Here is a 144,179-nt window from a genome sequence, read left to right as displayed (position 1 = left end):
GGCCTTATCCAAAGCATGTCTTTTCTTTGAAAGAACAGCTCTGGAAGTGATGGCCTCTAATGAGATTTCTCTGCTTGCAGAGAGCACAGGATCAAACCTGATGTGGTGTAGCCTGTGCTGCATTTTCAAAGACCGAAAAAACAATAAGTGCATAAAAATAAAATAAAACGTTTACTATCTTAAATATTTATATCAGTTAAGTTGGAATGACAAGCGTGATGATTGTTCCTTACCGTAACCTCTGGTTTGTAAACCTTTAATCCTTCTAAGCTGAGTTCATGCTAAAAAAAGAGCTGGTTTTAATTGAAAGTTTCTATTCCCTCAGTCTCCTGGGTTATGCCAGAGGCATGAGAGCTGATAGTGCTTCTGCATGGCAAATACACAATAGCTGCATCTGTGATTCTGTCACGGCATGCAGGATGTGGTGCTGCAGATAAAGTAGTTCAGTATAATGTTTTCTTCACTGTATCTCAAAAGTTACACTTGAAATCACATCTGATAAATGATTATGCTTTAGAAAAGTAAACAGTAAAAAGGCATGTAAAATAGGAAGTGACCTGAACTGAAATTTCATTGCAAAGATGTCAGAATGCTGTAGCAGCTCAGTGATAAGTTATTTCCTGCCAGTATTTATACATTCATCTTTTTTACTTCAATTAAGAAGTTCTAAAAGCTTTTTACTCTCTGATCTGCAGTTGTTAGTAGTAACCAGCAACAGTATTTCATTTTATCATTTTTTCTATTAGAACAATAATTGTAGAAACATGTAGATTAAATGGGGGAATTGAACATACTAAACAGCTTTTCTGAATTTCATTTTGGACACTGCTTAAGATAAATTCCCAGAGAGCTCCACAGGGGTTTCAGCCTTTCCTGTGGCTTGCCAAATATATTTTCTGTTCACTCCTGACAACTAAATGCTTCAGCAAAATTCACACTTGGTTCTGTGGAGGTGGAGAAAATATTTTACATGAGTTGATGCAAGGGTTATTGGAACTAGCAGCAAAGTCACTGCTGATATCAAACATGCACAGATGTTCTAAGAAAAAAAAATACCTTGAAGCAAGCACATAATTTTAGCAATTGATGTGGTGGTGAACACTGAATGCAAGATAATATTTTAAAGTATGGTTTTATAAAACCTTGCATTGACACATAATAAATCTGTGGTGGTGTGATTGTAAACAAGATTATTGCCCACACAATACACAAACATGCCTTTATGTATTTCCCAGCAGTCATCTGTTGCTCATTAGATTATTATCTTTTTTTTAACCCTAATGATCCCCCAGCCATTATCCTCTCTGAGTATCCCAAATTATAGGAGACAAATGAGCTCTGGGAATTACAGCCTGTCCCCCAGGCCCCTGATAGAGCATTTGTGCAACTCTGACCCTAACCCATGGATTCCAGGGGCTGAGTCTTTGGCACAGAATCCTGACTTTCTGCTTTTCAAGCTGAAAAGCACTTGAAAAAGTGGCCATCTGGCTTTAGCATAACAGATTGAGACATTTCCCTGCTCAACTAAAAGACAGTTGCCAGGTCTGACTCAGCTGTGCCACGTAATAAAAAGGTCTCAGGGGTGAGCAAAAACTACATTAGAAAATTTCAAAGCTGAGATTTGGCTTCTGTTGACTTAAATCCCTACCACAGAATTGTTTGGTTTTGCTTGAGCTGTAAGAGAAGCAAAATAAATAAAATAGACACCGCTGACCAAACATTCAAGCAAAAAAAAAATATTGCTATATAATAAATGTTTCTAAAACTTTTCTAATGTCTTTGGGTCTTTGTCATATGCATATCGTGGATTTAATGGGAAGGTCAATATGGGAAAATTGGTTCTTGACATTTTTTGGGCAGAAGACTAACAATGATTTTGCTTTTCACAAATGCTGCAATCAGCTGACACAACAAATGGTATGCTTTTGAATTCAACCTACTTTTTTAGTCTTCAGTTTGAGGGATAGAATTATGAAAATATTTCTAAATGTTACGAAAAATGTACTTTTACTATTTTAATTCAGATTAAACTGAAGGAAGGTTGCAGATGGAATTTCCCCTGACAATTCTTTCTTATGTTTCATATGGGAATGCCCTGATAACATAGGCACTGATACTATGCTTCCTTTTGGCTCCTCTTTTTGCAGTGGAATGATAAAGCATCTCATGCTTTAAATATGCCTGGAAATACAAAACTGCTTCAGATTCAAAATTTTTTCCAGCTAAATTCCCACTTTTCAAATCAACAAAGGGAATTAACCTGATACTGACTATTCTGAGTATTTTTATTGTGGTCTTGATAGACCAAATTTACCAGTGACAGCACTAAAAGGATTTCCATTTAGCTTGTTCTCCCACTCTCCTGATAACTCCTTAGCAAGCTCTGGCTTTGCTTAATGCCTGCAACACAAAGAATAAACTGGTTTGCATAAATCATTTCTACCTTCAAGGGACAAAATATTTTGGCATGCTCTGAGTTTATATTTCCTTGATTTTCTGTTCAATGTATTTAGAGACCAATCTTGCAGTTCCCCCACAGGCAGATCCTGTGTCTAGTTTGGTGAAGCACCCACTGAATTTATGTGAAAGGAAGACCATACCACTAATCAAAGTGTTTAAATATAGTCTGTCATGAAACAGAATTGCACCCATGGGACTCAACAGTGACTGGAGCAGCCTGCTCACTGAGTAACGTAATAAACAGTAATGATGGCAACATCTCCAAAGGGGACATCTTGCATTTCCTGCTGGATGTTATCAGCTAGTTAGGAAATACCTACATTCCCTATTTCAATGTACAGATTTTTCTAATTTATAAAGTTAAATAAATTTTGGACAGGTTGATACTGTTATCCATTGTGACAGAGGATGCATATGAAGTGCAATTAAATTCTTGAGAATTCTTGAAAAATGTAATTATTTAAAAGAAAAAGGTACTTCAGAACGTCTCACCATTCTTGAGGAAACAAGTTAACTCAAGTTGAATCTGTATCATAAATTCTTTACGTTAAGTACTTTTTTTAATGAGATGAAATTTGACACTTTTTAAAATAAAATTCCAGTAAGTGAACTTGAAAAATAAATGATTTTCTCTCCTTTCTTCTTTAATCTTCCTTACTCTGCCTCATGTTTTTATTTTGTTATCCCCCTTTTCAAAATGTGATGGCTCCTTTCCTCCTTTTCCTGCTTATCTTTTCTTTTAGCATTGCTAGGCATTCTTCTGGTGTATTTGGACTAAGTTCTGCCTTTTAACAATCCTTTTTGCTTAACCTGTCCTCTTTCTGACAGCATTTTTTTATTTTCAGTTTAGATTTCTCTGACACATGACTATGCCTGTCTGTTGAGTATCTCAAGTAGTTGCTCATGCAACTAGGTAAAATATTTACACAAAATTAATATGCAAGTATCTCTTATGCCATTTTGATATGCTTAGATTTTAATTCAATGCAAGGCAATATAAATTGCAAATCTATTTATAATTTACAGGTTGTCTATATCAACCAAATTATTTTATGACAGAAAAATACATATGGAAGAGATGTGGTGATAAGGGATTTCCAGCTATATGATAGTAGCTGTGCAGTTCATCTTGACATCCCTCTGAGGTTTGTGGTTGTGTCTGCAGTGTGTAGTCACTGACACAGTACTGAACATGTGGAGCATGGCTGGAAACAATGGATTTACTATAAATGATGTCCGCAGAGTGTGTCTGCATTTTTCTGTCTGAAATTTAAGGAAAACATAACAGCATCTGTCGTTGAACAGATTATTTTCTGTCCTGTTGATGTAGGTTTTATTTAATTCTGAGTTCATGTGCCTCAACTCATCTCCAGTCTCTGATTCTGTGATGTTCCTGGTGAGGATCATGCAATATAAGGAGGCTGTGATCATGGAATGATTTGGGTTGGATCTTAAAAGGATCTTGAAGATATTCAAGGTCAAAAACCCTGTCATGGGCAGTGGCTTCCACTAGACCAGGTTGCTCAGAGCTCCATCCAACCTGGGTTGTTCAATAAATCCATTGAACACTTCCAGGAGTGGGGCTTCCACATTTTCTGCAGGCAACCTGTGCCAGGGCTTCCCCACTCCCACAGGAAAAGAATTCCTGACATCTGATCTAACCCTACTCTGTAAATTTGCACACATTCCTTCTTGTTCTCTCGCTGTAGTTTCTGATGAAAAGTTTCTCTCTGGATTCCTTGTAGGCATCCATGGGAGGCAACGTTGCCCAGCATAGTTTGGATAAGTGAAAAGTCTCATTGAGATATTTGCAATCATTTTCTTTAAATGGTACCAGCACTTCATAAAAGCTCAAGAACTGAAGAAACATTTGAAAGAGCCCAGAGCAATGGGTTATAAAAGATTGCATATAAATTTCTCCTGTAATCAAATGTACTGATGTCCATGTAGCACCACAATGACAGCGCTACTGCTGTAAATGAAAGTAGTAAAGCAGTCATAGGATCTCATGGGGAAAAGAAATGAAAATGGACTATGCTTTCAGCAGGAAAAGCCTTAGTCAGGAACTGAGTCTAGAGAAATGCCACAGGCAAGTCACTTATATGTCCTCCCAAGAATTATGACTCTTTGTCCACCAGGGCTGCTAAATTCCTTCACTTTCAGCTTTGCAGTCTGAGTCAAATGCTGCAGATCTGCGGAGCTGTGCAGCCTTTGTCTTGCTGCTATGAATGTTAGTTTTGTTCTTGGGTATTTTATCTCAAGGTTGAAAGGGGGTGGAAGTTCATTAGCAGTTAGCACTCAGGTGAGTGGAGTTATTTTTATGAAACTAAATAAAGGAAAAAATCTAAGCAACTCCAAGGCCAATAAAAATAAAGAATGAGCTATGCTGCCCCATCAGATGCCTTTTTTTGTTAGCTAAATATCAAGTTTATGCTTTACTGTTTCTAGTTAATTTTGCTTCCCCACAGTCCATCAAGAAATCTGATGACAAAAGGAAAGATATTTTTCTTTTTTCCCCACACATATAAGCCTTGAAGGGAGCATAAAGAAACTTCCAGATGATTTCTTAACAATACCTTGTACAACCTTAAAAACAGTAACATGTTAATTTCCCTTATGACTAATGTGAAGCTTTTGCCTGTCTCCTACCCCAAAAATTACCAGCTTGTTAGAAAAAGAACTCAAGATTTATGACTCAAATGCCTCTTGTTTCATCCTCCTGGGCATCAGCCTGCACAAGGAAAGTTGTATTGATCACTACAGTGATCTATTCCTGTTGTTGAATAGATGACAACTTGAACTCAAGCAGACAAATTCCTTTCAACTATCAAAATGAAACTTCTTAAACTGAAACTCAGCTTTGTAAAAGACTGTAAATAGCTTGAATATCTAAAATGCAGATTATTTAAAAAAAAAAAAAAACCTTGGTAAGGGAAGTTAGAGAAGTGCAAGGAAAAAGCGAATTATCCCCCAAAGTATTCACCTTTTCTTTTTTTTTTTTGTTTGAATCACACAGCCTATATTCAAAATGTCCAGAACTGAGCACATTTACAGAGACCTCTGTGCAAAAAGAAATCAGTGAGTGCTCTTGGCACACACTGCCCACTGTGTGTAAAGGAGCTCACCCTGCAACAGCTGAGAGTGGCTGAAAGACTTACAGCATTTAGATCATGATGATGTACCAGCTCAACTACTCAGAGACTGAAATGATAAGAAGATCTTGGTGTCCAGTAGAGCAGATTAGGGAAGAAATACTTACTTAGGATTTCTATAATCATGTTTTTTTATAGGCAACTTCTTACAGAACAGATTATTCTTATTTCAGAATAACTGTCTTACTCTTGTTGAAAGCAATCAGAAGAGGGAGGTCCTGGAGTAACAGAACAGGGTGGATGGGCTTCAAAATGAAGGAGAGTAGGTTTAGATAAGATGTTGAGAAGAAATTCTTCCCTATGAAGATGCTGAGGCACTAGAACAGGTTTCCTTGACAAGTTGTGGATGCCACATCCCTGGAAATGTTTCAGGCCAGGCTGGATGGGGCTCTGAGCAACCTGGTCCCTGCCCATGGCAGCAATGTTGTCATGAGAGAATTTTTAAGGTCCCTCCCAGCCCAGCCCATTCTGTGATTCTAGGAAACCTCCTCTAGCTGATCCTACTCCCTGCAGAACAGCTACTCCATGAAGTTGTAGGGAAGGGCTGCTCCAGGAAGGGCAGAGTGCAGTTAGTAGGAGGAAGAGGCTTCTGCAGTTGGAGAAATTGTTAGATGATGGGGAGGATCCTTCCTGTTTTTCAAGTCTCATGAGAAATTTTGGAAATGCAGAAGAGACTCAAATGAGCTTGTTTAAATTTTCCCTCAGCTTTCGTACACGGGCACCTATTTTACACCATGTAGAGCATCACAGAGATTCTTAAAATGCATGACCCAAAGTTCTTGCAGGTATATTGTGACAGTGTTCACAGGGGTCTTAGGATGAGGGAAGAAACAAGGATCTGACTCCATGTTTCAGAAGGCTTAATTTATTATTTTATTATATATATTATATTAAAACTATACTAAAAGAATAGAAGAAAGGATTTAATCAAAAGGCTAGCTAAGAATAGGAAAAGAAAAAAGGCTTGTGGCTTGGACAGAGAGTCTGAGCCAGCTGGCTGTGATTGGCCATTAATTAGAAACAACTCTATGAAATCAATCACAGACCCACCTGTTGCATTCCACAGCAGCAGAGAATCAATGTTCACATTTTGTTCCTGAGGCCTGTCAGCTTCTCAGGAGGAAAAATGCTAAGCAAAGGATTTTTCATAGAAGATGTCTGTGACAGTATATGGCTACAAAGGCATGGCATCTGTTAATGTTACGGGCTAGAACAGCTTTGGATCAAAGAATTTCCATTGAAAAAGTCTGAAAAACTTTTATATTATCATATTTTGTGTTATATAAAAATCAGACTACACTCTAGCAAAATTTTAAACTATTAAAAATTATTTCTCTCAAATTACTCAAAAAATTACTTCTCTCAAATGCAATAAAAGTGGCATTGTCCCACTCTCTCTGTTTCCCATATGCCAAACAAAAGGTAATGTGCTTTTTTCAGACATTTCCCTTAATCAGCAAAAAGCTTGGAATAAAAGCTCTCTCTGATTATTAGCCTTAAATCTTAATCTCCTTAACTTGTCAAGTCCTTACCATTACTTTTGAATGTTTAAATATAGATTAATAAAGAGAAGACATGTCTAGCCACTGCAATCATGTAGCTATTAGAAGAGCAAATATCTTAAGAGCTCAAGCTGAAGTGAACCCCAAGAGAGACGAGGTTTAAATTCAAAATAATGCAGTTTTCAATTTAGGTGAAAACAAGGTGGATTATGAATTGTTTGTCACTACCACCTCAGTGTTTATTTTGCTGAAGATTTGTAGTGGTAATTAAATGTTGACTTTCAAGTAGTGCTAAGTATCCATGGAAATAAATAGAGCCTGTCTTTACAGACATAGAGATGAAATGAAGGTATTTGTGGAGTGAGGATTTGTGTTTATTTATTAATTTAGCTTGTAGTACTGTGGGAATATCTGTCTTCATTTAAAATATTTGTTTATTTGCAAGACTTGTATTTCATTTTCATTACCTAGTGGGAATAAATCAGACTTTAAGGTTTTTAAAAGAACTCACAAAACTTCAATGGATCTTTTGCATTGCACAGTGTCTTCATGAAATACTTTGGGCAGATTTTAGTCCTGAAATAGTTTTAGACTGAAATTTCAAGGCATTTGTAAATTTTAGGCTGAGGTCTGCAAAATTATCTGTGACTCTGAAGCTCAAAAGTTTTCAGTACATTTTTCTGTCAGGATAACTCTCTTGTAATTGAAGAATAGGAACTTTTTTCCTCTGTTGTTCAACGCTTTTCTTCCCTCCAGTCCTCTTCCCCATGCTTTCACCATCATGGTAATAGGCACAGTCCTTGGACAGTTGCATATTCAATACAATGGTATAAGATAGAAATTTTTCCTTTGATTGGATTATCAACACTTAAGTTTATTCTTAATTAAAATGCTGCTCCAGTCTTTACTGGATACAGTTGGATTTGCTCAGAAAGCAGGGCAAATTTCCACTTTCTCCTAAAACCAAAACAAATAGAATTACAACAACAAAAGCCAAAAACCCTGGAAGAAGTGATAACTTATGTTCAGACCTGATTTCTATGCCTATTTTGTGTCACTGTTAGTGCCTCCAATTGTGTGCAGAGTACTCCTAAGAGAAAATCCATTCTCTTCCTCAAATTAGAAAAAGAAGAAAAAATGAGCAGCTGGTTTATTTTTGTGGCTCCCATTTGAATGTAAAGCTTCCTGGGCTTGTTTGAGACCATTTAGATATGATTGTTGTCCTGCTTTCTTTCTATTTCTCATAATGAATATACATCTAGGAGTATTTCCAGATTTTAGGATAATCTCCTGGTTTTTAACTGATTTCTTTCTATCTTGTTTTAAAGCTACATTGGCAGTGTCTTTCAAAGCACTTCCAGATTACTTTTCTCCTTGCAGCACTTGTTGGGATTTACAGTAACAAAGCGCAAGAGAAGAAAATGTGATGCTTTTCTTTTCTTCTTTTTTTTTTTTTTTTTTAAAGAGGTTCCCTTTTTTCTCCCATTCCCTCAATGAATAGAAAAGCATAAAAGGGTTTGAAGTAAGCTAAGTCCAAGGTAGATAAAGCAGAGCCTGACAAACTGGAGTTTGTTTGGAAACCAGTGCCAATATTGCCTTTCTTATCTGTATGGATAATACAAACAATAGAATGACCTATTTTTATGGCCTAACCATTAAACCTTTTCCTATGGCCATAAATGACTTTAAACTACAAAAAGTCATTATTTGCAGTTATTTTCTATGTTTAAATGCTTCAGATGAGACTCTGGGCTCTTTTTCAGTTTCACTTTGTATTATAGAACAGTGGCTGTTGCTGGGCATGCAAAGTCGTGGCTGAAAGGTGTCTACACTCAGTTATTTTATATTTAAATATATATATATATTTGGTGTCCACACTCAGTTATTTTCATTTGCTGATGAAGATCTGAGGCTAGTCAATCAATTAAACTAAATTTAAAAACAATTTCAATGGCTCAGTGGTTTCCTCCTGAGAGTGTTACCCTACATGGCCAAACACATTGTGCTGCTTATATTCAGTCTGTATAATGGGTATTTCTGGGTTCCTAGAAATTCAGGAGACCAAAGCATGGACAGAAGTTTCTCCAGTGCAGAAGTGAAGTTCCTTAGTACCAATGAATGACCCTTTTGACACAGGGTTTGGTTATTGACAAGCTTTCACACAATAAAGAAAGGACAAAATTTTGTGAGTGAGAGTGAAGGCTATACAATTTCAAAATTATTTTTGCTGATTAAAAAAAGACATCTAAATGTATTTCAATAAAATAGATATTATAGTAAGTTCATAATCAGATGGCAATGAACTAACTAATGGCAATGTAATTAGTTTGGATGCTCTGGGTACGCATTTTGCTTTTTTGTTTGTCAGTGTTTATATAACTGCATGACATTTGCTGCCATGAGGGACTTCCAGGTCTCCAGAAATTTTAAGAGTAGTCAGTAGTAGATCTTCAATATATTAAGGTGGGAGATAATATAATATAATATAATATAATATAATATAATATAATATAATATAATATAATATAATATAATATAATATAATATAATATTTTATATTTCTCTTCCACCATCAACCAGTAATGCAGTTGTGGAAATACCTCCCTCGTGTGCATGTGACAATGACCATGAAATTACACCCACGATGGGAACATGGGACACGCTGAAGAGATTGCTAGAATGATATGAACAGTAAAGATGGAGTTGTTATGATATGCTCATGCATGAACTTACAACTTCACATATTTCAGGCACAAATATTTTTTCAGACGGCAGTCTTTATAAAAATCACAAATGCAAGGCCAAGTAGAGTGACTCTCCTGATGAGAGTAAACAGCATTACCCTTCCATAGCTAGTGATTTAAACCTGTCCTAATTAAAGCAGAAAAAAAACCCAAACAAATAATAAAATATGAAATATCAATTTTTCTCCATGTGGAAGGCCAAGATCACAGAAAAAATAAAAAAAAAATGTAGGTAAGGGAAGTGTTTCATTGTTTCGGAGTTATAAATCAAAATATTAGGCTCCTGAAACATGGACTGTGCTGCTTAGGAAAGCAAAAATTAAGTAGGGAAAAAAACTTGAAGATATACTTCTGCCTTAATTTCTGTGTAACAAAGAAGAATTTTCTAGAAAGGTCTAGATTCATTTCCTTTTTTAAAAAAGGATTGCAAATGGCTGTAAAATCACTGAAAAAATTCAATGGGAAAAGTTTAGTTCCATTTTTGTGTGCCTAGCCCATGTTCTCCATAGGCTGACTGTCATCAGGACATTCTGATCTCGTTTTTTGCCTTTTTCCAAGATACCTGATGCTCTGCTAATAGCTATTTTTTCCCCCAAAAGATGATAGCTGCTCACAGCTGGTGTCCCCATCCTTTGTGGATGCTTGGCAGCCCCTCCTCTGTCATGCCAAGAACAAACACCTGGTCATATAACTGAGAGGCTGCTGGGCCCTTTGGAAGGATGACAGCTAAGCACCAGCTGTTACCACCAAAAGAGTTCATCCATTTCTCTCCTCATCATCTCCTGAAATGTTTAAAGGAAGAAAAAAAAAACTGACCAGGAGCAGGCTGAACAAATTGTGGCCCAGAACAGGGGTATTTCAGATCCTAAAGACTTTGTACTCCATGTGATTAAAAAGACTGGGTGCAATTGCTCTCTTTTGTTCTAGTGCTTATGTGGTTCTGGTTCTAGAATGCTGGAAAATATTTGCTGCAGTTTAAACTTTCCCTACAGTGTATCACGTTTTTAACTCCCACCCCAATCACTCACTGACTTGTAAACATGCCTGTCCTGTCAGGATTGATATGCAGGAAAATGGACAAGGATGCTGTGTTCAGTCATAGTTCATGGCAGCTCAAGCCTCATCCTGCAACTTCAGGAAAATTTAATTGCACTTTTTGGGTTCACTGAACTGATTTTCTCTGCTTGCTTAATATCAGCTTGTTGACTTTATTTTATCAAACATAGAAAAAGAAAAGAACACCCCAAAGTAGACAGCTAAGATAAAAACCTTACACTCTGTGGCTGGAACTATTTCACAGTTCACTTCTCCAATGAGATTATGAGGCAGCTGCTACATCACCTGGTTGCTTTCTTTCTATCATGGAGCATTCACCTCCTTCACAGTTGATCTTCTCAAGGTGCTGCCAGGAACTGAGTCCTTATCTAAACAGCAGCTTATCATGTTTGAGCTGTTTCTCCTCTGAGAAACACCTATTTCTAGCTTCCTGCACCTCTATCATGTTTGGTTAGCTATTCCCTACTCCAATAGTTGTTCCCTGCTGCCCCTTCCCTAATTGCTGCTTACTCAGTGGCCTGTTCCATCTAATGCAGTTTTGTTAATAATTTCATCTCCATCAGCACAAACACTGCTGGGGGCTGATGCAGCCTATGCAACATCACTATTCCAAATTCCACAGCTTTCCTGGAAATTCTGAAGTAAAACATCCCACTTTTCATTTTTTCCACAGCACATAATTTGCATCCACATCAGTACAGAATTGGTGATTAAGGTGAGCTGTTATCTCAGAATTTGACTTGTGAGCTGGTCTGTATTTTCCTATATCCTTACAGCTCCAGATTTTCTCTGGTTGGCTGTGGACTTCCTTTTCAATAACTACCAAACACAATAAAATAAGACATGTTAAAATACGTCATGTTTCTTCAGGTCCTTTCATTTACCTTCCTTTCTCTCTATCACAAATCCAGAGAGCTGTCTATGGTCTCTGAAAATCTCCTGTGATTTTCTTTTAGGATCCAACCACCAGGAATATTTGAGGAGGCAGAAATTCTACTCTGCAAGTGTAGGACTACAGTAGTGTATGGAATAGGATGGACCCTATTCTCTAATCCCAAAATTAATTTTAGGTGTGGAATTCTGCCTTTGTCTTAGAATTATCTGTGCCAGTCAAAATTCAGAAGATATCTGACACAAAAGTAGGTTTCTATCCAGTTAGCAGCTAGACATGCAGCATCAGAATAAAGTATCAAGACACCAGATTCAGGCCACACTCTCTGACTTTTTCACTAATCTAAATTTAATTGATAGGAGGAAAGCCTACATTAAGAATAGAAGAAGAAATTGTTGCTGAAAATATAGAAAAGTGAGCACGGGAAGAAATCCATTTCAAATAGATGAAACAGTGAAAGAGGAAAAATCTTGATTTTAGGAAGATTTAGCATGGTAATTCACAGTTGCATCTGACTTGTATAGCAGCTGTGGACAACCGGCTATGTTAGTCAGTTTAAGAGGAGTTAGCAGCATTTAATCCCCACTTTCCTTTAGTCCTAAAGTAGAATCAGGAAAAATTGCCCCACCATGTGGATATCACAAAGGGCTGGTTTGCCATCACATTGACAGTCAGCTCAGCTTCATCTGATTAGAAGTGGTAACATTGTTCACTGAGGAGACACTTCTATTTTTGAAAGTCATTAGACTTCTCCAAATTTTTGTGGCCTGTGCTGTTCTCGGAAAATTGTCTTTACCTTCCTAGAAAAAGAGTAAGAACTTACTTCTCATAAAATTCCATAGGGTTCTCAGTATCTCCATTTACTGCTGTGATGTAGCACAGACCTATTTAGTTCTTCCTCTCAACAGTCTCAAACCTTTAATGGATTAAGATATTTACAGTTTATCACACAGAAATAAATTCCCTCTCTCTCTTCAAACTCAGTTCTTACTGCTAGTTATCACACACCTGGCTGTTTTCAAATGCCACCTTCCTTGTGCTGCTAGCTGCACACACTATTTCATTCCTTTTTTCTCAGTAAGAGATAATCTCCAGTTTCTGTGGATCTATTTTCTTTGTATGGGCTCTGGACTGCACATGTGGTGAAGAACACATCTCTTAAATCACCTCCAGAGTGAGAGCAGGGCTTTTCTGAGCAGAGGTTGGCAAATATGAGCTCCAGATTCACAGTAATGATCAGTGATGTCTTTTCCTGGGAAATCTCCTTATCATGCACATGCATTACATGAAGGCATTGACTGGATTTGCCTTTTTCTTGGTGTCAGTTGTCTGTAACACTATGGGCTATGGGCAATAACCCTGACAATGGTGGCTTCTTCTGTCTGTCTTGAGAAAGAACAAAAGCCCTGGACTTCCTTCACTTCAGTCGTGGAAAAGGGAGCACCTCAGGACATGAGCTCAATGTGGAGGAAGAGCTTTTAGATTAAAAAATATATATTGTGTGGATTGCTGTGTGCTGTTTTTGTGCTGTGGAAAAAACAGTGCTGAGAGAGTTTCATTACCCCTGAGGGTCTGGGTGTTTAACAGTGGACAGAAAAAGAAAAAAAGCTTCACAATATTTTATACCATCTTTCTTGCTGCTTTATTATGCTGAAGCAGCTGAGTTTCACTCAGAATCTGGTATCTGGCAAGCAGTGTATTGAAATGCACTTGAATACAGTACTTGTAGAGCAGATACTGCTGAACAGAAAATTCACAAATGATGCAGCTACCATTTTTCCAGCGGTGACTTGTAGCTTCTGCAGAGTGACAACCAAATTCTCTGAAGATCCACCCCAGTATAAATTATTTAAGCTTATTTCTTGTTGTCCTTTGCACTAATGAGTGCTATGCTCAGAATGAGAGTCTGACGTTTTAGAAGATATTTGCTGTCATTTGTTTAAAGGACAAGTGTTGAATCTTGTGGTCTGGAATGAGCAATGGTAGGCTGAGGCACTGAAGTGAATAAGGGTTTGGTAAATATTTCTTGCAAGGAAATAATTTTTCTGGTACATCCATGTGGGCACCTTGAATGCTTTAGTGAAGATCTGTTGGAAGCAGGCAGTAATATGGAAGGAAGCATGCTGAAAATTTCTCAGAGGTATTGAGAGAAACTGTCTCATATGATGTCATTAATGGCTTGTGAAATGCAGTTGGTGTTTAAGTAAAGCAATTCTGGCTGAGCTAGATATATTTAAATTGGTTGCTAAGTTAGCTGTGAAGAAAAAATACCTCCTTAAAAATGTTTTCCATTCTTTACAAAAATCTTCTCTTTTGAGATCTTTTTTTCAGCTCACTTCACTTAATTGAATTTCTAAGACTAATAAATATGTTTTTATGTTGGAGATATGAGCCTTAATGCCCATTTGAAGCTGAGTTGTATTTCAAGAATGAACATGCAGTATAGCACAAGTATTTTAACTTAAGCACATCTTCTAATTTGGAGGAAATACTGTTATACCTACAATGAGTCTGGTCATCCTTATAAACTGATACTTATCTAAAGCAAATAATCACTGCTGTGTACATTTGGCTAGTACTAGCCATGAATCTGAACTTGGATTTGCCTGAGGTAATATCTAGGATGCACACCACTTTGAGCTTGATGTTTTCTAGGGAAAGCTTTTTTTGGTTTGTGCAGCAAGGAAGTTTAATGTACTCATGGTGTTTTCACCAAAATGTAACTCTTGATCAACTCTTGCCAGGGTGACCTTGAATTCCTAATTATTAATTTGTTTTCCACTATTCCTTGCAGAGATGACACTTAACTCATTAATTTCTCTATGTTCCCTCTTCACAAGATATTTCTCACTAAAGGACGAACAATTTTATTTGGCTACTTGCTATCTTGATTTACAGATTGCTTATATAGAGCACAGTCTGTTTAGGGCATTAAAATTTATTGCTTGGATGCAGAAAATAGCTACAAGTGTGTGACTGTTTACTGTCCTGTAAATGATCCCATTTGTCACAGCAGTTAGATTGAGCTGGGGGATGTAACCCCTGGATGCCACGTTTTCCATAGGAAAACCTGTTAACAGAACACAGCTACACCAAATGGGTGTAAGAACATAGTAATAACAGCAGGTGCTTAGTATGATATTGTTTGGGACAGAAAAAATGGAAAAAGAAGAGGAATTGAGGGTAGATGCAAAAAAAAAAATTCAAATGGGTTTCTTTTAAGCCTAGCGGTGTTTAGCAAGAAGTTTACAAGCACAGGAGGTCTTTTTTTCAGATATATTTCATGCATATCTATACAAATAGATATATATACATAGAATTATATATATATATATATATATATATATATATAATTTTGCTTGGTGGCCAGTATTTCCTGCACCCCTTGCTCTGAGTCCCCCTGAGCAATGAAGGCAGGGATGAAGTCATTATTACCTGTCTTCTGATCAAAATCAAACAGTCCTGCTCAATGGTTTTCTCTCTATAACCTTTATAATTGCTCTTTCAGAAATTCATTGCTTATTTTCATTTGTGGAAATGTCTCTTCTTTTCACTTTGCTTGGCCTTAAGTGCTAGTTTTTCAGCAATGAGAGGCTAGGGACCTTGGTGACCCCCAAGGAACAGAGAATCTTATTCTAGGCTGGACAAAAGAGCAAATATAGGGCCACTCACGTGTATTCTTTCTTGTGTTCCTTGTGTTTCCCTTCTTCATCATAAAAGATGCATCACTGAAAAATAACCCCAAAGCTTTTTTTCATCTTCATCCTTCCTACATGAGAGACTGGGAGAATTATCTCAGGATGCCCAGGGAGAGAAAAAGACATGGTCAAACCATCACCCTCTAAAAGAGCAATTCACTTGCTTTTTTCTCCTGGACCTGGAGCTGGCTTCGGGTCTCTTTCTTTAATCATGTACAACATAAACCATTCTGGGATTGTGATAATGTCTTGCTGCTGCTTACCCAGCAGATTTAGCTTCTCATTCATTTGAAGAAATACTGTATTTGTTGGACTTACCTGTGACAGTTTGACTGGGTGCTGAGGCTATAAAAACTGCTTACCTGCACTTAATAAATATCATTTGCAGTCATTTTACAAGTATCTTGGCTATTTTAGTCTTGCCTTCTGAATATTGTGGATATGGAACAAACAAATCTGAATTTCCCTTTAAAATTTCATCAAAGGCATAGTTCTCAGAAGTCTAGGTTTTTGACAGTCCAGGAGTGCCATCCACAGGATGAAATTCATATTTTATGCCGTAGTGTCTTTGATAATTTAGTTGGAAAATAATAGTTTTAAAAAAAAAAGGAAGAAAAATCAGCAATTAACTTTCGATACCACTTAAATATTTACGCTGTAATCAAATAGGAAAACCTTTTTCTTTCTTTCTGCTGGAATTGAATGACAGCAAAAGATATGATTTAGAGATTTAGGTGGTTGATAATTGACTTCTAGCAGTTTATAAAAGAAATAATGGTACAAATATAACTTAGTTATGGTTTGGTTGTTTTTTTTAAGATTTTTCTGTGATATTGACATAGAACATATTTCTTCTGTATTCCTTGAAATCTCTAGGGAAAATACTCTTTGCCCAAAGAGAGCTCATTGGATAATAAAACCAGGAAGTTGTGCAGGTCTGCATTTTCTAGTTAAAGTGATAACATTTAAAGTCAATTTTCCAAACTAAGATTATATTCTCAGAAATAAATCATGAAATAGAAAACATTTCTTCATGTATATTCTGTTATTGAGTCTAACACTGCCTTGAGAAACTACAATGAGAATAAAGAAATTATAGTGATTTTGTAATACATAGGAGGAAAAACTTCCCCTTTCAAGTAGAGGGGAATCTGCAACTAGAGAGAAGTATGTTTACTAAAAGGTAACTGTACATAAACTGTAAAAATGCAAATGCTCTCTCACATCTTTCAAAATACCTGTGAAATATTTCCTTGAATACTTTCAATAATGGGAGTCCACATACAGCAACTACTTAAGACTACAATAGTTTCAAAACTAGAAACCATTGAAATGCATCTTCATGATATCTTGGCCAAGATATCATGAAGATGCATTTCAATGGTTTCTAGTGTCGAAACACTAGTTAGCAGTCACAGTGACAAAATCAGGTTTTGGTGGGGAGTCCTAAGTTATTTTTAGTGGTCCTCTACTGTCCCTGGTATTGGTACCATAGTTCTGGAATTTCTGGCCTGTAATTTTTGTGACCCTTCTGCCATTAGATGCAATATAAAAACAGATGGACAGCTGCTCAAGGTCTCCTTATGGTCAGGAAAATTTTCCTTGTCTTTTCCTTTTCCTATTCTCTATCTCCCAGTACTGTTTTCTATGCTTGTTATGATTTGCCAACTCACTCCACACAATTTCTTTCCTCCCCTCTGTGCCATTTGTCTGTTTTACTGCCTTTCCTCTCTCTGTTGAAAACTAGGCTGTGCTGCTCTGAAGTATGTATGAAAAAATTATGGATGACCTCAAGTCAAAACCCACTGAATCTGTTAATTTCTTTGACCTTGAATGTACTTTATCTTGGTACAATTGCTAACAGAGTAAGTGTAATTATCTAACTGTCAGAATTTTTTCCATTTTCTATGCTTTTTGTGTGGCTAGGTCAAGCACATTTTCTTTCCAGTCCACAAAATGCATTCCAAAAGGCTCCAAAGCAGAAGTGATTATGATCCAGCTTTCATTTTGCTTTAAGAAGAGATTAGGTTTCATTTGATATATTTGGGAATGATATGCCAGGGAAGCTGAAGACCAATAAGCAGTTCAGATGCCCAGTATAGCTTGCAAAATTAACCTTCCATGATTAACTAACCTTCTGTGCTCTCAGCTGAAAGTAACACTGAATGGGTTGGGATTACTTAAGTGCAACTCCACATACATACAGAAATGCAGGTATTAGGACTGATAAAAGTATACAGTCCTGAAAGTCAGATTCCCAGCTGAAACTGCAGGAATTGTGTTTTCATATTAGTTTTTTAGGCAGGAATGGAGAAGAAATCCCTATTGGATTCATAATCTTATTATACAGAGCAATATTTCAGAATATCCTCCCTGAAAAGTGTGACCCAGAAATTTATGGTTTTTTTTTTTTTTTTTTTTTTTCAGAAGGCTGGTTATCATTGCACAGGTCAGTGCTTAAACAATGCATCACTTAAAGGTTTTTCTCTCTCTTCATTTCTCATGGAGAGTAAGTTCTGGTATCATGGGGATTCTTTGTTTATGTTATTAGTCTCTGTGAAGTTCACACCTGAGAATGGAGAATAATCCTGAAGTGTGGAGAAAAAGGTATCTCAACACTTTCAAGTATTTTTTCTGGGTTTCAGATATTTTTCAGCTTTTTATTTTTTCTTCAAAGAATCTTTATAATGTTTGCTCACTAGACTAGCTACTGCTCGTGTCTAATTATTTCTATTTGCACTCTCTGCAGCCTTATTCTCCCATATTCCAATCTGCAATAAACTCATTTTGTTTGGAAGTGCCAAGATCTTTGTCATGTCATATATTAAGCAAACCAAAATGTACCATTTTCTCTACATTTTCCTGTGTTTGTAATCATTGACAGAATCATACTTGGCCTGAAGCTTTTTATAGCTGTGGAGCTCTTTCTTTATTGCCACAGCATTCCTACAATGGGATTGTAGCCAATCATTAAAGATGCAAAAAACTCCAGTGGTTTAGGTCACAGATAAAACAACCATTCCCAGAAATAGGTACCTCCTCCGGGATCATAGTGGGAGGCTAGAAAAGGAAAAAAATAACTGTTCATAAATGGAAGATGTAAATGGAGAGTTCTGTGAGATGCCCAGAGAAGCTGTGGCTGCTCCACCCCTGGCAGTGCTCAAGGCCAGAACACTGATTTAATAAAAGGGGGGTTGGAACTGGATGATCTCTAAGGTCCTTTCCAAGCCAGGTCACTCTCTGAAGGTTGTGCAGGGGCTAAGAGAACAACAGAACTTCTGTTGTGACACCAGTACCCTCTAGAATGGTTTGCTATCATTTTAACATACAGAACATAAACACTGAGAATTCTGCCACCCTTGAGTTTCTAAGCAAGTCATATTTGTTGCCTGATCAAATAATGATGTGATGAGAGGTTGTGCTCCTTTCTGAAATCCCATTGGTAACCTGTGTACTGGGGGAGATCTCCAACATTCTTTTTAATTTCAGCTGCTTTAGAAATTCTTGTCTAAGATACCCAGAAGTAATACACACCTCAGGCCTGGCCTAAAAATATCAAATTGACTCTGAGCTACTGGTCTTGATGGAAACAGACTGAAAATGGTGGAGGAGGTACAATTTGCTCAGACTTCTTTTTCAGGACAGCTCACAACAGTACAGAACAGAAGTGCTGATCACTTTTGGAAGGTCCCATTTGAGTGTTAACCTTCAAAACTGACTTTCCCAAGCCTGACAGGAGAGATGAGCCCATTGAATTTTTTGAAGGGCAGGGTCTACTGGGGGAAGTAATGTCTAAGGCTGCAAGGAATTGCCACTTTTGTTCATCGGCTTTAAAGCTGAGTAAATGAGCAGGAAAAGTAAGGAAAAAAAAAGCCTGCTAGGCCAAGGACAGATTTATTTACTCTACAGGCAGTACAGAACACACTGCATTATAAGCATGTTTAACAGGTTGCCTGGGAACCATCTCAGACTTTTATAACATGATATGACAACCTTTGCTCAAATTTGTGCAATACCAGCCTGGATGTAGTTGTTCCAAGGGCTCCTTATCTTGCTTTTCCACCTGGTCTATGAATGCAGCAGTCATCAACAACTTCACTGGTCCCACGGCTAGCAATGATAACTAATAATTAAGTTAATATGAACATTCATAGTGTTATTATTTGTCCTAATCACAATACTATTTGTGCACCAGAGGAGTGTGAGGTCCTCTTTCAGTAAACATCATTGTCACAGTCCATTTGAATATCTCAAATTTAGGGAACAATGGTCTCTGTAAATTAAGCTTTATTTTATGAGCTCATTAGCCAAAATAAAACCAAACAAGACAAATATTGCCTCAATTCCCTTTGTACAGACTCACATGTCTATGAGCAAAATGGTGAGAGAACTCATTCTTCATCTTCCTCCCCTGCATCACTCTGGGAAGCACAAAAGCCTCGGCAGTCCAGCTGCTGCTGGAACTGTTTCAACATTCTTTCAAAGACTCATGCAATCCCTATGGTTGAGATAGACCTCTGAGATCACAGAGTTCAACCTTTGACTGATCACCACGTTGTCAACCAGACCATGACACCAAGAGCCATGTGTCACCATGATATTTTCTGAAAAATCCTTTTGCCAGGGTTTCTTCTCCTGAGAAAGTGGAAAGCTTCAGCTTCTCTGTTTTACTGCTTTGGAATGTGATTTGGAGATTGTTTATCCAGCATGTGAATTGTTTTAATTTAATACCAGTCATGGTCCAGCTGTATTGAGGCTCTGAGAAGTCATGGGTTTTTCTTTATCATTCTTGTTAAACCTTCTGATGTATCTTTTCTCTTTCTTTAGCATAGTTTTAGTATAGCATTCTTTAATATAATAAAATATCATATAATAAATAAAAAAAAATAAATCAGCTTTCTGAGAGCATGGAGTCAAATCCTCATCTCATCCCTTATTCTGGGGACCCTCACAAACACCACAGCCACGTTCAGTTATTTCTTGTGCACCTTCAGGGAATTGTGACTCCACTCTCGTGGGCAGCCCATTCTCATGTTTAACAGCCTTTTCAGTGAAGAAATTCCTCTTTATGTCCAGTCTGAATGTCCTCTGGCAGAGCCTAAGGCTAAGCTTGAGGCAAGCCAATATATTTCCATCCTGGAAGTTTGGTCAATACCATGACTTCCATTACTTCCTGATTCTGAAGAGACTTCCAGACAATTGCTGTGCAAGAGGACAGGAGGTGATATCTTCAGGAAAGGGCAAGGTTAGGGTGATAATGGCTGCAGAGCGAACTGTACTCCTTCCCATGCATTGCATCCCAACAACACCTTGTTCTGTCTTTGTAGAGAGCATCCATCAGGTCTTAGCATGGGGAGCGTGTCAGGCCAAAAATGGGGCAGCTGTTGGGCCAACAGCTGGAGTCATGCAGGCATGAATTCAAAACTCCCAGGATAGCCAAATTAATTACTGGGTATTATAAGGTTATCTTTATTCAAAGAAGAATTCAGAAGGATATTTTGTTCTTCCCTAGACCGCATCATAGGGCCCACATGGTATCTATTAGCCTCTAATGCTTTGGAAGTGTCTAAAGGAATGCAGCACAATCACCAACCTCTTCAAAGTCAGACATTCAGATACGCTGTTCTGTAACTGAGGTGTCATGGCTGGCTCAGGAAATTCTGACCCAGGAAAACTGGAATGACAGCTGGTGGATGAGTGCTCAGAACTTCTGTGAGAGGAGCTGTAGGTGTCTACTGCCATAGGAAATGTCAACATGCATTTTCTTCTTAGACTGATTATTTATCTTTATAAGAAGCATCCATTTTTCATATTCTTTATTTGGAAGATTCTCCTAGAATGCAATATTTATTACAGATAGCTTGTACCTATTTGCATTAATATGGATGAAAGATTGTTATTTCTTCTTGCAACTGAAACATGCTGATAAAAGTAAATATTCTTTGCATAGCTAATGGTTTCCCAGTAAGTGATCTTCCTGTCTGTTGAGGATTCTTTAATGGATTACTTGGATTCCTTCATGGGTTGATTCTGATGGGAGAGAAAAGGGAGAGAATGTTTTCCCAAGTTAAATAGGCAAAATTAAAATAAATATTCTTTTTTTCCAATCTGACCTAGTTTACTTTTCTAGATTCGTGAATGACTCTATGTGCTAAATATTCTCTCCCAATGACTTTCTTCAAAGAGATAATATAACATAATTTTCTAATATAATATCATTTTCTACATGTAAGTCTTCTGGATCCACTTAGGAGTAGGCTGATTGATTATGGAAGTATTCCTGCTGCTTCACAACAGTTACAGTGTGGTTAAAGGATAGGATTTTTTTTCTCATTCTACTTTCAGCTATTAACTCCAGCAAAAATCAACTTTCCAATATAAATTCAGGTGTCTCTGGTGTTCCCTTAATTTTTCTTCTGGTTTCTAGAAAACACCAGAGTGAGTTGGTATTCTAATCATTGCCCCAGGAACTAAAATGGGCATCATTTATACATGGAACAAAGTGTTTTCTCCCTGAGGCAGAGAAAAATTCTTAGGACAGCCTCAGAAAACCTGCTTAGAACTATCAGTAATACGTTTTTCTCCTGGGTGTAATTTGCACTGCTCTGTCCATGGAATATCCTCAGACTGAGGGGTGATGAGCTGGGCTCCCCCTGCCCAGCCTGTCTGAGCTCCAGCTCTGGAAGTGCCACCAGGGAAGGGGATGAAGCCTGAGGCAGCTCCCTGCTAGGGGGCTGGAGAGCAGCTCCCACCCTTTCTCTGGGAGCAAAGGAAAGGCAGCAGGAGAGGCAAAAGAAAATCCACCATCAGCATCCTTCTCCTGAAAAGTCTTTGGTATGCTGATGCCACTCGAGATCTCTCTGCCTCAAGAAAATTGTCATAACTGACTGTAGCACTTGTAGAAAAGATGAGCATAACACGTCAGAGGCACAGACAACTTGTAACTCTACCTGTACAGCTCTGTTTTTATAGTCAGTAAGTTGTTTTTATTTTATTTGTTATTTTGAACTACATGTTAGTGTTTTGTAACTCTAATAACTGCTTCTTCATTTGTATTTATGTTAAGATTTTTATTAGGCTAACAGGAAATTCTTGGCACCATGTTTAATGTGTATTCCACTCCACCCATCTCCTTATTTTTAATGGTGTTCAGTGCTATTCATACAGCAAGTCTGTGCAAGGTAATAAGCAAAATTGATTTGCACATCTATTTTTAAGTCACAGCAAACCCTGAGGCAAAATCAAGGCCTAGCACAACATTCACAATAAGTGATGAAGATTGAAAGATAAGTACATATGAAATTATAGAAGAGTTTACATGTGGAACCTCCAGCTAAAACAGCAGATTCCACCAGACTTCATTGCAAGAAAAACTAAAGCCCAATTTAAATGAGGAGTTAGAAAAAGGTGCAAGTAGATACATTAGCTACAGCAAGTAGATCCACTAGCTCTTTATAAGCTGACAGCTATTTTTCCTCTTATTTTTCTTCAAATGCCCTTGTTGACTATGTCAACATCATCTGAGATATAAGCGTCAAAAAGTACTATAATTTCACAAGCAGGTCATCCTCATTCTTGCAATTATTTTTTTTTAACCCATGTAACTGGATGAGAGCTTCAGGACCACAATTCTTTCCCCAAGACAGCTATCACTCTCTTCTGCCTATAAATAATGATTCACATATAAATCTCCTTTGACATATTCAATCTCATTTCCCATCTACAGCTGTTGTTGAGCTTGGATGGATTTCTTCAAAAATCCTGTAGAAAAGACTACACTAAATTGTGCATAAAATCACCACCATGCTAAGGAGATGTATCACCTTAGAAATTCGTTGGGATATTTCTGGGCTCTGTAAACATGAAGAAAAAAATTTTGGAGTTTTATTTTTCTGTGCTGAAATCCTGAGTGATTATAAACCATTGTATGCTCTTGACACATTTGAAGCTGATTAAATAGCAATATTTACATAGGTACTGGTAAAGCAGAACCTAAGGAATGCTTGTCTCATCTTAATGAATGCAGTATAGAGGGTAAGAACAAATGCTAATAAAAAATCATCAACAGCTTTTATCCCTTTTTTTATCTTTTTATGAAAGTTTTCAACAAAAATAGGCTAAATTAATTTTTGGTGGTGTGCTACCTTATTTTCAAGGATTTGAATAAAAAATTAGTCTAGAAGGTACATAAACATGTGTGTTGCTGAAGGATCCATGCCTAAGGAGTCTGTGTAGCCATCTGGAATGCATTGCTTTTCCTGATTTTTAGGAAGAGGCAATCCTTTTATCAAGAGGTAGATTTGTTCTAGCATAGTGTGTGTGATCATCAGTTTCCAAGTGAATGAAAGAATGAAACTATTTTGATAATTACTCAGAGACCAAAATATAATGTGTGAAGAATAAATACAACAATTTCTGGTGACTACAATTTTTACCAGAAACAAAGTTTGTAATCATTTTCTAAAATTTCCTAACTGCAACCATAATAAAAAATCAGGAAAAATGTCTCTCTGGAGTAGGAAATCAAGGCTGGCATTTTCAGAAATAGAGCTTAATGTTAAGTTCTTTTCTTTTATGTAATTCAAACTGAGATCTATTATTTCTATCAAAGTTTCATAGGCTGAGTATTGTCAAATCAGGGTAAAACTAAATTTTGGAAGTATCAACACAAAGATTTCATTCAGTCGTGGTTTCAGTGGCTAGTTAACTCCATCCAGAACATAATTTTGGGAATATTTCTGTGTGTTTTCCCTATCCTAAGCTGTCAGAGCAACACTAAGAGCCTTGAAACCCAGGCTTCTTTCTAATGCTTGTCCTTTCTCCCTTCCAAATAAAAGAGGGAAAATACGGGATTTGGAAAGAGCAGCACTGCCCTCCGGTGGGCAGATTAATCCTTCACAGAGGGAAGCCTTGGTTTTCCTTCAGATCTTGGAATATTTAAAAAGCAGTGCTTTGAACTGTACTCCCAGCAAAACATAAGGATTGAAACTTTCAGGGTAATATTTGAATATGAATAATGAAAAGCCTTTTATTTTGGAGGGTTTGGAGGTGTGTGTGTGTTGTATTTTGGTTTTTGTTGTTTTGATTTTTTCCTTTTTTATTCCAGAAATCTGTAAAATACTTCTATGTAAAATTAGAAATCACTGTAAAATAGAAGGGGAGTGTTACAAAAGACATATGTCTGTTGTAACCTGAAAACACTACAGTGTCAGTAAAAGTGAGTTTACTTCCTTCATGTCTGATTCACTGTCTCACATTTCCAACCCTGAATGACCATTTGCCATTAATCTGATTGGAATAAAATATTCCTCTTTTAGTTATTGAACAGAGCACAATAAAGACTAACTCCAATCAATAGCAAAATGGTTTTATTTGAAGTTAATCAGAAACAGCAAAGGAATAAAATGTGAATGTTTTAATCTGCATATATGCAACTGTGTTTACATAGAAATAATGTTGTTAAGCAGTTATTTCTGCTGAAATATAATTCTTATGGAACTCTTTAACAGGCTTCCTTCCAGGTACCAAACCACTGATAAGAGCTTTCTGAGAGTATTTCTGAGAGGATTTCAAAAGCTTTGCAAACACCTTGCAAAGCTTCATTATGATAAATTTATATATAAAACAGAATGAGAAATCTGCTTAAGTCAAAACATCTGACTAAGCCAATCTAAAACCTTTGCTATCATAGAATTCTAGAATGGTTTGACTTGGAAAGGACATAAAGATCATCTCATTGCAACCTCCCTGCCATGGGCAGTGACACCTTCTCCTAGACCAGGTTGCTCAGAGCCCCATCCAGCCTGGCCTTCCAGGGATGGGCAACCTCTCGGGGAATTTTGTTTTGTTTTTGTTTTTGTGTTATCTTGTCTAAACCTGCTCTCTTCCTCTTCTGGTGAAAAAAAAAAAAATTAGATTGTTCTGAGTGAATTGTTTTTAAAATGTCCATGTGCTAATTCTTATGTTTTCCTAACATCTGTGTTTCATTTGGGATGCTTACCATGAGTTGGAGTATTTTTTTTCTTTTTTTTTCCAGACATTTGGCCTGGGAATTCAACCTGCACTACTAGGTTTGGGGGTTTTGGCCAGCTCTTTTTTCTTTTTTTCCTAAATATGGTGAAAGTCATTCTGGATTCCTTTAACACTAGTAGTTTAAGATTAATTCAGGGAGATGTTTGGCTTCTTTTAAGTACCTTAAGAAAAATTTCCTCAGACCCAGTTAGCTGCAAGCATAATACTTAATACTAAATACTTTCTCACCACGACTTTTTCACCCATACTTTGAGCTAAGACCCACTCTTGAATTATTCACTTCTCTAGCCATACGGACATGGCTGAAATTTCTTATAAAGAAACAACATTTGCTCCTTTGCTGATTTTATTGGCACATCTTCCCTTAAAAAAATTATTTTTAATGTTCCAACTAATTTTCTACCCTTGGATAATCTTTCTGGCTCAACAGACCTTCCTCAGAGGGAGGACTTTTTACTTCACTTTGAGGCTGACTTGACTTAACAGCTCTGTGTTAGCTTTAAGCATGTGTTTTCATACTTTACTGAATTGGTGATAAAATTATGAGTCAGGTTTAATTTTCTCCTGCTGATTTTCCAACTGCCACAGCAATATGCTTCCCTCAACAATTAATTTGTTTAGTATTCATGATCATGCAATTTATTCTAAAACCATTCTCAAGATCATCACCATCTCACCTAAACCCTTGTTAAAATGTGGGACTAAACTTCACTGTAGAGTTATTGGCTGAAATAAAGTAGAGACTTTTAATTTCGCTTAGCTTTTTTATATATTCTGAGAAGAGTTTAAAACTAAGCTGACTCTTTGACAAATGCAATAACTCAATGGGATATACATTACAGTTTGTTAGAAAATTACTTTTAAATGTTTAAATTATTTCTTAATTAAATATATGTTTAAAAAGCTGAATATAGATTTAAAACATTACTGAAATCTGAGATATTTACATTGAATTTCAGTTTTATTTAACCAGAATAAATATGAAGTGTAGTAAGATTAAAATGCAGGTATGATTTTTTGAATATTTTTTTTATAAATATAATCACTATTCTGTGATGTCCTGGAGCTTTCTCTACCACCAGTGATGGCTGCAATGGTGATGCCAGTGAGAGTCTCTCAGTTTGAATGGACTTTGGATCAAGCCTAGTTAACATCAAATTCCAGCTATGACCAGCTGGGTTTTTAAGAGTTGGTTGACATAATTCCTAGAAAAATGGTGGGCTGTTTCTGGAGAAACATGCACTACATCCCCAAGCTTAGCTGATACTTCCAGATATTAGAAGAGACAATTTAATGATCTGTATCTGTACATTTTGCGTGATGAAAGGGACATATCTCCCTGCTATCTAAATTCCAATATACAGAAAAAAGACCTAATGAAGCTGAACTCATAGCTCCAGGAAAGAACATTTTAGTTCTATTATTCTCCAAAATTGCAAAAGGACTAATACAGCCTGAGGAGGATTGTAAAATGAATTATCCTTAGCTGCACTTTTCCTTATGGCCTGATTCCAAAGCAAAGCACTTTCCTTTCACTCCCTATGAATATCTTTTGCTGTCATTCTTTGGTTTATTTTACTTCAGGGACACGGTCAGCTTTTATCTGCCATTAGAGATCCATTTCTGACAGCAGGTAATGACATTTGAAACCTTTTCCCTGCACTATCACTTTAGACTCTTTGTGCCATGAAATTGGCCTTTTTTTTCTTTTTCTCCTTCTTAGTTTGCAGATAGTGAGTTGATGCATCTGCCTCCTTGATGTTTCCCATTGGGCACTAGGAAATGACCAGGCAAAAAGCCAAGCCTGGGTGAGATCAACACAGACAACATAGAGACCAAAACCAGAAAAAATAAAAAACAACAGCAAACCACCCAAAAAAATAAAACCAAAAAAAAAACCAAGAGTTTTCTTCCCCTCAATTTTTCATTTAGCTACAATTTTATTGACTTTTTCCAAAGCTCCCTTTTTTTAAGAATTGAAAGCTTTTAAAAAGTAAATGCTTCAGTTCTTGACTTAAATCTGTCTTTAGAATTATAGAAAAAAAATCTATTATTAGTTCAGTCACTTTGCCTACCTTGATGTCTAAGGTCAAGGAAGCAGTGAGTGACTCAGGGTGTTTGCAGGGCTGCCAAACACTGGTTCCATATGTAGCCCACTGAATTGAACCTGAATATAGGTCCTGAATTTGTCTCCCTTATCCATGATACATAACCTATGTATCACTTCATCAGCACCACAATCCCTGGGATCACCTGCCTGGATTTGCTTTGATGTTGTTAGGCAGCGTGAGGAGACCACATTTTGTTTTCTGTGAGCAGCTCAGTGGTGTGGAGTGAAGGGTTAATTCTCTCCGACCCCTCTTCAGTCATGTCTGGCTTAGCTGAGCCAGCTCAAGGAGCACAATTTTAATCTGATATAGCCCAGTGGCAAAAAATCCCTTTCCTTTAGAGAGCCCAGAATGTGCTTAGAAAGCATAAAAGGTTGTGTGACTCAGAGAAATCTGTTAAAGTCACAGATCATATGGGATTTGCCTAGATGTGCATTTAGCCAATAGAAGTATGTCATACAGCTGGAAACAAGCTCTTTCCCACCCATATTGACACAAACTAATATTCTGTTCTGCATTCCATAGAGTCAGAATGGCCAGGGTTGGAAAGGCCCTTACAAATCATCCAGTTCCAACCCACTACAGTGGAGACAGACACCTTCCACTAATTCAGAAACCTTTGGAAGTTCTTGAAAAAGTTCTTTTGATGTACCAGGAGTCTAAAATCTGTGTACATTAACCAGTCCTTATGAAGGAGGACTTTTAGAAAGATATATCTTAAGGTATCTGAAAATAGGAACTGTCCAGCAGGTCCCAAAATTATCACTGCAGGTATCTTGCTCAGTGAGTGCAATGGACATGCTACAGTCAAATGCCTGTTCCAAATTTGTAATATTGATTTCAATGCACAGTGGAACATGACTGTGAAAGTTAGACTGTAAAAGAACGAAAGGATGGTCAGTGAAAATCCTGTAGCACAAAGCAGAAATCCCAGCGGTTCATACAGTGGTATAAAACCTGATCAATGAGAACTAAAAAACTTGTTTCCTAACATGGGAAAAGAAAACTATGTTTTATTTTTCTGAGTTAAAATATGAATACTGTGCAGAGAATAAGATTTAACAATAAACACAGTGACTGCCTCCTGATATTGAATATATTGTTTCCAAAAGGGTGGCAGATCAAGCAAGGAGTGTGATTTTTAACAATATTGGTCTGACTGTGAGTTATGTTAATGCTGAGATTCATATCTTCTTGCAACTTTTCAGAACTGAGCTGTTAAGAGTTTCCTTCCCAGGAGGTTAACATTCCTCATTACATAAATACTGGTAAGTATTGGAAAAATCACCTTCACCTTTCTTTTTTTTTCCTCTTTTTACCTTGTCATTTAGTGTCACCAACTGTGGCCAATGTGAAAGCTTGATATCATTGAAGTAGATGTAGTGGTTATCATATCTACTTTATTAATACTTATTTACTCACAAAATTGCATCATTAGATTAAGTAATATTATTTTTATCTACTGTACTGGGTCCAGCCTGGGTGAAGTTAATTTTCTTCACAGCAGCCTGTATAACACCATGTTTGTAATCGTGTCTGAACCTCTGTCATGTTTTGGCTATGGCTGAGCAGTGCCCAGGTTTTCTCTGTCTCCCACAGTAAGCAGGGTGGGACAAAGTCAGGTCAGAGGGATATTCCATGCCATATAACATCGTGCTTAGCAATGAAAACCACTGCAACAACATTGGCTTGTATCTCATTTAACCTTTGGAATTCCTTGCTGTGGTTTGGAAGTGGCAGTGCCAACACAAGACCGATGGCACCTCCGTAGGAGTTGCTGGTGCTTGTCCCTGTCCAGCTGTACTGCAGAAACAGCTTTGATGTCAACAAAGCCACATTCAGGAAGGGAAATTTAGAGCATCCTTTCCCAGCTCCCTGCAACCAGGCTCCAGCCTTGCAGGCAAATGCAGTTCTCTGACACATTTAGTAGAGAAATTTCTATACAAAATTTTAGAGGTGAATGTGTTTCTCATTCTTCAGCAAGTCAGCATAACATCACAGAATGTTAAAGGGTTGGGAAGGACCTTAGAGACCATCTTGTTCCAAGCCCCTACCATGGACAGGGACACTTTCCTCTATCCCAGGTTGCTCAGGGCCCCATCCAACCTGGCCTTGGACACTCCCAGGGATGGGGCAGGCACAGCTTCTCTGGGCAACCTGTGCCAGGGCTCACCACCCTCTCAAGGAAGAATTTCTTCCTAATGTCTAACCTAAATTTCCCTTCCTTTAATTTGTACCCATTATCATATCACTACAGGTCCTGATGAAAAGTCCTTCTTCAGCTTCCAGGTATAAATTCACTGTTTATTTCAACAGCTTAAATAGGGCTTAAAAGATATCTTCTTCACTGTAACACGCAAAATTTCTCATTACTGTAGAGAGAAGAGAAAAGAGAAGAGAAGAGAAGAGAAGAGAAGAGAAGAGAAGAGAAGAGAAGAGAAGAGAAGAGAAGAGAAGAGAAGAGAAAACGATGAGTTTCTTTAAGAAGAATTTGAATAATTAACACCTAAATTACTCATAGCTGACAAAATTTTTTTTCCACATTATGTCATGGTTTAGTCTAGACATTGAGATGTTTTCAAAATACATTACCTTCTCTCATTTTTGGGTTGTTTTTAATTCTTTTTTTAAATTTTTCTTTTTCTGATATTTCTGGTATTCTATACCTGGATTGTGGGGTTTTTTCTAGTTTTCTGGCATAGCCTTCCAACGTGTTACCTCTTTAACTTTCATCTTACCAAATCTAAAACTCACTTTGAACAGATTGTCTCCTAATTATATGTATTTTAATATTTTCTGTGATGATTGAGGATTTTAGTTATTAGAAATTAAGTGAAAATTCAGCTTTTTTCTTTTATTTAATTAATTGTTTATCTTCATTTCTGTGATTTTTGAATGACCAAATATATCTTGTTGACTTTCCCAAGGGTGGTGTAAGTGCTATTAACAACCTCATCTGTTTCAAAATTGTTGTGGTTTTCATGTATTTACAGGAGATTATTTAAAAATATTTTTAAACAAAAATATCTCTAAATATTTTGATTTGTTTCACATAATTCCTAGTCAATAGAGAACATATAAATTATACAACAGGAAGAAATTATATTTATAATTCCATTATCCTTTTACTTCTCAAGTCTTTAGAATTTTTATAAATATTTTATCATATGTACAGTTGCACCATTACATCATTTAATAGGCATTTTACTAGCCTGCTTCCCCCTGAAAATTTACCCTTTTTCTTTGACTGTTCATGTGTTTTTTACTTGACTGTTCATGTGTTCACATATGACTGCAGTGAAAATCATTTTTTGTGGGACATCATGCTCTTTTCAGCCTCCACATACTCTTTTTTCCTGAAAATGCTGCAAAATTATGTGTGGTGACACAATTTGGCTTCATTTTTTATGACCTTCTTTTTCTCTTGGATAAACTTGACCTCAAAGATAAAATCTCAAAGATAACCAGCAAAAACAAGTACTACTGGGCAAGAGAAGGAAAATGCAGGATCTTAGTGTTCCCAAATGAAACTCTAAGCTTGTGGAAGAAAGTCAGACATGTGCTGCAGTGTAGGACAAGATTTTACTTAAGAAATGAGAAAAAAGAAAAAAAAACTAGATTAAATTGTCATGTATGTTTCTTTAGAAGATATTATCAGTCATGATTATTATTTCTTACTTCCGGAAAAGAAATAGAAGTTTAATATTTGTTATAAAATATGTGAGACTCATTCAGCATTTACAGATTCTGAATGTTATATCTGTCTTGTTCTGTCAACTTAAATCTCTAAAAACTTGTTAGACTTAAAAGTAATTCTTTCAGAGCAGAGACTTTGAGGCCATTTTATAGCAGAGTCTGCTAAAAGTTTTTGTCCTCAAGACAATAAGTTTAGTAACTGTAAATATATATGGTATTTTTTCAGTTCATAGTAAGAGGAAAATTGTTCAATACAGTTGTATACCAACAGTGATTCCTAAAATTATATTTTCAACTCAATATGATCTTACCATTTTAAATTCAAGTTCAGTCTTTTGTGACTGAAACAGTTTAATTTCGCATTTATAATTTGAAGAATTGACAGAGGTATGAGAGAGGGAACTGCAGCCTTTTAGCAATGAAATTTCCAACTTGGTTCCACTTCTGTAATCTTTCATCAATTCTGTATGTAAATGAAAAAAAGCAGAGATCTCAAATCCATGTGCTGGGCTTGTACTTAACACGACATATTTTTAAAGGTAAATTATTTCAAAATGTGTTGTTTCTGCAAAGTTGAGAGAAAATCAAGGGGTTCATAGGCAATATAATGTTTGCAGGATTTTGACTTTTCTATTGAAATAATTTATTTATATGTTAGCTGGAAATGCTAAAACTCTTTTGTAATTGCATAGTGATAGATGAATACAAGCTAAAATGCAGATATATTTGCAAGCTTTTAAATGCTTTTTGTAGAATTGCACTGAATCATTCCCTTCCCATTGCCTGTCCCTTCCTTCCTACAAGGGAAAAAAAGATGAAATCTGAAATATTGATCACTTCTTAAAGGGTTTTGTAAGCCCAGGTTTTTGACATCATTGCATTTGATCTGTTTCCAATAATTTTTATGCTTTTGCCATGTTTTAGACTGACTTAAAAAAACAAGTTTTTTCTCTGTTTGTTTTTGTTTGTTTATTTTCCTCCAAACCATATGAAACCTGTCAGAGTTGATTTACATTGGGATATAAATCCTTCCATGAGGAGTAGTCCTGTGTCTCAGTTGTCCACTTCTCATTGGTTTTTCAGTGGAAATTCCAATTTTTAAATGAAGAAAAACTGAAGCTGAAGGCTTGAAATAGAAAAAACCTATAAAATTTCAAATATCATTGCTAGTATTTTCTGCTGTGTTTGATATCAGGGTTTTTTTCCCAATTTAGACAGGCACTAAAAAAAAGAAGTTGTTAGATAGAAGTTGATAGATTCAACAACAGAGTTTTAAAACATTTTTGCATTCAGTATCTTGGGAGCATTTAAAGAGTTTTGAAATTAAAAGTGTTCTCTTTCTAGTTCATTACAATGGGTAATGAGGAACAATTTGAACACAATGACCAAAATTCTGCCTCCTGTTCAAATAGGTGAGCCCAGTTCTTTGAATCTTTGAAAAAGTAATTACATGCTTAGTTGCTTTCAAAATCCAACAGCATTTTCCTCATCATTCTGTGCTACCTGTCAGCTACTGCTAAAATAATTATTATGTTAAAAGTAAAACCAAGAAACCAATTGTACTTAAATTTGTTTATTCATCATCTTGTCAAAGGTCCAATGTGAAAAGTTAATTTGGTGCAAGAAGCTAAATGGATTATCATAGAGTTCTGAAGTGAATATCTCTCCACATGTGTTTAAAAGAATATAAATTACTTTTAGTTCAGTAGTTATTTAGAGGGTCATGTACAGAGGACAAGAAAATAAGAATGAACAAATCATTTACTGCTCTATCTTGAGGTCGGTTTAACTTGGTTTGGGGAATCTTTTAAGAGGTAAAATAGTTTCCTTATCACAACTTTCCTCCAAAACCCACACATAATTGTTGTCTTGCTGTTGCATTAGGTATAAAGTGGGATTTTTCAAAGGATCTGCACTGATATAAATCTTTTTCAAGTTAGGCTCAGCTTCTACCGAAAGCTGTACTACAAATTACAAAAGGAAAGGAGCAAGGCTGAGGCTGAATGTTTTTGGAAGGATGTGTAGATAATTTTTAACATCAAAAAAAGTCATGCTGCCAATATGCTTTGGAATATGTGTATTTAGAGAGTCAGCTTATTCTTACACTTGGCACACTGAGCACTAGGTAAATGCTTATCAGTTCTGTTTTAGAGCCTCTCTGGCCTCAGCCTTCACCTCATTTTGTGTGTTATTTGGGAGTGAACTGAAAGGATTTCAGATTTACTTCTTCCCATCTTCCCCCTTTATTTGGGTTATCTGTTTCTAACCCACATATCTGATCTTCCTTTGCTCTGCCTGACGTGGACAACTAAAAAGTAACCACATGAGGTGGCAACAAAAGGTATAATAATGGAGAAATTTGAGGGTTTTTTTCTTATGGTCTGCCCTGCAGAATCTCAGGCAGTTAAGCTACATCCATAACACAGGAGAACAAATGCTTCATAAAACCAGATTGGGTTTCACATAGCAGTTTCCAAAATCATTCCAAAGGGTTATGGACAAGCCATCTTTGTGTTATTGATTGTATAAGTTAGCAACAGAGATAATTATTGCTCCTTAAGCATTTCTTACTTCTCCGGTTATGGAGATACCAATGGTTAGGGTTTTTCACAGTCTTAAGAAAAGAGATGAGCTTTAATATCTGTTGGTCTAAAAGAGATAGATACTTAGCAAGAGGACCTGGGAATTTTAAAGTACCTAAATTTGAAAGAAACAGATGCTATTCTTATTTTTAATAGTTAAAATTTAATGGTCTCTTAAGTACCTGTAACAAGCCAATATGTAGAACAGGGCATAACAATGTTTATCAAGATCTGCAGTCAAGAGTGTTCATTGGACAACTGAAATAACACTCATGAAATACAGATCTTGATGTTTTAATTATTAGTTGAAAATTAATTTTCCCATTTTTCATATTTTTGAGACAAAAATCTCTGAGTATTCATCAAGAAGAACAGTTTTCTAAGTATCATGGACAAACTTTGGAAAGTCTGCTACAAACTACACAAAAGATGAAGATGCATTTTAATGACAGGAAACCTTGCCCCCAGATTTTTCCCCATATTTTGCAGTGGTTATAGATATCCTGAAGTGGTTTACATAGGACAGAAAGAGGCTAAACTACCCAACATCTGTCCTTGTTTCAGACCTTTCCCTCTTCCATGTTTTGTGGCCCTTTAACCTGCAAGCAGAGATAAAGATTTCCTTTCAAACTTCTTTGGAAACAAATATGTACTGACAAAGCCCTTTGATGTGTAGTATAGAAAACTTGGTTTGCATTTTTTCTATCGTTCTGAACAAAAGGTAAGGATGAAAGAGGAGAACCATTCCCCTGCCCCTTGAATTTTCTTTTCAATACTTCCATAATAGCCTACAAGGCACAAATCTTTATACACAGCATTGTCCCTGTGATTTGTTTAATTCATAGAAACTATTACATTGTGGCAAACTTACTGCTGTTTTCAGTGATTGCTCCACAATGGCATCAATTTACATCAGTTAATCAGGGAATTCAGAGAAGCAATAATATTGTTACTTCCTCTTGACCTTTGTCTTTTACCTGCCTGTTTTGCTGTGCAGTGTTATCAGCTGAGCTGACTCTGATTCTTTCCCAGGTGTGCCATATCTGCTCCTAACTCATGCCATTTACTTGGCACAGAGAACTTTGCATTGACACAATCTTTCCATTGCTCAGATGGCTCATGCTGTTTTCTGTTTTCTTCTTGATTAGTTTATTCCCATGATACACACTTTTTTCCCCCTAATAATAAGGGGAAATATAAGGAAGTATGTGTATGTAGTTGTTTAAACTCAGCTAAATAATTCAATGTGGTCTATCAGTTTATTTTTTGAATGCAAGGCATAATGTAATAATGAAAGGCAATATTCTCATTTTATCTAATTTTAATTTATTAAAAATTGGATATTTATGATAAGATTTTATTTATGATATTTTTTCAATGTAGAAGGATTTGATTGCCTCCAGAAGCAAATTCTTACCCTTATCATTGGGTCTCTAAAGTTAGGTGAAATTCCTCCTTTATTCTGTGCCTGTTGCTGGCTCTGTGTTCACTTCTGCTGAAGTCAACTGGATTAATCACAGATTTCTTTCTGGATACTTTAATTAGCCCCACTTTTTATTATAATATATTCAGAAACATTTCTCTGAGTCCAACTTAAAATAAAATTCTTTGATTCTGTGTTGGAAACTGCTGGGAAGAGGAAGGGAATGCTGAGCTGCAGCTAACCAGTCAGACATGCCATGGACTGACCCAGAAAAGAACCTCAGTGCTGTCCTGTGAGATCTTTGTGGATGTGCTGAAACAAGGTCAGTTTTTGTTTGCTTTAAAAAGGACGTCCTCCAAATTGAGAGAAAGGTGACATGTTCCACTTTTGCTTTCTGTGTAATTCTTTTTCTATGACAGTCTGAAGAACTATTCCTAATGACAACAGTGTCTTTAATTACTTTTCTGATATAGATTTGTTAACATGAAGACAGATTACTTGCCAGCAATTTATTTGGATCTTTTAATTGAATAGTTCAGCTTAATCCACATTTCTGAAACTTTTCAAGGGATATATAAAATCTGTAAGGGATTTATACTTTTTTTCTTCCTTTTTGTTCTGGTCTTACTGGAAGTCAGAATTTAAACTATGAATGCACAAAACAACGTAGATATTTGCTTGTGTGATAGGAATGTAAAACTCCTCAGAAAATTTTGTCAGTTTCTATATGGTCTTCGACACAAAGCAAATGTATTGGTTACTTCATCCATTACTATATTATCCATCACTGTATTATTTTGATATTTGCAGATATGAGGTCCATTTCCCTTCTCTATCTTCCCACCTCTGACATACCACAGCCCAATGGAGACCCACATAACCTAGACCTAGGGGAACTTCCACTTGTTCCATGGCCTTGAAAGCAGGTTGGGGTTCTTTCAGTTTGGTTTTGGAGGGCTTGGCATGGTCAATTGGTTCATTTTTTTATTATCATAAACAGTAAGACTTCAGGAGGGAAACAGAGACACTGTTCCTTCATACCTTTCTCTTGATTAAAATACAGATATTTCCAAATTTGCTCAATACTTTTGTGTACCACCTCTAATGCAATTTAAATAAAATAATATTGCTCATTTCTGACATCTTTAATACTGCATGCACTTTTAAAATTTTGGGGTCTTCTCTAAGAACCTCAGGATGAGAAATAGCATCCCAGAAAACAGAAAATTCAGCAAGCCCTCCAAGCTGGGTTATTCTGGAAACAGGTGAAAAGAGGAGGAGTACAAAGGCTATGTACTCTTTTGCTCCTAGGACTCCTTTGCCAAGTTATGAGTTATGTCTTGCTGGGTCAATCATGAGAAGATCTTTTAAGAGAGTATAGCACACTACTGATGTATATTATGTGACTTTTGGTCAGGCAACATTTAATAATGACCTTCCTTCCTTCCTTCCTTCCTTCCTTCCTTCCTTCCTTCCTTCCTTCCTTCCTTCCTTCCTTCCTTCCTTCCTTCCTTCCTTCCGCCACTTCCGCCACTTCCGCCACTTCCGCCACTTCCGCCACTTCCTCCTTTCCTTTCCTTTCCTTTCCTTTCCTTTCCTTTCCTTTCCTTTCCTTTCCTTTCCTTTCCTTTCCTTTCCTTTCCTTTCCTTTCCTTTCCTTTCCTTTCCTTTCCTTTCCTTTCCTTTCCTTTCCTTTCCTTTCCTTTCCTTTCCTTTCCTTTCCTTTCCTTTCCTTTCCTTTCCTTTCCTTTCCTTTCCTTTCCTTTCCTTTCCTTCCTGTGGAAGGTTGGAATGGAATGGGAGGATCTTTAAGTTCCCTTTCAACCCAGGCCAGTCTTTGATTACTGAGAAGTTGCTCTTCCATGTAACCTCCATTTTAAACTTCTCCTTTTGCTCCTGTGGTGAAAACAGCTCACAGTCTGTTTCTGTACCTTCATAGCAATCTTTTGCTTTGGTATTCTGTCTTTCTTGGGAAAGGGCCAAACACTTTAGGCATCTGAAAGGAGCTGCCAAAAGAAAGCAGATTTTCATTTCATTTTGGTAGGTCAAGGCAGGTCTGTGGGGGTGACAAAATGTTTTCCCACAAAGAGCTGGCTATTAATGTAATGTCAGGCTTTAAGTATGTTTGTGATAGTCTATGTATTAGAGGAATTATCTGAGCACAACATCCCCTCTCCTCCTATGTCAGCAGTCTTTTCATCCTGTGCTGGGAACTGATCAAGCAAGGGAATGAAAACAGCCCAATAAAGCTAGAAAACCTGTGGAGCTGCAGATATGGATGCAGTATAAATGACCTAAATTGTGAATCTCTTAGATTTCTGCCCTGTCAATGGCCTATTTCTTTTTAAATGACCTAACCTGATGTTTCCCTTGTATGGCTATATTAATTTACAGAAACCTTGATTATCAAAATTAAATAAGTTGTCATCTTTCTCTGGCTTTCATCACACTAATAGAGTATTTGCCTTTATATAATTAAAAGTATTTTAAAATCATATTGTATTATTTTATCATAAAATTCATAAGTAGTGTCATAAAACTAGAGTTTAGAAAATAACATGCAACTGATTTTATTTGTTTCAATGGAGTAATCTCATTTCTTTTTAATTTTGCATTATTTCCTTAGGTGATTAATTTCTTTGCTGCAAGGTGTCCATGACTGTGAGTATTCACAACTTGCAGTAGGTAGTAGTAAACTGTTAGTAACAGTGGCTAATGCTCACTCTTTTCCTGAGTGGATCATACCATTTCACCAGTTTAGTCATGTAGCAAACCAACCAAATCCAACTTTCAAGAGTCTTATCAACCCACAAAAGAAATTAAAGTGAGAAACAAATTTTAGGATTGTGCAAAAAATTAAAAAAAAAATGCAACTAAGAAGAAGAATGAACAAGAAAATTATATGAGGACTAAAAGTAGAAGAGAATTAAGTCAATGTCTAGAGGGCAGTTTGCAGTCACAGGATGTGCTTGTCATTAAAAGGCATAGAAATGGCCTGGAATAAATTCCACAATGTTCAACCAAGGTCAGCAAATCCAAACTCCAGCATCTGGGGACAAATAACCCAATGTCCCAGCACTGATTGAGCCTGACAAGCTGATAGGGATGTCAAATTGCTGCCTTCAGATATCTGAGGGATGATTGCAGGGAAGGCAAATGGACTCTTCTCAGAATTGCAAAGGGAAAGTCCAATAGGCCACAAACACAAATTGCACAACTGATATTCCAATAAGACACAGAGGGGAGAAGAGAATCACCATAGAGGGAGTCGATGCATTGTGTTTATGGAGTCTTCCACCTTGGAAGTATTCAGATCTTGCCTTGACATGGCCCTGAACAGCCTGATCTAATTTCAGTTAACCCTGTCTCAAGCAGATGGTTGTCATAGGGTCCTTTCAGTACAAACTTCTTTGCTTCTGTAATTCCTGACTGCTGGCAAGCAAGCATTGGCTCACTGTTGAATTCTGCTCCCATCATATTGAAGGTTTACAAATGAAAATGTGGAAATGCATTCATTTATAAATGAAATGTGGGTTCTTCTGCTGTTAGAACTTATAACCAGCTCATACTAGTACAGACTATAATATTTTGCAAACCAATTAATCCAAGAACTCACTTTTAATTACTATTTGCTCAGTGTCCATGGCTTGCCTATTAATTATTGCTACCATGGCCTTATTGGCAGATAAAATTGTTTAGCAAATGACTTCATTTGCAGGAGTCACAACTCCAACTTGAGACTACCTATGTTAAGCTTTGTCTTTGGCCAGACACTAATCAATCTGTATGAATTGTAAGTGGCCACAGTTTTTAATCTTCTGGGCTAATCTCTTCACCATTAGAGCATTAATTCAGAATTTAAAATGCAGAGGCATCTTTGGGTAATAAATGTTTGTCTTTTATTAATTATATATAGTGTCACTGATACAAACAGATAAATTATGCAAAATATGGCAAACGAGTCCATCAACACAAATTTCCTCAGATTTGTGACAAAAAACATTTGGTTAGGAATAATGCAGGACTAAACCATGGTCAGTCAGCTTGTGGTCAGTCCATAACAGCTCTCTGTCACTCCCTCCTCTTCACAGCCTTCCCCTACTCCCTGCAATGGCACAACCCTGCTAGGTGTGGGGTAACCTAATATGTGTAGCTGGGCAAAGTGAATTATTTAGAGACATCCTCCATTTGTGTGATAGACTCAGTGTTCAGAAAGATGTCGAAACTTAAACCCCTTAAAAATGAAGGCTATCAAAATTATTGCTGAGAAAGCACAAAAAGTTACAAAGACACCACTATGGAACAGTTCAGCAGAGCTCAGCACTACAAACATGACCTGGTCATAAGTATGCCTCTATATCTACACACATTTGTATTCATATATGTGTGTGTCTGTGAGATACAATATATACAAAAGCAATTCCCACTCTGTCTAGCATGTTGACCCAGAGATCTAATCCATTTGCAAGATCCAGACTCAGTTTTCCCTTGCTCTGTAAGGGCAGTATGATTAAGCTGCACTGAATTTTGTTTTAAAAACTTTGGGTTTAAGCAAATAATTATTTCTTTTTAGTAAGGTGAAATATTACTATATTGCTTTCATTATGGTATGATATTACACTAAATTGAGGTTCCTGCTGTCAGGACAATATTTTGAATGTGATTTAGTGCTTTATATCCTTTCAAATGGCAATTCTTTCAAATACCATTGTTCTCAAAGAGTAACACAAGGGACTAGTTCTCAGACTAGTGAAGAAATATGGACTGAGAATTGCTATGTCGTCCAAGAACCTCATTTCAAGACTTTCTCATTTCTTCCCAATTTATATTATCTCCATTTCTGTCAATTAACAGATAGGTGGAGCTTCTCTCTTCCAAAGATTGGCTCAGAAGTTTCCTTTTCCTTTGACAGGCAGGAATGTGGCTGGTGTGCCCAGATTCTCCACAAGGAAGAGTGTCATGCCACAAATCTGGGTTTAGCACTCCGATTGAGAGTCAGAAACAGCAACTCCCAGGGCTCAAAACATAGAATCTGTATGGCTTTACTTTTCTGAATCTCAAAAGTTTTGACAGATTAGATTTATAAACAAATGATAAAATTGGTTACTACACCGCCTGTTTAATTTATTCTTGCTCTACTACAGCTGCAGCTCTCACCCTCCACAGCACTTTATCAAGGACTTGCATCCCATGGCACATTTATGCCTGGCAAGAAAATACAAAACAAGTACGCATTTCACAATGCCTTCTCTGATTAGTTCTCCAGTTCTGTGGTCAAAGAACCATGTCTTACACAGATTAAATTTGTGCTGCTGAATTACTGCTCAGTGCTGAACATGTTGCTGAGCTATGGCACATTACTAAACAATTCATTTCCCAGCATTTCCTTTATAAATGAAATTACTTTTAAAAGAACTTTCTAAGCAGAATGAGGAAAGATACAGCTTTCAGTGTTGCCTCGTAATTACCCTTGTGAGGAATTATCAAAAGAAAACTGTATAAGCAATGAATTTGGCAGCAATATTTTATATTGTCACTTAAAAATATCAAATTACAAGAAATAGTGCAAATCCAGTGACCTACCTTACATTTCTGTGGGTCTGCTTGTGTTTTATCTGAGACAAGTGTCTTCAGTGCTTCCCCTCTGACTGGATTTCTTTTCTTCTTATTTGCATATCCTGTGCATGATTATGACTGCTCAGAATGTTGTAAAAACCTGTGTCAGTGAAGTTTTATGATGTAATTAATTTACAAGCAACTCCTATAAATATCTCTTTGTGTGGATTATTACTTTCCTTCTCAAGCTGTCTCCTTTCAGGCCTTAATTCACACAAGTTTTTGAGACAGAAATGAAGCTGAAAAAACCATCTGATGAGAAATATATTTCTCCTAGTAGCTATGAGATTTTCTTTGCTTCTCTGCTTGCAATTTTTGTGTGTGTTTGTGTTGGACTGATTGTACTTTCTTGGTTATCTATCCAGGAGTTGGAACGAGGTAAGTGGCCAACCTATAGCTACAGACTTCTAGGAATTCCTTAGACTTTGAAGACATTGCTCTTAAAATTGTAGGGGGTTTTTTGTTTGTTTGTTTTGTTGTTGGGGTTTTTTTGTTTGTTTTCGTTTTTTTTTGATTTTTTGTTTTTTTATTTCATGTTATGTTTTTAATGCTGGGGGCAGGGGAAGTGGTGTTTTAGGGTTACTGTGTTTTCCTCCCCTGAAAAATGATGTGAACAAAATAGGGGGAAACACCAAGCTCTATAATCATACTCTGAAGATATATAAAATAATTTTCATGGTATAGGCTTTGGAAAAGATTCCTAAGATGCAATCCAAGCCATAAAGCTTGGATTATTCCCCCATATTCTTCAACTAGTGAAGGTAATATGGAAAACAGAGAAATTTTTTTGAATCAGAATACAAATAATCCACTGAAAGGCTAATAATCTCCTAAAGTTTGTGGGGCCCATCCCTTGGAATATATTAATTTTTTTATTTAAAAAATATTTTTAAGTCATTTATTGGTATGAGAGAGTTCCTGCATCCGTCAGTTTATTTGCCCCATGTAAAGTCACTCTTAGTCTTTATTCAGTGCTCTGAATGTAATGGAAGAAGTCCATTACTGATACTCAAAGCAAACTAAATTAAAATATCAATATATATATTGATATATATTGAAATATATTTATTATATTTTTATATATATTATATATATTGATATATATGATAGATAGATAGATAGATAGATAGATAGATAGATAGATAGATAGATAGATAGATATAATGTTTCATGATTTTTAAATGGAATTAAAATTTTGGTTAAGAAATCATGTGTATATAAGTGAAAGGGCCACATCTGGAGGACTGCATCCAGTTCAGGGCTCCAAAACATGTGAGGGATATGGAGCTACTAGAGAGAGTCTCAAAGTGATTTTTGTTGCTGAAGAAATATTGTGCTACATTGCTGATTTATTAATCAAAAACCCACACTATTTCATTCTGATGGCTAAATTTTCATGAAGACTAAACTTTCTGTAAGACATTTGTTAAAAAAATAAAAACAACCAACCAAAAACATTATGTCAAAATATCATGCTTGTTCCTTCAGTTGCCATTGGTTTTGTTTCCAGATTTTAAAAACTGCACCAACTTTCTTACCTTCTTACCAGAATGTTATCACACTCCAATAAAATAAAAAGGTGTATTATTGAATCTAGAGACAGGCTTTTATTTAATGACTTTGTTTTTAGAAGAAAAATAGGAAAATATTTTAAAAAATATGATTAGAACATATTTTTAATTGGAGTTGATATATAATTTTGAAAGGCTTTTGCTATTCAGAAACATTTTTAAACAGATTTTCAATTGTTTTAAAGACCAGCTTTCAAAGAAGATCAAAGCAGTCTGCTATTATTAGTTGATATTCACTTGGTGTCACTATGCTATGCCTTCCGTAATAAACTGTTCATTGTAGTATTTATTGCTTATCTGCTGTTATGATTCAGTTATTAAATTTATTAGAAATGCCTCTGCCCAAATTAAAATGCAAATGAGGCCGTATGCCAAAGTCAATAGTGTGGGTTTTATCTAACAGTAAATAAGTATGAGATAAAAAGGAAGAAATAGGAAAGAGGGGCTTGGGAGGGGAGAGTAAGATGGAGAAAGATTAAGTAGAAAATATCAACTCCATGGATCCTGATGGCATCTTGTTGATCTTCTTGGTGGTGAGGGTTTCTTGAAAAACACAGAATCCAGTGGATTAATGTTCATTTGGGCCAGGTGGGAATGCCCAGGTTCCTGTTAGGGGGTGTCCTCAGGGAGGAGAGGGCTTTGGTGGTCACAGCCTCTTTATGCTGTTTTGCCATAATGGGCAAAACTTCTTTATAACAATGTTTAAGCCATGAACGATAATATTTTCGTCTCTGACATCTGCTTTTGTCTTAAAACTTGCTTTGATGTTAATGCCTTCAAACACAACCTAAAATACCACTGGTACTGCAGCCAGTAAGAAAAAGGCATTTCCTATCAATCAACTTTAATTCGGATATTTTCTGAGAGTTTCCAGTATGTTACGCAATGAAGAAATAATTTTTTAATGTATAATGAATTCCTTTATGTATACCTCATGTCCTGTAGCATATTAAAATCAAGATTAAGTTTGCAGCAAGGATCAGTTGTCTAATTTCTTTATAAATTCTCCCAGAATTTCATGTATGTATTGGTGAAAAAGGTCAGGTCAAAAATAATTTCACTATTCTGACACTGGATGTTTCCAGTGCTGTCATTGAAACCAGCATATGCATATAAAAAAGGGCAAAAATACATAAAATGTGAGGCAATAATTCATAATATTTTTTTATCCAGAACATACAAAATACTCATAATTCACTATTTGCCTTCTCATTTATCTCTGTCCCTTGTGTTGGACAGAACTGGGCATATCATTGTGTCCTTTATGCACTCAGTGTTGCAGGAAAACAGCATCTAAAACAAAACTGAAAGTAATGAGAGCTAAGGGCAAATAGAATTCATAAAAATATGATTACCAATACAACTGTTGTAAACATTGAAAAGTCTTTTTTTCTAGGCAGAACATCTCTGATCAAAAAGCAGTAAAAAAAACCCTAGAAATCATTGTATTGATGATCTGTGTGAAATAAAATCTAATGTAATATTTTTCATTTATTTCTATATAATTAAAACACCTTTTTTTTTCATTATCTAGTTGAAGCAGAGGAGATTACTCATAGCTATATGGGAATATTAAAAATAGTCTCTGGCACATCTTTCACTTCAACCTTACAAAACAGTTCCTCAGCTGATTTCAAAGTCCTTGCCTTTGATGTCGAAAAATTGGTAAGAACCTATCAGGTTGTGGTTTATTCAAGACTATTTGTAGGTACATTAATTTCTTACCATTAACTGCTGTTGATATTTTTTCTTTCCAAAAAAGGGTTATTTCAGGTCCTAAGCCTGGTCAGAACCCAATATATTCCTTATTTGAGAAAATCAGTGAATCATCAAAGAAATACTTTGTTTTTGTAGTATAGAAAAATTATTTAGTGCTGAAACCATGATTATGGTTTGAGAATGTGTGTATATTCAATTATTATTACTTTATTATTAATATTTAATTATTATTATTTTTATTAATATATTATTATTTATTATTATAATATTATGATATAGTTTGGGGGGGTTTTCTATTATTGTATTGGTTCAAGATTCCTGTTTCTCATATAGGTACAAAATATCTTTCACGAAAGTGATCTGAAACACAAGTTTGAGAGATGTGAAATCTCCCAGTTCAGGTAGGTACAGCTTAATTTAACTTTGAAAATAAATGTCAAAAGTCCTTACTTAGATATATCTCTCAGAAGTATTTACCTTGATTATCAAGACATCCTTGGGAACCTCCTATATTATGCCTTTCACATCTTACATCTTCCAATGTGCTCAGTTTGACACCAGTCACCAGTCTCCTTGGGTGAAATTCCCTCTCAAGCAGTCCCTGCCTCGACCAAACCAGTAAGGCTGAGCCCTAACGCCCACTCAGAAAAATTCCATATTTCAAAAAACTGCTGAATTTTTTTTTTGCCAAGGTGCTGTTTGCAGGGATGCTGATCCTTGCCATCTAGAACAAATTTCAGGTTAGAGATCTCCTGGCCGAAGCCTGGAGGCTCAGGCACTGATATGTCCCTATGATCCACTTAATTCACGTTCCTTAGGGCTTTAACAAGTAAGACTGTCACTTGACACCAGGAAACGCTGCAGCTTCTGTGTCCTAAAGATTCCATAAATTTGGTACACTGAGATCTGCTTCATTTAGTGAAGCTCATTTTCAATATTCTGAGGTGTAGGTTGTCCTACTGAAGACCTGCTGACAAAAGTTATACAGCCAGGTCTGTGCTGTTAATTCCTTCTTCACTACTCTTAATAAGGTTCTGATTTAGCAAAACACCTGTAACACTGTTTCTCATTATTACACAATTCCAGGATGTGTTCCCATCGTGTCCAAAACATTCTAATCCCAATGGGAACCATGTGGTGTTGGTTGTGGTTTTTCTTTTTTATTGTTTTTCTTTTTTCTACAGGAGGTCAGAAGATGATCATGACAGATTGACATCAGAGACCAGGTAATTGTATATGACAAAGTTTACTTAAAATATAGGCAAGAGACAATGATACTAGTAATTTAGACAGTTCTTCTGTGGACTATGAATAGATTAAAAAAAAAAAAAAGCCAAAACCCAAACATTTTTATAATTTAGATAAGGCCCTCTAAAGAGGATGAAACTTCAAGACATCTTTTCTCTTAAAACTTCCTTTAGGATTAGATTTTAAAAAGGTGATAGTCTCTGGGACTGTCGATTTAGAAAGAAAAATGGAAGAGTGAGAGAGGTAAGAAACTATCTAGAAAGGAAAAGATATAGGTTTGTGAGGTTTTACATGAGTTTGCTCATGTAAAACTTGTTAAACTGAGGTCAGATCTCATGTCACTACCAGCAACTCAAGTTTTAAATCAAGAGAAGTCTAATGACACACTGTGAAAGGCAAGAACAAACCAGAGGATAAAAGATTGACTCTAGCAGAACTGAAGAACCCTGGGAAATGAATGGTATAACTTGCTGTCTCATAGGTGAACCCAGAAAATTAAAGTACACATTACATGAAAACAGATCAATAGTTTTGTGCTACCACATGTTCTTGCGATATCAGTGTAAGTAGATAAAGTTGATAAATATGTAGAGGAGATTTGTTTATTTGAATGATTGTCCTTGAAAAAAAAACCACAAACAAGATATTGGGATATTATCTGACCATGAATATCAATAAGTAATGGGAAGCAGATTAATATTGGAGCAGTCTTGACTGGAATAGTGAGGACATAACCCTATTAGCTAGAAAGCAGAGTATGATCACTTCATGAAGGATTATATAACATAAAGGGAATGAACTGCACAGCAGCAGCAACACTTCCAAAGTGCTGTCCTTGTAGGTAGATCCACTCAGGAAATTTGGGTTCTGCACAAAGAAAGGGACTCTTCTCATCAAAATCTGGGCATCAAACATGGAGACATCTCTGAGGGGTTTGTTCAAGGCTGCCTTTGTAAGTGCTGGGTTTTTAGTTTTCTCATCTGGTCAATTTAGATACCTTTTAGGAGGAGACCAATTATGCCAAAGAACAGCTTATTTCTTTCTATCAACCAAAATGGGAATCTTGATATCTGCACTGTAAATATCTGTGTTGGCAGAACTCATCCCACCACTGTATCTTGACACAGCAATCATAGAAATTGCAGAAAATCTGCTGGGTTTGAACCTTGGATCTTGTTTTTAATACAACAGTAAGGATCTGTTTTAACTTCTCCATCTAATGACTTTGTCTCAGACTTTACTTTCTTTTCATTTAAAAAGTGTTTACCCCTTCAGGCAATCTGCTTGGCATTTCACCCTTGAAACGCTGCTGCTGAGTCACAAGGAGAGCAATAAAAGCTTTTGTTTGCTCAGCATGGCCTAGAGGTTATCAGAAATAAGCAAGAAGGAGAGCTTTTCTGCATATTGCAAACTACAAACTATGCTCAGCAAAATGACAAATCACAGGATTAATCACTCCTTACAAAGAGCACTACTGAGTCAGTTGCAAGTGGGTAGTTTAAGAGTAAAAAAGTTTACACCTAAATTTAAGTAAAGGAGAAAATGTTTATCTTTGGCAAGTGTCATACTTCAACATTATCTTACTCTAGCTGCAAATATAAAACTTCATAATAGTGTCTAGAAAGGATGGAGAGAACAAACAAAACACTCTGGATAAAAGTCATAGAAGTTAAATGCAGTTTAACCACAATTTCTAAATATCTCTGTTTTCAGCCATCATTGTTTCCTTTTGAGAATCCAGGCAATCACAGAGCAGATCTGCAAAAATGCAGCATCCACAGATTTTCTTTATAAAAATGGTCACTTTGTATTATATTTTGCCATATTATACAATTTTAGTAATACTTCCAGGTTCACCTTCAATATTTTAGGGCTAAGACTAACAGACCTGTTGAACAACAGTAAAGCTATTTCTTTAGTTTTCAGCTCTATTGCAGCAATTGAAATGAATGTTGTCTTGTAGGGTTTTTTTCTGATAGTGAGAGTAAGAGTAGATAAAGAAAAAACAAAGTTTCTTCCAAGATTCAAACTGGCCTGATGATTAAGAGATATTTCTTTATATCATCTTTGCCAGCCAATATTTAAAAATCAATCTGCCTTGGCCATTGGAACCAGAGTTAGAATGAAATATTGTCTAGATGATGTTGCATAGCAGATTTTTTTCATCAGTTTGAATAACTAATTAATTTCTCTGTTTTGTATTGCTAGTGTGGTTGTGATCCTCACCCTTTATTTTACCCAGATGGCAACAGTTGAGAAAATAAAAAATGAGCTGGTTTTGGGTGTCACTGCAAATAACCCTACCGAGACTTTGAAAATTGATGTGAACAGCATACAAATCACAGGTAATATTAGAAAGTTGGTTTTTTTGAGGTTTTTATTTCTTTTTTTGTGTTTGCATTTTTGTTGTTTTTTCGGGTATTTTTTGGTTTTAATTCTAAAAATGCCTCAGAACTACAGGTAGCAGGAAGGAAAGTTTTGTCTCCCAGACAGTAATTGGATTGTTACTTTTCCAACATTCCATAACTTTCAGTAGCAGCTTAAAGAAGAATTTACAACCTTTTCTACTAGAAAGTATGACCAGCATTGTGTACATTCCCTAAGGAGGGAGTAAAGGGCAAGGTAGCGTTTTCCCATTGAAAACCACTCAATTTCACTTCTTATGAAGCATAATATTTGTAATTTTTATCCCTCTAATTAAAGCAATTAAGCCCCAACCATGTTGTTTCATATGTAAATACAGTTACAATTTTATTCTGCTAAAGAATGAGAGAAGGGCTCAGAGTGGCAGTGAGTAAATACTCATTTGCTGAAAAATATGTCCTGTAGGAAAACAAACTGCTTTGGGAGCAGTGCACCCAGTGAACAGGCTCCATATTCCTGTAGAGCCTAGGTAAATGTAAGTGGTGGAGAAAGGAACAGGGCTTTGAGGACTAGGTAGCTTTAAATTCTGCAAATATACAGATATTTTATGTAAGTACTAGAAAATATATCAAAGTCTAAATGGCAGCCCTTCAAGATCAGTGAGAATCCTTTTTTTTTTTTTTACCTGAATAAACCTTCAAAACAGCCCTTCACTGAGGATGACGTTAAAAAACAATCTGAATTCTTTGAAGCAGAAGTTGGTAAGCTGACATTTGAAGACCTGCTGGAGTTACCACTAAGTAAAAACTGAGGAGTGGCAATCTGCTGTGCCATGTCTCTTAATCTATACCAAAAGCTGCATTTTTTGCTAAGGACTTCAAGTATTCAAAGGCTAAATTCAGAGTCTGGGCATATTTAGTTCTCTTTACTGCTTGTTTATTACAAATTACCACACAACACTGTGGAAATTGATTGCTCATTACACTTCAGAAATGCCACAAAAAAATAATTAAGAGCCTCTTAAAAGGTTCATCCACTGATGAACTTTGAAGTAGTCAAACTTTTATTGCTGTGGTTCATTGAAATGCCTCTTTTCATGTGAGAAATCACCTGTCCATTCTACCAGGAGTGCTTCAATGAAATAATTGTAACTAATTAACAATCACAATCATATGAGGCACTTTTGAATGGTGTATTTCAATATGTTCTGCTAGAGTCATTCCTATTTCAGAGAGGGAGAGAGCTGTCACACAGGCATGACTTGCTTGAAGTGAGTTTTCACAGTGATTAAAAGTAACTTTCTTTCTTGTAAACTATCCCAGGTTAATTTTAACTCACTTAACTCTTCTAAATACTGTTCTCTAAGACACAGGCACCCTGCAAGTCTCCACAGAGTAAAAAGCCTTGAGAGAGATTTCCCAGGTGAAAACATTATGTGTGCAATACAATCAGTAGGGATTGAGGACTAAAAGGAACTGCAGTGGCTTTGAAACCTCATAACTCCAACTCATTTTTGGGATATTTCTTCCTTGGTAACATCATGGAGTTTGAGAAAAGATTGGGAGCAGGATGAGGCAAAAGGAGGGAAGCAGGACACTGACAGTGATTCAATGAGAAATAGTCATGGCTGATTTCTTTTTAATCTTTATTTCTGTCATCTAAAACTAGACTCTGTGCTATAAAAGAAGCTTATAATGAACTTGTTTTCTTCCAGTAGCTGCTGAAAATCCTACTACAACAACACCTTTAACCTCATCAGGTCAGTATCTTTCTCAAAGCAGGCACTAATTTTTGTTACCAATACAAGATGAAGGAAAACAAGAATTGCTGTTCAGCTCACCTAACTTAGTACATCTGCACTGGTTGCAGCTGGGGCTTGACTGCCAGGGTCCATTCAGTGCTAATTAACTGCTTTCACCATTTCTGACTATTTGAGAAAGCGCTGAGTGATCTGTAGTCTGTACAAAATCTGTAGGAGCTTAATTAGAGTATCAAACCAAAGGCTGAGTCTCCATTAACCAGCTGAGCTGCAAGCTGAAGATTTTGTAGATTTGGGGAGGTAGATCAGGGTGGGGAGTCCTGCTCTCATGTTGTGGTTATTGATTTACTAAGCAATGTTGAGAGACAGACTTTCTTCCACTATCCCTGGAAGTTTTACATAGATAAGACACGAAGCAGACAAATTTAGTCTCACAAAGCTGCCAAAAGTCAGCAAGAGAGATAAACAATACAGTAAGTGCTTTATAGCACTGGGTGCAGATAGTCACACACAAACTGGATTCAAATTATCACACACAAACTCTCCAGGGCACAGGGTACCAGAGCAGAAGGTAAACAACTGCCCCTATAAGTATAGGAGACAAGTATTTATTGATATTCTAATTACAGCCGCAGTGATGAAAGAGTTACTGTTAGTCTGGTTACAGGCCTTCCAAGGTGTATAGTCCAAAGTGTGCAAGTACTGTGTCTATTCCCAAAGATACAGTTTAAACTGCTAACATTCAGGTTTATCCCTATCTGTCCCTTCCTCTGGCATGTTATCTTAATGCTCCCCTGCTCCTAAGTTCAATGTTGCTAATCATCCTCAAGCAAAATTTGGAGACTGGGGGAGGTTCCTAAGCAAAGGGAAAGGGAGTTGAGAATTGTCAGCACCCAAGGTTGGAATGCCAACAATATTCCTGATGTGAATTTCTTCTCCCTTGGCCTTGGGTCTGCTTTAGGTCATTTTTGTATTTTTGTTAATATTTCCTGCTTCCTTATTCTTTATGTTTCAGTCCAAATGTCACAATATACCCACATTTTACCATACCAGGTACATTTACACCTGCTGGATGCAGGGTTATAGCTCTGCTGACCCTAAAATCATCCTTTGCCATCTCAACCTGTAACTTTAGTGAAATTTTCTAGTAATTGTGCTTATATCACTGCTGCTTCTGTCATTCTCCTGTGTTTTCCTTTTTGCTGTCAACTTGTGCATGCACTTTTGGGAACATCTGTAGCAACCACAATTTTTCAGCAGTTTTCAAGATGCAGCTCCCTGATAACTGTTTTCTTAGAACTGTTTGCTCCTGCATGCATGTATGTTTTATGTCTTGGAATGTTTAATTCCTTCTAAATTGGTTATCCTGTAGTAAATGTATAGACAGATATGTTGGTATAAATATATATATATATGTATATGCACACACATATATATATTATATAATATTAGATTATATATTATATAATATAAATATATATATATATAACATATATAATATTATATATTTTATATATATATAAATATATATGTATATATATATATATCTTTTGAAGTTATTGAAACACTTGGGTTTCACATATATATATGTGTGTGTGTGTGTATCTCTTTGAAAACCTGTGATAGTATGAATTAAGCTTTTTTTTCTCTGCAGTAGCTGTGAGAATAGTCCATCTATTCACTGCTCTTCTCTCTCTCTGCCAAAGAAATTGTGTCCCTAAATTTGCTGACACAAAATGCACTGTAAACAGAATGGCCCAGTTCAGCTTAACAGTATTTGCTAAATAAGCAAGTTTTGATCAAAAATTGGTGGGAAATCCTCCTGCAAGTTTGTGCACTAGGTCTGGGAGAGCAGGAATACTTAACAAAAGTCATTTGGTGATGGCCAGTGATCAGCAGCTTCTGGCCACAAAACTGATGGGTGACAAACTAAGAGAAATCCTTACTGCATCTTCTACTTTATTCCTTCTGGCCCTTAATCTTATAAACAGGTACAGGATCCAGTACCTGCAGTGACTTGGGAATTGTTTTCAGTCAAAGACATCATTATCCTACTCACATATTTGAGTCTTAATTTAGAAAGTAGAAATAGTAAACAGAGATGCTAAAGCAAATTCAGAGAGGAAAAGAAAAAAGACTGTTTGGGAGCTGGAAATGCCAGGTGCATCCTCAATGAAGTGGAACTTCTGTTGGAGCAATCACACATACACATTCCATTTTTCCAGAATGTTTTGCAGTTTACAATCACTGATACATATCTGCTTATTTACCCAGGCATTTGTTAATGGGTAAATATGTACACACACACACACACACACACACACACACACACACATATATACACCTCTGTATGTAAATAGACAAACACTAGGTAGGTTGGAAGCTCCTAATTTATTTGTAGAGCAATTTTATTTGTCAGAAAATGTACATTTCCCTTTTAGTACTAATGTCGAAGTTGTCATAACTTTTCTTGTTTCAACGGATCCCACGAGTTTCATTACAAGTTCCCTGACACCAACTCCGGGTCAGAACTTTTACAGGGGAAGAAAAGAAAGAATTGCTCCTTGTCGCAGACATTTTTTCATTAAAATCTTTTCTTTCAGATTTGTCTATCTTCTGGGGAGCTGAAGCCCCAGAAAGAGAATGTAAACAATGATTGTCAACTGCTGTAGAATGCAATAAGATGCACTTGTGATTGGTTCATGTTCTATGTTTTTAATTAAGGGCCAACCATAAGAGCAAGCTGGGGACAGAGTCCCTAGACACAGAACTTTATTATTGATTTCCTTTCTATTCTATTCTTAGCTTAGCAAGCCTCTGCAACTTCTCTCCTTATTCTATTTAGTATAGTTATAATGTATTATATATCATATATCAATAAATCCAACCTTCTGATCAAGAAACAAGATTCTCATCCTTCTCTCACCCCAGTGACCTCCTCAAGTCACAGTAATAGCTCCTCTTTTAGTGGGGGGAAGGGGGAAGGAGGAAAGGAATCTTTAGTTTCAATAACACTTGGATTTCACATAATTTTTTCTTATGTTTATTGTGACACTGGAGCTTCAGGACCAAGCCACTCAAGCTGGCACTACCTGGAGTGTGGGGAGCATTTTTTTCTTTTTTTTTTTTCTTTAATATCTGCAATAATGCAGCTATAAAAGCAGATTGGTTGCTGCTTAATTCTGCCCAAGCAACAACAGAGGCGCTCCCAGAGAGCAAGAAGTAGAGTTCTAACCTTGGGTTGTGTTTGTCCAGGTTCAGGACAGCTCACCACAAGCAAGCCCTCAACAACTGTGAGTGAGTAACTCTGTGTGTGTGGAGGATATGCAGGGAAGGGGCAAGGAGTAGAATTCTAACTTTGGGTTGTGCTTGTCCAGGTTCAGGACAGCTGAGGGGTTCAGGAGCAGGGAGGAGGCAAGGAGTAGAGTTCTAACCTTGGGTTTTGTTTGTCCAGGTTCAGGACAGTTCACCACAAGCAAACCCTCAACAACAATGGGTGAGTAACTGTGTGTGTGTGGAGGGGCAGGGCAGCAACAAGAAGTAGAGTTCTAACCTTGGGTTTTGTTTGTCCAGGTTCAGGACAGTTCACCACAAGCAAGCCCTCAACAACAATGGGTGAGTAACTCTGTGTGTGTGGAGGAGCAGGGAGGTTCCACAGAGCAATCTGAAACTGCAAAATTGCACTGCTCATGTGCAGACTCTTCCTCACAGGATTCAATCCTTGTATTCCATTCCTGAAAATTCAGGATATGCAGGTTTGCCTTAGACCAAGGAGACCTCTTCAAGGAGAAGGGACTTCTAAGACTGTACATGCTACAAAAAATGCTGGATATGTTATGCATGTTGATGCACACATTGGCACTAATAGTAACTGCTCTTTTTTTAAAATTCATATTCTTTTTTTTTACTTTTATGAGGAAAATAAAATAAGCAAACTGATAGCAAAGTGTGACTTCCAATGGACAGAAAGCTGAAGATGTTTGAGTCTTTGAAAACATTCTCCAGCCTTCTTATATAGTGAAATATATATGATTTCTGCAAACAGTCTAATGTGTTCAAGTCTTATGTGTTTACTGCCCTTATTTAATTGAATGTAACACTTACAGCACAATTTAGGGTAATTTGCAATTTAAAAGAGAAGTCATAATGTTTAAGCAGGAAAAAATGATTTCTTTCAATCCAGGAGGTGGCAGTGCTGTTTAGTTTTTTGAGTTGAATAAACCAAGGATTTATCAGGTTGTGTGTAAACAATGATTTCTTTCCTGATGGGTTTGTGCAAAATCTCTTCCTGGGTTATTGGCTGGAATTTTTGCTCTGGATCTAGAATGCTCAGTTTTGTCTCTGCTCATCTGCAGAGATTCATTCACTGTCCCTGTGTCACCTCCAACATTTTACTGGAGTATGTTTGGTTCATTTTAATTTCCAGTTGGATGCAAAATGGTAAATCTTGTGGCTTTGTGACATTTGCATTGCCAACACTGAGAATGTTTTGTAAAGCACTTTGAGGTGCTGCAATACATCCACACCAATGGCAGTCCGGGACACACAGTAAAATGTCATATTTAATCTGATTACAGAACTAACAGCTCTATAAAAAAATGAAAAAGATGAAATTTTACAGATTACTATTCTTCCTTCTTGCATCAGAAATGTTGATCTTTTTCGTAAGCATTTATTGAAGTAGAGACAAGGAACTGTGTGAATAGTTCTATAGAATTTAATGCAATTTTAACAATTTTCAAATCAGTAGTTCTCCAAAGCTTAGTTTAGCTGCATGTTTCTGTTCACTTTAATAGGACCTACTTCAATTCTAAAGATATCTAGGACCAAAACCCTCTAAAGACTAAGAGTTTGTTTGCAGTAGATGAACATTTATGCTCTAGAAAAAGACTATTAGTAGGACCTACAATTTCAAGGATCTGCCCATTTATTCTTCTAACAGAAATTTGCTCTTAACTTACACATTTAATTTGTAAATCTGAACAGAATATGGTTTCTGATAATCCTGGTGCTTAAGAATCTAAAGGCTCTTTTTTTTAGGATATACTGGTTAAAAAATCTGATTTCTTAGCATGATGAGGTGCAACAGTGTGATGTGTTAAAGCTGAAGAAATCAATTAATTCTATTTACCTAAATCCAGAGATTATTCACTGTTATTTAAACCAAAGTACAATTTTCTCACATTATATGAACACAAGAAATTGGAAAATGTTATTCATTATATTTCACAAAGTAGTTTATTTGTGTAAAGGGAAAAAAAAAGGAATTCACAGACATTTTCTTCCAGCCTTGCTTCAAGCTTTGTTTCAAAACATATTTCACTTCTGAGAACTCTCTCCATTCGCTGCCAAATTTATCTTTTTAGTATGTGATATTTCATTCCAGGCTTCTAAAAATGCAGTTTTGTAAAACACAATAGAGTGGTTGATTTGATTTTTGGTAAAGCAAGCAGAGGTAAGTCAATTTTCCTTTGTAGTGAGACTGCATTACTGTTGTGCTGTTATTGCTCTCATCCTTATTATTCCAGCTGAGTGTTTGCCACCTGCTGAACTCTGTGCTGATGGTGCAACCTGCATTAGTGAAGAATTCTTTTGTGATGGAGTCTTGAACTGCCCAGATGGTTCAGATGAATCTGAAAAAAGATGTGGTAAGAATGTGAACTCCTGTGAATCATTCTTTTTACACATGCTTAACACTGTCAGTTGTTTGCAAATAGTTCATGGGCAATAAACTGCACAGGGAAGTCCAAATCAATTCTATTAAACATAATAATGAGTAATTTTTATAATATTTATCTTCCAAGAGGAAAAATGTTCTGTAAAATTCTTGCTAATGAAGCATATATGCTTAATAAATAATGAATATTAGAGTCTTTCTGTTTTAATATAAAGTTATAGGTGACCATGTTCTCAGGGGTCTGAGGATGAGGGAAGAGATGAGGATCTGACTCCAGGTTTCAGAAGGCTTGATTTATTATTTTATGATCTATATGTTAAAACTAAACTAAAAGAATAGAAGAAAGGATTTCATCAGAAGGCTAGCTTGGAATAGAAAAGAAAGAGTGATAACAAAAGCTTGTGTTTCGGACAGAGTCCGAGCCAGCTGGGCTGTGATTGGCCCTTAATTAGAAAGTCCAACATGAGACCAATCTCAGATCCACCTGTTGCATTCCACAGCAGCAGACAACCATTGTTTACATTTTGTTGCTGAGGCCTCTCAGCTTCTCAGGAGGAAAAATCCTAAGGAAATGATTTTTCAGAAAATATCATAGCTACAGTTATACATTTTTTGCTTACTGTAGAAATATTACTAACATAAATATTATGTAAATTACAAAATAATACGCAAATTTAATGTGAAGATTTGCCTCAGTGATATGAAATAGTGTTCAGAGCAGATGACATGTACAGGTCCCATTCAACCTCAGCCACTCTGTGATTCTATGAAATTACAGACCTGAAACCCCACTGGAATTTAAAAAAAAGAGCGTTTATCCTGTGGTGCCAGTCAGATTATTTGCTTTTGTATTATCTTTGACTACTGTGCCCATTTCTGGGCCACTCACTACAAGAATGACATGGAGGGACTGGAGAGGAAGAGTAAAAAAATTGGAGAATAATCCATATGAGGAGCTGGGAGGCCTCAGCCTGGAGAAAAGGCAGCTCAGGGATCAGTTTCTCATACCATACAACTCTCTGAGAGGAGGATGGAGCCAGGTGCAGTTCAGGCTCTTCTCCCAGGTAACCAGTGACAGGACAAGAGGAAATGGCCCCAAGCTGTGCCAGTTGGACATCAGGGTGAATTTCTTCACAGAGATGGTTGTCTAGCATTGGAATGGGCTGCCCAGGGAGGTGGTGGAGTCACCATCCTTGGAGGTGTTTGGGAAAGGACTGGACATGGTCTGGCAGACAAGGTGGTGATCCAGCAAAGGCTGAATTCGATGACCTTGGAGGTCTTTCCTAACCTAAATTATTCTACTCTATGAGTCCATGTGACTTCCTGGTTTCCCCAACAAACTGTTTGTACCAAGGAATTGACTGCAGTGCTCCTTACCCAACTGCTCTGCAGTTTTGTTGGGAGGTGCGTGGGTTAATGCTGCCTGCATTGCTCTCCACAGCCTCAGCTCTCAGTTAAAACTCTGTTGTATTTCAAATAGAACATTGCAAATGTTTTAGGAGAAATGGGAGCAATTAACACTCCCTAAGTGGTTTTTCTTGGCTTGTTTGTTTGTTGGGTTTGGTTTTTTTAACTATAGAATTTGATGCTAGAAATCTGGAAAGCTTCTTTCCATTCTGCTGTGATAAGAAGAAAACAGTGAGGGCAGTCTGCTTCGAGCTTCCAGAGGCATGTGAAATGCTAGGCTCTAAAAACAAACAAACAACTAAAAGACCAATTATGTTTTTAAAGAATCTCAAAGCTTGATCCTGAAGCTTTGTGACAGGCTGAACTTCTCTGTTATAAGTGCAATTTTCTTCAGAAAAAAAGAAAAGGGAATTGCAGAAAAGAGATTGCAAAATCTTAGCTTCTCAGAAGAGATTCAAGCAACTGAACACCCTTTTTTTTGTTTGTTTTATTGATTAAAATTATCTTGAAAGGTTTCTTTCTGGCTCTGCAATGCAGTGCAGTAACAAAAGGCTTCACAAAAGTACAGCTAGCAATTTCAGTGAAAGGGTCTCTAGAGAAATGTGAAGTCTGAGCAGCAGCCACTAATAATGACTGGCATTGCTGTAAAGCAGCCACGCAGGGGTACAGAAAGGGAGACTGGAGGCTGATCCCAGGAGGGGTTTCTGCAGACTCTTTGCAGTTATTATATGACTAGACTATAATTTTTTGTGATTACTCACCTCACAGCATCACTGCAGCACTGAGAGAGATTAATCAGAAAGTAATTGACTGGCCTTTGGCAGAGGAAGATGCTGTCAAGTGAAATATGTGGGCTGGATTTGACCAGTTTGGGGAGATTCTCCCCCAAATTCAAGGCTAACAGGCTGAAGTCCTCATAATGTCCCATGGAACAGAATTAAATAGAAGTAGACAGCAGGATACATATTGGGGAAAGAGTAGAAGTGGCTCCTTCAAAGGATATCTCCTGTCTCCTTAGGAGAACAACTGCAGCTTTTCTTTGGGCTCCAGGATGAGGCAAAATGTAATGACTTCCGTGCCCATCCATCTTTGACCACAGCTTCTTGCTCCCTGCAAGGAGGAAGCACTGGGAGGTTCTTTAGGGAAAAAGGACCAGTCCCTGCTGTCTTCCTGCTCATTCCTGACACATTCCTTAACCATACACCTAAGGACCTGTTTGAATTTACTCACTGTCTCTTAAGAGATAAGGAACAAACAAAATTAAACAATAAGAAGATAAGAACAATCATAATAATAGGGGGCATCTCTTATGAGGAAAGGCTGAGGGAGCTGGACCTGTTCAGCCTCAAGAAGAGACAAGTGAGAGGGAACTTCATCAGTGTCTGTCAGTGCCTGCAGGGTGGGGTCAGAGCAGGGACCAGGCTCTGCTCAGTGGTGCCAGCAATGGGACAAGGGGCAACGGGCAGGAATTGATGCACAGGAAGTTTCACCTGAACATGAGGAAGAAATTCTTCAGTGTGCAGTGACCAAACACTGGAACAAATCACCCAGAGAGGCTGTGGAGTGTCCCTCACTGGAGATATTCCAGAGCCATCTGGACACAATCCTGTCCCAGATGCTCTAGGTTGATCCTGCTTGAGCAGGGAGGTTGGACCCATTGTGGTCCCTTCCAACCTGATCCATTCTGTGATTCCAAGAGAAATGAATGAGCAAACAGTTGTCATTGATTTTATTAGAAAAGTATGCTCATCTTTTTTATTGTTGTCCATCCTATGAGACTCCTTTTAGATCAGATTATGTCTTACTTGTTAACTGGACCACTTTTTCCTAATCTTCATTGATAACAAGCTCAAGAACAATCAGTTCTTCTCACACTGATTTTCTTCTTCTCATTGGTAAGGACAGGAAATATGTGAATGAAAGTGGAGAAAGAAAGTACTTCAATACCAATACCCAGCTCTAATGCTAATATAGAATAATAACTATCATTCATGGACCTTTTCTAAGTATTTAAAATCTTATGTGTTCTGTTTTCCTCTCAAAGATTGCAAAAGGGAATATGTTTCTATTTCAGCTCATGCATTAGGCATGTTGGCAAAGTTCATTCTGCACAGTCTTTATTTATGGTATATGGCTGCATGAAACAAAGCTTGACTTTTATTTTGTGTTTGCTACAGTGACAGGCCAAAAGAATTTTGCACTTATAAAATCAACACACAAGGAGGCCCAATTTATTAATTTATATATAATTTCCCAGAGGAAGACTATGCTCAATAAAATTCCCATTTAATTTTCAATATGTTTGGTTATTCGTAATTTGGACTGTCATTATAGGTATGGTTTCATTTCAGAAATTAATTAAAAGCTTTGTATAATTTCTGATCAGCTGCCTCAAACTGATGAACTTGTCCTTACCTCTGCAGATAATCATGTGTGGTATTGATTTTATCTTTGTGTTAAGCTACTATGATACTTTTTGAAAAACTGAAGAGAAAACATTATTAGACAGATTCTAATATAATGTTCAAGAGATGAGACAAAACCTTCAGCAGTCCCTCAGTGTCTGCTGATATAAAAATCTCTATATGAATTATCCTTTCCAATCTTGCTGAGGCTTAAAAATACTTTTTCCCCTATTTTTAAGTGAAGAACTTTCATAAAATAGAATACCAACGCCAAGGAAAAAAACTATTGAAAGCCCTTTGAAAAAATAGATGATGATAAATGACATTTACCTCAGCTGAATGAATTCAATAGCTGACAGGAAACTTGGGAGAGCCACTTATCTCTTCAAGTACTCAGTAATATATAAGACAAGGAACCAGGAAGCTTATAAAAGTAGAGATAACAATAGTCAACCATATCCCCTTTTGCTTTTATTCCTGTGATATCAAATTGTCTCTGGTAGTACAAACACAGTTTTCTGATTTAAAGTAGTTGTAGATAAGAACTGGTAAGGCAAGATCCTGCTTTTTTATAAAAGTATAGAGTAAAATGAAAGTATTGGATTAGCTAAATCCGGTTGCTGTTTTTGAATTATTTGGATTGGTTTAGACTAGTTTGGATTAGTTGGATTGTGTCGAATTTAAAAATGAATTTTCTGTACTACTTTTCTTCTCCTATAGTACTTTGAGATCAAACAGTGATAAGAATTAGAAATGGTAATAAATTGATATTGTATTTTATTTTGTCTTCCTATTGTTGCTTACAAAGCAGTTACAAGGTAATCCATGTAAATCAATATCCAGGGTCATCCACATTTGGGCTCTGATTCTGTTTTTCAAATGTCATTCTGACAAATGTTCTTCATTATATCTTTACAGCTGCAGTTTGTGATGGACAATTCATGTTGACTCTCTCCTCTGGGTTTTTTCACTCTATGAATTATCCAAAGCCATATAATGAAAACATTGTTTGCAAATGGATAATAGTGTAAGCCATTTTCCAATAATTTTGTACCTAACATTTTTTTGGATTATGAGGTGATCTTGTTTCCTGCACAATAGTCTTATGTCATTTGCTTTTATTCCCAAATACCTCAGCATAGAAAATATATAATATAATTTTCTCCTTTCTGTTTATGTGACTTTTCTTTAAAAACCTTCATACATGAGCTCCATAACTATATCAACACTTTTTCCACTTACAAAAATTTTTAGGTACAATTTTCAGAAAACTTGTGTGTTATATACATCTAGAGGAACATAAGTGTAAGTTCAAAATAAATCACAGAATTCGAAATAATTGCAAGATTTTTCTTCCCCAAAGGATTATATGAAATAGTAGCCTTCAGATAATGGCTTTATATGATGTAATTCTTTTTTAACATAGTTTTCAAGAATTCCCTTGTCACTTAGGTGTAAAGGGTTTATATGTGAATTAAGAGTATCTCTGTACCTATGTAATTTAGAAGTATCTTTTAGAATTATAAAGTTATTATATTTTATTATTATATTATATTATATTATATTTTTACATAATAGCACCAAATGCCTCTTAAGCGTCAGGAACAAGAAGTAGAATTTATTTTTTTTTTTTTATCAAGGATATATACCTACAGATAGGGACAACTCTTTGATTTTGACTCTCTAGGTCCATTTCTTGGGACAGGGAGAAAAAAGATAGCCACACTATATGATAAATCTCATCCAAAAGTACATATCAAAAAAAAAAATTGGATGATCACAAGTTAGACAGTCCTAAAAATCTCTCCTATGACTGCCAATTCAGAAGTTACTGCTTTGAAAGGCAGTCATTCTTATTATGGTTTCATAATAATGGCTGCTCTTTGATTCTGAGAAGTATTAATTTGGCAGATTTCAAAGGAGATTAAGAAATTGCCTTTAAAATTGCAAAAGGTTCGAGCTTCTCATTCCAAAGGCTCCTTTGAAAGTGTTAAGCTTTGATTTTGTTCAGAACTTTCATCTTTACCCTGAAATCTTGGTTTTCCTTCTGTTTAGCACATTTTTTCCTTCTCATCCTCAGTGGTACTGCTCACCAGTAATTACTGACAACACCTGGCTTTAAAATACAGGTGTGTCCCAGGAAAAGAAAACAATTTTTTCCCTTCTGAGTATATCTGCCTTGTTCCTCATTTCATGGCATTGCAGAATTTGAGCTCAGTAAATAAACATGGCCCCAGTACCCTCCTTCCTTCTACACTGCTGGTGTTGCTCCAAGAGCTGCTATAGCTGCAGAAAGCATTGTACTCGGTGGATATCTATACCAGGGATGTAGCTGCTAAAAACATCATTTTGGAAAGAATCATGAGCAATTGCAAATAATACAGTAGAGGTTCTGCAGATATGTGTAATTGCAGGTTGAAAAATGACAAAAAGCAACCACCTGAATTAATTTTCCACTTAACTGCTTTAAGAAATCAAGCCACGCTGAGAGTAAAGCCCTAAGAAATTTAAAGTGGCACTCAAATTTTGTCTTTCTTCCAGAGTTGTTTCCATGAGGGAACTTTTGGGTTTTCCAATAACCTACATTTTTTATTATCCCTATAAAAATGTGTTAGAAGGCAACCTATAATACATCTGAGATTGGATTTGCCTTTGTCTAGAAATATTTCCCCATTACCTTTAGGAAGAGCTTTTTTCATGCCCTTTAACTCTAAATGAAGATCCAACGTCCTCTCCTTAGAGAGCAATATGCTCAATATTTCCCTGAAAGTTTAGCTTCCTGAACCTTCCAACTATATGTTTTACTCTTTTCTAACCAAAGCTGTTTCTTCTATCTGGAGAAATATAAAATTACTACAAGAACAAAAAATTTTAAAAGGCAAAATATCTAAGTATTTATTTCACCTTTTTCTACTTATCATTACTGATAGGCACCAGCAGATTGCTGTTAAAAGATTATTTTCATGGACTCTGAATTTTGAAAAGAAATCCACATAGTGGTAACTAAGCTGGTAATGTTTTAGAATTTTGACTACCATATGTGTCTAGTGCAAAGGAAATGGGAGAACAAATTAAATATAGATTATTCATACAGCATAACTGTAGATTATTCATAGAGCATAACAGTAGCAAAATAAGGCCAAGAATTTTTACGCTTTACTTCAAGTGACTTCTGGTCATTAAACTTTGGGTGTGATGATTTTGATTTGTAACAATTTCCCAAAGAGTGGACTTTACATCATCAAACCTGCTTGCAAACCCTGTTTTTGTCATAAGAGACAGTGTTTTGGACTTTCAGGACAGAGATTTTGGTATCTTGCTGTTCATATTGATATCTTGATACTGTTCCTCTGGGTTTGGGAAGTCTACCTGAGCAGTGAGATATATAAGAGTAAAATGTATGAAAAAAGGGATTGCAATTCAGTGAGATGCAGAGGACAACAAAACCCAGCCAAAACCATCCAAAAAACCCTTCTAGAACTGATAATTAGTTTCTAGAGTTCAGAACATTCAATTTCTAGAATACACTTAACTCCAGGGCTTAAAGGTGTGCGCACATTGTTACAAAAGGTTTATGTCAAATTTTTTTGGCAATTTTACAAGCTGGAAGTTAGACAAATAGATCATCTTGATTAATAATCTTGATTAAGATAATTTCATGTTGCTTCTGAACCTATCATTCAAACATTCAATGACTTCAATGACTTTACTGAAGTCAAATAATAGATTTTCAGTTTTGAGTTTATGTTTCCTTTGTTGCCTTAGAGTGCCTCAAGGGTTGTCCATTAAACTGAACTTCACTTCTTTTGAAACACAACCATATGCAGACGAGCTGAGTATTTTTGAAGGATTAGGACAAAACAAAGTTTTAAGAGGTAAGTTTATTTTTCAGTTAACAATACTAAAATCTAAGTGGTAAAATAAGCATTTTGAGGTATCAAAAGCTGCACATGTATGTTTAAAAGGAAGACTGGATCTGCATGAATTTACCCTGTTAGACAATTTCAATATACCTGTCTGCCTTTTAATTTGACCAGATAAAACCCTTATACATTATGAAATTTTTATTTGTGTTTTTGAGATCTTATTGAAATGATCTTGATAATTTTATCAGCCTCATGATCTTGTGGGGTCCATGTTTCATTGGAAATATATTGTCAGAAGTTCCTGTAATATCACACACAGTAACATAAAATGAAAGTATCTAAACTGAAAAAGTAGGAGAATTGCTACAAAACTTCCTGAAAATCTTTTCCAAGTATTTGTGAATACATTGTTTTCCTCAGACCTTGAAATACTGATGATACCTTGTCTCTATATTCTACTCTGAAAACTGGGATTGTACCCATTTTTCATAAGACTCAGTCTCTACAGCTGAATTCTATGAGAGATTGAAAACATATTCTGAAGATAGACTGTAGGAAGAATAGTATATCAGAAAGATATATTATTATTTATCCTTATTTTTGGAAATAGGTAGAGAATGGGAATGAGAAATGGCAGAAGACTAGCTGGTATCCATATTGGTGGATATGAGAGATGGAATATGCAGAATATTTATATGTCAGCCAAACAGCTAAATGCTTCAAGGGTTTGAAGCTATTCTAGCAGGATCACAGTACAACAGGAAAAGCATTCCTTAAGACTCAATAAACTAATCCACTATGGTTTTGTGACAATACTGGAAATTTTAATGTGCCTGTGTTTATTTTCTCTCTGACTGTATGTTTTTTTTTTATTTGTTTTCAGCTTCGCTGTCAGGGACCAATCCTGAAACAATTTACATTTTTTCTCATGAGGCTACAGCACTGTTTATGTCCGATTATGCAGAGAATTATAATGGCTTTAATGCAACATACACTGCATTTATTGCAAGTGAACTGAACAGTAAGTGTTCTCTCTGTGTGTGTATGTGTATGTGTCTGGTTTTTTTGTTTCTTTTTTATCCCAAAATTTTGGTGAATCTACACTTTCAGTTTGAGAAAATGGCAGTGGAAATGGAAGCAACATTTTCTGGCCTCAGTCCAATATCTAGATCCATTTTGAATAAATTCATACTGATTTAAATATCAAATAAATTATTCCTGAAAGGCCATACACATGTTTACAGGCCTGTATCTAGCAGTAGAGTGATGTCTTACAAAATTCATAAATAAATAAATAAAACTGTGTCTGCACCTCCATCAGATTCCTCTCAGCCAGCTTGTTCACTAAACACTATGAAATCATTGACCACAATGTCTTTATAAAATAAAACATTCAGAACAACATCTAGGAACAACATTCAGGAAAACACGCTTATTTGAGTAATTTTGTTGTATTTCCTATAGAGGAAATTAAGTCACTGTAGGCTGATTTACAAACATATTTAAAAACTGACATTATTCATCACTGCTCCCCGTGTAATTCTAAGAAAAAACTCACCATCTCTGTCATCTTTTATTTACTAGAAGTTCTTATTCACAGATTATGAGAAAATCAACTGCACTTTTGAAGATGGCTTTTGTTTCTGGATACAAGATTTGGATGATGATTCAGACTGGGAGAGAGTTCAGGGTCCTACCTTTCCCTTGATGAGTGGTCCTGAATTTGATCATACATTTGGCAACTTTTCAGGTAAGATCAAAAAAGTGGCTTGAAGATTGAAGGAAAAACTTGATTTAGCTTATGTCACTGCATTATGGATTCTTCATAGTGGTATTACTAAAATGTTGTATTATTCTGCAATAAAAATGTCAGTGTTACCAGATTAAATGTTTTATTCTTCTGATTGCCATCTTGTGGAAATATACCAAAACTAAAAGGAAAAAAAAAAAGTAAAATTATTTAAGTGTGAGGTACTAAAAATTTCAATGCTTTTATTACACCAAAATGCTTTATCTGAGAAAGAAATTTCTATTGGGCAAAAATGTTATAGGTCAAAAACCTGTATGTATAACTTGAGGGGGGAAAAAAAGTATAATTGCATTATTAGGCAAATCACTTCTCTTTCATCCCTCTCTCCTGCTGACATCCTCATGGTTGTCACAAAATAATTTTGATTTGAATAAAGCTGACCTGCAGTTTTCAGGGGGCATCTGTGTCCCTGGTTACTGCGCAGCACACTCACCTACTGTGCCAAACACACCACAAACACTCCAGTAACTGTTACAGTTAAATAACTTTATTAGAAGAATGGTCATATCAAAAGTGGAATCTGTTTAAAGAGACAATACTGATAGGAATTGGATTTTGAATGTATCATGAATCCTTATATCTGCATTAGACTCCATAAGTGTTTTTCTATTTTAATAATAAAACCAAACAATCACTGTCTCAGCTGATTTGTCAGTCCAGCTAAAACCAGATAAAATACAAATTGAATTTTGCAATGTTTATATGTATTCTATGCAAGACTTACATAAAATTTATTCAGTGACAAATGAATGGGAAAATTGCAAATTATTCTGAAAGAAGTTACTCCTGGGAAAAGAAAAATAGTATTCTGCACTTTATCAGATAGAAATTATGCACCCCTTTCTGAGTAAAAGCACATTTCCTAACAATCTTCAGAACACTGTTTTGTCTTCCCATTGGGCTCCTAGAATGCAAATCAGATTAAAGAATGTAAATTTTTTTAACAGAACACTTGACAATGATTTCTTTCTCTCAAAAAATATTAATGCATTTTAGGGGGTCTCAGTTTTCCTATGCCAAGTCTAAGCTGAAATATGCAATGTTCCTATGTGTAATGTTACTACTGTATTGCATATTTAAATTTCTGACCTGTATATTGAGTAAATTGCATCATAAATATCAAGCTATTACATTCATAAAACACTTTTTTTGGTTTTTTCTTCTGCTGAAAAGTAAAGGCCTTAATACACATTCAAAAATTGATTATGAATGCTCAGGGAATTGATAAAACAGAGAATTATATTAAGAACTTTTATCTTTAAGTTAGGCACCATGTCTATTTTACTGCAGGCTCTCTAAGTCAACAGAGGAAATTAAAGGCCTGATTTAGATTTCAGATTAATTTTCAGGAATTTTAGCCTCTCATTTGAAAAAACTAGATAATCTGGACGTATAAATAACAGAATACAGTGTATATAATTTAATTCATATAATTATAACTATATTAATTTGAAAATTTTCTTAATATAATATTTGCATTTATATGTATTGATTAGATAGAAGAAAATAAAAGATTACACCCATGATTTAAATAAAGCAAGAATTTTATTTTAAAGCTGACTAAGTTTGCATTTCTTATGACTAATTTCAGTGTTTCTGTGGCGTGACCTCGTATGGTGACAAGAAGTCCAAATTCCCAGCTGCAACAAATTATCTCAGAAAAAAGCTACAAACTTAATTTCACACATAAAGGGTTTTTTTTTTGTTGTTTGTTGGTTTATAATGCCTCACCTTGCTATAAAATATTCACATAGTCATTCTGTCACCCTCTCAACACACAATCCATATTTCCCATTGTCATTTGTGGATACAAATTATGAAAATGTTGGGAAATTCTTCAGCAAAATCATTATCAATATCAAACAGGAAGACATTTTTATAAAGGCAGGAGTATTGCTCCCTTCACAGAATATAAGACAGAATTGCCGCTGACTTGGAAAAGACTAATTTCCCATTGCTCATCTAGTTCTGAGGAGTATCCGAGAAGTTTAAAAGCTCAATTTAATATCTCTTTGATGAACATATCTTGGGATAATCCCCCACATTTACTGTGTCGGGAGTCTTCCAAATCATGCAGCACTATCTGTGCTTGATGTTGTTTTAAATATAAAAACTCTAATTCAATAAGTAAAAAAGTAAAAAAGATATTTCTTCTGTCCTGGCTAAATTGTGACCATTATCTTGCAGGATTTTATATTTCAACACCCATTGGGCTTGGATTCACAGAAGAGCGGGTCCGGATCCTGAGCTTGCCTTTGGTCCCTTCAGACACCTATTGTCTAAGCTTCTGGTATTGTTACATAATTCCTAAACTTGTATTTTGTTTAAGAATGTACCCAAAGAACTTTCTTTCATTTAAAATATTACTCCCACTCAGCGTGCCGGCAACACCAGCCTGGTTCTGTTTGGATTTCCACAATCAGTCTCAGCTCCAGGCCTGAAGTTTAACTCCTGCATAGCTTTGACTTTTGCAGTTAGCTATGATGTATTTTCTTTTTCACCCTGTATCCAATATTCATTTCTATGCAAAAAGGATATTTAGAATCCCTGAAATGTTTTTCATCATGAAGCTTAAATAGGTCTCTACCCTTCCAGGTGTAATTTAAACATACAATTAATATTATTTTCATGCTTGCTTCAAATTAATCCTGATTTCATGAAACATTATAAAATAAAAAGAGTGACATTTTTTCATGTATTCTGACTTTGTTCTAATTCTGATTTTGTTCTAATAAAATGCTTTTCCTCCTCTAGGTATTTCATGTATGGGGATAATGTTTACCGTTTAAGAGTCAGCATAAGCAATGAGCGTGGTCAGGAAAAGATAATTTTTGAGAAAGAAGGAAACTATGGAAACAACTGGAATTATGGACAACTAACTTTAAATGAAACTTCTGATTTTAAGGTTTGTTAAGCTGCTTTTTTTTTCTTTTTTCATTTATTTTAGCTAAACTGATATCAGAGATTTTTGTGAAATGAATCCAAAATTCCACTATTCCAAAGATAATACTTAGTATCATTTTAAAATATCTACCATCAAACAAATATTAGCATACAGAAGACTGGAATCCCCATTTAAATTTCCACAGCCCCCTTTCCCTACTCTGGAACTTAAAGTATTAATATTTCAGAAAACATGATCATTGTCAAGGAACAATGAATGTTATCATGAGAGCTTTCCACAAAACAAGAGTGTTCAAAGCCTATCAAAATCTGCTGTGGAATATAAAATCTCAATAGTGAGGGTGATGTGAAATGTTTAGCCATGAGAAGATTTCAATTTAAATTACTTCAGATTGTGAATCAGTGTTTTCACTAATTACTTACAGATTAATCCACTGAAAGTGTGTTGCAGATGGAAGTGCAATGATTAACAACTGACATGACTTATCTATAAACAAAAGGAGGAGGTTTATTCCAGACAATTCTTTCAGCACCTCTCTTTTGAAAACAATTTCTTTTTATAGGCATTTGGGATGGTTTGCCTTGCTACAGTAGTTTTGATTGATTTCTGGCAAACACTGCTAGAAAGATGCATTTAACATCTGAGGAAATAAATGCATCTGTGACCTGGCTGCATTGGATTTCCAGGAAATATGTAACCACATATGATCTCAAAAAGATTGCTAAGCCTTACTGTAGTTCACCAGCTCTAATTCCTTGTTTGCAGGATTACTTTAAATATGTGGATATTAAAGAGCAGTTAAAAACAAATGAGATTAGTTTTAGCTTTTTGTGCCATTAGTTCAGGAAAAGTTTGGGCTGATGAGCAATGCAGAACTGCTTTTAAAATTACATTTTAAAAATAGATATAAAAAGCAAAGGTATTGAATATTTTTGAATCATGATCATCATTTAAATGAAGAAGCTACTACATTCCTTAGAATGATCCACTCAGTTTACATAGTGCTGTTTTGTTTTGTGAGAAATTCTGCCTCATCCCCAATGAGAGAGAATTTCACTGCAAACCTTCCCCTGAGTGTAGCACCAGTGTAGACTACAGTGGAAATAAGAGCATTCAAGAAAAGACAGAATGGTGCAGCATAGTGAGCTGAAAATGGTTCATTAAATTATAAAATCTGATTTTATTTTTCCTGAATTCAGGTTATTTTTGATGCCTTTAAAAGGCGTGGTCCCAGTGACATAGCCCTGGACGACATTGGCCTGACAAAGGGAAAGTGCAATGAAGACAATTATGTAGAGCCCACTGTGAGGCCAACTACTGCCACCACCCCATTGGTTCCCAGTAAGTCAACACCAAATCACTGTTGATTACCTCTTGATGTATCTGAGTTTGAGTGGGTCAGAATTTTAAACCTCAGTTTTATCAAAACCTCTTATCGGCATCATAAAGTTATCTCTGGGATAACACACTAAGATCAAGCTCCATGCCTCTCCAGACCCTTCCAGCTGCAGAGTATTTTAGAGGAAAGCACAGAGGTCAAAGCTTACTCCAAACATTCCAGTTTCACAGAGCTAAACAGGAAAATCTCACAGAAAAAAAAATCGAACAAAGAAAACCAAACAAACAAAAAACCTCAAACAGAATACTTGTAACTATCCTTATAAATCTCAATAGCTTATATAAAAGAGAGAGGAAACGTTGTATATGATGATAAAGAAGTCCAAGCCCATTCAATACAAAAACAAAAAAAAAAAATTAAAACCCGATAAAATCTAAAAAATCTGATATTTCAATGATTTTTCCTTGTGGAAAAATCATTAAAATATCAGATGGGGTTTGCTTTGTTATTTATTCTGCAAGTGGATGAAATTTTGGACAAAAAAAATTCTACAAAAGGCCCGTTCAGATAGAACTTCAAATCATTAAAGCAAAAATTGAGCATGTTCCTTTTATTAGATTTACTGTGTCTTTCAAAGCACAGCTAGTTTCTCTCTTGACAACATAAAAAATTTAAAAAATTGTCTAAATTGTCTAAAATTAAAATAATAGTAAGACTATTCACATTGCATTCATGTTGAAACACTGTATACTATTATTATTCCCTCAAATCTGTACCTCCAAATCTATTGTATCAGGATAAAGCAAAAGCCTTTTAAATGGAAGAGTAAAATGCAGTTTCAGAGCTCCATCATGAGAAACAGGGAGGTAAAGTTCAACAAGGTGTGTCTGTCAGCAAAATGAAATTTTAATAACAGTAGTAATTTCAGTCCTAGTTTCTCAAAATGAGTTTTGGAATTCAATAGCAGTTTTTATTAAAGTAATTTTGTGGAGAGATGCTGATGTCTGCCCCCTCCAGCTAACCTTCAGGTGCTGTGGGTAAACACACCTCACAAGTCAGCAGCACTCATGATTAGTGGTGGAACAGCCCTGTGCTAAAAGTGGCTGAGTGCTTCTGAGAAACACCAAAGGAATATCAAACTATAGATCTCTACCCACTGCATGGTCATAAAATGTTAGCATTCCAAAAAGGGACATGGTAATATGGCTTATAACTCCTTATGAAAGAGATTAAAGGGAGCCATGGTACAACAGGACAGTCTAAGCTGTTGCTTGGGAAAAAAATAACTTTCATAATTTTATTGGTACATGCTACTACGTGTGATCTGTAACCTGATGAAAAAAAAAGTGAATGTTATCAATCATCTTCAAAGCATGAAATGACTTTGATGAATGTGTACAAGCTTACTAACACTAATGATTTCACTGCAAATGTCATGTCCATAAACAAGACATGAAAGAATTTGAGCTGAGTCAATTTCTTTTACTAGAATTAGAGCTTCAGTACGAGTCACTGGCATCATTCACAGTGCCACAAAAGCTCCTTGAAATGTAAAAAGGGATATTTTTGATGGTGGCATGGGAAAGCCAGATTTGCTTTTGTCTTTTGTACAAGTCTGTCACCTTACACTTTCATCTAAAACAAAGATTGCTTTCATCTTCATGTTAATTTATAATCTATCTTTTAACACAAATAGTGTGGGAAAGTGTACGTTCCATACTTATGTCAATATAAACTGAAGTTTAGACCAAAGAACAGAGATACAGGTCATGTAAAATTTCTAAAATGTTGAGAAAAGTTGTGCTCTCTCACATCTCTTGTGCTCAACTAAGATTGATGGTAGTGATTACTATTTGGTTCTCAGCTGTATGAATAACTCCTTATGAATTTATGTTCAAAGATCACTGGAAATTTTTAAAACATTTTTTCAAGACATGAGTAAATTCAATTTCTTCTCTCATTTTTCCATGATAGACAAAGATCACTACTAATGTGCCTTATGTGTAGTCAAGACCAGATCAGATTTCACAAGCCATAATGTTCCATTAAAAAATGTAATCTTTATCTGCTGTCCATGGTATTTATAGAAAATAATCTTCCTTGTGAGCCATATGGCTGAAACATAATATAATTATTAGTCAGGATAAGATTGTTAACAGTTCCTTTTCTTTTATGAGCTTTTGGCTTTTCTTGCCAGTAGTGATTCAGTGAAATAAAAAGTTCTAGAAAATGGCTCTTGTGAGGAAGTTCAAATTTTTCTTGGTTTTGGGGTTTTGGTTCTTTTTTTTTTTTTAGCTTTCTGCCAGTGGGATTCAGTGGTCAGACTTGGCACAATTTATAAATTATGCAGTCTCCAACCAAGGAGCTCAGAGTGTAAGATGCTATCAGACATCATGGCATGCACATTTGAGCCATAAGGAATGGGGAGGAGAGAGTTAAAGTTTAGCCAAAGTCTGAGAGGTAAAAAAAAAAAAAAGAGGCAACAATTTTAATTCAAGGAATAAAACATTAAAAAAAAAAAAAAGGTAAAGCTATTTTGCTTTGATTTATGATTTCCTGAAGCAAGGGGAGGAGCACTGTTCATTTTGAATGACGTAATTGTGAGCAACAAAATTGGAAAAACAACAAAGTTTATTCTCATGATTCATTTAGTCATTCTGATGGCTAAAATGAAAAGAAATAATATTTCTCAATATCAAGTAAAGTTTTTGAACACAAAGCTGATATATTTGGGATGTAAACCACCATCAAAATTATAATTGAAACAGAATATCAAATATATAAATTACAGTTAGCTGTGTTCCTGTTGTCAGTGCATGTTTATGTGTGTACATATATCTACAATACTTGCTTTTACAGAAATTTTATTAATTTTTACCTGTAAGTACATACATCTCTTGATGACAAAGGTCTTTCCTACTAGAACAGTTGTTTTAAGGAAAAAGCAAATGACTGGTTTAACTACTGAGAAGGTTTAGCTGTTAAAGCTTTTGGGATCCTGAAGAAAACAAAGGAACAGTTTGTGGTTTTTTGCTGAAAGTTTACTTGCTAGATGAAAAAAGGACCTTTAGATTTGAGTATCTCTGCTGATGCTGCAAGAATAATTTCTCCACCAAAAGAGTGGTCAGGCACTAGCTAGGTCCTAGCTTTTTTATTACTGTAAATTAGGCACATGACTGTATCATATCCTTGTCTTCTTATTTCTGTCATGGTCACAGTGTGCAAACCATTAATCATGAAAATTACTTTTAGAAATTATCATTGTTACCACAGATTAAAGGATTAAGACAGCAGGTTAATTGTGTTTTTGAAATGTTTTCTTTTCCAGCTGACTGTGGAGGGCCGGTTGAACTCTGGGAGCCAAACAGTACATTCAGCTCTGCAAACTTTCCAAACAATTACCCTAATTTAGCTTCTTGTAAGTCATTCTTTTCCAAAACTTCAGGAGAAGTTTAACCACATAAAAGTAGAGATACTAAATCTGCTTTTCCAACTCAGATGCTGTCAAACAAAAAAGAAACAAAAAAAGATCTAAGGCATATACAGTGGGATCTTTTAACTGCATTCTATATGGTACTGAGCTGAAGCTAAGCATGTGCCAGCTGATTAAAAAGGGATGAAAACAAGCATAATCCAATGGAACAGGTCCAGACTGGCCAATTCCATCCTGCCTCTGATGTCAAATGTCTTCATGTCAATGCAGCAGCACATAAGGTGATGAAAGTCCCCATTTTGCCATAACCTGGTGTATCTGCCAGGTTAATATCATCACTTCTGCTGTTAAATAGCTCACATTTTCTAGAGGCAAAGAATATGTGCATGCATTTTGTAAAGAATCCTACCTTTATTGAATGTTTCTTAACATACTAGCAAGATGTTATTCTACTGATGTTACTTGATTTAGATTAAATGAGAGCTGGCAAAAGTGAATGCTTCAAAGAGGTTCACTATGTCTTGTTGATGGATAAAGCAAGGAAGAGAGCTCTGTCATTGCTTCTTAATGAAATTTTAATTATTTATCCCTTCAGTTCTGGAGAATTGTGCTGGGATGGTAATCATAAGAGTTGTCATTTTGTGTTTCTGCTCTGCTTGAGATATGGCTCACATTTCCATGATTCATTCCACAAGTTCCCAAATGAGATTCCTGCTAGTAAGAAAATACTTTTCACTCCATGGAATGATTTTTTTTTTGCTTTACAAGATTTCTACAGTATCCACACTTAGATGAAATATGAGAAAGTATAGGCTAAACAGAAGCAAAGAGCTATTTTAACTTCAAAGACAGGCTTCTGTGACTGATTATAAAAATTATCTTACTATCAAATGAGACTTAAGTGACAAGACTATTTGTCACATTGTCAGTGTCAGAAAATAATAGGATATACTACCTTGAGAAAACACAGCTGACATGAATGATTAAAAACACATATGTTTGTGTTGTAAAAGCCTAAAATTAATTTTTGAAAATGTTTCAAGAATGAGGAACAATAGAATTTTGGATCTTGACAGCTTTTAAATACAAGATTTAACCTTCTTAATTTCTTGGGTGATTATTAACAATTTAGGATAATTTTTTCCCCCCCAAAGGCCTTCAACAGGAAAAAGGCACAGTGAATGTAACTACTGAAAAGGTGATTTGTATGTGTGTGTGTGTGTTTTACTGTTTTCCAGGTGTGTGGTACTTGAATGCTGAAAGTGGAAAAAACATCCAGCTTCATTTTCAGGTCTTTGATCTGGAAAATATTTATGATGTGGTTGAAATCAGAGATGGCAGAGGACCAGATTCTTTACTTTTGGGCAAGTAGCAGCAGTGGGTACTAAAATGAATGTAATCAGGCAGCTGGAGCAAACTGATGGATATAATATCATGGAAATTAAATTCCTCTCATTTCAGAGGAAATTCAGAGAAAAAAATTTGAGAAAGCACACTTTATGTGACATCAGGTTTCCAAAACATGTGCACACACTCAGCTCTCCATGCAATCCATGTGAGATGAAATTCTCAGGGAGTCAGACTGTTTATGTGTGTGGACAAACAGATGGAAAATCTCTTAGCTGAACCTTATTGCTCTATGCTGATTAGTCAAATCTGGTGTTGGGGTCTGACCACAGCAATCTGAGTTAGGTTTGGGGGAGCAGCTACATCCCTGTGGAAGCAGTATGTGCTTTTGAACCCAGAACATTTTGAAATACACAAAACAAAACAGGTTGAATGTACTCATGTTTTCCTGGTGAACAGCTGTCTACACAGAGAGAGGCCCTCTACCAGATGTCTTCTCTACAACAAACCAGATGACAGTGATCCTCCGGACAGACAAGTCTTCAACTGGGAAGGGATTTCTTGCAAACTTCACCACTGGCTACCATCTGAGTAAGCATCTGAACCTTTGTTTTTAAAAGGTTAGACTACTGGCCAAATGTATTTCAGAAAACATGGAGAGTGCAAAGTGACTCTCAGCATTTGCTCAGTAGAAAAAAATGCAAATGTTAAAGAGAAAAAGGCTGGTTACTCATCTGTACTTTATATTTCCTGGCAAGAAAAGTGATGGGTTTGTTTTAGTGTCATTGGAACAATGTCTAGATCATGTGCAACTCTGTGATATTATGCAGAAAATTGAGTCATTATTTTGACCAAAATCATTCCAGATGTTAAGAGGGCAAATACTAACTATTCCCTATTAAAAAACAAAAAACAACAACAAAAAAACCCCCAAACAAACAAAAAAAAAAAGGAAAAAGCATCACTTTTAAAATAATTTCAGTGTGTCAATAAAGTGTGTTTAAATGCATTTGTAGAATATTTACTATTGATAACATGCACTAGAAAAGAAAATATACCACTGTATGTGGTAACTCTGATCAATATTTGTAATATGGTCCTTCTTGCATCTCTAAAAATTTGGTCTTCAGTGTGTGAATAATATGAGAAGAACTAGTCTCTTAAATATTTGGGCAGCAGTGTTTCTGGTTCCAGCAGATCCCTCCTGAAAGGCTCTTGATTTTCTTGGGGGCAGTGACAGTTAGATTTGTCACTCATAATTCAGCAATCATCTTACCAAAATATGCAAAATGAAGAATAATGCAAATTACATGGAACAGTAATAAGCTTAGCAGGACAAATAATTATACAAACTCTAGGCCACATCTTGACTGCATTAATTAGAGGCTTTGTATTACTTCTGTAAAAGTTTGACAGGAGAAAAACAGAGAAAGAAAAAGCAGTATGTATTCAGAAATGTGTGAAGTACCATGCACTTACCTGAACAGAAGATCAGCAAGGATCTAGGCTCTTTTTCTTACTTTAACTCTCAGAAATCTCTCAAGTTTGTCCCAGTTTGTTTAGCCAATGGCAGATTTTCATGGATTCACAATAGTAACAACAATATTACTTTTATTAATATTTTTTTAAATCTTCACCTTTGGTCTACATTTATAAAATTAACTCTGTTTAATCCCATTGTGCAAGACTGAGATGCTAGTTTAAATGTCCATATGAAAATTTTGCTGCTTCTTGTTCTGCCTTATCAATCACATTTGTTCAGTCCAACAACTCTCTGCCTTTTTCTTTTTTAGCTGGCTCAGCACCTTTGCTGGGCCAGCCTTGCCCACACTTTGTAAAATGAAAATTAAGCTTAGCAAGGCAGAATTCTCAGGGTTGCCATTGCCAGTTCTGGTTAAATATACTTTAAATGTTCCATTTGCAAAAGAATTATGCTTATTCATGATCTTTTCAGCCAAAGGAGAGAGACTAATATCATTAGCATGCAGGCTTAAGGACAAAAGGATTGTCAGTAAAAAAATAAACTTCAGAAGAAATCAGATTTTTCTTTGTGTTTTATTTTTTCTATGAAATATTGGGTTTTGGAAAAGTAAGACATATTTGAACAGAAATAATTTTTGGCAGCATGCAATATAATAAAAACACTTTAAATTAAGAACTAAGTTCTGTGTAATGTCTGTCATTAGTTATGGATACTGACTGTGAAAATCTGGTTCAAGCTTTTTATAAACCATATTCTTCTGCTTCCATTTGGTACAAACCATGCTGATTGATGAATGAATCATTTTATAGGAATATTAAAAATTCAGAAGTAAAGCAATTAAAGCAATTATCTTGCTTTAAATAAGACTTTAGATAATCAAATATTTCTGTCAGTACGTCCAGGAAGGTATACAATTTGTTGAATTTAAGTTTATGCCTGCATATTTCCTGTAACACAAATAAAGCCATTAAAAATGTAATTTGGCCACAGAAAAAATTATAATTTTACATTTACTCTTCCCCTCATTTGTTTTTATTGTATAACTGATTCTGAAGTAGCTTAATCCTACTTGTATGAACACTTTCCTCATTCATTCCGTTTGCTTTTGTTTCTTCCACCTTTCCTAACAAATACATTTCAGAAGGAGACTCTCAGCTCTCATTGCCTCTTTGCTCATATGCTTGATTTGACAGAGCTTAAGGTCTCTAAAATTTTTGAAAGTGATGAACATTTGAAAATTGAAATTATTAGTCACTTTTGGCAGGATTTGACTTTTCACTCCCATGTTGATCACTTGCAACGGAAGAACACTACTAACTGAGCAACACTAACTAGAGCAGAAACCACAAGGCAGAGTACCACAGATTTTATTCTTAATTATGTTCTATTTATCTGAAAATTATCTTTATTTTGAAAGAGAGATGGGTGGAAATGGAAAGAAAAGGAAATCAGAGGTTCTTCATAATATCTACACTGTTTTCTTCAGGTGAACTCTGAGACCTCCTGTGAACATCAACCTTCGTCACAACTACAGAATAATTTTTCTCTCTTGTTTCCCTTCAGGGGCTTGCACAGTTGATGAGCATCAGTGTGGCAGTGGGAAATGCATCCCATTGCACAACCTGTGTGACAACGTCCCTCAGTGTGAAGATGGCTCTGACGAAGCAAAATGCAGTAAGGTTTCCTTCTTACAAAGAAATCATAGATTAATTTAGGTTTGGAAAGATTATTAAGATCATCAATTTGAACCATTAATCCAGCACTGCTAAGTTCACTGATAAACCACGTCCCTCAGTGCTACATCTCCACATTTTTAAATCCTTCCAAGGATGGTGACTCCATCATTTTGCAGGTTGACATGCTTAGCAGCCCTTTTGGTGAAGACATTTTTCCTAATATCAAACCCAAGCCATGCATATTTAGCAGGAATTGCCAGGAAAACAGCCACAGAAGCTCAGCTGATGTAGAGCACTGCAGGCCATGCCAATTTGCACAGCAGTACCTCAGTGAGCTTGTCAGGACCAGCAAAACAGTCACTTTTCTGAGATAGTGTATGGAATCTGATGAAGAACTTTGGAAAAGGTAGGAAGCTTCTCTGTGCTGAAAACTGTAGTTGTTTTTAATGGCCTCAAAATTAAATGAAAACTCACCATATGCTTTTCTTCTGTATTCAATTTGTATTTCCAAATTATACTGGGTTTTGCTGTAATTAATTAGAGTGAAAATTCTGCAGTGCAGGGTAGAGAATAAATATGTTCTTGGTGGAAATTCCCAAATAGTTTTGTGGGTGTGAAGCCAAACTATAACACATGGCACCCTCCAGCCCACCTGGACTCCATGGGGTGAATGGATGGCACAGCTTCAAAAGCAGCATCCATTGTTCACTGCTATTCCTTACTTCTCTGGTAAAGTGGTTCTTTACAAAGAAATTCCAAGATGCAAATTTCCAAATTCATTCCAAAATGCATGTGTACAGTATCTGTATTCATTTTACATAGCAGGGAAATAAATAATTTGAATGTAAGACTAACGCTAAAATCATGTTTGGCCTAGCACAACAGTTAAACTGCTCTTTCTGACAATCTACATTGGAGAACTAAAGGAAGATTTAAAGGTGGTCTTTAAGCTTAGCACAATTCCTTTGTTTTAAGGAGCTCTACTAGGGGTCAGATATGTTTTAAATATGTGCTGACAGTCAGTTGCTGATTTCAAATTTTTTTGACATGCATATATATAAAAATATACATGGCATATGCAAATACATGTAGATAGATGATAGATTAGATAGATAGACAGATAGAAAGATAGAAAGATAAATAGATAGATAGATAGATAGATGTCTGAAGACACAGATTCACTCCTCAAATTAGTTCCATTGGCTATTTTGTGGCAAAATAGCCACATATTCATCCTTTAAAATGTATAGAACAAAATTCACTTCAGTTTTCTTCTTAAGAAAACTTGAATTTATTTTTCCAGTCATTACTGAAGAATATCTGAACAAGAAAACCATCACCTACATTAACATGACATACATTTTCCCAAAGATTTATTTTGCCAATGATTGTCTATTACTTCATAACAAATTACCTCACATGAAAAGCCTGGTAGATTTGTTTCCAAAAATCCATTTAATCCTAACTTTGGCTAAATCAATTTATGTCTTAAAACAAAATGAAAATTCAATTAGAAACTCTCACATTGAGTCTTTCCAGTGTCCAAAAGCCTTGCTCATTTTCCTGAAACCAATTTCAATGACTTATCAGAAGTGGCAACTTGAACTAGACAAACTGTCTTTTCAAATCTTCCAACTTCTGAAACTTCCAGGGACTACAAAGAAATGCCAAAATTCTAAAATATATGATATCTGAATTAAGCAGTTGTTGGATCCTCAATGACTTTATTATTTCTTACCAATAATGTATTTGGATAAGAACATGGACCTGATGAGGAGAAAGGAAAAGGACTTATAGTTCAAGTTCTCTCAAAAAGAGAGGTGTCAAAAGTAATTTGGAGAAATCTTGCAGTGCATACAATTCCAAGATGTTTAAGAAGCTCAACAATTTAATTTAATTTAATTTAATCTAAAATTTACCATTAATTAATTATTCAGTGTAAATCTCCTCTTTGGTTCATGCACTCCAGGTGTCACAGAGGCATTTCTAAAAATCTAAATGTTTTATTTACTATGGTAGATACTCTATGTGAAAGCATTTTGGTAGAAAAAGGTTTTTTGCACAAGATTTTTTTTTAAAAAATATTTTGGAAAACAATAAATGTCAATGCATAGCATGCTTTCTTCTACTTGACAGTGGCAATACATGTTATCTGCCTAAAATGCAGCTGTAGCTGCTAAAACATATATGAGACTCTACTGGCATAATTATATATAAATCTAAGATTATATAATAAAATTCTTATTTTATATAGATGTATATACATGAGATTCTGTTGGCCATACAGTCCAACTTCCTTAGTCGCTATGCCAATAGCATAAGACTTTTTACCAATAAGTTAATGACTTTCTGAATTCTTTTTCTGAATATTTTCTTTTGGGAAAAGTTCTTATACAAGGACTGTTTTTTCAGTGAGCTTTAATTATTAGTATGACTGTTTTAACTAAAACTGCAGTGAAAATAGTAGCAATTGGAATTGGAAATAATTTTTTTTAACCTTATTTCCAGTCAGTATTACTGAGCATTATGGAACTAAGGCTTCACTCATTATTTGGAAATTATACAATGCTGACTAAGAAAACAATGCATTGTTTAGAGTTGATGGAAAATGTACTGTTTATTGTCTATTTCTGAGACATTTGCAAAATACAAGGTATGAAACTCTCCTGTGGCAGAAATATAGGAAATAACAATAGCATTTCCTTCCTGTGGGAGCTCAACATCCTGGAGATTCTGGGTTTATGACCTCTGTAAAGCATTTTAACTTTTTCTCATGTTTTTCATTGACAATAATAAATCTCTTTATATTACATTTCTGTTTGCTTGGGGTGGGGGAGGAAAGTGGTTTGCCCCCAATCTAAAATGCTTCTGCATGTTTTGTTCTCCAGCGAGATTGCTCAATGGCTCTCAGAGCACCGAAGGGCTGGTACAGGCCAGGGTTGGGGAGTCGTGGCACCTGGCATGTGCAGAGGATTGGAGTGGAGAGATTTCAGACAGTGTTTGCCAGCTGCTGGGGTTGGGGTGAGTGATAAATATTCATTGCCCTTTGTGACTTGTTTGCAGATTTGTTGAGTGTATATTGGCATTTTCCTCCTCGTTTCACGGGTGTGCTCTCCAAAAAAATGGCAAATGTATCTGTCTCTGTCAAGTGGAGTGCTTGGTGTGCCAACAAATTTGAGAATGTGGCAAACCCTGTCCTGATGCCATTCAGCACAGGATTGATGACTCTGAACATGGCAGGTTGGGCATGAGGATGCATACTGGAGAACACTGGGAAAGTGTTGTGGATGCATCACCCTTTTATCACTTTGTGTCATCATTTACATCTTCTCTTCCATAAGGATGGCTCAAGAGTAAAGCTGGAGCCAACAGCAGCCTTGGCTGCTCTGCTTTTGTAGTGCTGCTGATCATTCCGAGTAGAGATCATCACTTGGATACTCTGCTAGAATTGAATGGAATTCTGGAATTCTGCTAGGTAGAATGGAATTTTGAGGTAGACTTAGAGCGAGGATAGAGTAGGGAAGTATATGGCAGAAATATAGATTTGGCTTTAGTCCCTGTTCAGAAGAATTTTCAAGGGAAACATGGGGATTGTTGAGTGCAGGGTGTGGCATTTTTCAATCTGTGGTAAAATTTATGGCCTAAATTTTGGCCTTACATCATGTGCTACTCTACTTCCATCAACTAAATAATAATTAGCTTTGCTGCAGTGCTGAGGTTTTTTGGGAATGTCACTCACCCAACAACTAATCAAACTGAACTCTGAGCTTGTAATTCGTTATTTTGGTCTGTGACCAAAGAAAGATGCTTACAAATCCCCTTCTGATAAATTAATTGCAGAATCACAGAGTTAGAATGACTTAGAAAAATATCCATGTGTTATTTCAGAAATACTTCTAATTGGATGAATGTCTGCTGGTTTTTTGGGTTTTTTACTTTTTTCCTTTGGGTGAGTACTGAGTTTACATAAAAATCAGGTAGCTACATGCAGAAATCCTGGCTGTAATTTAAGTATGCATACATGTAAGAACATACAAACTGTGTGTAAACGTGCTTCTGGTCAAATACCTTGTTCCTTAGAGTGGCCAGTGGCCTCCTTCTCTGATTCTTTCTGTCCCTACCCTGCCTCCTTACCCTTCTGGACAGAAGTAATTTTGTGGTCTACTGATTTAATTGACATATTTGATAAGCTTCAACAAGCTTTTCCTTCCATGGTATTTTAACTTTTAAATATTAGTTAATACTTTTTTTCCCCCATAGCATTCTGCAGCAATATCTTTCAGGTTGTCTCTATAAACTACTCAGGTGCACGTGCTAAAAGAGTTCCTATCAAGCTTCCTAGTTATTTCTTCTAATTCCATTTCTCAGTTTATTACATACTCCCATTGTCTAGAAAAAATATTTTTAACCCTAACTTGGATCACATTTTTGTAACCTGGGTGCTACTGAAGTTACAGCATAGGACAAAATCCTCACATGGGTGTGTCTATATTTATATATATATTAATACATGAATAGGTGTATATATATATATATGTATATATATGTGTGTGTGTGTGTGTGTGTGTGTGTGTGTGTGTGTGTGTGTGTGTGTAACTTCTGTGAGCACCACACTATTCTGCTTTCCTTAAGTCCCCCTGTAGCAGCATATTTCTTAATAAGCATCACCATATTTGTTATTAAATGGATGTTTGCAATAGCAGGTCCTGAGTAGGCTGTAGCTCATACTCCTACACTGAATTACTACCTAGAATCATGTTTTATTAGAAAGACAGATCAAAGTTCATCTAGGACAATTTAGTTTTACTGTTAATTGCTTATACATTTGCTAGTCTCACTTTCTGTTTAATTTCTGAAAAGGACTGAGCTGATTGGAGTCCTGTATCATATCCTGATTATTTATGTACCCAGGCTACGAAGTGCAATGTTCCTCACAGGTTCTAGTAAATCTCAGTGTGAATCCTTTTGCCTCCATTTATTAAATATGTGCCTGTTGCATTTGTGATTTGTACCAAACAAGAGGCCAGTCTGGGGACATGCCTATAGTGCATCTACAAAACACATCTTAATCAAATAATTTGCAAATCTTAATTAGTCTGGGCTGCAAGATGAACAAATTGATGCTCTGAAGAAACCTGTAAACAATCCTTTACTTAGCTTGCACTTGTAGCTGTGTGCATCTGACAGCACTGCTAAAAACTGTTGTCAGCATCTTATTTCCTGGAACCAAGGAAATCACACTGTGAGCTTTTCACCATTGCATTGGGCCAATGCAAAATAATCCTGTTTCCCTGGGACCAGAGCCAGCTGGGCCTTTGCTAAATTGTACCCAGGAATGGGGGTAGACCTGGCAATTTTATCACACCAAAAAATCCAACAAGAGTGACAGTTTTTATTCTTTACTCTGCAACCCTTCATTCTATTTTCTTCATGAACTTGCAACATTCTTCAGAAGTCAATTAGGTCCTGGGAGTGCTTTGCTGGTCTCAGCAAAGTTCTTCATTACAGAATTTGACTCTGCCTACCTGGCTTGGCACTTCACTGCCCTCTCAGGCTGTCTAAAAGCACTTCCAGGCTGAGAAATGCAGTGATAGTGACTTTTCCAGCAGGTGGATCATACAGCTCTCCTGGTGGCACAGCAGGGTTGTTGAACACCTCTTTACTTCATACACAGCAGATTTGCAGGCAGATTCCAGACTTCATCCTCCCCAGGAGAGCGAGATTTACTGCATTTGAAGAGAAGACACAGTGCAGGTGCTCCCTGTGCATTAAACCTGCAGGTGCTCCTTGTGTATGAAACAAATTGTTCCCTTATTGCTCCTGAGATGTGTAAGGTTAAAGGGCCAAATGGGAGGTTGCCATCCCCCCAAAAATTATTCAGTCTAACCACAGCTATCTTTTTTCCCCATGCTTCTTCAAGGGAAAGCAAATATGTTTCATAGATATGTGTTCCAAACTGATCATATGAGGTATCACAAAGTGCATGATGCAGAATGGACTGTAAAGTAAATCTGGATATGGGTTCTAAATGTCAAAACTATTTGTCTCACCAAAAAGCCATTGTTACCAAAACAAAACCCCAAAAAATTAGTTGAAGAATAGACTAATTGATTCCTTTAAATTGACCACATGACCTTTAAAGGTGCCATCCAACCCAAACTGTTCTGTGATTCTGTGACTCTGTGAATGCACCCCACTCTTGATCAATAGCAAACATGACACTATTGACTTATTCCACAGACACTCTGATTTTAACAGATCTATGAGGTGAAAATTAACTTTTTTTAAACTCAATTAGATTCTTCATTATATAAAATATGATTTCATTTCTTTCCTGGACATTGTAGTATAACTGCACCCTTCAAAAAAGCAAGACTGTGATACCCCGAGATTCAGCTATTACTGCCGTAAGTTCTAGCTCCATACATTTAAGAACTGGTATTTCAAGCCCTTCATTGTGGCACAGAAAAATCAAACTAAATATTTACTGCTGTGAAAATAAATATTACTATCTCTTTCAATATGAATGAAGCATTAGAAATCTTAGACTAAGATGTAAGACTGGAAGTAAGAGACTCACATTTTAATCCAAATGAGTTTCAAGCCTCAAAAATCCCCTGCTAAAGGGTCATTATTTGAGGAGAAGAAAAAAAAAGTTAAAAATCTGGTGTTTATTCTGTCAGCATAATCATTTCCCAAATATTGCTCCACTGGTGGTATATATCTAAATATATGCACGTGTCTTTCTGTCCTAGGGATGCAAATATGTCATCACCTGTATTATTCACTGGAGATGGCCCATTTGTCACCATCACCAAAGGAGGTAACCAGAGCCTAATTTTCACAAAAAGGTAGGTACAGTGAGATTTCTTCCTCATACAAACCATGTCTCTAAGTGTTTTGGTGATTATTTATGCACTAATATATAGCTCAAATCCTAATTGACATCTCTATCCGTTTACTGTGGAAATTATATGCTCTTTTATGAAAATATTTCTTATCTAGAAATCTCTAAATTATGAGTACATAATATAATAGAATTAAGACTGCCTATATATAATATAGAAGAATTAGGATGGAGTGAGCATCCCCCATAGTTACAGAGTAGTTGTCAAAGTTGGTTCTCTCTGTAATCAGCAGAGAAAAATAGTGATCCAAAATGTGATCCATCAAGGCATTTCTTGAAATATGATGAGTCACACTCTATAGTCCTTAACTTTATTGATACAGACTTTGGACACACTGAGGATTGCTAATTTAAGCCATCCACAGACAGGAATCTATATTTAAATAAACAATTCCACTCAAAAAATGACTTCTGGATTTGTCTGCACCTTCACAAGTGAATCATTAGATGACATGATCCTCAGAATACATTTGATTCTATTCTAACCTTTCTCGGTCGAAATAACTGCTCAAGGGATTCTGAAGGGTACTAGAAATTTGTAATTTCTTGTAAATGTAATGAAAATGTGATATTAGCCCAGGATTACCTCCTCAGGAAATAGTGGGATTTACAACACAACTCCCAAGCAGAAAAGCTTCCCATCATCAGTTTAAAGAATTGTAATGACTTCAATTACTATTTTCTGTTTATAAGAGCTTTACTGTATAATTTTTTCTGGATTTCTACCAGAACACTGAGCCAGAAAATTACTGTCTAATTGCTAAAATGCTGAAACCATGTTGAGGACAGCAAGAATCCATGTTCTTTCAGTTTCCCTTAATGAACACAACACATAGTGACAATGCAAGAGACATGTCTTAATTTTCTATGGTCTATTATTTTGTCTACACAAAAAAAAAAAAGAAAAGTTACATTTTATGTTCTAATTATACTCTGTTAACCCCAAACATTTATAATTTTTATGAGTGCTAAAAGTATCTTAAACTAATGGAATATCATTGGAGGCTATTTTTCTTTTTTTCTTGAGTGAATGTCTAAACCAGCATTGCCACAAGACATCTTGAAGAGCAGTAATGATTTAAAGATGTCTTCTGTTAATACCTGTTAAACAGTGAAAATGATTAAAGCAGGAGAAAATGGAATAAATTCATTTATCTTGGTTGTATTTCTGTGGCAGAAATAGGTGTCTCCTCCCATGTTTCTTCTGGACAGCTGATAGGAATAATTTTGCAGGGTGACACTATTGCAGATTCACACATGGTTTTTCTATATATAATGAGTACTAGAAAGATCACACAGATGTGATAATTTAAGCAACTGAATTCACTAACTGGTAATCCGATTATAAAATGTATTTCTTACATTGTCTTTGTTTTTTTATTCAAGTGCATCCACCACTGAAACAAAGGAGGGAACATATGATAGTAGGGCTTGAAATCTGCAATGACAAAGACAGCAAAAGAATTCTCTGGTGCCCTTAGGTAATGTGATTTTTGGCAGGATTTTTTTGTAAGAGCCCCAGATCCTGCCTTTTTGATGCATGTGAGCAGATTCCACAGGGACTAATTGTCTTTGCCAGTTCTAAGTGAAGATCATGCTCACAGATACCCTAACTACTCCAGATTTCTGCCTGGCGTGCTGCTTGACAGCTGACACTCAGAGAGGCACAGAGGAGGGTGCTCAGCACATGCCTCTGGTACCTTTTGGCCACTCCTGTGCAGACCAAGAGGCAGCTGAGAATTGTTGGGCTGAAGTGCAGGCAGGAATGTGCTTCTCCTGCTGGGAGCTAGCTCCACAAAGAGGAAAAAGCAGGGGCAAATGAAGTCATTTCTGCTGAAGCAACCAACCAGTGGGTACTTGTGGTGAGACAGGCAACTCCCTTTACAGTGAAAATGTAAAATTATAGGGATAAATCTGACACTTGGGTTATTAGTTCAGGTAGTTTATGCATCTACCTATGAGAAAGCATAGGATTAGATAAAAGAATTAATATACAGCAGCACTAATCCCCCCCGCATTGAAAGCCTATGCAGGCATCATGGAAAAGGGTATTTAGTTGAAGTTAATGCAAAGGTGATTTTGGTTTCTTGCATTTTTGTTTTCTTAATATTTGTCAGATTACAGATTTCAATGCATGTCACAGAAAATGGTTTCCACTTTTTAAATTACAGACTTAAAATTAGCTACCTACCTTGAAATGGAAAATGGCAATGCGGGACTATTCAGGGCCAGAGGAATATCCCATTTGCACCCCACTATAGTGAAAGTTTAACTGGGGAGGTGGTGGGTGGTTGCAGTTCCCACTTTATTTCATGTCCCTTTATGCCATTGGGAAATTCCTGGGTCAGTTCTCACACTCACAGCAGATAACAAATTTTAGAGCAAACACAGTGAGGGATACATCATTCCCTATCATGTTTAAAGTACCCTTCACCTACTCTATTTACAAATTAAATGTGGAAATGCTCACTGGAAACAAACTGTTGGCAGAGCTTGGTTTTCTATCTTCCCCTCATTCTCATTTCTGTGTGTATCAGATTTGAATTGCTAGCACGCACACTGTCCCAAGTCTTTCAGATTCATTACAGACTATGAACATAATATTAAAACCTCTGGCTATCAGAAATGCTTGAGCAGTTTTGATCTATGGTCTTGTGCTCTTCAGACTCTGGCTTTATATATTTGCTAAATAATTTTTAGCCTAACATATGCAACTGTGTATTTTACAGTAGCATTATTTTCTTAGTAAAATGATGCAGGGATATAAAACTAACCTCTTAAATTCTTTGGCCACACTGATCTCTAGTGGTAAGGTGTTGAAAACATCTCAAAAGGTAGGAAAAATACCATAGGCAGCTATAACTTTATTGCAAGTCTCAGGCAGATGATCTATTTCCCTAAATCACAAAAGTATACTTTTATTTCCATAATGTAAATCAATTAAGTGCCCACTGAAGAGGAATGTATACATTTAAAGTTGTAGAACATATAATGTTGTATACTTATAATTAAAACATAATTTAAACATATACTTAACAGGCTGATACTGCTAAATGAATGTGCTTTCATATATATGATTGTATACATTTCTCTGTGTGTATATATATATATATATATATATATATATATATATATTTGACAGTCAGAGTTATCTGTTGTGCAGACACTTGTGATTAAATTGCACATTTATTCTAGAGAACACTGTCGGGAAAATCTGGTGGTTCATCTGCAATGTAACATTCAAAGTAAGTACAATTCAATGTAAGTACACAGAATCCAGGAATATTTCACAGAGAGATCAAATTGTTCAGACCATTAAGCCTAATGTTTATAGCTTGAATGGAAAGGTTAGGGAATGGACTATAAATGCTATACTCATAATGGTATAAACAAAGGAAAATTTAGTCTTCACTCAATTTCCGTGTTAAGTGTACACTAGAGATGGATCTGTAGTGAAAACATTTTTAAAATAAATGTATAAAAATTCCAGAAGATCTGAGGAAAGAAAACATCTAAATCCAACTTAGGCAGTTGCATCTTGATTTGAGCCATAAAAACCCAAACTTTTTCCCACAGTATTTTTGAATAGCAGTTCAGATTCTACAAAGCCTTGTTTTTCCCAAGAAAATTGACTAGTCTAATAAAATATGCAACATCCCTTTATTTATTTTATTTTATTTTATTTTATTTTATTTTATTTTATTTTATTTTATTTTATTTTATTTTATTTTATTTTATTTTATTTTATTTTATTTTATTTTATTTTATTTTACTTTGCTTTCTCTTAGCTTGTGGAAAAAACCTGGTAACTCAGAATAATGGAACAAGAATTGTAGGTGGAAATGATGCCAGAAGAGAGGCTTGGCCCTGGATAGTTTCACTCCATTTTAATTTCCAACCTGTTTGTGGAGCTTCCCTTGTCAGTGACGAGTGGCTGGTGACAGCAGCACACTGTGTCTATGGGTAAAGTTATTTCATGTGCAAGTTCACTAAGGAGGCATCAGATTATGAACAAATTGTGACACTGATATGAAAAATTAACAACTAGCTCCTGGTTTAATTACCAAGCTTTGAATCACTTGTAGGCTCCTTTACTTCCTGGTAAATCCTCAGTCCTTACTTTAATGCAGACAATTGTGGAAACAAAGCAGCATTTCCTGAACAATAAGCATGGTATTAATACTGAGCATTGGTACTTAATCCATAATTATTGTAGGCCTCCATAAATTGGGTGAATTCCTCTACCAGTGGTATAAAAGGTGACATCATATCCCATAAATTAAACACAGCATTCCTCCTACATATTATCCTGGATGGATCAAGATTTACTGTGCATCACTGGAATGACTCTTGACTTATGTGCATTGATTAGGCAATAGTAGATATCTTCTCTATGGTGTAATTTGTATCATTCCAAGAAGTGATGCATATTGAAATATTTTCTAGGATATTTCATAATATCTACAATAAAACCAGATGTTGTAAAAGACATATAGAAACTGGAATGGCAAAAAAAAATCAACCAAAAAAAAACTAAAAACAAAATTAGAATAGAGCTTTCACTACAAATAGCTAAATGGTAAGGCAGAGGAGACTATGCCAAAATCTCAACACTGCCTCATGGCATGACGAGCACTACATTCCACACAAAGACACTAAAATGAGAAGGATTAAGCCCCTTAGTTTCCTCACAATAAATCCACAATTGTCTTGATACTTCCTTTTCACGTGAATCACCTTTTCACGTGAATCACTCTTTTCAACTAAATCTAATTTTGCCTTTGCTAGAATTTTCCTAAATTGAAGCTTGTGATTTCACACCTTCTGAACATTTAACTTGGACACTCGTAGTTTAGAACGAAAGAACATCTTGATGTCAAACCAAAAGAGGAGCAGAAACCAATTCAGTCCAACAATCAGGCTGAAAATGTACTTTTTAAATCATAAGGCGATTGATTAAAAACCAGAAAATATTTAAGTTCTCTGATGAACACAGCCTTAAACCAGCGTGTGTAGATAAGGAATTAAATTAAGATTATGCCATATTTTGTTTTATCATATCTTGTTTGATTGAAATTAAAAAGTAAGGGACTAGTTTTCTGAGTCTGTGAGCTGCAGCATTTCCAACATCTCAGACCTCTTATCCCTTAGACATTCCATTACAGTTTTCTAACTGGGACCAATATTAATTGCCAGCAGTCAGCAGTATTCTTCATAGTGTTTAAAAAGCCATGGTAATTTAGTTAATGTATTTCCCTCCTCTGCACCACCATCTGATTAATTCATTATAAATAATGCATTATAAGCTCACCATAAAAAAATCAGCAACGCATATCTGCAGTGTGGATGTTTAAGACAGTGACACTCACAGAATTCTAAGCACATCTACCCTGTTCTATTTATTTGACAAAACATGCAAATGCTACAGATTACCACAAGGCTAGATATCAGCATTTTATCTGATACACATTTTTCAAGACTTCCATTAATCACTCCTAATTGTGAATACTCTCTTTGCAATTTCTAGGAGACAGCTGAAGCCATCCCGCTGGCAGGCAGCTCTTGGCTTGTACAGCCAGTCAGACCTGGCAAAGCCTCCAGCAGTGGTTCAGAACATTGACAGAATAATTATAAATCCTCATTACATGAAGCAAACAAAAGACAGTGATATTGCTCTGATGCACCTTCAACACAAAGTGCAGTATACAGGTGAGTTTTTGTTTTCCCAAAAGACCCATTTATTCTATTATGCTGAGCATATGAGGGTGGTGGGAAGTCTGCTCAGTAATTCCTGGATATCTTGGCAAAAAGTGGGTTTGAATTAATGAATGTTTTCTGGTATGACTTCATAAAAACCTGAACACAGGGAAGAGGCTGAAATTGATTACTTGTTTCTCATTCACAGATTACATCCAACCTATCTGCCTACCAGAAAAGAATCAACAGTTTCCACCAGGAATTAACTGCTCCATTGCTGGGTGGGGGGCTATTCGCAATGATGGTGGGTCATCTGCTTGCAAAAATTCTGACAGGCATGTGAGGGCAGGCTCCTTCCTGTTCCACAGGAGTTGCTAAGGTCAAATAGTTTAGAGAGCTACTCTTCCACATGAAAATTCAATATCCCATTCCACTATTCCTTGTCTGAAGCAAAATTATACTTATAACATATCTCTTAGAAAAAACCCATGCATACCTAAGTTAATTAGGCTATGAAGAAAGCTTCTTACATTCACTTAGAAGTTACGATGACTGCTTTTCTCAACATGAAATACGCACATCTGAGTTCCAGATATTGGGTGGGGGAAGAGGAAGATTAGTCTTTCTGACAATGTGAAAATGATTTTTCCCCAGAAGTCAAGAAAGCTGACTGCAGTGTGAAATGTATGTTCTGTTTGTATGTCATATGCTCCAGATTTGGAGTCTCTCTGAAATAATAAACATGACAGTTCACTTCCACAGTTGAATACATTGACTTCTACATTAAATTGCATTTAAAATTTTGGGCAGGAATTAATAAAATATTTTTTTAAAAAAAACTTTAAATAACCAAAGTTGCCCAATGAATGGTGAGGAAACACTAGACAACCCATATTCCTAAGTCTTTAATCATCCCTTAGATCTCCCCACAGTGAGTTCGTAGTCATTGATTTTAGTGATCTTGATTCAATTATAACCAAATTCAGTCCCATTACAAAAATGAAAGACAGGATTCAGTTAATGAGCCCTGTTTAATCAGAGACTGTGTTACAGGGGCATAAGCCTGAGTAGTACAGCGGTAAGGCAGGGATTCCTGCTGCTCAGGAGTGTGCTGAGCATGCTGGAACAGGAACAAAACCATCAGCATTCCCAGTGGGATGCATGTATTTAATGCTGCAGGTAAATGTACTTTGTATTTTCATCAGGTCCCTCTTCAAATATATTGCAAGAAGCAGAGGTCCCTCTCCTTTCTAATGAAAAGTGCCAGCAATGGATGCCAAAATATAATATTACTGAGAAAATGCTCTGTGCAGGATATGACATGGGAGGCATAGATTCCTGCCAGGTAAGTAGAAGCAACTCGTTTTCACTGCTGGGATAAACCTCATCTAGTTACTGAATAAAATTCCCTGATTCTCCACTCATGAAGAACAGAACAATCCTTGTCCACTAATGTAACTTCTACTCATGGTACTTAGCACATTTAATAATTTATCAGGGTACAAGTTTAATTTTGTGTGTGTGTGTGTCATCTTGGCATAAACAATCATGGAGGGAGATAAATATGAGGACTGGGAATTTTTTGCACTAGGCTTTGAATAATTCCTGCTGAGTAATTCCATGAAGGTGAGAGGCATATACTTAGAGAAATGCAGAGAACAGAGAAATAAATACCAAATAGACTGAAGTCTCAGAAATCCTTCATTATGGGAAAGAGAGAAAGCAAAGCTGCTTTTCCCCAGAATCTGTAGACTCTGGAGACCTTTCCCAAGCAGACACCACAGTATTTCAGAGAGGCTGCCTTTCAGCACTGATATATGTTCATGTGGGTTTCGTTTTTATCCATTCCAGCTCTTTTTAACTCCCTGCTTCTCTTTGAGAACGTCCTCAGAGGTGGCTGCCACGTGATTTTTATTCCAGCAATATGGAGTCTGTGGCAAGGAGACTGGCTGCCCTCCCTCAAGGCTGATGAGGAGCATTCTCACATAATTCCTACTGCCTTGCCCTACCAACCTAAGCCTTCATCACCTGCCCTGACTTTTTGCCCAGTTTAGTCTAGAACAAGGATTCTATTCAAGCCTAATGTCCTTTCCCCTCATGGTTTTCCTCTTTCCCTTTTTCTTTCTGAACCTTATACTGAACAAAACAAAAAAAAAAAAAAAAAAAAAACCAACAAATAAAAGAAACCCAAAACAAAACAAAAACCAATTCCATGTAATTCCATGTAGGACCACAGGGTGATAGAGAGTACAAGTGACCAGCACTGTGATCAATGACCAGTCAGCCATGAGCAAAGATAAACAAGTGATTCCTGATAGCACATCCCCCTTTAGGCTGCTGTCACGGCCTTTAACATTCTGGGATGCCCCAGGGTTATGGGCAGAACCATTTTAATGGCCGAGTCCTTGCAGAATTCTCTGGTAAAGATCCATTCACAGGGCCTGGAGAAGACACAATTAATACTGGTTCAACTAACTTGATAGACAATGAAAAATAGTAATTGTTTTCTTTCTCATCAAAACAAGACACCCACGGCTGACTCATCCCCACTCAAGCTAAATCAAATTCAGTCTCTATTACAATGCTACATCTGCTAAACTATTGAAAAGGAGGTGAGAGAAAAGAACACCTCTTCTGGCAATCCTGTTATTTTGTTCTCTAAATTTGAAACTGTGGAAACTCTGAGGTGACAGAAAATAGAACTGTGTTTTGGCTGAATACATTCAATTGAAAAAAATCCTCCACATTTACTCAGGCTTTGTAAAATATGAAGAGCTGAACATAAAAGGAATAAGATTAAAAAAAATCTCTTGAAGTCCAGTCCTGTATTAGAAGACTGATGACAGTTTAAGCTCACATAATTAAAAAAAAAAAAAAGAAAAAAAATAAATGGATCATTTAAATTTTTTTTTTTTCACATGGAAATATTCATATTGATCTTTCTGGCGCTAAAGACATACAGGGGTAGAGCATCTATGATTAAGGAACAAAATGAATAAACATCATAAACAGGCTTTGCCTGAAAGTTGACACTGCTCACTTTTAACTTTTGAATTTGTCATTGCAGGGGGATTCAGGTGGCCCTCTGACATTTGAAGATGGGGACAAGTGGTTTTTGGTTGGTGTGACATCATTTGGGGAAGGGTGTGCCCTTCCCCAGCGACCAGGAGTGTATGCTCGAGTCACCATGTTTGTGGACTGGATCAAAACCATCATCTATTAGCTTGATATTTTTCAATTATAGCAATGGAGTTCAGATGTTGAAAGCAAGACATTGCATAATGATGTGAACTAGGCTGCCATTTCAATCTCACAGAGAAACTACATAAATACATAACTCTTGGTGAGGAAAACATTGGTAACTTCTGTTTGTTAAGAAGATCCATTTCCAAGTGAGCACAATATTTCAATAATTGGTAATAAATAGTTTTGTCATTTTAATTCTTATTTTATATAGGATTTTAGGAAAACAGATTCTTTGAACATCAGTGCATTAACTGCACAGTGGAGGGCCTTACAAAGCACGGGCAGTAAAAAAATGTTTGCAAACGGTAAATGCTGCAGTGGAAAAGAATCCAAATTGTCAACATCAAGTGAAATATTATCTGGTTTATGTTTTTACATTGTGGTTTTCAATGTGTAATTTCATATTAATGCAGAATCAGCTCTTCCCAGCAATCTCTGTGCACATCAAAATGAAGGTGTATGTCCTCAATTCAAACTGGCTCATGGGAGTTCCTCTGCCTTGCCTCTTACAAAAGGCTCTGGAGTGAAGTTTATGGATTGTGCAGAAAGGCTGACCATGGATCATGCTGCTTTCTAATGAACAAACTGAATGTCAGCCAAATGTTCTCTCTTGTGTAATGTGCTTGGAATTAATAGAGTTAAAAAAAGGATTGAATAAAGCTTTTTAGTTTTCTTTCTAGGCAAGTGTTTGGCAATTATTCAAACAATTATAGAGATGTGCTTTTCCACACCCAAGCACAGACTCACAATACCGCAACTTCTTCTCATAAAAAGTGATGTTTCTAAAAACATTTGACAATAATGAGTAACAGTTCTCCCTCAAGAATAATAGTGTTTCCATATTACAAGCTTTTTCTGTACTGGTGATTTTTAATATATATTTTGGGTTTTGTAAAAAAACCAGCAGGGTATCCCATTACAGCATTCTAAAGAGGAAAGAATATGAAAACTAAAATAAGGGGTTTATCTTCTTGAGCTCTTTTGTAAATAGGTTTCTATTAAAAAATAATTACTTGTTCAAATGCCTTAAATTCTATGGTATTAGCATAATATGATGCACTTCTTTATTTCTGTTTTCACACCAGTGTAGGACCTTAATGTATTTATCATTCCATACCCAAACTACAAATGCATTCTCACTTACTGGATTTGGTTCTTACAACCCTAAATGAAGGTATGGAATGCTTGCAAACAGAGGTTGGCAGTCACTGATTAAAAAAATAAATCCCAAACTGCTTTCAGGTCTTTGTAATTAGAGAATTAGGTCCAGACCAAAATCTGTAGCTTTATCAAAGACATCTGTGATCACAAAGAACACAGAGAAATATAATTATGACAGAGAGAAGGTAAGAAGGTGTTTTAGAGAGTCTCTCATATGAAAGACACATTTTTTTGACATTGAAATACTAGAGCTGCAAATTTTATCTTTCATAGTGAACCATTGTTTCTCCTATTACTCTAAAAAGTAGAGCATTTTGCTACCAGTATAAATTGATTTGGATTAAGCAATTACATTAAAATCATTAAGTAAAATATGACCTGATTTCTACATTATTTATCATACATCACTATTGTACATTGTGTTTCAGTCTGTTAATGAAACACAAAAGCCAACTGAAAGCAAATCCGGTCACCAGAAAATGTGCTTCCCAGGAATACAGTAAGATACTTTTATCTGTGTGCATTTTCTTGCTTTCCAAAATGCAAAGCATATTTTGAGATATACATTGATAAAACAATTCATCAGACTGAAAAAGTTGTGTAATTATACAGTATACAACTGTATAACTATATATAAATATATTATATATAGTTATAATATATTATATAGTATATTATATATTTATACAATATAAACCCTGGCATAAAAATATATATCATATAAACTATTTTAATTTAAAAAACTATTTTATTTCAATTAATTATGCTTAGATAAAACTAACATAACCTCAGTCAATCACATTCTAGCCTTTGGTCAACATCACGGCTTTGGTTGCCTGCAAATTAACCTGTGAAGAAACCAGTCAATACTATGTTAAAACACTTGGGCAGAACAGATTATTTGCAATTGAGTCAGTTCCAAGATGCTTTGAAACAGAGGACAGATATGGTGGTAGATATGGAAATATTTCACCCCAACAGCCAATATTTCTTATTTCTACGTAAAATCTGAGCACACTACAACAGAAGCATTGGATGCCACTTCCCCATCTGCCTTCACACAGAGTTTGAGACAGATCAGTGCCAATGTCTGCCTATCCATCACTTTCACTCTGTAAAAAACACTCCTGAAGGTATTTTCACTCTCTTAACTGCTGCTTCAAAGTCACTTCTGCTGCCATTAACCATAATATGGATAGTGACAACTTTACATGTCCTTTGGAAGTATGAAGAAATAGTTAATCCCTAAGTTAAAGGGACCTAATCCTTCAAGACCATAAAAATGAACTAAGTCCTTTTTACCACAACTCTTCTCAAGAAAGAGGTCTCTCCTCCCCTCAGTTGAGTTCATCAATATTTTACATCAGTAGGAAAACAATTCTGGTCCTGGTGATCATGTAGGATCATAGTATTTTCTCACTGCAAAGTAAACTGAAGGTGGGGATTGAACAATGAAAGAAGTTCCTACTGAATGGAAGAATTATAGAATACTTAAGTGGAATAACAATACTTAATCTGAACAATAGGAGGAGTTTCCTTTGAAAAGGAAGAAAAACCACTGCATAACAGCAGTTTCAAGATACTTCCAAAAGTGCTTCAGCAGCTAATTGCACAATTAGTATTAATGGAAACTTTCAAATATTTTTTCTGTACTCAGAAAATTGAGACAGATTTGTGTCTGAAGTGATGTGGTGAGCATCAGCCAGCACAGTGCACGCAACCCCTCAGCTCTGCTTTGGTCAGTCTCTCCCCAGCCAGTGGTGGTTATCAATCTGTGTTAAAGCCAGCAAGGTTGAACTCAGGCTCTTGACCTCCTGCTGCAATGGCAGTAAAATACCCGAACTTTTGCTCTGACACCAGATTGTCACCAACAAATCAACCAGAGTGCTACTGCCACCACCCCAGGCTGCTCTAATGACTGGCACAACCATTCCTAAGGCACGGAAAGCTCTTAAGCTACCAGAGAGAGTGGACATCAATGATGTTAATCATAACTCTAAAAGACAGCTTTAAATGTACCACAGTTACCTCTAAATCTATCCATCAATTAATATAATTAATCTGTTTCTAGATAATAGTCTGAGTAACGTAGAAATCAATCTATGAGTGCCACTTCCAAGAAAAAGCCTTTTTCTTCTCTTTGTCCAACATTATATTATTCCTAACAAACTATTAGCTATATTTAAATGACCTTTAATGCCTTTTTTATGTAGACTTACTGAAACTAATTTTAATCTTAAACTCTTGCCCAATGTTATTTTTTTTCCATCAGAAAAATATTTGCCTGAAGTAACAACTAATAGCTGCCTTTAAAGGGCACAGCATTAATGAGGTATCACTTTCCAAGTTTTATGTTGACCTTGAGCCAATATGAAAAAAAGTTATAGTCATTCCCTGGCAAAATGAATTCATTCTATGACAGCAAATGGCTTTGATGAATCCTTGAATTTTGCCACATCAGGTTGATGTCACAATATGGTGGCTGTTTCTGTCAGCAAACATGTCATTATTTCATAAAATAATATTTGTTCCCAAGGTTCAAAAACTGTGTTGTGTGCAAATAAATACTAAACAAATATTTTGTATCAAACTTTTATGCAAAGATAAATAATTGTTACACTGTAAAATTGTCAGTTCCATTTACTGTACATTGACTATACAATACAATGCATGAGAGACTAAAAGAAACAGAGGGGTTTGTTTAACTACAAACAGTCTTAAAACTGACATACACTGTGGATATTTCCCCGTAAAAACTTCAAATGCTCTGTTCGTTTCATTGCTCACAACTAGCTAACTTACATCTCTTAGCAAAATAAACACATACCCTTTATTTAGCATGGCATATTTTGTTACTGAATTAATAAACAAACATCATAGAAAAATGATCTGAACATTTGCCTCAAGGGGGAGCTTACAGTTCATTCTTGTGGATCCTTTGCATTTTCAAGCCATTCCAAGCTAATGTTCTTTGACGACATTATAATACAGCCTCACTGCAAAATGTTATTTTTGCCTCATTTTCAGTCAGTAAATCATTATACCTCCATGCTACTGTCCTTCCTGGGTGTCTTTGAAATCCATAGTGTGGACTGGTTTGGACTGGTTTTTGTTCTTCCTTTACTGAAAAATAAAAATACAAACCATTTTCAGTGCATGTGTGCCTTTGCAGTCCTGATTCAGCTCTGTGATCAGACCTGAGCATCCCATCCCGGATCACAAGGCCACAATTGGTGCTCTCACAGTGTGGGCTCCCCATCCATTACCAAAAATACCAGACCACTCTGCTTAGCAGTCCTGGTCCCAGGAACTGCACTGAACTGGCCTGGATAGTTTTTTATTTATTTTTTCCCAGTTCCCATCCAACCACACCTCTCTTACAGAGCAGCCTTTTCAGAGAATGGCTCCGTTTGACCAGGACTGGTGAGAGCTGAGCACTTCCCTTCTCTGGGGGGAAGCAGAGCACACAAACCCCCAAATCCATGCCCAAGGTGCAGCCCACCCACCCCAGTGGGTACCAGACCCCTGTCCACCCTGGGTACAGCAATGGGGTCACTGTGCATCCCTGCGCCAGCGAGCCCCTTTCCCTTCGGGGCTGGACCTGACACCTCATGAAGTGATGGCATGTGGATCAGACTCCTGGCAATGAATGACTGGTAGAAAGCTTCCTGAGGGCTAGTTTTCAGTCAAAACTCTCAATAGCATGTTTTGTGTTTGGTGTTTTTTCAATTAAAAAAAAAAAAAAAGAGAGACAACTGGTTCCAAAAAGTACTTTCTCTGCAATACTGCTAATGTGGTTTCCCTGAATTTTCCAGGGAACCCTGAGGCACACTGAAAGTTTATGGCAGTCTTTCCACATGGCTACAAGTGCCACAATACACCATCCTCCCTCACTTAGATTGAGAGATAACAGTGCACTGTAGACTACTGAAAGAGAAGCCGCTTCAGGAGCCATTGGAGCTGCATTTCTGTGAAAATGCTTCAATCTCTGGATAGAATATTTCACACTGGTGATTTTTTGGGGGTTTTTTTCCCAATTAAATAAAAACCAGAAGAGGAGAAGTAACCCTATATAACTCTGTAAGGTGGAAATCTAAGAGTCCCAACAGTCCTATACATTCAGTTTTACTCCTTTCCTGGTGAGTAACTGCAAGTGAGTCTGACTTGATTTAAAATGCACTTCGAGGGTGCTGAATGCTACAGTAGTTTTCAGTCCCTCCAGACTTACCTCTGAAGTCCTACAAAATAATGCATTATGTACCTGAGCCCTTTGGAGTAACTGGAAAGACTCCCTTTGGCTTCAGTGGACTTTAGATCAGGCCACAATGCTATAAACAAAGCAATTGCAATGAATCGAGTAGTTCCTGCGCTTCCTTCTTAAAGAAACGAAATCACTACTTCCCTCTGGATTAATCCAGCAAAAGCAGGCATAAATTAAAGATGAAAGGCTTTGAATGGAGAGTCCTTGCCACACCGCAAGAGCAATTTCTAAATACCTTGGATCAAGTATGTCAAATGAGCTTATCTTCAACAAACCTATGCTGATTTTCACAGCTGGTTCAGGAAACAGATTTTAGTGACAAAGGTAAGATGCAATAAATAGCTTGAGCATGTTGGTGTTTTGACCATCAAATGCAATCATAGAAACTGAGAAATATACCAGGTTGGAATTTAAACTTTCTGCAAGGCATTCAGATGATAATGGAGATGGGTCTTTGAAGCAGTTTCTCCTTGCTTCCCTGGAAGAAATGAAAGGGAGAGCATCTAAGCATGAATGAGCTGATCATTTCTGCCAGCTACAGGGACGAGGTGTTGCTCTGCCTCATTACTACCCTTCAAGAGCCCAATGACAGGCAAAATTAGTCATGACCTTTCAAGCTAGGCATGTCCTGGTTGGCCATGGGTTGTGGCTTTCAGAGGAAAGGTCACCATGTTGTGGAAGCCTAAAAAAGAATGAGAAGTCAGGTTCATGTGGAAAGTTGGGGGTCCCTCCTTCCCCAGCAGGACAGAATCCCTTTCATAAAGTTCTACAGTGTCCAGATGATAAGTTCAAGTGATTGTTTCTTCTTCTGATTTGGTTTTTGCCCAAGAGCTTCATATTTGTGATGAACAAAAATGGTTTGCAAGGCAGGTTGTAGGTGGAAATCGAAAATAGATAGGAAAATATTTTTTAAAAAACAAAGTTTTGTTTCAAAAGTTAAAATACTTTATTTTTGGTGATAGTTTTCTTGATCTAAATGATTTTTTAAAATGGTTTCGTTTCTTTAATTACAGGTTTTGATGTAACTCAAAATAGACATTCTGGGAACAAAAACAGACAATAAAAAAGAGAACCTTGTGTTGCATCAAAACCATTTTGTCCTTGATTTTTGTATCATTTCATCTATCAAACTAATCAGCTGACAGAAAAAAAAAAAAAAAAAAGGGAAACCTTCTAAGGTGAATTTCCAATATCTGTGTCATGCAATTTTGAAGTCTTGGAAGTTCAGATAAATTACTTCTGGATGAAGTGCTATAGCATCAAAGGCCTGATCAAAGCCCACTGAAGTCAACACTACTTTTTCTATTGATTTCAGTGGGCCATGAATCTCTCACTGCTTTCCCAGGAGCGTTCAAGGGCTGAAACTTTTCTCAGAAATGAAGAAGTTGCCAGAAAAGCTACTAAAATGTACTATACTTACCAAGAAATCCAGGGCCACTGTAATAAGGGTTCCAGAATTCAATTACTGTGCAATTGTTAGAGTTATACATATTATTATTTTACCACTCTTTTCTGCTTTGAGCTTCCAACCAATGGTGAGGTTTCTACATAAACTTTCACAGTCTTTGTGAAATGCTTATTTGCCTGTCATATGGAAAGTCTTTAATTTCCTTTTCTTTATAAAAAATGCATTTTAAAAAAATCAAGTTTGTTATGCAGACCTTGTAATATCTGCTTTTTATGGCTACTTGTTTCAATAAGGCATGGAACCAAGGAGTCCTGCTAATATCACTGTACATTCACTCACACAGACAGAAAGAGTTTCCACATTTGGTGTTTTCGCACCTGAAATAAGTTACTGCAGCTATTGGCAGGAAATACTAAGTAAAAACCATAAGGAAAAAATAAAGAGGTAAAAACAAGGAGGATTTTTTTTTAATTTCTTAAAATAGTGATATCATATTTCTTTTAGTTATTCCTGGTCTTCAAGAGGGAAAATAGCTTACAAATATGCTTATTGCTCTTGATATTTTAGGTAAACAGCATTTATCTACAAAACATATTTCATTTAAACTCTTCTGGATTACATGAAACTGAAAACACTTTCTGAACTAAAGGCTAAATGATATTTCGGAGTTTCAGAAACACTCTCTTCAGAAAAAAATATTAATTATATGCTGTCATGTCTTTATGTATCTAAATCATATTTTGAGAAAAATGAAAAGTCCAAAGAATTTTAAAGCCTGAAGCAAATTATACTGTATTTCAAAGGCTGAAATGTCTCTTTTTTGCATAATAGTACCCCTTGCTATGAATACATATCTATTTATTTTATGCATCCTCTTAAGCACATACATGATGTACAAAGGATGTCACACTAGTGTGTGGCTCAGAGCAAGCTTTTGCTTTTCATTTTCAATTTCTGCACTCCAGTGGTCCGTCTGTTGCTTGTATGGTATGTGCAGTGGAACAGGATTAAGCAGCTGCTGGCCCTTAAGTTTTCTCCTTGGAACAAATTTTTACTTTAGGTTAGAAATTGAGCCCTTTACTTTAGGTTAGAAATTGAGTCCCTGTATCTGTGAGGGACCCCTCTGCTATTGCCCAGAGCCCAGGTACTTTACAGGCGGTAATCACCATAAAAGAGGTGAAATAAAAGTGCTGACAACAGCCCTGCCTATCAAGTGGTCTGCAAAGAGACTTTCTTCAGGAACAGGTGGAGTCCCAGCAGCAGCATCCTTTGAGACCTAGAATTATCTCAGCATGTTGTGGAAAAAGCCTGAAGGTGAATGTTCAGCTGTAACAGCTGTAAACTACTTGCATTTTAATAGATGAAAAGGTGCTTATTTGCATATTTGGGGATAGATGTAAGCAGTCTTTCAGTAGGAATAGCTTGCCAATGGAAATATGAATTCTGCATCATAAAACCACTATGGATGAGTATATTTTACCTTTTATGAAGCATCTGGAAACAGCAAGTCCCAAAAGCCACCAGTATCAACAGCAGCAGTGGTATAGTGGGTATTACAACATAAATTAAATTCGGAATTATACCTACAAGACAAAAATTCTCATTAACGTCTGCCGTGTTGAAATGCTTTTAACCATGTCAGGAAAAATTTGGAGTAAAATAACAGGAATACATTAACTTACACAAAAGAACACATATATTCCTTCTATAGGAAGAGCTCCAAACAGAAATCAGCAGTATCAGGAATAAAGCAGCATTTGAGTTATAACCAAAACATATCTTAAGGTCTTCAATTCTGATATTTTCCAATTTTTTAATTCACAATTCAAGTGTTTTAATGGAGTACATTTCACTGTCTAATTTTTTTTTTTTTGCAGTCCATTTCAACTGTAGACTCTGTCATCTTCGTATGTGGACATGCTGCCCATGCAGGACCACAGGAAGAATGAACCTGGCTCTCATCTTCCCTTTCCTCTTAAAAGACACATAAATTCACTCCTTGACTAATGAGGAGAGCTAAAGGTGCTCCTCTGCAGGTGCCTGCACAAAAGGAGTGGGAAATGGCACAAGCTGAGACTCTATAACCTGCCTACAATAGAGGATGGGGTCTGCAGTTTCCAGAAGGGTCCTGTTCCCTGTAACCACATGCCCATGTTTTCACTAGTACACATTTAATGTACAAATTGTGGAGCTTTTATTACCTATTGTCCTATTTTGAAAATATTTCCCTAGCAAGAATAAATGTGAAAATTCATGTTGTGTTTGAGTTTTAGAGTCTTCGCACAGTTTGTATTAAAAGCTATAATTGATTACAAACCACAGTTCATCCATATAATAATTCCTCTGGAGTTAAAAATAATGGAAACACCAGTTAGGAAGCTGGCTCAAAACCAGACCATACAGTGGGCAAACAAAACACCCCCTTTCCATAACCCCATGGTGCAATCCTGTAAAATCCAGGGCTGCTCCTTAGACATGTTCAGTTCCTACAACTCTTCCTGAGCCTCAGGATTTCATTCAGAAGATAAATTGCTGAATGAAGCAGCCAGGGGCATTGCAGAACCTGGGCAGCAGGTATCCACTTCCCAAATATCATCTCTACTGGGAATCTCAGCAAGGCACTGAACTCCTCTTAACATGGTCTTCCAAAAACACAGGGTACCTGGGGGAGCTATCGACATGGTGTTCATTCTAAGTTTGGTGAGACAAGGAAATAATTTGTTTCCACAGCAACTAAAAGGGACTAAGACTCTTGAAATGTTATTAAAACATATGTATTTTCAGGGCACTTCCCAGGGAAACAGACTGTTTCTTCCTATTGACAAAAATGGAAACTGAAATATTAATTTAATTCCACTGTTAATATTTTTAGCAGAACACTACATTCATATGAACACATTACCTGTTTCAGTAGCAATAATATGATACTGATCTTCTGGTTTGCTTGTGTCATAAGGATTTCCTGCTGGCACTGTTGGAAAAATATCTGAAAAGGAGATCAGACACTTTAGGAAAACAGTGAAAAATATGGTCATTATGTAGTTAATAAATTAATAGTAATTATATTTTAATTTATATTGATAAAATGAATATTTTTATGATTTATTAAATATACATGTATAGAGGATTTTATTACAAAATTGGAATTATATCTGGAAGAATTACAAGCAGTGTTATTCTGAACAACAGCCATATATTTGTAGCTGTTGCTCTCTGAAGAATGAATTTTTCCTATGTTTTTTCAGTTCTTATCGGTGCCTGTTAAACTTGAGTAATTTTGGAGGCTCTTGATTGGTATCCTTATAATTATGTATTTACCAGTGCAATGGAATTTAATGCATCAAAATTTCTTACCGTATTCTTGCTCTGCTCTGTCTCCTAATTCTTTTTCTAAGACATTATCTGTTAAATCAATATTTGAAATTGATTGTTGAAGAATGAAAAATGTGTGCAATAAAACAGATGTTTCCATTTTTTTTCATGCAGTATCACAGAAATAGATATATTCCCCAAACAATAATTGCTTAATTCTTCAGAATTTCATCTTCTTACCAAAGACTCTTTGCAAACTAGTGTCAGATCACCTCTAGTTCATACTTTTTGCTCCTTAGAAGGCTATAGTTTAGTCTAGATTCAATTCTTGGTGGCCTCTGATTTAATGGCTAATGGTCAAACCCTAACTTCTTGTGCTGAATAAATTTCTTAACATATCCAAGGCTTCATTTGTGCAGACAATTCTAGAACAATATATGAAGTTCTCTCTACCATAAGGTTATACTAACTTAACAGTGCTGTGAGACTACAGCTCTGAGTGTCTTGATAAATACAAACTGCTAGGAGAAATCAAAACAGCAATAAAGCCTACTAAATAAAGGCAATTATTTCACCTACTCTGGTAAAAAAATAGCTCCATTTGGCCTTATATAAAGAAAAACACCAAGATACCCCAAAGAACTGAGCTGCTGTATCTTGACAGCAGAAGAGGAGATGAGTTTTTAATTTGATTGCATAATCAAACCTACAGGAGCTGGACAGGAACTAAATGAGGTTGCAATTACCAACCTATAATTAAGTTTAAGATTGCTGAATGATCAATATGACCCAAAGCCAGACTGAACACCGCAGCAGTAAACGCTGTCAGGGGAGGGCTTGGAAAAATAAAAGTGTCCAACAGAAATGTAGCTGCTGCTTGAGCAAGGCTGCCTAATGAGCACTGTCCTGGACCTGCTGATGATACAATTAGATGCAACTTTATCAAAGTCACCTGCAACCTGTTTTGGCCTGTGGTTGGTGTCATGCACCCTATACTGGATACAGACAGGAGAGTTGTGAAAAACAACATACTCGGATAACAAAATGAAATTCAATATGCATGTGGCACTTTAGCATTCCTGGTGAAATGGATGCATTTTGCACTGCTAAGAGCTGACACTGAAGCCTTTACAGTGATTTGAGGGGGGAAAATGGTCGTCTGTAAGTCTCACTTGGTTTGAGATAACAAATGTAATTTTCCTACAAACATTTTGTTACTTTCTTCAGGCAGTGAAAGAAATTACATATATCTATTTATATACATTTTGCATCTACTCCTTTCCTCTATATGACAGAAAAATACATTTCTGGAGAATACTCTGTTTTGCTAAAGAGCACAACTCCAACAGTTTGAAAAATAAATAGCTACAATTCAGCAGTACTGCATTTAGCTGCATAACAATGTCAATACTAACAATAATCTACCTATGCACTGTTTGCCTTATATGCCTCATTATAAACTAATAACCCACTTTCTACCTAGAGAAAGAAATATAAATGTATTTTCATTGTTACTATTATCACCTTGTTTCCTGACAATCCAAAATATCCAGCATTTTCTCAGATGGTAAAAGCAATAGAAAAAGCAATTCTTTATCACATCTCAACAAAAATGGTAAGCCATTCACTAGTACAGAATAATTATTTAATTTATTTAAATTTGTTTGCTTTTAAAGCTACAAAAAGACCTGAAACCAAACCTTTTTAATAAAGCCTGCAATTTCTGACATAAAAATGTTGGGCTTTTAACAACATGAAACATTTTTATTTTGGTACGCTATTTCAAAATAATTCTTACAGTTCTAAAAGTGATAAAATTGTCACATTTCCTTGAAAGGCCTATGATGATTACTAATCATCATAAAGAGTGATAACCACTAACAATTTCAAAGGCAGGAACAGGTTTTGGGAGTGGCAGTACGCCAAAACACATTGGTATATCAACTCTGCCAAATATTTAATATTTGCTGGCAATATTAATTACCATTAATATCCTCATTAAGTGACCAAAAAGTGAAAAAGATATGTATCTACCAAAACCAGAGGAACAAAATAGTCTGGATCTGTATGGGTAGACAGATCTCTACAAAGAGAGTGATTATTTCTTGATCAACATAGAGAAAGAAGGTAGGAAACTGCAGAATTATATAGTTCAAGCAGATGCTAAGACTAGGATTTCACAGAATCATAGAATGGTTTAGGTTGGAAGGACCTTAAATAACAGCTTTTTTCCAACCCCCTACCATGGGCAGGAACACCTTCCACCATCCCAGGTTGCTCAGAGCTCCATCCACCCTGGCCTTGGACACTCCCAGGGATAGGGCATCTACAAATTCACTGGTCAGCCTGTGTCAGGGCCTCATCACCCTCACAGAAAATAATTTCTTCCTAATATCTAATATCTACCTACTCTCTGTCAGTTTGAAGCCATTCTCCCTCATCCTGGCACTCCAGACTCCTGTAAAAAGTCCTCTCCATCTTTCCTGTGGGCTCCCTTCAGGTGCTGGAAGGCCACAATTAGCTCCTCCCAAAGCCATCTCTGTTCCAACCTGAACAATCCCAGTTCTCCCAGCCTTTCCTCCCAGCAGAGCTGCTCCATCCCTCTGATGCCCTTGGTGCCTCCTCTGGGCTGGCTGCAGCAGGTCCCTCTCCTTGCTGTGCTGGGAGCCCAGAGCTGGATGCAGCCCTGCAGGTGGGCTCTCAGCACAGGGGCAGAGGGGCAGAATCCCCTCCCTGCCCTGCTGCCCACGGGCTCTGGGTGAGCCCAGCACACGGGGGGCTCTGGGCTCCCAATGGCCAGGCCAGGGCCAGCCTCTCACCCACAGCACCCCCAGGGCCTTCTCCCAGGGCTGCTCTGGGTCTGCTCATCCCCAGCCTGGATTGGTGCTGGGGCTGCCCTGACCCAGGTGCAGCAGCTTGGACTTGGTCTGTTAAACCTCATGAGATTCCCAAGGGCCACCTCTTGAGTTTTTATTAATTAATAAATGAAATAAATCCATAATATCATATGCGTTCTTTTAGCTTAGTTTTGAAAAACAAACACACCAAAATTATTTGAAAACATTTGCATGGTCCTGCTGAAAAACACGTTTGCATTTACTTTAAGTATGGCCAAGAACAGAAAATTTTACAGGCTCAAACTGGAAAGTTTACTTTTTATGTCCTTTCTGGTTTTTGTTCTAGTTTATAGTTCACTTTTCCTCTATTGACATATACAGAACTTATGTCATGTCTGAAAGTACAGCCAAATTGCCTAAGATCTGTTTTTTCTGTCACCATCTCAACTAGCATCCATCTGCTTTTCATATCTCTCTAAGTCTTCATGCATGAATGCAGAAATTTTTCCTGCTGTTCTGGACTTCGTTCTTCAAGCCATAACTTCTTAAAACAACCACCACATGTAAGATGGTATAAAATGGGAGAGCTGCAACTACGAGGACAGTGCTATATTTTTTACAGTAGGACCAAGATGTCATAGTCATCCTACCTAGAAAGTAGAAAAATGCTCACTTAAAACACTTTGTAAGGGAATTAATTAAATCAAAAAACCCTGGGAATGCATGATAGTGAAGCTAACTTTCAAATCATTCTTATTAGATATAAACAGGTTTATTTAAATGTATTAAAAATGTATTTTAATAGTTGTTATTGACATGCAATATCCCCTGTTAATGCCAGCTCAGGCACACACCAAAGGAACCAGTACCACAGGCCAAAAGATACTTGAAGATTCCCTTACAAACCAAGAGACAATTGTTTTCCTAAACAACGTCCCACCAGTGAAATATAACTTCAGTTTTACCTACCTGGTGCATATTTGCAGATAAAATTGTGCTTCATGTTGCATCTGTCATCGTTCCATTGATAAAGGTATGGCCCTCCCAGACCAGGGTTTGCAGTTGGCTGGTGATACATCACCACACAGGCTTCGCTTCCACAGGAAGGCTCATCTGTGTACCAGTTTCTAGTTTTGAAGATAAGGTTCAGGATGACAAAGAACAGAATTTGCATCAATGTAGAAATATCAACCCAAACAGTCCCATCATCATCAAAGGCATCCTTCATTTCCCACAACCCTTCTGTGAAAGACCCAAGAATATCTCTGAATATTAAACAATTCTGATCAAAGCACCTCTGCAGAAATAACACCCTACTGCTCTACTTTCCTCCCTATAAGACTCTTATCTGTCCCCTTGTTTTCAGTTCTATGAGTTGCTGCTACTCTGGCCTTTGGCCTCATCAGGAAGTTAAAGGATTTTCAAAAAGGGTAGAAATAGAACAATTTACACTCAGCATCTCACAGTAATTTATTTGGTGGCTGGCTCCCTGATTTGAGGTGGCCAGAGCCTTGCAGAATTTACCTGCCTGCTTTCAGACCACACCTGAAGGACTCTGTGTGTGGCAGAACAACCTCCAAACATCCTGCAGAGGCAAACTCTGGGGGTGGGAGCAAAGAAATTCGTAGGCTGAAGCCACACACAGAATGCCATCCTGTCACATCTTCAAATTCAAAACCCCGATTGCCAGCTACCCTTCATCTGGACAAGTCAAGGGGGAGATGCCACAAACTTCATGCTGTCAAGCAAGGTTTAGCATTTCAGGGACTATTTCTTTCCTTGGAACCTTCTCAAGGAGCAGTTTCACGGCCTTACCTGAATGGTGACATACTTCCATCGGCCCACTGGTAGAGGTCGGGGCAGGCACTCGACGTGGCCAGTCCATCGCCGCTCCTCCACAGCCCAATCCAGAAATCACCATCAGAAATCCCAGAGCCTGATTTGGTGAGGTTCTGCAGCATGTTTTCTATCAGCTGCTGCTCAGCTTCACTTTCCAAGCTCAGCAGAGCCCCGCCATCGATTTCACAGGCCTGGCGGGCCTCCTGGAAGCCCACGCGTCTAGACAAGTCCTGGAAATAGGCTAGTTTGTAACAGGAGTGCTTGAAGGCACCATAGCACACCTTCTGGCCTGAAAAGCAAACACATGGGGCTGTTCAGAGCACAGTGATGAACACCAAAGCTGCAAGAAAAGAATACAGCACTTCATGCGTATGCTGGTGAAGGACGGGAGATTTTTGCCTGAGAGGATTCATGGTGATAACCTAGCACCACTGAAATCCTGTGCTCTAATTTAAATTTCAAACAGCACACAGTTCATGGGAATCTATGCCATCTTGCCATGGCCTGTGAAACTCTCCAAAACACTGAAGATTCCCAATAGGCTCTAGAAAAATATTTACTTTATAATGACTGTACCATCAGGCCTCTCTGTTATAGCCAGGATCTGTTTGGAGTGTATTTCCTTGACTATTGCATACTAATGGACCAACTTCACTTTTATTGTGCAATCAGAGCTATTCAATTTGAAAAAAAAAAAGTTTCAAATACACATGTTTAGTGGCAAGAAGCAGCTGATTTTTTTTTTGATACCTTAATTTTGAGAGGCTGTATATGAGAGAAACCCATAGGAACTCTTCACTTCAATGGGCTGAGGCACAACCTGTAAAGTCTATGGGAGGAGAAAGTCTGCTCCTTACAGTTCTTTGTCTGAGAAAGATTTGTTTCCTAAGTCTGTTAGAAAGTCTGTTTCCTAAAAAGGAAAAATAATTATAATTTTCAACTCTCTAGAGTTTATTCAAGATATACAAGATGAGGAATTAACACACTCACTTATCAGCCACAACTGAACTCCAGTATGTTTATTTAGGGACAGAATAAGGCTTCTAAATATAACCATCTCTTTAAAAAAAAAATAAAAGCAAGCTTTTCCAGTATAGAAATTTATCATTGGAGGAGAAAAGTAGGAAAATTTATTTTGTTAAGTAAGAATGACTGAAGGATACCAAACTAATAAAAAACTACCAGGCTAGACTGTTTAGAAATCAACAAAAGTCACTATTTTACTGGAAAATCTGACAATCACACAACATGCTGAGCTGGAAGGGATCACTGAGGACCACTGAGTTCCAACTCCAGCCCTGTGAAAAACAGCCCAAGAGTCACACCATGTGCCTGAGAGTGTTTTCCAAAAGCTTCTTGAGCTCTGTCAGGTTTGTGCTGTGACCACTGCCCTGGGGAGCCTGTTCCAGTGCCCAGCCACCCTCTGGGTGAAAAAACTTTTCCTGATATCCAATTTAAATCTCCCCTGACACAGTCACAATTTCAGGCCATTCCCCGAGTCCTATCACTGATCACCAGAGGGACAAGATCAGTGTCTGCCTCTCCACTTCCTCTTGTCAGGATGTTGAAGACCACAATGAGGTCCCCTCTCAGACTCCTCCAGGTGGAACAGACCAAGTGACCTGAGTAAGTCCTCATAGAGCTTCCCCTCAAGGTCCTTCTCTATCCTCATAGCTCTCCTTTGGGCACTCTTTAGGAGCTTTGTATCCTTCTTATATTGAGGCACCCAAAACTGCTCACAGCACTTGAGGTAAAGCCACACCAGCACAAAGTACAGTAATTTATTGTACTGTATCAGATTTGCATCTGAAAATCTCGTATTTAGTCTCACTTTTAAGCAAAACCAGATATGTGATTCATGTAAATAACATCTGAACATGATTTATTCTGTTTCTCCTTAAAAAAATTGCAACTGGGAAACAGCAACATCCTCACATAACTTCAGCTATATTTATGTTTTCCCAGGCAATGTTTTCCTCTGCTCAAAGAGTAATTATCAAAGTAAAAAAAAAAAAAAACAAAAAAAAAAACAAAAAAAAAAAAAAAACAAAAAAAACCAAACAAACTTAAAAGCTACATAAACTTCAATTTTTTTGCATTATCAATGCTTAATTTTGTATTTAATACGTAGGATATTTCCAATAGCAGACAGCACAAGGGCTGAGTTGAAGACATCTCTGTATTTGCACAGAGCATAATTTCAAATTTCAAGTATTTGCAGAGAATAAGCAGATTGCATCAAAGATGCATTAATATACAAATGGAAAAACAGGATCAGCTCTTGACTTTTAGCTAAGTCTGAAAATAACTCATCTTTTTGGAACCATTTCTGTTGTAGAAAGCTAAATTATAGGAGCAGTAAGGATATACCATGCTTAACTTTCTAGGGTTTCCTAAAATTCTTGTAATATCTCTATTAAAAAAAAAAAAACAACAAGCTCTGAAGCCTTCACTTTACCCTATTAAAGTTCATCTGGAAAAGGACTATCAGGAAGAAAAGTATCTTTTAATCTCATTCTTACCTTGGCAGACAGACTTATGAAAATTTAGCTGTTTATCAGTAATTAATCTACCAAAATAAAACAGGAACAAGAACAGTCTAAAAAAAGGACAAGCTTGTGCCACAGATATGGGAAAAGCCAGGCTCCGAGACCAGGCAGAGAGTGCCAATTTTGACTTTCTCTGATAATGTCCTGACAACACCATGCATGCCATAATTTCTTTCCTGATATTTCCCTTTACTCACATAGGTTAGGAGCCTTGGTCCCAATAAATGCAGGAAGGACCACAGTCCTAGATGGGCAGTGACGCTGAAGCAAGGGACATTCCATTTAACAGAGGTGCATAGGAAATAATGGGCTTCCTCCTGGACTTCTTCAACAAAAAATACTACTATTATCAAAGTAACAAAGTGATAAGTCTAAATGTTCCAACGTGCAAAGTGCAACAATGAAAGCTCATTGTTGAAATGAAATCCCAGCTCATTCCCTTCCTCTACAATGCTGAAATTCCAATTTTGCTAACATGATCGATTTCCCCCCAGGAGCTGTGTCTCACTGACAGGACAGAGTGCACAGGGAAGGAGGAGCTGATCACATTTTGACCCTCACTGCTGGGTGAGTGACAATGGCTCATTGCCAGAGTACACATGTGTACACAGCAGCACAAACAGCCACAGCCCAGCACTGAATTACACAGGACACTAATCACTTCCAAGGAAAAGTGACCACCCCTTTCCCTGTAGTTGAAGATTGGATTCTAAGCATTAATTCAAGATGTACATGTAAATTTAGGAAGAGTGCTTTGTCCATTGTCTTGCTCTTTTTATTTTCCCGGACAATCTTTGAAATAAACTTTCCTTGGTTCCTTTCATTCTGTGCACATACTCCCCCTTGACATCCAGTAGTAAGTTATGAGCAAATTCAGGTGTCAAAATATCCTGGTCACAGTTTCAGTCATGCAGGAATTTTCAACCAGCTGTGATGAGCAGACTGATCACTATGGCTCATATTCCCGTGCTGTTCCTCCCTCTCATGGGTGTGACTGTGTTCACAGGGGTCTTAGAATGAGGGAACAGACGAGGATACGAGGATCTGATTCCATGTTTCGGAAGGCTTGATTTATTATTTTATGATATATATTATATTAAAACTATACTAAAAGAATAGAAGAAAGGATTTCATCAGAAGGTTAGCTAAGAATAGAATAAGAAAGAATGATAACAAAGGTTTGTGGCTTGGACTCTGTCTGAGCCAGCTGGGCTGTGATTGGCCATTAATTACAAACAACCACATGAGACCAATCACAGATGCACCTGTTGCATTCCACAGCAGCAGATAACCATTGTTTACAGTTTGTTGCTGAGGCCTCTCAGCTTCTCAGGAGGAAAAATCCTAAGGAAAGGATTTTCCATAAAAGATGTCTGTGACACATGGAAAAACAGCTAACTTTGCCTTTAATAACACACAATCCACTCCCATCCCTGCATGTTTCTCAGGTGGCTGAAGTGCTCCACTCACACTCTGTTCTCATGCACAGCCTCTGCTTTTCTATGACTATCCCAAAATCTGGGCCAAACCTTCTATCAGAAGAAATGGATCCTTGCTGGCTGAGCTTTCTCAGGATGCTCATCTGCCAGTCAGCTGCTAAATAGGGACTCAAACACAATCATAGAATCTTTTAGGCTGGCAAAGACCTTGAAGACCATCAGGTCACAGCAAGTGCTGTTTCTGACCTGCTCCAAGGCCTGTATCCATAAGCGGTGCTGTGTTCTGGTCCAATACAGGGGCTGCATCAATGCTCATCATCCACACAAGGAAACCAGCTGGGACTCTCTGGAGCAGCAAGGAGGATGACAAGCATTTGTGATGCACAAAGGCAAAGAGCTACTGTAGCCCTTAATATGTGCCCAGCCTGTTCCCATTGTGCACTCAAAGCAGGGAGCCCTCTCAGAGCCATCAGAATACAGATGTGAAGGCCCAATTTCTATCCAAGGGCTTGCAGGTTAAAACCTTGAGGATTTGTGGAAGACGTTTTCCTTCTTCCCTTAAACTGACCAGAATAATTTTTAAAGACACCGTTTTTATTGCAGGTGTTTGGGCAGGGTTAAGTAACTCTAAAATCAAGTTTTACAAAGTGAAAGAATTGAAAAAATGAAAATTTGAATGAAATCCAACTGTTCTTTCATTTCTTTTTCTCTCTCTACCTGTGGCAAAATAAATAATTTCTTCCTCACAGGCTGATCATTTCTGCAAGAATATACCTCCAGAAACCAACAGAGAAAACAGCAAGAAACAAAGAAATAATTGGCATTAGGACCCATAGACCCAAAGAGTGTGAATGAAGTGTGTGAGGCAGAGCAGTAAGCTTTCTGGAAGAAGCTGTGAATTTCTCTTGTTCTAGTTAATTTAATCCCTGTGTTTAGGCAGTGACCTACTCTGAATCTTTTCTTTCTTCTTTTGAAGCAGACTTTGAACCAGTTCCACTGTGGCAGATAAATGTGTTAATGGAAATCTGCAGTTGTGCCTTAATAGCTGGCAAATCAGTTGACATTTTAGTGCTCTTCTCGGAACACACTGAGATGTCAGGTTTTAAAGCTTCAATTTTTTTCTCTCACTACTAATTTCTGAACTACAAAGCAGAAATAATTTACCACTAAAAAATGACAGAACGGACCACATTGTACAGGAGACAAGTACAGAAATATCAACTATGTGCTACTTTACCTTATTCTAAGATCTTTCAGCAGACTCCACAGTCAGTTCTACAGCAACATTTTGTTATTTCAGCTGTATAAACAGAGTTCCAATTTTTCTATCACAATTGAATAGAAACAAGATTTCTAAGCAAGACTATTGGAATGAATCACACTAAGATACTACCAACGTGAATAATCCTTTTTTGGTGTCATCATCCCATTAGCTGATGAAAGCAAGTGAACAGGATTTGCTCCAGAAAGTGCTAGCTACCATCTATATGGGTCAATTTTCATCTTTGGGTGCTTCCCAGAAGCTCCATAGTAGAATGTTTAGATATCAGCCTCAGAAAAAATATATATTTAAACTAAATTACTCATTAAAATATTTCTACAGATAATTGTACAGGGGGGAAAGAAAATCTCCTTCAAGAAAAAAAAAACAAATAAGCAAATAGCAAGCTGTTATTTCAATCAGTTATATCTCCATTATGCTTTAATAACCATGCTTCATTAAACAAATAATAGGTTCCTTGTTTACTGTCATGACAGAAGTTACAGCAAAGTGTCATTAAGAAGCAAAATTGCTGATAAAATACCCAGGCCAAAGACTTCTCTCCCTAAGAGCATCAGGCTTATTACTAAACTAAACGCCCACAGGCCCATGAGGGGCACAGAGGTCATTTTGAATGACACACCTCGCTTAGCTGGAGTCTTTGAAGACATCAGGTAGAAGATAAGCTCCCTGCTGATAAATCCCATTCCTCTTCCTCTTGAACCTTACAAACTAACCCTTCTTGAACTTTACAAACTAACCTGCAATCCAGGGTTTGATACCATTAGCATCCACCTACATTAGGTCAGCCATTGCATGTGCACAGCATATGTGAAGAGAGAAAAAAATGAATGCACAAAGCCATTATGTTGTTGTATTTTGACTTTTTTTCTCCCCAAGGTAATGGATTCAGCAGAAAAATCAGAAGAGCACTTGGCAAAAAGCAGTGTGAAATATTTAACAATAACCAGAGCAACAAGAGCCTGATGGAGACCTCTGAAAACAAAGTGACAAACAAAAACACAAGGACTTAAGTGAAAGAGATAATGAAATAGCAAAACAGAAATCTATGGCAATTAACCAAAATCTTCTCTGCCTGTGTTATGAAGACTAGTCTTGGCCTTGAGCTTGCATGAGCTCAGTGACCTCAGGGATCACTAACCAACATGCAGGATGCTGGGCACAATTTGTTTTCACCTGTCCCCACACCAAGTCCCAATGATGCACTCCAGAACATGGCCAGGAAGAGACTAAGTGGTAATAAATTTTCCTAATCACATTTTGTTCCAAAGATGATGCATCTTGTCAGATGGTCTTTGAATCACCCAGTCAGATTTTGCCTGGGTTCAGCTGCTGCTCACATTTTGCTATATTACATTATTCCTGTTGATGTTTTACTGTATCATATTTGCGTCCATCCACCAAATATATTTTTTATTATTAATATTACTTTAAAAAAAAACTGTGATAACATTTTATAATTACATTCTGTCTGCATTTATGATAAAAGCAAGCTGCCATCTTTTCTCCCAAAGTTTGTAACACTCAAGACACATCATTCTCCAGCTGAGCCAGTGTTCAAACCACTGATGTTTCTCAGCTCACAGTCCTGAGCAGTTTAAGGAATTCCACATGCTCATAAATTTGACATTCAAATAAAACCTGCTGTACAGATCACATGCCAGCCTTTATCTGATATCTTCACAGCAATCTCTTCCATCCCTTAGCAGGTACTTTTTCCTCCAATCCTCCTGAAAACCCAAGCCTTCTGAGGGAAAAGAAAGTTGTTATTGATTTATTCTGGATTAAGGATTATGCCTAAAATGTCATCATAGAGCTTTTTCTTAAGTGATTTCCCAGGGTGAAAAATTTTCAAAGGTTCCAGTTCACTTTTAATGGCTTATATAAAAAAACCCTGAGGGCCACATTTGCCTGTCCAGCAGCTGTGCTTCAGGCAGATGTGCACAGCAGACAGTTTGTGTGCATCACATCAGAGCACGAAGACCATGTCTAAGGTGCCTAAATGGAGGCTCCCCCAGCCTCAAAACTGCAAAACTCATCTATCAGCCATTCTTAAAATACTTCTTGTTGTGGACATCCTTCTTGCTAAATTCTTGTGCAAGTAAAAGTTATGGATGCATTCATAGACAGCAAGTCTGAAATGATAAATAGGATTTTTTTTTTCTATTCTCTCTCAAACACAAGCCAGATAATGTAACTTCAGCCATTAACCATCCCATATCTTGTGAATTAGCAAAGATGATGCAAGAGGTCTTCAGACAAACAGGTGTCTGTAGGATTAATGAAACTTTTGCAAAGAGAAAAAAACCCAGGGATGATGAAGTTTTAAGTAAAATCAAACTACTGTATTATACCATCCATACAGTTATTTGAATATGAAGCTATAAAAGATGCATTTTTCCTGTCCAGTCCTTGACTTTATTTTTTCCTTTTCCCATGGCAAGTGATTTTCAGTAGATTTATTGCTGAAAATGGGTTTTCACCCTTATGTTAGCCTCTACTAGATCAGTTATTGTGTTTCTAAGAACTTTTGGGAACAGGGAGTGGGCTTATTTCTGAATGACAGCTGTCCTCAATAGACCCATAATAGCTACACCTTTAAAAAAACCAAGCAATCAAGAAGGAGACAGTGCAAAGGAGCACCTGGCAGTGTCCATTTATATATTAAATGTTACTCATTTCTAACACCTGGATTTTGCCATCAGTTGAATGGAAGTGCAATTAAAATTGGATCTGAGAGCTTGCCTGCACAATGCAGCAAGATTGCTGGTCATGGGTGGTTAAGAGCACACATATGACAAGTATTGCTCTAAGCAGGTTATTTTTGGGAGGTTTGTCAAAACTTCTGTGAGCTCAGAACCTGTGCTTTTCTATGTCTTGGGAGGATGCAGGAAGATTGCTTGTCCTGCAAAATCTTCTTCATCGTGTTGAATAAATTGGTGGGAGAATTTGAGAATTTGCCTTTTCCACAGCAGATCAAAATTTGTCTGGATTTTCAAAATCCCTGATGTGGTGCTTCAGGCTTGTTCTTGATGTACTGGAACTGGAATACCAGCCAGCATGAAAGCTGCCATCTTCACACAGCAATTCACTTATTTCCCAAAGAAAACAACACACATTTATTTCTTGTACTTAGCTTCTCAGCCCTGGTGCACAAAGGAGGGAACTCAGGCCATTGACAACAGAGCTGTAAAGAAGTAGCTTGATGTCTAAACCTCATTAGAAGCTAATCAACACTTCACCCTCCATAATTACCATTGCAGGAAAACATACAATTACATTAATCAATACAGGGTGTCTTCAGCTGGAAAATTAATATCCATTTTTTTGGAAAAGTTTTAGTCACTGATTCAAGTCATAACTCAGAGTCAAAAAAAAGTCTCTAAAGTATTTCCCAAAAACTATTTCTTTTTCCCCCCAGGTCAAATCATTAAAGCCCTGACAGGTTTCCTTTCTTCTAAGTGAAACATATCTTCATTTTGGCATCAGCTCTGGTTTCAGCTATCTAACACATCATAAATTTCAAGCATGAGATCCATTTAGCTTTTCCTGTAATAACTATTTTCCTTTCTTCTGATCATGTGAACTTCACAGGTGTATATCACAGGGCTCGCCATGGCAGTCAGCCACTTCCTTCTCTAAGGGGCCAGCTCACAGCTGCACTGTCCTGGGGGCTCACAAAAAGTGGCAACATAGTTGCTAAAACAACCCCCTAAATATACCAATTGCCTTCCCTTTTTTAAGCAAAAACTTGGACAGGATCAGGCAAATGATAACACCCAAGTGTCAACGGCATCTATTTGAACCTATTCAAAATAAGAGGGGATATAGAGTGTGTTGGAAAGAGTTACATATCTACAAGTCTGCTCTGGGATGTGGATTCTTTTACCCAGAACTTTAAAACCTTAGAACAAAAAAAACCAACCAAACAAAACACCCCCTTAACAGCTGAAGCTGTTAGCAGTGGGTTTGCTTTGTTTGGTTTTTTTTAATTCTTATAACACATGGGTTAATTCTTATAAACACAGTGACACAATAATTTTTTTATATATCATAACCTGAAGACACACCAAGTAATCTACAATTTCAGCTGTTTATTAAAAAAGCATAAATACTGACAAGACTGGCCCAGAGAAACTGTGGATGTCCCATCCCTGGAAGTGTTCAAGGTCAGGTTGGATGGAGCCCTGAGCAATCTGGTCTACTGGAAGGTGTCCCTGCCCATGGTAGAGAGTTGGAATGAGATGATCTTTAAGGTCCTTTCCAACCCAAACAGTTCTGTGATTCAAATTAAGCCCTTCATCAATAGTTTTCTGTGTATCCATGAAGCCCAGAACAAAATTCACAGAAGTTTAAAGACAGGCATAATATGGCAGCTAAGAAGTTTTTGTTAACTTGCTGTGGAATAGACATAATAGACAAAAAATGTAGCCTGAATGCTTTAAGTGTGTGTGCCTGCTAAGGGGAGCAGGGAATAGTTTTATTCTCCTATCCCAAACCAGCAGACATTTTCACAAATATCCACTTTTGTACTCATCAGTCAGTTCCCTCAACAGGTTTTCTCCCAGGCATAAATGTAGGCACTTCTGACAGTTTCTGCTGATGGCTTATTTCTTATTTTTGCCTCCAGAAGGAAATATTTCACAACTCTTTGGTCACAGAATCACAGAGTGTCATTCATTTGGAAGAGACCCCCAAGGATCATCAAGTCCAACTCCTGGCCCTGAACAGGACCATCCCCAAGAACCCCACCAAGAGTGTTGGCCAACTCTTCTTGAGGTTTCTCAGGTTTGGTGTGACCAGTGACCACCTCCCTGGGGAGCCTGTTCCTGGGTTCAACCACCCTCTGGGTAAAAAAACATTTTCCTGATGGTCAAAGCAAATTTCCCCAGTCAGCAGATCCCCCCTGTATCAAATTAAGAAAAAACGAGAAGAGAGAAAACATACTCCTTCTCAATTATTTTTCATAGCAAGCATCATCCATTCTCAGTAATTTTCAGTGAAACTTGAATGCCTTTTTTCCAAGTAGGTGTACTTTCATGAATTTGTTACCAAAGTATTTGTAGTAGATTTGGTTAATATATATGGCTGCAAATTATATTAATTTCCTTGGTTTAAGAGCTTCCTAGGGTGTAACACCCTTTATGCATTTCAGCACATGAGTGTAGAGTGCTTTCTTTTTGTGGCAATTGCACAATTAAAAGAGAAAGCAACAAGCAAAGCCTTGCTCATTCACTGCTCCTAAGAAAGTGGGAAAAGCCAATCCACATGGAATCTTAAAATTGATGACAGTTCACTTAAGGCAAAAATTGAGGGGAAGTTTGAGGGGAGGAGAAGTCTGTTAGAATATTTTAAATTATAATTTACACTAAGAGAAAATTCAGAGGCAAAGCAGCACTGGTTAATTCACATTACATGTAGTCCTTGAAATACATGAGTGTGGGATTCATCTCACCAACCATAAATCCTTCCCAATAACCTGTCCATAGCTAAACTGACTCACTGACCTCACTGTGTAGACAGCTGAACAAAACAAACACAGACAGCAGCATCCATTAGTGAAGATCTGCAGTATATTTAAAATCCAAATTAAAATGAAATTAATCTCACTTTTAAAATATCAACTTTTTTCCTTCCCTCCTTATAAAGTGAGCCTATGTAGCTGGATACTGCAGCTACATTCAGATTTACTTAGAGACATGCCAACCTTTTAGTTAGGATTCATTAATATTGGTCAGAACTGTAGGTCCCACTGTTTGTCAGTGATGGCAGTAGGGACTGCTACAGCAAGAAACTCAACTTCCAACTAGTGAGTGAGAGGTAAGAATTAGATTATAATGGGATTAGAGTGTAGCAATTACTATCAAAGGATTGTTTCATCTTACCTATTGTACATTAGCATCTACCTTCTTTTCTGATCCATCAGAGATTTGCAAAGAGAAAGCCATTATGGGAATTAGTTTCAGAAAAATAATGCTGTACAGAACCCTTTATGAACCAAAGCATGTTCCCCTGCAAACATCTTCTAATTGAGAAGTTTGACATGCATAGGATCAGACCTGACCTACAGAGAGTTAAAATCAAGGTACAGAACATGAGTTGAACCAGGCAAGAGCCCAGCTTTCTCTCTCTGGGAGCAAGAAAAGCCATGTGAAAGCAAGCAGATTGTCCACACCATCCCACAGGGTTTTTACCATAGCTCCCTCCATGGCAGGGGTTTCCTCTTGGGCTCTTTAGCCAAGTGGAAAACTAGGACTTGACAATTGTGAGTTTGAGCTTTCCAATGCCTTTCTATTTTTGAACAAAATGCTGTGAGCAAAAAAGCTGTATTCCTGGAAAAGTAGCATGCTGGTCTGAGACACAGCACGAGGATTTTCCACATCCCTTTCCTTATCCTTGAACAGAACTGCAGCCTGGCCAACCTGCACAACTCTCACTCATGGGGAAGGTAAGCTATACATGGCTGACAGAGAGGGGGATCACCTCTAATACAGAAATCTGACTCTAGAAACTGATTTAAGTACTTGGATATTTCTACCCTGTTACAGAAGGACTCCACCACTGGGTTCTCATTCCACAGTGTATTGTGGAACTTCTTGGTTTGCAGCAAGGTGTGTTTAGCAGAAACACCTATTATATCCAAAATCATCACCTCATTTCACTCTAAGAGCTCAGCTCATTGATTTGCCCCCAAGAAGACAGTGCTCAATACAGCTGGACAAGGAGAAGAAATAATAAAGAAGTCTAAGGAATAATAAAGGAATTCAGTGCCCAGCTTCTCCTGCACTTCTCCAAGTCTCAGCTTTAGTGATTCCTGAGACCTTCAGCTGTGAAAAAGGATCTTGTACTATCTGGGTATGCCTATCCAAGAAAATCTTTTGTAGTACAGAATTAAATGCTACATATTTCCAACAAAATGTGTTCAACACACAGCTGTTGCACATGTAGATGAGATGTCAGGTTTTTTGTCAGGTTTTATCCTTTCAAATTCTGAGCTGCATTTCTATCTGGAAATTTACAGTTCACAACAAAAAAAAAAAAAATACAACCCACAACTTTATAGTAGAAGGTTTCATCTAGAGAAAATGCTTGCACTTTGACAGACAAAACTCAGGTGTAATAAGCCGGCCAAAAAAATTAAACTACATTATGCATCTTTTGAGAAAGGGTTTGTTATCTGTCATCAGTCCAGTATTTATGAAGACACTGCTTTAATTCTCTTACTTTGCAGTACTTTATGCAGAACTCAAATCTGATCATAAGCCATGTGAATTCATATATTCACTTCCTTAAAGGCATCTGAAGCAACAAACCCTATAGTTTAAGGGCAACTCTGGTATTTTCCTGACTCACCAAGTGTTTTTCCTCATTTAGTGTTTTATATATCCAAGTACTTTTGCACCAAAATAGATACATACTGTTTTAAAATAAATCACTATTTAATCTGCTATTGATGCACAGCAATAGCAAAAAGCAAAACTTTAAAAGCTGCAGAAATACAACTAGACAAACAGCAGTCATTAAGCTATAATATCTATGATTAATACATAGGCTGTTACATGATTAGTAATAAGATTAGCTTGCATCTCTCCTGCCCAATAGATACTTAAAGTAATTGCATCTTTGCAAACTGCATTATCATCACTTCATGTTCTTTATGATGTCATGGGACAGCAAGGCAGACTCAGCACTTTCTCCTGAGACTGCTTTGGGTTTTTTTGCCTATAGGAATCAATTCTCAGGCAACACTAGACAGTTGGATATGGAGGCTTTGAGCACTGCTCACAAAACATCTGTCTAGATACATTAAAAATTAAAAAGCATTTTGCATCACTGTTTAAGACTTCCCAAATTAAAGATGGCAAAGAAATAACACCAGAAAACAAATTGCTTGATGCCAACAATGGTTTTAATTATATCCTAGGAAATCTAATATACTTGGGAAAAGCAACAGAAACCCTTTACTTTAAAAAATTACATTATGAAAAGGCAGCCTTTTCTTCTCTGTCCTCTTGACACTGTGATCAAAATGGTAGTAAATCTGGAGTTATTGCTAGGTCTGCTGCAAACTTTCTGCAGTCAATGGGACTCTTCACAAGGTCCAGCCAGCGTTCAAGCAGCCTCACAAACAGCTTAGGGGAGTGATAGGAGCTATATATTTATTTGGAATGAGAGCAATGGAATTTCCTACTATGCCAGATTATTAATCATGACTGAAGCATAAACATTTATTTTTTTTTTTTTAGGAATAAATCTGTTTAAGTTATAGACTTAAAGGTTTCAAACATAAGGTTTCAGACTTAAGGTTTCAAACATAAGCTTGCTTAAGTCCAAACTGCTGGTTCTTATGCAAGAGAGAGGTAAGATAGATGGGAGTCAGGTGGCAGCACACACTGCCCAATTATTCAGTGGTACTATTTCTTGCCTAAAATAGTGTCAGCTACTGCTAGCACTGCACCTATCCATGTGCATGTGCCAGGATATGGGTGTGGTCCTTGAGAGAAAGAAAGGAGGGGGAAAGAAGTTCTTCCAGTACATAAGATTATCTGCAATAAGCATAAATAAATAAATGTGGCTGTTACTGTCTAGGAAACCTTTATCTAATGAATACAACTTCAACCAATGAACTAATAATACATAAAATGGTTCTATCTGTAAGTGGCTTCAAACCCTCTCCTGTATTCTACCAGACAAGAATTATCAGCATGATTCAGTGACATGAGGCTCATCATATGGTTTGAAATGCTTCAGGGAAATGTGGGGCAGAGTCTGTGTCCTCCCAAAATCCCCAAAGCCTAATGTGCATCTAGGAACAGTCTGACAAAGCAGTATACACACGTCACACATGGCTTTAAAAGCTGCACCTCAGTTTCCCATGTCTCAGTTAAACACAGAAGCTGCAGCTGGAAGATTAAGGGACTGGGTTTCCTCAGCCACATGGATTCCTGCACTGAGGCTGCTAATGCCAAATGCATCTCATAGATAATTAATCTTCACTATTCCTTAAAAAAACCCCAGTGTTACATAGCAATCACAGAAATTGTAATACTTAGGGCTTTGATGTTATTATTATACAATTATGAATTATACAAGCCAGTATAATTCACAGTATAACAGAGGTAGATGAAACATTTCAGGTTATTGTTGAGGCAAACAAGCTTTTTCAAAGTGTTGGAAGCACTGCTACTTAGCTATTATTTCCTGAAGATCCTGTTTTACCAAACCCCTAAGAGCCCATCTCAGCTGTAGCATTAGAACCTGCTTCAAATGGAGCATCATCAAAATGATCCAGTGACTGCAACTAAGAAAGTTATCTGAATTCAGCAATCAAATGCTTGCAACAAACAAAAAAAACCTACAAAAAAGTTTTGTTGATATGCTACTGTTACAGCCTCTGAAACAAAAGTATACAAATGATTTGGAAATAGTTTGTAAGAGCCACGTTCTTACCCACATATACACACACAACTTGCTAAGAAACAGAGTGGAGAGTGTAAATCTTTGTTTCCAGGCAAATGCATGGATGTATAGCACACACACAACATACCCCCAAGAGCCTGTCAGCTTTAGTCTGGAGGGTCTGAACCAAAGTAAGCTTAAAAGGGGTCTTTTCACTAAATTTAGCAGTTTCTGAGCATATACACCTGTATACTGCAAACACACAGTGGGAGTCTACAGCTCTTAAACTAAACCTAAGCTCCAATGCTAGATACAGGTTTCTAAACTATTGTCTTCCCTTTGGTTTTGAGAGTTGCGGACTCACCCACACCCAACAAAACTATTTTACACCGCACGCTCTTCAAAGTTTGCCCTCTCCTCCCAACAACAGCGCACACAAAGAAGAAACATCCCCGTCCAGCCGCCAACAAAACTCAGCGCACAGACAGACGCTCCTCGCAAGACGCTCCATCTTTTCAGGCAATTCGAACGCAGCCGGCAATGAACCGGGGCAGGAGAGGGCTTGGGGCTGCCTCGGGAGCCCGCAACCCCGCGCTGGCCCCGCATCCCCCCGCGTTCCCTGCAGCAGCAGCAGCAGCATCCCCGCTCCGCCGGGCCAGGTGCGCCCGGGATGCGCTCCCAGCGCTCGCTCGCCGCCGATGCGGGGGTTCGGCAGCGGGCTCGGTCCCGGGTCCGATCTCGGGTCCGGCCAGCGGGCTCGGTGCCGGGTTCGGCCAGGGGGGCTCGGTCCCGGGTCCGCCCCGGAGCGCTGCGCTCCCGCACCGCTCCCGCTCCGCGCACTCACCGCTGAGGACGCGCCCGGCGAGCGCCCCCGGCCCGCACAGCACCGCGGCCGCCAGCACGGCCAGCCCCAGCCCTCCTGCGGCCCCCATGGCGCTGCCCCGCTGGCTCCGAGAGGCGCTCAGGGCAGGGCGATGCCGGCGGGGAGCCAGGGACGCGCACCCGGCTCCGCTGCTGCCCTCCGCCACCTCCCCGCCGCCCGCCGCCCTGCATTTATCTGCTTCCCCCGGGGAGGGACCGCCCCCGCACCGCCCTCAGCCCCAGCGACAGCGACAGCCCCTGCCTCAACCCCTATCCCTGCCCCAAACCCTGTCCCAGCCCAAACCTCTGATCCTGCCCCTGTCCCAACCCCTATCCCTGCCCCAACCCTTATCCCTGCCCCAACCCCTATCCCAGCCCCAGCGCCAGCCCCTGCCCCAACCCTTATCCCTGCCCCAACCCCTATCCCAGCCCCAGCCCCAGCGCCAGCCCCTGCCCCAACCCTTATCCCTGCCCCAACCCCTGTCCCAGCCCCAAATCCTGTCCCTGCTCCAGCCCTTGCCCCAACTCCTATCCCAGCCCTTGCCCCAACTCCTATCCCAGCCCCAGCCCCTGATCAAACCCCTTTCCCAACCCCTTTCCCAGCGCCTGCCCCAAACCCTGTCCCAGCCCCAACGCCTGTCCCAGCCCCAGCTCCTGATCCACCCCCAGCTCCAACCCCTATCCCAGTTCCAACCCTTGCCCCAACCCCTATCCCAGCGCCTGCCTCTGATCCAGCCCCTTTCCCAACCCCTATCCCAGCCCTTGCCCCAAGCCCTGTCCCAGCCCCAGCCCCTGATCCAGCCCCAGTCCCTCCTGCCCAGCCCCTTCCCCGCAGAAGTTCGGGCACAGGTTCCCGGTGTGCGGTTGTTTCCCGCTCCTGGTTGGAGGCTGCAGAGCGGCGGGTCCCTCCCAGCCCCGCTGCCGGGTCATTTAGGGTTAGTCACTGTCCCCGTGGCTTAGGAGTGTGATCCATACCCAGGTTTGGACTTCATAGCTGTTAAGTGCTTTGTAGACCTTCCTGGTCTGTGTTTTGTCTAAGAAGAATAAAAATGTCCCGTTGCCAGCTTGAGAACGTTACCTATATATATGTATATAGGTAACCTGGAAAGCACATACATATTCTAGACTAGAAGTATACATACTGGAAAGTCCCCTTTTCTCATTGCCCCAGAAGATACTGTAGTTAAATCCACATTGCTGACACTCCAAAAATGCACTGGTAATTCTCTGGATCTCCTCAAAGGACCACTTTCAAGACTTGTTCATTCTTCAGAGTCACACTGATGTTTTATCAACAAATACAATTCAAACATTTCTGTGGTTACTCGTGTACTTCGTTTACTTTGCTTTTAAATGTGATAGATCACTGCAGATGTTCTTAAGGGACATCTTGTATGCAAATTACTAGATGGTTTACCAGTTAATTTCATCTTTCTCAAAACTCAAAAATCATATATGGCACATTGTTAAGTCAATTTCCTTTTGGATGTTTATAGCCAGGTTTAGAAGTCAATACATCTCAGATTATTATGGATTTTAAAACATTTGATGGATTCCTAGCTGCCTTAAAACTACCTAAGATCAGTTTTTTACTAAAAAAGGCCCCAAATCCTTGAGGTTCATAAGTAGCATTGGAAAATTTTTTTCAAGCACTGTTGTGTTTTGCTACCAACTTTTTCGATTTAATAGCAGAGTTATTTGTTTGTTTGACTGATACAGATATTTTTCCAAGTGAATTTATTCTTCCAAGCAATAACTAATTTTTCTCTGTGTCTATAGGTAAGTTGAGCAGTGATCATACTGAACAATAAATTCTGAAATGGAGAAGTTACCTTGAATCTCCATGGCATCTGAGATTCAACCTTTCCTTCATATAAAACTGATGCAGAAAGAGAAGAGCACAATCCAGACCTAGGATGAATACAATGCGAATTTTAAAGCATTTTTGGTAGTCCGTATGTTTTTAACCTTCTCCTAAGTTGCTAACATGAGGGAGTTCAAGTTTCTTCAAATAATCTTGGATCTCAAGTGATGTCCAGCCAAAGGAGGTGGGAGAATTTAGAAAGGTGTTGCTAGTTTTCTGGAACATTGAGTCTCCTGCTGTCTCAGAAATGATGAATGGATAATAAGGGACAAACCCGATGGGAATCATATGTTGAACACCATGCATAGATACTGAAAAGGTCCTCTATCTTTTTCTTACACCCTTGCAAGTTCTCTTAGCTTGCCAGCCCCTAAAGTCATTTTGAAATGCAGCAATTGCATATTTGCACAGCTAAAGAAAGGCTCCAGGCATCCACACCACCTCTTTTCCAATGAAATTAGCAGGATGCAAGGGAAACACAACAAATTCTGTCTTTAGTAAATATGCATCACCTTTCTGACATGCTTTGTGCTGGTTCATTAGCCAAAATTGTATACAGTGTTGTGAAGTGACTGGGCAACCTAGAATTTTAGGAAATTCAATAATTGCATTCTAATTCTGAAGCCTAACAATACATATTTCAAGATTTTGGTACCCAGAATATGAATAACATTCAGTGCATTAAAATGTTATAATTATTTTGGCTAAATCCTAGCAACTTGTATGTCCATGAAATTACTCTTTGAAGGAGAACTGTGCTTTTTCTGGCATCATTAATTTGCCAGGTTGCAAACTTTTATTTCCTCATTTAGAAAATAAGAAATTGGAAAGAGAACAGTTTAGCTGAATATGAAGCTTTCAAAATGTTTCTATCTTCAAATCAGGGCTAGGTGCTTTTCTAAGGTAACTTTTCTTCTGAGTGAAATTATTTAATAGATAGAAGAAGAAAATAAGTAAAATTGAGCAATGTTGTTCCAAAAAGTAGGTAAATCATTTTTTTATAAATATGATCACCAAATGTTTCTCATTGCTTTATGAACTTGAAAGACCAGATTTGGACAATTTTAAAGATTACTACTATTCAGTATCACTAATCAGTTTTCAAATAAACCTAGAAGGGTAAAAAAAGTACATTAAGTTGGAATAGTTGTTCTTTGCAGCAGCTGAAGAGTTCCCCTACTTTGTGATTCCCCAAAGTGGCAGAGCTCTATACTCTACTTTCATGAAATTCTGTTTAAAATCTGAGTTACAGTTGTTTCCTGAGTTCATTTGTCAGCAATGAATATTTTCTTTTTAGTTTTCTCACTCATATGTAAAATCATTCTGGCATTTGCCCATGAGTTTAGTCTTTGGAGCTGCCCTGCTCCTGAAAGTAGGAGGAGAAAGCAGTGGCTTGCACATGGGTAATTTATTAGATAACTTTGCTAGAACTCCACCAATTTGATATCTCATTGGCTTACAAAAATGGTTTAAGCTACTTAGCTCCTTCTGCCAAGTTTCTGGGGGCCATGATGGCATTATATTTTTAATGGGTTATTTATTCTGTAGCTACGGAAAAGAATTCAGTACTGATGCTAAAAACATTTGAGAAAATATAAGATGTACTAGAGGAGGGAAGGGGATGGCAAAAAATTTTGAGTTTCCTTCACCCCTTTTTGCATTAACTGAGGTAGCATTCACCCATAAGTTTAATGCAAGTCAAAAGAAAAATAAATAAATAAATAAAAGGGGAACAGGAGAGGAGAATGGAACTGTACCATTATTTGGTATTCAAGTGCCTTCAGAATTTATGTCCACCCTGCACAATGTGGTGTGGCTTAGGAATTCCCAAACTACTTGGATCTCAGGTAGCTACTGGTTTGCCTGGCTGGGGCCAGGGGTCCCCCAGCTCCCCTGGCAGAGTTCCCACCTGGGGCTGTGCAGCTCCCAGGACAGCCAATTCAGCACTGCCTCGGGTGTTTCTGCAGAGTGCTGCATTGCACAGCACAAAATGCCACTGTGCCTGCTGAACGTGCAATGCAGCAGGACTGACAGCTACAACGAGCTCTGCCAAGGAGCACCAAGGTAATTGAATTTCCTTCTATTATAATCCATTTAGATGTAACATATAGCAGAAGTAGCTAAAAAAAAAAAAAAAAAGAAAAAGAAAGAGCAAAACGCTTTAGATAAACAGGATTTCTTAAAGGCCACTGGACTTTTTTATATATCAGCACAAAAATTTTAAGTTCACAAATTTTTTTAATATTTTTAAACTGTGATATCTTACATCTACTAAAATGACATGCTTCCCCCACACACACCACCCCTTAAAGTCCCATTAAATCTAGTTCCTCAGCAAAATCTTCATGGATAGAGGCCCAAATTATTAATATCTCTTGGGCTTGGATCAGACTGATCAGTAATGGAATTCTGCATGTTAATTATGCCTGATTCTCAAACCAGCAGCAATTCTAAGTCTGCAGTTCTGTCCCAAACTGAGATAGTAAACTGAGTTTCAAACTGCCAAAAAAGAACATTTTGACAACTTCAGAACTTTACTACGAAAACATATTCAAGGCAAGGAGGTAAATGAAAACAACTATTGTTCAAAATTTATTTTTCTGGGTAAAAGTACTTGTTCACTGGAATTAACAGCTGAGTCAAATGTCTAGCACTTTCTTTTCCTGTCTTCTCAGTGGAAGCAACAAGTGCATAGCAATATTCTCTTATGAGATATGCCCAGCTTCCAAGTCCAGCTGGTCTCTACTGGAGGAATTTAAGTTCTATCTTTGGATGAGAACAAGCATGTGCATATCTTTATTTGATCCTTGGCTTGAATGAGAACTCAAGCCCTGGTTATTGGTGATTGTCAAATTCACACAGGAAATTTGTGAGAGTAAAAGTATTGAGATTAATATTCCTCTTTCATAGTGTTATCCTGTTTTCTCTGCCTACCAGAGGTGATGACAGCTATGTATTACAGCCACTAACAGTATTTACGTGTCTTGTAACTTGCATGAAATATGTACTGCACATTTCCCTCTTGCTGAGACCCTTTGATTGTTTAATCTGATTTTGTGCTTATTTTCCCCTAAAAACTTTCTCTGTTTCTTAAAACATGACTCCTGGGCCAACACACCCATTCTTTCCTTCTAAACTGCTTTCAGGCATTTGAAAAGAAAATGTGATTTAGAGGAGATGCCCTGGCCAATAAAGATGACTCAGGTCTGCTCAGCAGTAGAGATCACCTGACAGCCTCAGGATCTTTCCTTTCCGTGTGGAACTGAGCTGTGGGTTGTGTTTTGCTGTTTCTTCTTTCCCCTGGAGGCATTTGTACCTACCAAGAGAAAGTGTTCAAGGCTGTGGAGACAAAAGGAATGTCATGTATTGCTTTTGAGTGCATAGTAATTTTTTCTTTCTAGTGCTTCATTGCAAAGCTTCTCTCTTCTCCTTGGCTCTACCAATGCTTATTCTGCTCCTCTGCACTTCACCCTTTTATCCCAGTTTGATAATTCTAAGGGTGTTTCTGCAAGAATCCTTCAATGCTACCCTGTCTGAACCCTCTTCCTTCAGCAGTTGGTCTCCTGAACTCTGCAGATGCTGATAAAACTGCAGCTCATTCTTGCTCCTCATGATGAGTGTGAATCATGTCCTGCAAGCCCCAAAATGCCATGAAAGCAACTCTGCAGTGCTGTTCAGTCCTGGTGTCCCAAACAGCAAGGTTCTGTTAAGTCTTGATGCTGACACACGGGATCCACCATCAGATGAAGAAGTAAGAGTACTCAGGCTGCTGTGGAGTGGGAGGGATGTCTTCTCTCTCTTCTTCTCTGGAAAGGACTTCGTATTTCTTGAGTAGAACAAGGAGTCTTGCTTGTTCCCCTGTCTTTGGTTTTGTCAATGTCTGAACTTTTTAACAAACTAAGCTAAAATCAGCGTTCAGGAAGCAGAGAACATAAGACCTTTGTTTCACAGCCTTCTCCTGTTTTCTAATGCATTCTGATCAAATTTTGCAATTTGTTTGCAAAAACTCTCACCACACTTTGTGTTATGAGTTTGCGGTGAATGTGTTCCTCTCCCTTTCAAGCAGAAGGGGCAATGTTGGTGCTGGCAACATCACCCCAAAGAGAGTATGTTGTGTGTTGTGTCAAAGCAGACCAAATATGCTCAATATCAAGATGAAAACACCCAAAGTGCAATAAACATGTGTGCAGAGGTGACTTCTGACACATCTGCTGCCTGAGCTTTGTGGACTCTGAGTTAATGGAGTCAGGACCAACTGAGGCCAAAATTCATGAGCAAAGCAAAAGAGACACCAGAAACCTACAAGATTATCTCATGTGGCTCCAGGGGCTATTTGAATGTCAGCAGCTGATGATTCAAGTTTTTCCTGCTGCCCTTCTGGTCCACTCTTGCCAGCCATAAAAATACCACTTAAAATCTCAAGGAGAAACAGGTTTCCTGGAAAAAAATCATTATCCTTCTTGGAGAGCCACACCAAAATTCCACACAAGAGGCCTGATACAAGAAAGTCAGGTTATATTTAGTGTTATGTAGTCAATGCTTCCCAACCTTGTGTGAACTTCCAGCCTGGCAGTCTCTGCCTGGGACTGAAATAGAAGTAAGAAATCCCTGGATCTCTGACCTGCATTTCCTTGCTGGCCTTGAAAAGGCTCATAGCTTGAAATCTTTACATTGCCTCCCAGCTCATGACATCCTCATGTGCAGACACCAGATCTGATTAAACTTCTATCATTTAAGTCCAGATTTCCACTAAGAAAGAGCTCAATTTAGGGAGAGGACAACCCTCTGGTGTGTAACTTCTTCAACGCAAATTTGATGGGAGAGAGGCCAAGATCAGAGACACTGCAGGTGTCTGTAGTACAACAGCAGGCTAAAGCCTCAGAACACTGAAGGATAACTGTGGACTTCACATCCAGTGGCTCAGCTCTTTAATTCCTCTCTATGAGAAGGAATCATCCTAATTCTTAAGCTTCACTGCTGAAGTGTAATGGTTAGGTGCTGCTGCCCTTGCTACCTTGGTCTTTTCATTCCCACACAGAACACATTTCTTGCACATTTCTTCACAGCCTTGGCTTTGTTTTAACCCCAAGTGCTGAAATTCAAGGCTCCCCAAAGCTGCCCCTCTCTGGAAGCATAGGAGGTGATGAGGAGAATGCTGCCCTCCTCTTGTGCTTCAGCTGCTGATAATGGGGTGCCAAGGCCTTTCTGTCTGGGCAGTCAATGCCTCAGACTTGTGTACATTTGGGATTTTTTTTGTGTATTGGAACAGTTTAAAAGTGAAAATTTTCTGCAATGAAGATGGGCAGCTTGTATGAATATGTCACCCTGATTTTTTAAGGTTTTCTAAGCCTTCTGATGTTGACATTCTTGTAGTGAACTTTCTCACACATTTTCTGTAAATAACTCATTGTTTTGCATTCTTTCATGGAGGAGGAGAAATTTGATGGACTGTTGGTTTGTCCAGTGTCATTGGAGAGGTGGCACTTTCACCATCAATCCACTGTCACTTTTGGAAAACTATAAATGTTGGAGTCAGAAAATAAACTTCCCTTTTCTTTTTCACCTTGAGAGCAGCGGTGTGTGCACTCATGTTGTTTCATGTCCTATAGTGACATGAATACAGCTTGAGAAGAGGAAGAGGATGGGGTGGAGAAAAACTAGAGTCTGGCTGCTACCTAGATGCAAATTAGGCAAAACCTACAAGCATAGACTTGTTAGATCAAGCACATGTAACCTTTACAATTCCAATTATGGAAAATGTTCAGCTCTAGCAAGATTACTGCCTTTCATTCATACCTTACATTGCCTTGTTGAGTGGCCTTTTAGCATTTCATTTAAAAGACAAGAAAGTATGGCTCATTCTTAACATGATCTAGCTCTCTGACTGGAAGCAAATGAGCTGTGATGATGAACTCTGGAAGAAGCTGTCCCAAATGTCGTATTGCTGTTCTAATCTAACATGTAACACTAAACCAATGACCCCCATGGATTTTTTTGTCTTGAACAAATTGTGGGGTTCTCAGAGGAAACACTACTTACACCTCAGGGCATTGCTCCATCATAGATCTGCCTTCAACGGGGAGAACTACCATGGCCTCACAACTCTGAGTATTTTAGAAGGTGATGATGGTGGCAGCAACTCCTCACTGTTTCAGGATTCTAATTCCTGGAGAGCTGGGCTTAATTCTGTTGCAGATGTCACTTGTTGCTAATTCAGCTCTGCAGCAATAAGGTGGCTGATTCAGCAGGACAGAGAATTCATTTTCTTCTAGACACATATCTAGTATCTTTTTTCATGAGCTAAGCTATTTGTGATCCTCCCTACCTTGCAGAAGCAAGAGTGCCAGTTATAATTACTGCTCTTGCATTCCCAATAAGGTTTAATCAATGCTAGGGATGCCAGGAATTCTGGAGACTTTGCTTTCTGTCCAAAACTGAGCTTTGGCAACTGACACCATCTGAACACACTACAGCTCTTAAATTGTTCTGTTTTCCTCTTTTCCATCACTTAATCCCTATAACTTCTTGACATCCACTTGGGGAAGGGGGAAATTAATCCACATAAAATACTCTGCATCAGCTAGTGGAATGGATTACATACATGAAATAATAAAAAAAAACAGCCTCTCAAGTCCAATCAGTAGATTTTACTTCATCGTTACAGAGAAGACTGAATAATCTCATGAGACTACATTGTTGAATTAAAGCTTCCATTCTTTCAAAAGTTGAAGACTTTGTTCAAGGAAAGCAAATTGATGGAATCTGCATCACAAAAAAAGAAATCTAGAAATTAAACATAAAAATTCCTATACAAAAAGTTGGATTAGTAAAAGCCTGGAAAAGAATATGTATCTTTATAGAAGAAGATTCTGATGCTTAAGAACATTTGACAAAGCTTATTTTTCTTGCAAGAGGATATGCTACCCAGGATACTACTTCAAAAACAAATATCTGAGGGACTTTATCCTAAGCAAACCTAAGTAAAAACAAACACAGGCACTTCAAGAGTGCTGGCTGCACTCGGTACAACAAAAGCTCCACGTAATAAGCTTGTGCAATACATTCTCTGACTTTAAATATGTGGCATACCTTAAGGATATATGCTCATTAAAATGATTCTTGTCAAACACTATATTGCACAAACTGACCCATGGGTTTGTGAGTTTCCAAACTTGGAATGCCTTCAGGTCTCCACAGTTGAACATCAAATGACAGGTAGTATCCATGAGGAGATGGGATGGAAATTGCTTCATGTCCTCTTGGAGGAAATTTGCTGCACAAAACTGATTACAATGCTCGTTATTTCTTTTGGAGTTACCAGGCCATTCTTCTGTACGTGGTGTGACCCCTTGCCCTTAGTTTTGCAAGTGAGCTACAGTTTTGCAACTCAGCTACTGAGGAATGGATGTAGTGAAACTGCTGACTTGGTCTTGCCAACAAAGCTTCCACCATATGGACAGCCCCACAGGTGAGAAAATTAAGGATGACTCTTAGCCTTTTGGATCATCTTCCCAAGTGAAGGCCAGTGTCTCTGAATGGGTTTGGATTCTCTTTTTATCAAAATATTGTTAACAAGTACTTTGCTGAGGTAAATATACTATTTAACTAACAATAAAAGTTACTTTTCACAGTTCAGCTAAATAAAACTAAATAAGAAATAACAGTGAAATAAAAAAGACTAAAAGCTACTATGGAGTCAGCCTTTGGTGTCTATTATCTTAGTTCTGGCAGCATCAGAGCAGTAGAACTGCTCATGAGAAATTAAACTATACCTATAAGAAGCAACAGAAAACCTGCTCATTCATCTTTCAAAGCTCACATTATGGACTAAATATCTGTTCTTTTGGAGTTGTTGATTAATTAGGATTACTTCAATAGGAGAAAAATCTTGAAAACTATATTTTTTTAACATTTAGTTTCAAAGAGATACAAATGTGTCAAGTATCAGAGAATATAGATTATATAGACAGAGATATGTAGTTATACAGTAATATATGTTAGTACATATTCTACCTGTGTGTACATATTAGAGTATAATATTCCCCACAACTGAAATAGAGTGATGATATCTATAAAATAATCAAGTGCTATAAGCATGAGTTTTTCTGTCACAAAGCAATGCAAAAACCTACTAATTCCTATGTTCTGCACAAGCTTTTTCAGCCATAAAACTGAAAAAGACATTGGTCATGTCATTTGGTGCATGTATCCATGTTTTTGCTGGAATTTAAAGAGTCCTGACTGATACAGTCAGGATTGTTAGATTGCTGTATCTTACTAGCTTAACGTTAGCCAAGTGATCAAGTTTAGGTACTTGTGCCTTTTTTAAGTGTTTGAATTGTTTGTTTGGGTTGACTTGGGTTTTTCTGTGAGGAAATAAAGCTAAACAAGTAATTGAAATATTATGAATGTGCCTACTGGGGTCAGGGGGGTGTCAGGAAAGTGTCTTGGCACCCGTAAATGCACAACAGCTACTTTCTTATTCATCCATATAATTATTTTTTAAAAAATTAATATCAGGCAATTTTCCTCTTCTTTCTTTGTAGATTCTCCTTTCCCTTCTTCCTGGATTTTTGCATGAGGCCAATCTCCTGTCCTGCACTCAAATTGAGCAATTCAACTCCCAACAGAATCATACTGTTTAATCCTCGACTTTTTTTGCTTTCATGATTAAATATTTGTTATTTTTCAAGTTAAAAGTAAATTTCCCACTCATGGAGATAATTCCAGTACATCATGATCATTCACTAGATGAATATTTTCCTTTGGATGCTGCTTTACCTCTCTTTTATCCCTCTTCGTTGCCCCAATTTCTATTCCACCAATGTTGGCTGCACACAATTCCTCTCTGTAGAGAGCAGGGAGCAAAATTGATTAAATCATTAAATGCAAAACATCTTAGTGTTTGTGGCTGTTCCAGATGCCTAATATGCAAAACCTGAGAGTGTTTTTTCAGTAAGATGGACTACAGAATTGCAGCCAAGTAGATGCATGGGGACTGTGATAGAATTAGTGGTCTTAGTTGGCTATGGGAATGTTGTGGTGCTGAATTAACTCAGGAAATAATTGTTCTTGTCTAGGCCTTAAAAACATCAGAAAAAGGTATGAGATAAATTGCATATGCTGCAAGGCACTTTATTTCTACCTGTCTCCTAAGCATGTTAAGGAAATTAATATAACCACAAGGCATCTTTGAAAACTTGCAACAGCTTTGCTGTAGGAAAATCTGAGTGGAAATTAATTTTTACTTTAACTTTTGGTGTTTTTTCTCTCTTCTTAAGTGTTCTTCCTAGTTTTCCATTCACATAAAAATTGTTTTCCATCTTGAAACACAGAGGCTAGGAATGAGAGGTTCTGCTGTTTGTTACAGGAGCTAAATTTCAGAAGTTTTGAGTACCTGAACACCTTAAATCTAGTTTTTCTGATCTAGATGTTATAAACAAAATCTGAAAAATGTAAAGGCATCCTATTCTCACCACATGTGTGTCACAGAGCTTGCCCTTCTGCCCTTGAAGCCCATGAGGTGCTTGCTGATGACTTGAATGAGCCAAGACTTTGGAATCCTCTTTCCACAAATAATTCAAACTCAATATCTCTTTGGGGCTTTATTGATCTTGATTGACATGATGCAACAGAAATATTCCCAAATATCCTGCATATGTTCCCAGGCTGCCATGACCTCATGGAGCTGTGTGTGGGATGGTTTTGAGACACATGATGTGGTCTTCTGGAGAAGAGTGGATTCTTCTTTAGTCAATGTGAATAAGGTCATGGACAAAATTCTATTTAAAAATTAATACTTATAGTTAAAAAGCATTGCTGATAAATACTGAGCAAAAATTGTGGCCCTTCTAAGAGTGTCACTACACTGCCATTCTCCAGGGGTATAGAGGGAAAAGAACTAAAACAGTGAAACATGAGCAATGAATTTAAGGAGAATATCCTCTATTTTAAAAGTCTCAAAATCTCCTCAATGACTTTTTAAACTAATTTGCAGACATCAGGAAACACAAGGAAACTAAATTCCCTTTTGCACCTTCCTGACCTCTGAATAACCTGTGCAGTATCATTTCTGATGACTCAGTGCTCCTCTGTTTAATACTTTTGATCTGATCACATAGAGCACAAAAAATAAACAAGAGAGTCTGCTTTCATCTTCAGGCCTTTAATAAGTCTAATATTTTCACAGTTGCAGGGCAAGCTGGCAAAAATTTACTTAGGAAAATTCTTAATTTTGGTTAAAATCTGAGTTACAAGTTTGAGAATTTTCCCTTCTGTATTATGAAAAAGTAAATTTATTTTATAGGAATAATGGTTGAAATCCCCCACAAAGTAAATCCAGAGGAAACTATTGTGTAGAAAATTGCTCGTAATTTTTTTTTCCTCATGATTCTAATTACAATGAATCTGGAACCTGATTGTCAAATTCACATTTAAAAAACAACAAAAACTTAGTTTTTCTTCATATTTCTTCATTCAGTGGTATTGAATGAAGTTGCCCTTTTCGCATTGCTACTTTCCTGTTAATACTTTCCATTTTAAGACAAACTACGTATTCCACATTAGAACTTTCTGCAGATAGAGTCAAAGCTTCTGAGAATCCCAATGAGAACAAGGAGAAGTTTGACAAACTGTATTGAAAGAAAGAAAGAAAGAAAGGAAGAAGAAAGAAAGAAAGAAAGAAAGAAAGAAAGAAAGAAAGAAAGAAAGAAAGAAAGAAAGAAAGAAAGAAAGAAAGAAAGAAAGAAAGAAAGAAAGAAAGAAAGAAAGAAAGAAAGAAAGAAAGAAAGAAAGAAAGAAAGAAAGAAAGAAAGAAAGAAAGAAAGAAAGAAAGAAAGAAAGAAAGAAAGAAAGAAAGAAAGAAAGAAAGAAAGAAAGAAAGAAAGAAAGAAAGAGAAAAAACATATTGTGATAGTGTGTCAAAATAACTCTTTTTAGTTCAGCATACTTTCTTCAAGCAATAGACTTCTCACTCGGTTATGAGATCATCACACATGGTCCATATTCCATAATTTATAATTCATCAAGTTTTCAGATTTCAGATCTACTTGCTCATCCATGAAAATCAATATAACTTCTGTATCCATTTATTAAGCTGTGGTGGAAAGGACATGAATCATCAGGGGCTAACTTTACTTTGTTCAATATGATACAGCATTAACTTAATAGCCTCTGAAGATCACATTTAGCTCTATCCCAGCACTGTGGCAACCACTTTTCCTTTAACAATGATTTGTATGCCTTAGCCCATTCCAGTGCTGTTAATGTGTTTCAGGAACTCAGGGCTATAGAGCTCCTAAGGTGTGCAGTACTCACATGTACCACTGCAGATACAAGGTGCAAAACAAAAGTGGCAGAGTATAAATGTTAGTTTATTCCAAGACTTTGTGTTTTGACAAAGAATATAATTCTTTAAATGTCACCTTGAAGCCACAGAATCCTCATTGAATTGTAGAATGGTTGGAAGGGACCTTAAATAGCTCCTTATTCCAGCTCCCCTGCTGTGGGCAGAGACATCTTCCACTGGGCCAGGTTGCTCAGAGCTCCATCCAACCTGGCCTTGAACACCTCCAGGGACCCAGGGGCAGACACAGCTTCTCTGGGAAACCTGTTTCAGTGCCTCACCACCCTCACATGAAAGAATTTCTTCCTTATCTTTAATCTAAATCTATTCTCTGCCAGTGTGAAGCCATTCCCCCTTGTCCTGTCACTCCAGGCCCTTGTGAATAGTCTCTCCATCTCTTTTGCAAACTCCCTTCAGGCACAGCAAGGCTGCAATTAGATAGTCCCAAAGCCTGATTTTTTTTCCACTTGGCTCTGCCCACATGGTGCTAAACTGTGCCCAGTCTCTGCAGCCAGGACACTGAGGAATTATCCATAGGAACACCACCGTTTCCAGAATCCTGTAGTGTTCAGAATTTCGTAGTGTTTAAGTACCTCAGATGACCCTTTGATTCACTAATAAATTTGAGAAGCTCTGTGATGTTGTTGTAATAAGAAGGGCTTGAGTCATCACTGGCTGACTTTTTGGGCTTAGAGAGATTAGACTGAGAGAAAACCCTTCAGCACTGACCTCGGCAATAAATTTTAAAAAATTCTGGGTGTGCTAGAAAGTTCTTGATGAAAGCTGCTTGTGTTTGTGCACTAACAAAATCTGAGGTTTTCCTCTTCTTTTGTGGTGGGACAGACCAGGTAAAAGTGCAGCACCAAAACCAAGCTGGACAAGATGGACATAAAGCCCAGTTTGGCAGTCTGTAAGTGCAGCTATCAAGTTACTTCTGTTGTGGATGCTGAGAAATGTTTACCAGACAGCAAACAAGCTGCTAACAAGGTCTCCAGATGCATTTTCACGTGCCTTTTTTATTAATTTTGGATTATTTGAGGCAAGAGTATTGGATCAAAACTGTCTCAAGTATTTTTTAAAGGACTGTGTTAAACACCAGACTGTGTTGGGACTGGGCACTGAGCACACTCGACACATGGGGTGGTGAAGCCAGTTAATGCTATTTCCCATTTCACTGAGACCCATTCTGTAGCTGTTTGACATCCTCTGCACTGATATTACACTGATACCTGCAGCCAGGACAGGGGAAATCAGATCTGAGGAGGGAGAATCAGATCTGATGAGGGAGAAGAGCCTCACACAGGACCACACATTGCACTCTGGACACCTCCTCACCTGAGAGCTGTGCTGCCCATTTGCAATATCCCTATAACTACTGGCAATTATTCCATGTGAATTTGCATCCTTGACAATTATATCATAATGAGTACTCTGCTTTTTAAAACATACTTCCTGAATAGTATCATGTGAACATTAATTAATTCTGGTAGGCTCAGAACAGGATTATGAAACTACTGGCTAGCCTATCTAATCAATTTATTGCATCAAAACAACAAATAAAGAAACAGAAATAGGGAAAAATATTCTGGCTACAGACTAGGTTTTCTTATGCTGCGATTAAAAATATCAGTTCCCTAAGGAGGAAGAGAATTATGCTGTAAGTCTGCTGTAGCATTCATGGTACCAGAGCTAATATAATAATCATTACTCACGTCATCTTTGTGAAATAGAGGAAGAGAACAAAGGTGAACTAAATGGTCATAAAAAGTACTGAAGTTAGGGAAGGTGCTTTTCTGGAACACACACTTCTCTGCATGCTGTGGATTCAATTCTGACAATTTAAATAGACTTGATCAGAAAGCAGAATTTTCCCTCTGGAGGAAGGAATAGGCTAATTTTTCTACCTGCAAGTCCTAAAATGAAATGTAAGTGAGAAGACTCAAGACCAATAACTACAATAGCAGCACAGCATATATATATATATATATATATATATATATATATATATATATATATAAATACAGATCTGATCAGTAATGCCTTACTTCTAGTTCATAATGAAAGCAAAGTTTTTAACCTGAAACTAAATGCTGCAGTGGAATCACCTACTAAGAAAATCAAAACAAGTGAAGTTTTTTCTCCCACAATGACCATTTCTGAGCCTCTGCGCTTGACAGTGGCTAATTTCAGGTGAGAACAGTGTGACAAAGAATAAGCACAAGGACAGATGCAAGAAGGTGGGAAGGACAAATCCTGTACAAAACTAAAATTACACTGAGGTTGATAAAAGCATATGTAGCCCTTTTCTGGAAGACTTTTAGCCTTAGGTTTGTTTCTAAGGAAACACAGTCAGGAACTTAAGGATTGAAATGAGGCTCAAGAATGTGTCTCACTGCTTCTCAGAGACCTGTGCTGCAGCTCTTCAGAAGCTTCCCAGCCACAGGGCCATTGCTGGTGCTGGGTCAGACTGTAATTCATGTACAGTGAAATGTGCCCTGGAACTGCAGCACATGCTGAGTCCCAAGGGTCTGTTACACATCCTTGTTGTGTTCAGCAGAGAAACTTGGACCTCTTCTCTTCTCTTCTCTTCTCTTCTCTTCTCTTCTCTTCTCTTCTCTTCTCTTCTCTTCTCTTCTCTTCTCTTCTCTTCTCTTCTCTTCTCTTCTCTTCTCTTCTCTTCTCTTCTCTTCTCTTCTCTTCTCTTCTCTTCTCTTCTCTTCTCTTCTCTTCTTTTTTTCTTTTTTCTTTTACCTTTGCTCAGAGATACTGCTCAAAGCTCCTATTTCATTTCAACCCACCATAATTGCTGATAATGGCCTGGCTTGGAAGAGACTTTAAAGATCATCTCATTCCTACCCCCCTGCTAAAATAGAGACAGCTTTCACCAGACTGGATTGCTCAGAGCTCCATCCAGCCTGGCTTTGAACTCTTCCAGGCATGGGGCAACCACAGCATCTCTGGACAAATATGCCAGCATCTTGCCATCCTCACAGTAAAGATTTTTTTTCCTAATATTTAATCTAAACCTAATATCTTTAAGTTTGAAAGCATTCCCCCTTGTCCTGACCAATGATAAGAAAGGGTGGTTTTGTCACTGTGGCCATACGGGCTTCATTTCTAGCTTTTTCAGAATCCTGGAATGTTTCAAGCAGTACTTCAGATCCCAATCAGCAAAGTAAGGTTGACAGCACTGCCCTTACACCAGTTATCAGTCTTTTTCTTTTAAAAGAAGCATCTGATTTGAGGCAGACAGGATTTCCTTCTGGATCATCCTAGCAAAGGTGGTAACAGCAATCAGAGCTTCAGGGCAGCTGAGCAGCATAAATAATAATGCTGGGCACAAATCATTCCAGCAAGGAGCTGATATCTACTTGCATAGAGGATCTTTTTGCTTCTATTTTAATAGTAGTGTTTTGTTTGTATTGTCTTTGCTAAGACATTGTGCATAGTCAAAACAGAACATCAGAGCAGAATATTCCCTCTTGATAAGTTTCTTCTGCAAATTAGTCAGTCTCATTTCTCCTCAAAGAGAAAAATATATCCTTTCATCTGCCTTTTGGCTTGGCTGGTAATTAGTCTTCTGAGCTGTGTCACTGGACATCATCAAGCACTTGGAAATCTTGACAACCTTTCCAGCTGGTAGATAAGGCAGTAAAAACAGTTCTGTTTTTCTATTGTCTTCAATATTACAAAATATTTCATCAAAATTTAATATTCATAACTTAGCTGCTAAATATCTACATGTTTAGTCACTGCAATATCTAAACTCTTATCATAATGCTAACCAGTGAAAATAATTTTTTTTTTTAAGAATTTTATAGTGTACTCACAGACTGTTTGCAGTATGCCATTTGCACAAATAAGCTCAATCTGAAAAAAAATGTCAGGTTCAGAAGAACTGGAAATGATAATGGCAAAAAATGCATTCAGTACTAAAAGAGGTGCGGTGTTAAACACCCTAGAACAAAACCTGATGAATGTGCACAGAGCACAGTCAAACTACACAAAATTTGTGTCATTATGAAATTGTCAGAAAAGTGATTGGGGAAAAGACTTCTGATTTTGCTTTGTCTGAGTGTTCCTGTTGCACATCTAAATGGAGCAAGTGTTGCCAGGTATGTGGTTTCTTCTTTTTTTCCTGCTGCTGTGCCAATCCAAAAAGAGAATGATTTACATCTGGTTGTCAGTTCTTCTGTCATAACATATGTGTAACCCCCTCATCTCTTACACCTTATGCAAAATTGCATAGATTGAAGCCCTTATTAAGGACAAGACTATTGTCAGTTTGAACAGGGGTGAAATTAGGCCACCAGAGACCTCATTTCTACTGGAAAATGCATGAGCTGGGAAGAAAAAAAGTAGCTTGGCTTTCAGATTTAAGCATGCTGTGACAGAACTGCTAGTAATAAAATCCAAACAAAACACTATTTTGCATGTGAACTGAGCAAATGTAATCTGAAAGTCACCGACGCTCAGCGTACCCAGAATCCTGAAACCAGTGTGGTGTGGCAGGGCCATATGGCCTGTCTGAGAGGAGCTATTTGCAATACCCAAGTCTTGCAAACCATTCCTTATCTTGAAGAAAACTCTAGGAGTTTGTGCTGGTCTTGGGTGGGGTAGAGTTAATTGTCTCCACAGAGGCTGGAGTGGGGCTGTGCTTTGGGTTTGTGCTGAACACTTGGCTGATAATGTAGAGATGTTTTTGTTATTGCTGAGCGAGGCTTGCACAGAGCCAAGGCCTTTTCTGCCTTTCATACTGCCATGCAGTTTACTTGACAAATGTCCATGTGTGCCTGTTCATCTGCCTGTTTTTTAGTGCACTCATAATGCCCACTACAGATGGTATTTTGTTCCCGTGGATGGCGTGATGGTTCCATCAAAATTTTTGACAGAAGCCAGCCCAAAGGTTGTCTAGCCAACCACTCAGCCCACACACTGAGAGATAAGTCCACCAAATAGATTCCTTTGCTGTCTGGGCTTTTCAAATTCCCAGCAAAACATCTGAAAAAAAAAAAAATAAAAAGAGAGAGTGAAACCTTCCTGCCAATTGAATTAGGTAGCCAAAGGATCACTCCATTAAGGTAAGCTTTGGCTCATTCTGGCTTATGCTGAGCCATCCAGAAAAACAGAAGAAGATGCACAGCTTAAGTGGCTGTGGATATTTATTTTATTTCTATAGCTCCCCTCCAGGTCATTATTTTATGTAACCATATAGTTTTAGTGAGTCTGGAGCTTTTGGGATATAGAGGTCTTCATTACAGATTTTCTGTGGAAGCCATAGTAACAATAAAGATTTTTTTAAAGAAAATTTGATAAAATGTATTTTCTATTTAATTCAAAGGAGCAATTCTGTAGGGATGAGGTTGAAACAGGCTAAGGCATCCTAAGATATTTAAAACTGACTTTTATTAGAGCATAAAAGCAAGCTTTTATTGGTTCACTGCAGAATTTACAACTACAGTTAAGAATATTACCTTACTGTATATTTCAAGGAATTCTATTTTCTCTAACATACTAGCTACCTTAGCTGGTAAGTTTTTCTGATCTATGTACATTACTTTATTGACTTGCACTTTGCTCCATGATAGATTTATTCCTTTAAGTGAGACTGAAAGTAATAAATACAAGACTTCAGATGAAAAACACTTTTATTGGCACACTAGAGAGAGAAAGTAAAAGCAGCGTAGAAAAGCTTGGTACAAGCAGTCTGCATTTGTGAAATGAGGCCAAATTAATGAGGAAAACCAGTTAAAATGGAACTTCAACATACTGTTCATTTTCCAACAGTTAAAAAAAAGAAACACTGAAGGCCAGGTTGTGAATTTTTTGCTGAAGTGCATGCAGTAGTATATTTTATTGTCTTATGGAAAATTGAGGGGTTTTCCCATTTCCAAAAATATCCCATTGCACTCCTTGCCACAGTTCCTTATTACTGTGGGTACTGCTCAGAAGTGGGCTGAAGAGATGAAATTCACTGTCAGAGTTCATCATGGGATGTAGGAGGGCTGGCAAAAAAATGCAACACATTTCTGCTGCAGTCAGGTTAGCTCAGGTTACCAGCACAGGGGCAGAGGTCTGTTCTTATGTGCACAGCAAGAAGCTCAAGAGCTGCTTTGCCCTGAGGAGGTGCCAGTTCTTTTCACATCCCATAAGAAATGCACTCACAATGCAGATAACTATTCATTAGTAGCCCAAAAAGGGTGATAGCAGTTATAAAATCTAATTTCTGATGCTGGGAACCCTGAGGTGATGCTGTATGAGAAAGATCTATGGTCAGGGCACAGCTGCCAGTGTAGAACCCAGCCACAGTGAGGTTCTTCAGCTCAAAGATCCCTGGAATTCTGACAGAGCCCTGGTCAAAATACATATTTCTCAATCAGTGACAACAGTCAGGACTGGAATATGCACTTAGGTTTGAAGAGTCCCTTGGATATGCACTTTAATATTCTCATTAATACAGCTGCAGTTCCTGAGCAGGTGCATACAATATTCCAGTGGAACAAGACAATATCCATTTACTCAATATTGATGCACATTGACTGCAGGTACATCCACAGACTGCAGCTGGCTGTACAGATATTGACTGGATAGCTGTCACATGACATCCACAACACAGAGGCACTCACCTAAATTAACCATGATGGGGATCACAGAGTCCTGAGTCCTGTGGTATTCTTCCAGGCTAACCAGTGCAAGGGCAGTTTGAGCTTTGTTGCTGAGATCTGAAAGAAAGGCAAGCTACTGTGCATAGACAAGAAGATTGGTAGGTTTTTGGAAAACTGAATTGCCAATAAAGTTAATATAATAATAATAATGCTACAGTTTTCAATTTCTAGCCATTAGTGATTTAGAACAATGAAACTCAAATTCCATGTTATCTGGGAATATTTATTTCAATTATGCCTATATTATTCATCAAATCCGTGAAGGCTCTTGAATTTTCTGTTTTAAACTTGATTGCTCTCTCCATACCTTACACACTGTGCTTATTTGACTCCTGCCTTCCCACACTGTTTAAGAAGTCTGCTGTGCAAGCCCGCTGAAGCCTGAAGAGGAGGACTGTTGTATTTTCTGGGACCTCCATCATCAGAAGGAATGATGAATCTGACTTCATATTCTCAGAAGGCTAAGTTATTATTTTATTATCTATATAACATTAAAGAATACTAAACTAAACTGTACTAAAGAATACAGAAAGGATACAGACAGAAGGCTAAGAGATACTAATGAAAACTCGTGACTGTCTCTTCAGAGGCCTGAGACAACTTGACCCTGATTGGCCATTAAGTCAAAACAATTCACAGAAAACCAATGGAACAGGCACCTGCTGGATAAACCATCTCCAACCACATTCCAAAGCAGCAAAACACAGGAGAAGCAAATCAGATAATCACTGTTTTCATTTTTCTCTGAGGCTTCTCAGCTTCCCAGGAAAAAATCCTGGGCAAAGAGATTTTTCAGAAAATAAGATGGTGACAATGCGCCAATCAGCATCAGTGGGAGAATAAAGCTCATTGTTACTGAGACAGTGGAGCACCCTAGCAGTCCCTCTCCTTTAGAAGATCCTGATTAGAAGATCATAATCATAATCATAATATACCTTGGGTTGGAAGGGTAAAGATTATTTAGTTCCACTCCCCTGCCATGGAGCAGGGACACCTTCCTAGACCAGGTTGCTCAGAGCACTGTCACGCCTCGAACACTTCCAGGGATGGGTCATCCCTCAGAGTAAAGGTATTTTTTTTCTGATATCTACTCCCTGTAAGTAAATAACCTTTTCAGAGGCGAATACATTGATCAGAG

At 37.3% G+C, this 144,179-nt stretch overlaps 2 protein-coding genes across 6 annotated transcripts; one reads left to right on the top strand and one right to left on the bottom strand.

Annotated features, from left to right (window-relative positions):
* The first annotated feature begins 41,194 nt into the window (after window positions 1–41,194).
* Window positions 41,195–92,797, top strand: TMPRSS15 (transmembrane serine protease 15). The gene is made up of 28 exons (XM_059493287.1): window positions 41,195–41,339; window positions 44,067–44,197; window positions 44,585–44,652; window positions 45,436–45,477; window positions 47,708–47,844; window positions 49,578–49,622; window positions 50,638–50,675; window positions 52,814–52,919; window positions 55,151–55,270; window positions 60,030–60,138; window positions 62,877–62,986; window positions 63,861–63,998; window positions 64,578–64,727; window positions 66,975–67,077; window positions 67,542–67,692; window positions 68,892–69,033; window positions 72,360–72,449; window positions 73,703–73,828; window positions 74,271–74,402; window positions 76,858–76,968; window positions 79,859–79,991; window positions 83,726–83,821; window positions 87,073–87,122; window positions 87,666–87,840; window positions 89,405–89,586; window positions 89,783–89,878; window positions 90,780–90,919; window positions 92,642–92,797. Exons 1-28 carry the CDS (start codon window positions 41,195–41,197, stop codon window positions 92,795–92,797), a joined length of 3,222 nt encoding a protein of 1,073 aa, XP_059349270.1.
* A 3,760-nt stretch (window positions 92,798–96,557) lies between these two features.
* CHODL (chondrolectin) lies at window positions 96,558–123,314 on the bottom strand. 5 transcript variants are annotated; one of them, XM_059466111.1, is made up of 8 exons: window positions 123,152–123,314; window positions 107,615–107,927; window positions 106,769–106,926; window positions 103,005–103,052; window positions 102,553–102,636; window positions 101,131–101,233; window positions 98,518–98,720; window positions 96,558–97,104 (listed from the first exon to the last, which is right to left on the bottom strand). In XM_059466111.1, exons 1-7 carry the CDS (start codon window positions 123,237–123,239, stop codon window positions 98,555–98,557), a joined length of 960 nt encoding a protein of 319 aa, XP_059322094.1. In that variant the 5' UTR covers window positions 123,240–123,314; the 3' UTR covers window positions 96,558–97,104; window positions 98,518–98,554. The 5 variants fall into 5 exon arrangements, with proteins under 5 accessions (XP_059322094.1, XP_059322098.1, XP_059322096.1 ...); XM_059466115.1 differs by having other exon boundaries at window positions 98,642–98,720; XM_059466113.1 differs by lacking the exon at window positions 98,518–98,720.
* Between the last annotated feature and the right edge of the window lie 20,865 nt (window positions 123,315–144,179).

Source organism: Ammospiza nelsoni, chromosome 2 (genome assembly GCF_027579445.1).
Source record: "Ammospiza nelsoni isolate bAmmNel1 chromosome 2, bAmmNel1.pri, whole genome shotgun sequence".
Taxonomy (NCBI): domain Eukaryota; kingdom Metazoa; phylum Chordata; class Aves; order Passeriformes; family Passerellidae; genus Ammospiza; species Ammospiza nelsoni.
The sequence above is the reverse complement of the archived record's forward strand: the minus strand, read 5'-3'. Positions and strand labels throughout refer to the sequence as shown.

Excerpts from the sequence above, each read along its gene's own strand:
- TMPRSS15 (XM_059493287.1), top strand. The coding sequence starts at position 41,195 with ATGAAGCTGAAAAAACCATCTGATGAGAAATATATTTCTCCTAGTAGC. Across the intron at positions 67,078-67,541 it reads ACCTATTGTCTAAGCTTCTG|GTATTTCATGTATGGGGATA; the intron begins GTATTGTTACAT and ends TTCCTCCTCTAG. Across the intron at positions 87,123-87,665 it reads TCTGCAATGTAACATTCAAA|CTTGTGGAAAAAACCTGGTA; the intron begins GTAAGTACAATT and ends GCTTTCTCTTAG.
- CHODL (XM_059466111.1), bottom strand. The coding sequence starts at position 123,239 with ATGGGGGCCGCAGGAGGGCTGGGGCTGGCCGTGCTGGCGGCCGCGGTG. Across the intron at positions 106,927-107,614 it reads GGAAGTATGTCACCATTCAG|AAACTGGTACACAGATGAGC; the intron begins GTAAGGCCGTGA and ends CTTCAAAACTAG. Across the intron at positions 101,234-102,552 it reads TATTATTGCTACTGAAACAG|GTATAATTCCGAATTTAATT; the intron begins GTAATGTGTTCA and ends TTTGTCTTGTAG.